Source organism: Phyllostomus hastatus, unplaced genomic scaffold (assembly GCF_019186645.2).
Source record: "Phyllostomus hastatus isolate PE091 unplaced genomic scaffold, TTU_PhHast_1.1 phas_scaffold_317, whole genome shotgun sequence".
Taxonomy (NCBI): Eukaryota; Metazoa; Chordata; class Mammalia; order Chiroptera; family Phyllostomidae; genus Phyllostomus; species Phyllostomus hastatus.
The window spans coordinates 27,434,839-27,579,017 of NW_025334023.1; the positions used below are offsets into that span (position 1 = coordinate 27,434,839).

The 144,179-nt window shown below is 38.6% G+C and overlaps 3 protein-coding genes and 2 pseudogenes across 9 annotated transcripts; 2 read left to right on the forward strand and 3 right to left on the reverse strand.

The window, feature by feature from the left end:
• Positions 1–3,867: 3,867 nt before the first annotated feature.
• On the reverse strand, positions 3,868–13,010 carry ANKRD49 (ankyrin repeat domain 49). Of its 2 annotated transcripts, none has more exons than XM_045818080.1 (3): positions 12,977–13,010; positions 9,701–10,055; positions 3,868–8,280 (listed from the first exon to the last, which is right to left on the reverse strand). In XM_045818080.1, the coding sequence occupies exons 2-3, from the start codon at positions 9,977–9,979 to the stop codon at positions 7,819–7,821; spliced, it is 741 nt and encodes a 246-aa protein (XP_045674036.1). In that variant the 5' UTR covers positions 9,980–10,055; positions 12,977–13,010; the 3' UTR covers positions 3,868–7,818. The 2 variants fall into 2 exon arrangements, with proteins under 2 accessions (XP_045674036.1, XP_045674035.1); XM_045818079.1 differs by having other exon boundaries at positions 12,972–13,009.
• A 154-nt stretch (positions 13,011–13,164) lies between these two features.
• On the forward strand, positions 13,165–89,258 carry MRE11 (MRE11 homolog, double strand break repair nuclease). 6 transcript variants are annotated; one of them, XM_045818230.1, is made up of 20 exons: positions 13,165–13,274; positions 14,005–14,122; positions 15,760–15,892; positions 19,392–19,552; positions 22,707–22,794; positions 23,650–23,791; positions 26,800–26,914; positions 29,113–29,298; positions 30,183–30,354; positions 31,731–31,811; positions 36,510–36,636; positions 39,796–39,896; positions 41,065–41,238; positions 52,333–52,395; positions 60,496–60,715; positions 61,684–61,767; positions 70,506–70,564; positions 80,664–80,731; positions 86,019–86,100; positions 88,518–89,258. In XM_045818230.1, exons 2-20 carry the CDS (start codon positions 14,103–14,105, stop codon positions 88,572–88,574), a joined length of 2,133 nt encoding a protein of 710 aa, XP_045674186.1. In that variant the 5' UTR covers positions 13,165–13,274; positions 14,005–14,102; the 3' UTR covers positions 88,575–89,258. The 6 variants fall into 6 exon arrangements, with proteins under 6 accessions (XP_045674186.1, XP_045674187.1, XP_045674189.1 ...); XM_045818231.1 differs by having other exon boundaries at positions 13,167–13,222; XM_045818233.1 differs by having other exon boundaries at positions 13,197–13,297.
• Positions 84,630–85,430, reverse strand: LOC123805570 (annotated as a pseudogene).
• A 10,924-nt stretch (positions 89,259–100,182) lies between the features above and the next one.
• On the reverse strand, positions 100,183–100,765 carry LOC123805600 (annotated as a pseudogene).
• Positions 100,766–106,532: 5,767 nt separating this feature from the next.
• On the forward strand, positions 106,533–119,031 carry GPR83 (G protein-coupled receptor 83). The gene is made up of 4 exons (XM_045817772.1): positions 106,533–107,104; positions 111,456–111,581; positions 113,797–113,930; positions 116,365–119,031. The coding sequence occupies exons 1-4, from the start codon at positions 106,721–106,723 to the stop codon at positions 116,987–116,989; spliced, it is 1,269 nt and encodes a 422-aa protein (XP_045673728.1). The 5' UTR covers positions 106,533–106,720; the 3' UTR covers positions 116,990–119,031.
• The last annotated feature ends 25,148 nt before the right edge of the window (positions 119,032–144,179 follow it).

Consider the following 144,179-nt stretch of genomic DNA (forward strand, 5'->3'; position numbering starts at 1 on the left):
TCAATGTAAATATTCCTTCAAGTTCCCTTTTTGCCTTTTTTTTGGGCGGGGAGCAGGCGGTGCTGGTTGTGTTCTGTACCTAGATCTGAGTTGTAGTTACATGCATGTGTTCACTTTGTAGAATGCACCAAGGTTTATGAACTTTACTGTTTTCTATAATTCTACAAAATTATACAAAAATTAAGTATATTTTAGTTAAAAAATTAGTCTGAAAATTTTACTCAAAAGTATGGTTTACTTTGATCAAATAAAAAGGAATTATGCAGTTAGTTTTTCCATTTTTGTGTCTAATATGAAAATGCTTAGAGATAATTTAATAGTCAGTTGTAGTAGTAATTACAATATATTAATTTAGGTGTTTTATTTCCTTTTTTCTCCTTCTAAATGGCTTTTGATTTTCTATTCCTAATTATTTATTATATGTTTTAAATTATATACCACCTGAAATCTTTTTGGGAACAAGTTACTGATAAAAATAAGTTTAAAATTTACTGCTTACCTAGAAAATGTGGTTACTATTCTTCACTTTTTTATTTTAAAAAACTGAAAGTGAACAACAAAAACAGGATGGCTTATCCTTTTCTCATTTTAATTAAAACATTGATATGTTCAATAGATGGAGGCAAACCCCAATAACATTTTCTTGTAAGAAGTTATACATTATATTGTTACTACATTACTTTGTGTTAATGATACATCAGTAAAAACTAGGTAGATTAATTTTTACATTTTGTGTTTACTTCTCTAGATCTTGAACACATCTCTAGAAGTCATTTCCATGTTCTGCTTAGTAACAGGGCAACTGAGTAAGCAATGGATGTTTAATGCTTTGTTTTTCCACCAGAGAACTATTGAATAGATGCTGTAATCACTCTGATATCCTAGTTTCTAACATTCCTGATCTAAATTATTTTTTAATTTAATTTTTTAAAAATATCATATTTATGTATTTTTAGAGAGAGGGTAAAGGAGGGAGAAAGAGAGGCAGAGAAATGTCAATGTGTGGTTGCCTCTTGCACACACCCCACCAGGGACCTGGCCTGCAACCCAGGCATGTACCCTGATTGGGAATAGAACTGGTGACCCTTTGGTTTGCAGGTTGGCACTCAATCCATTGAGCCATGCCAGCCAAGGCCTGATCCAAATTATTTTAAAAGACAACAAAATCCTTCCTATAATAATTAAGCCATCTTTTCTAATTTGTTGAATGTTGTCAAATGGACTATTTTTGGACAATTATTTTGCTTCCTACTGTGGCATTTAATGGAGAAACTGCTCCTTCCAATTACAAAGGGCTTTTTGCTTGGGATTTTAAAATTCCAGTGAATAGGTGAGATCATCATCACCATTATTATTATTTGGATAATTCACAGGACTCTGCAGCCCCAAGAAAGATATACCCCTTAAATTTGGCGAAGAGATACTCATATGCCCCTACTTGCTATGGAAAACAATGAAAGGATGAAATTAATCACTGCAAGATGTCTAATTTTAAAAAATCAATTTTACTGAAGTATAACTATGTACAAAAACTTAATTCCATTAAATGTATAGAATTTAATGACTTGGGCAGTTGTATACTTATTTATCTGCAAAACTACCACTACAATTAAAATACAGAACATTTCTACCACTTCCAAAAATTTTTTCCTGCCTTTAAAAAAAGACTATTTATTTTTAATGTGAGAGAGAAACATACATTGGTTTGCCTCTTGTAATCCAAGATCTGGGACTGCAGCCACAACCCAGGCATGTGCCCTGACCAGGAATTGAACCAGTGACCTATCAGTTTGTAGGATGACACCCAACCAACTAAACCACACCAGCAAGGCAGGTGCTTATGATTTAATGAAACTTGTTTACTTATGTTTTATGCCATAAAATGCAATTTGCTGCTAATGGTAATTTTTATATCCTCAAATACTACCATAAATAAACTACATAAAAATAATAAAAGATAATTTTCTATTATTTTTATTTTTTATTATTAAAAAAATAAAAAATAATTTTTGTTATGATTATTTGATAAACTGGTTGTACATGGATATTAACATTCAAGACCACCACAGATGAAAAGCTGTAATAGTTAATCGTGAGCTTTCTGGAAACCTGGTTCACGACAATGGGTGATTTACTTAACCTCCATTAGCCCAATTTCCTCATGTCTACCATGGCATTTACCTCATGGGGTTATTGTGAGGCTCACATGAAATAATGTGTGTGAGCACCTACAGCACAGTTGGTACACAGTAAGCACTCAATTGTTAGTTATTAATAATACCACAGTGATTTGGTGTATCTTACCTTGGACATATAAGGACTTTCATAAATAAGATCAGATGAGACTCTTGCATTCAGGCATTATATAAATGATGATTGGGGATAAACAAATGTAGAATTTTTTTTTACACTATGATTTTGATATATTTTATCTTGGAATTTTTAAAGTGGAAGTAATTGCCAAAATAAATTATACCATATCATTTTTTATATTTATTTAAATAACCTAAAAGAATTTTAGATCTGTAATGACATTATGAGAGTATCGTCTATTTCTCCAGTTGTTTCATACCTGGAACTGGCTAGCTCCTTCCACAGCTCATTCTTCTCTGACAAAGGCTGTTGGCTTTGTTTATCCCTTTTCTTCTAGAAGTAAAGTGCTCATGTATCAACTTAATTGCATTTTATTCTACAATTCAATAACAAATTCACATTTGTAATGTTGCAACCTATTAAAAATCAGGGTTTGATTATCATCTCCATTAATACCCAGAAGTTAGAATTTCTCTAAAAATAAAGTAATCTGACCTAAGGGGTAAATTTCCTAGAGATCAAACCTGGAAGTAGGAAGTTTTTCTTACAAATGACACTCAAAGAGTTTTTTCCTAATTGTATGGTTTAGCCAATTTTCAAATGTGTTTAAATGATAATAAAATACTAAACATTTAAAAAAGAATCAATGATTATCTAATTTCTGAGTATACACTGATGGATATTAGGACTCTAAAGAAAATGCCCTTTAAATAAAATTTAATTGCATGTGAATAAAACAACTTTGAGGCTAGCCAAATAATAAAATCTCCTGACATAGAGCAGGGGACATCTGGCAATGTCTGGAAACATTTTTGGTTGTCGTAAGTGGGGAGGAAGAGGTGGAGGTGCTACTGGCATCTAGTGAGCAGAGGTTGAGAAGTCTGCTCAAGATTCTGCAATGCCCAGGATGCCCTTACAACAAAGAACTACTTGGTTCCACCATCAATAGTTTGGGGAAGGAACCCTGACATACTTACTTTTCTAAATGGACTTCAAAACCTCCTCATTGCCTAAATGTACAAAATAAAGTCAAAGGAATGGAGAAAAGGACCTTAATATAACGTTTCTTCCTTTTGATTCTTTTTATAAGCTTTGCTTATCTTCAAATAAGAAACATGCAGAAGCACATGAAAGCAAATCTAAACTCTAGTCCTTTCATTCTGGAACGTGCCCTGAAGGAGCTGTTTCTTGTGTCAGGTCTTTGCATAATTCTCACAGCACAGCTATGTCTTGGCCCTAGAATCAATCCCTTCAATCAGGATATGCTTTCTGAGTTATTAAATTGAAGAGTGAAAAAACCTGATAGTCACCTGATTTTTTAAATAATGGCAGGCTCACTTTCCGATTTTCTGACTGCTAAAAATTGCCTCTACTTAAGGCAGCTGTATCTGAAAATGGAGCTCTAACGACTGCTCAGGAGATGATGCTCCTTACGAACTCACATTAATTCTCCAGGGATGTTTTCCTAATTTTCAAGTATTTTACATCTAGTAGAGATGAAATGCTGAACCTATTACAATAGAAAGAGAAGGAAGAAAACAAATTAGGCAGCAATTTGCTTTTATATTTTTATAAGCTATACATTTCATTAAGGAGATTTTCTGCTTCTCTGAGACCCGCTGGCACTCATGGTCATGGCAATGTCATTAAATTCCTAGTGAGAACAATTAGATTTACCTGAGTTTCAAGTGGACAATTAAAGCAATAAATCAAAAATGAATGCTTTTGTTTGTGTTTTCATTCCATTTTCTCAATGTTAACAAGACCCATCACGAAAAGGGAAAAAATCAGGTATGAATTTAAAAGAGCAATTCATTCACTAGGCATAGAGGAGTTGTACACAGAAAGAGCAATAAGCCACTCTCAATTTTAAGGCCCTGGATCCATTCTGAAAATAGATTTTCTCTCAGAATCTCCTATCCTTTAAGTCCTTGTTAAGTATTTGCTGAAATTCTTTTTCTTTATTTTGCCTACTTCCTGAATTTTTTCTTCTATTGGAGACTGGTGACACCTAGTAAGGGCCTTGGAAGATGAGGCTGGCATTTTTTCTAAGTGTGGAGGCGTTTGGATTCTTGAAAGAAGCTCTATGCTGCATATTTTACTGCAAAGTCATGAGAGGAACTACAATACATATAGGAGTATAAAGCTAGAGCTTTGAAATCTTCAAGGATCCAAATACCTAAAGCAGGAAGGACATTTCTGCTTGAAATGCTGGGTAAGGGAACCCACTTAATAGCATTTTTTTGCAAACCTACCATGTATTAGGGACATTATTTACAGTACAGCTCATTTATTCCTTATAGAGCTCTAACATGATAGACACTATCTCCATTTTACATAGTAGGAAACTGACTTTATTTGACCAAAGTCATACACAGATGGCAATCAGTATTTGAACCCAGATTTGTCTGGTTTAAAGTTTAGTTTCTTCTAACTATTCTGCTGTGCCTCCATGGAATGCTTCTGGCATCTGGACCTGCCCTGTTCAACTGTAGCCACCAGTCAAATGTGGCTGTCTGAAGTGCGGTGTGCCATAAAGTACACATTGTACTTTGAAGACTTATACTATGAAAAAATTAAAATATCTCAATAATTTAAAATACCTATTTTGTGTTGAAATGAATGCTCTGGATTTATTAGATTAAATAATGTGTATTATTAAGATTAATTTCACCTGTTTTTAAGGCAGCTACTAGAAAAAAACTAAAAATTACACATGTGGCTCACATTATGTTTCTTTCTGACAGCCTGATTTACATAATTTTTGCTTAGGTTTCCAGAAGTAAAATTTAGGGTTTCAAAGGGAAATTTTCAGAAATTTAAATCACCAATAGTTACTCAATCCTTCTTAATTTACGGTCTTCTAAACATAATAAACAGAGATCTTAAATTCCCTTAGAGAAAGAACTTCGTGTTGCACAAGTTAAATGGTCACCTGGTAACTCTACAGAGGGACTAGATCATGCCACAATAAACTAATTACAGTAAAGGCATAATCAGTGACTTTGTGGTCATACTTTGTACCTTCCAGTTCCAGAAATTCCTAGAGCCATTTCAGGCAGGGTGAGGATGGTATATGTGTTGATTAGGAATCAAGAACCGATATAGAGGTTTCATTTTATTATGGGACACAAGTCTCAGAGCAAGTGCAACTGCTGTGGGACTCTTTTGATCATGATGTCCTAGCAGAGCGGTGGGTGCATTAATAGATGCCAACAAATAAAAATGAGAATTAAGACTCTAAATCCCATCACTGTGGTAGGCTGTGGGCCAGAAAGCTTCCCAGAGAATTGTATTTAAGATTAAAAAAATAAAGTCAGCTAGTTCCACTGAGGGCCTATGAATTAAGATGTGTCCCTTAAATAATGACAAAAGGTCACCTCTTTTTCAGGCACGTAAGTTAATCACAATTAAAGCCTTAGTTATGAAAAGCATAGACTTTATTTTTTTAAGAGTCTTTGGATAGACTGTATAAGATTAGAGAAAATTCTGTTTGCAAACTGAGGTATTTAGCTTTTTAAAAACAAACTAAAAATTATAGGTAAGTAATATAGTCAAAAGCATAATTAGTGAATGCCTTCTATAGACAGAGGAATCTAGTAAGTACTAAGAAAGCATAAAGGAAGCAAACAACATAAACTCTGCCCTCAGGGATAGCAGGGGTTTCCATGCACTAGCTGAGTGTTGTGTGGTCTGGAAGCCAAGGGGTAGTTACATCTCAACTCAGCTCCTGGTCAGATTAAAAGGTGGCTTCTTTGACCCTATACTTAAGTGGAAAGCTTATATAAAATCATGGATGCAACTCACTCTCAATTAAGACAGGAGTCATGGGATCTTTGCCTTTCAGACAACTAGGAAGCCTCACTTAACAGTCTACTGGGATGGAAGGGATCCTATTATATTGTCACTGTCTATTAGCTGTACCTGTTACTTGGTATCACTAACTGGGCCAGATTAAACAGGAAGCAACCCTCATTTTCTGCCAAAACCCTTGTATCATAGACACTAACACTCTGAAACCCAGGGATCTCCTTGCCACATAACATAAAATAACTGAAGTTCTCCTAACTGTTAAGATACTGTTTGTCACAAAGATTCAGCTCATATATTAATTATTCAGAGATGACCCAATTTTGTTCTACCTAAAAACTGGCACATATATTTGATTAAACATTATTATTTAGTCTAAGTTGATTAGGTCACAAGGGTTGGCTCAGAATAGACAAACCTTGGCGGACATTTAAAAAATATAACTGAAGGAAAGGGCCACTGTTTTAGTGCCCTTTGTTTTGTGTGTTGGTTCTGGTGTTGAGAAGTTAAGAGAAAAGCCTTCAGGAACAGTCACAGGAGAGTTGGTAGTGAATGTGAAACTGATTCTGGAAACACTGAGAGTAGATAGTAAATAAACGTGCTGGATAACTAAATATGTATGGATTCAAGGAAGCTATATACAATTAAAAAAAATTCATGCCTTTTTTGTTTGAAACTTATTTTCTGAGTATTTATACTTTTGTCACTATCCACACTGTGGCTTTTTAAAAAGCCTCAGCCACTGTGTGATTCTAGCCCCAATATAATAATCATCTCCTTACTCTTAGAATTTCTTTTCCCTTGGTACTCGGCCTTTGTATGTTTTTTGAAAAATGAGGGCCCTGTAAAATGAATACTTCTTGTGAACTTGAATGGATATATGAGCAGTGCCCAAGTCAGCAGGATTGGAAAGGTAAAACCAGCTGGCTAACAGATATATTACGATCTCTCCGACAAAGCTGTAGTTGTGGGCATGTCACAACTGCAAGTTCATGCTGACTTACCAGTAGAATAAGAATTACGTAGGTGGACCGGGGTGAGGTAGGACTGTCTTCAGGACTGTGTAATTGTGATGGGGGAGGCTGTATATAATATTCATGGATTAAACACCAGCTAACCAGTCTCCTAAAAATGGTCTACGTTCTAAAAGACAAAAAGCTAGGTTCTTGACTGTATTAAGTTATCAGGATTCAAGTTACTATATATGTTAGTACTTACGGTTTAAAATGAAAGCAAATGGCTATGGTAACACAGAGATGACAGCTGAACTGCACCAGTATATTTAAGACTTTTAAATTGAATTCTGAGTTACCTTACCTTATAAAAATACATTTCATATACTAAATATTCAACAAAGATTCAGGATGGGGGATATTTAAAAATACATTTTTCTTGAATCAGCACCAAAAATATCATTAGTTTTCTGTACAGCTCATGACAAATTTTGAAGTATAGGTAAGTTAAAATTATTCCTGATAAAAATCACACGCTCCACAGAAATCATTCAAGATATATCCAAACAACTTTCAAATGCATTTGACATCAAGGCCAGGCAATTCACTGGGAAGGATATAATGAGTACCACTGAATTTCTGTAGTAAGACTTTTGATGTCAACTTTGTATTATGGGGATTACTGACATCTCACACAAAGGAGGCACTGGTACTTAGAAACTTAAGAAAATGATCAGAACCGTTAAGACTGAGGTGAAGAATTTGTGCAGCCTTCCACAATTTCAAAGAGGTAGTGATAGATACTTGTCCTCCTGGCGATATCAAATGCAGTTTCTTCCAAGTTGTTTTTCAGGCCTGGTTTGATGTAGCGGTTCATCAGGAGGAGTTCTAGAGTATCTTTGCTGTCTCTGTTCCCAGCAGCAAGATGTAAGGGGGTCAAGAGGCCTTTTGTTTGGGCATTGATATCTGCACCATGCTGAAGTAAGAAAGATGCTACTCTAGTATTATTCCACTTACAAGCACTGTGCAGGGGTGTCCAGCCATCCACAGTCACTGCATGAACATCTGCTCCTTGTGCTATTAGCTCACGGACAACTTCTAAGTGTCCACTGTAGGCTGCTCGGTGAAGAGGTGTATACTCATCTTCATCTCTAGTGTTCACATGAGTGGCCTTTTCAGAAAGTAGCCTCCGCACTGTATTCAGCTAAAAAGGAAAAGAGAGATCTTTAAAAAACTCAACTCAAAACTAAGCAGTAAATTGAGAAAATTAAACTGTCTGGTGGTGCTAGGTTTAATTAAGTTAAATAAAAACCTACTTGTTAGAAGATGACTTTAAAATAAAAATAAGATTTCATTTTTTGAGGGGAGAGGGTAATTGATTTAAGAATGGGCAAGTTAGCCCTGGCTGGTGTGGCTCAGTGGATTTAGTGCTGGCCTGCGAACCAAAGGGTCATCAGTTTGATTCCCAGTCAAGGCACATGCCTGACTTGTGGGCCAGGTCCCCAGTAGAGGGCGCCTGAGAGGCAACCAGTGATGTTTCCCTCCCTCCCTTCCACTCTCACTAAAAATAAATAAAATCTTAAAAAAAAAAGAAAAAGAATGAACAAGTTAGTGTTAACCATAAACTGTTGATTCTAAATGTGATTCTCTTAATAGCAAACCATTAAGCCTTACTGCACAAAAACTTTAGTCCTACATAAGTAATATAGGCTATCATTGTTATTTAATATTTTACACGTCAGCTGTAATGAAAACATACAGATTGGCTTTTCTGTAGGAGTAGCACACCCACACCAATATATGTAATGTATGAAACTTTAAAAAATAAACTTATGAGAATGTAATGGCAACAAAGAAATCGAGACATGAAAGAGCTCATTCTTTCTAACTAAAACAACCCTAGACATGTGTTTTAGGAAATAATTTTCTGTTTGGTCTTTGGACATCCAGCGGGACAAAGCATGCTCCAAAAATGCAAGACACTTTGTTATTAATTTACTAACAGAGACATGCAGGAACTTAGTCAAGTGAGACAGAAGTGACTGAGTGGGAAGAATAGACTTTTGATGTTAAATAGGATCATCTTACTTTGATGATCCTGGGCAAATTAATATTCCTGAATCTCAATTTCTTAGTCTGTAAAAGGGATAGGAAAAGCATTACCTATCTTTAGGGATATACAAGGATTAAATCAAATAATGCAATAAGGCACATGGTATAGCTGGCATCCAATAAATGTTAGTTCCCATCCTCCCTTTCCTAAATAATGTTTCTAAGATGATCCTAATGACTTAATATAAATGACTTAAAAATAGATGATTGCTTGCCTTCTTTATAGTTAATTATCCTTAAGCTCCCTCCTTCCCCAAATACCTAATTTGACTCTTTATAGCTTACCATGTGCTTTCAATGTACATCGCCTCATTTGATCCTCAAAACCCTGTATAAAAGAGGCAGATATTAAGGTGGCCATTTTTACTGATAAGAAAATAGAGGTTCAGAAATAGTAGGACTTGCCCAGAGAGAGTTATAAACCAAACAGAGATTCAAGGACAGGTCTTCTGTCTCCAAATCTAATACTTTTCCTGTTATATTATGACTTCTTCCTTAATTATTTTTTTTACCCGATTTTTTTCAGCAGCCCAAAGAAGCAATTTGCTTGGATCTTTTTCCATTTTTTTTTCTTGCAATTGATACCACTCTTCAGTCTTTTCATCTTGTTCCTCATCATCATCAGAATTCCCTACCCACTGACTTTGGGTACCAGTGGGAATAAGGTGTCCATGTGTTTCCAACAACTCAAGTTGGTTAAAGTGTTCAGAAAAGTCCAAGGAACTCTCTGGATCTGGTTGTCCATCATTATTTACTTTGTCTTTTTCCATTTTTATTACTATTCTAAACATAAAGCATTTCAAATACCAAGGTATAAATAATCTTTTTAGAGATGAATTGTGTCTGCTTTATTTTATTCCTTAAGATCTGAAAACACAAACAAAAATTATTAGCAAAACAGTAATTGAGGCTTTATCAACAGCATATATGTCTTATACACATACACAAATAAACCCTGTTTAAACTCCTTGGTGTTTATCGATACCCTTTATATTCACTAAGTATCAGAGCTGATAGATTTCAGTTACCTATATCTTTAATAACCTAAAAGTTCTTTTTTGCTGTTGTTGTTTTCTTCTAAGTCAGTGGTTATAACTGTACAGGCAGACCTTGTTTCATTGCACTGTGCTTTATCATGATTCACAGAAAGATTTTTTTTTTTTTACAAATTGAAGACAAGACCCTGCACCAGCAAAAAGTTTACCATTAGCTTTATTTCAGTGGTCTGGAACCAAATCCACAATATCTCTGAGGTATGCCTATATTTATTTTGAACCTATTGGTTTAGAGACTATATTATATTAAGAGTGAGAAATGCTTGAAGCTTTTAAATTATAACAAAACAGATACATTTTTAAAAATAAACTAGACACATAGATACTATAGAGCAGAAACAAAAACTTCTAAACAAAAATCTACTTGAAAGAATCAGGCAGTCTTAGAGACAGAATAGCCCCGAAGGACATGTGTCCCAATCTCTCATCAGTGCAGATATCTTTATCATGGTATCTGTAATAGTTATCCTATTTCTACTTTAATAATTTCAGGCTTGGGAAAATTCACTGCTGTAAAAGCAGTCCGATTCATTGACAGACAACTATTGTTCTTAATTACTTCTTGTTTTGAAACTGAATTTTGGCTGTGATTCACCCTTCATTTAACAAATATGAATAGAATGGCTGGTATGTGCCAGTCTCTGGGCACTGGGATTCAATAATGAACAAGATCCACATCTGAACCTCAAGAAGCTTATGGTCAAGGTGGAGTGACTGGCGAAGACAGCAGGGTAAATGCTATGATAGGACCATGTCCAGATACAGTGTGTTTGGAGGGTCAAAACTAACCCAGCCCTAAGGGATTAGAGAAGGCTTCCCAAAGTATGTGATGCTTATTCTGCTAGGCTGCCATATTAATTTATAAACAAATATCAGCTTAAAGAGTTACACAGCATATTAAACATTAACCAATCAAAGAAAATGAGAAGAATGAATATTTTAAAAATACCGTATCTACTTATCAGAGTGACTACTATATGAGGTATATAGATATCTAATCACTATGTTGTGCACCTGAAAAACTAACATAATAATATTGCATGCCAACGGTGATTGAAAAATACATTTTCAAAAATACCACTTTCAGCCTCCCAACTATATTTGTTAGAAATCATCTCTTTCAGTCCTCTTCTCGGGTGTTATTTCTTTCATTAAGTCCTTCTTGATCTTCTAGATTATCTCTCTCTCATTTCTACTTTTTTGTGTGCTATATATTGTCTTATTTCACCACTAATTTTTGTTGTTTTGGACTCTTAAGTTTCTGTATAGGGACTATATTGAACTTATATTTATGTCCCACATATACAGAAATATTGTAGAATTAAATTTAATTAAAGCCCTATTGCTTGATTTTGACTGGAGTGGATTCTGACTATTGCTTGATTTTGACTGGAGTGGATTCTGAGAAGTTGCAGTTAGTCATACTCATAAGATACTCACTTCTTTATACCTAATTTTACAAGTTTAATAGTATACAATCCTAATGTAGCATTAGATTTTGTTACTAGTGCCAAGAGCATTAAACTCGAATTTAAGTCTACCACTCATGACTAGTACCTTCTCTGGGCCTGTTACCGCATTGTAAAGTGTAAGGATTTTACTAAAGAACTTCCAAGGCCTGTCCAACTTGTGAGTCTATGAGAGATGCTATGAGAATTGCTTTATATTTTAATAGTTCTTACTTTTTTCTTTATTCTCAAGTTATTCCCTGGACTTTGCAAAGCAAAAGTGACCATGCATCGCCTTGGCTGGCGTAACTCAGTGGATTGAGCACGGGCTGCGAACCAAAGTGTCGCAAGTTCGATTCCCAGTCAGGGCACATGCCTGGGTTGCAAGCCACAGCCCCCAGCAACCACACATTGATGTTTCTCTCTCTCTCTCTTTCTCCCTCCCTTCCCTCTCTAAAAATAAATAAATATTATCTTAAAAAAAGTGACCATGCATCAATTCATGAAACAATAAATACTAGTAACATAAAATTCACTTGTTAATTACATCAATTTATAGCACAGATCTCATGGCCCACCTTTCCCTTTTATGAAGACTCTCTTTTTAAAAAAATAAACTTCGAATTTACTGCTCCAGATACGATAAAATTACACATAAAAATCTCTTGTTGGATTTAATTTAAAAAGTTAAACCCCGGTGCATCTCACTGATTCAGGATTTAAAAAGTCAATCAGGATTCTTACTTGATTATATTCCACCAGGAAGAAATAGGGTATGTTTCTTAACCTACGGGGCACATTCACAAACAACTCAGTAACAGGTAGGGCCCTAAACCCCATTTTACAGGTGAAGGAAACTGAGGTTCGAATAGATTAAAACTTAGATCAAGGAACTTCAATGGAACTGAAAGCCTTTTCTAAATCAAAAGTTTCACATTATTTTTTACTGCACTATATTCTGCTACCAGCACAAAACAATACAGATGTGCCAAATCCGGGTTGAAGGGCTAAGGGGAAGCAGGGACAAGCTTGTAAAACTGAGGATCTGAATGCTCTACTTCGGGGCAGTGAGAGTAAGGGAGAAGGCCACCAGTTCCGGCCCTCCGGCACCGGCTGGTCGCTACACAGGACCGGGAGTAGCTCTTGCGGCCTTCAGAACAGCCCACAGCAGAGTCTGTGACGGGGTCGGGATCGACAGGCGACCGACCCCTACCCGCTGGAGTTCTTAGGTGGCACCAGGGTACCTATATCTTGGTACAGAGCAAGGAAGAGCTACCCACCTTACCGAGGAGATATCGCCGCCGAAAACCTCACTTCCGGGGTTAGTTCCCAAGGTTGCTCAGGATTGGCTCTTATACCAGGGCGGGGTCTCGCTGCTACTTTCCTAGCTCATTCTCGCATTCGACAGCCAATGAGAGCCGAAGAGGACTGGAACTGCTCGCGTCCTCGTTGAAGTACCGCGAGAGAGAAAGAGTTAGCTCTTTTCTCCCGCCTAATTCCGGTTAAGGGCCAAGCGGTTCTCAGAGGCGAGGTGTGGCTGGTCTGGTGCTTTTCTGCTTACGCGTCTCCCTCCTTCTTCCCGGGTAAAAGACAGCCTTGGGTCCCAGTATGTGGCTTTGGAGAATCTTAAGTGTGCGGTATTTTAGGAGTCGTACCCGCCTCCTACCTTTGCAGCATCCCGGGCGGAAGCCCAAAGTGGATTGACCCTCTGAGAAGAACGGGCCGAGTGGACTGGGGAGGAGCCTTGGAGGGTTCCGCGTGGGGCATGCTGAGGCTTGGAATCACCACGGCACTGGGGATATCTGGACGTGGGAGAGGTTGTTTCGCGATGGCAGCTGCTACTCCCCAAGTATGCTGGCCATTTGTTTGCTGGCCGCTGCTGTTTCTCTGTAGACCACGTGTTTCTGTTTATTGACACTTACTTTAAATGCTTGGCCGTTCTCTTTACGAAACTAGCCCATTCCTTTAGAAAATCCTGTGTTTAAGTAGGAAGTAGGGATTCGCCTCCATGCCTCAGAGTAGCCTATGCAAGCACCTTTAACACTTCTGCACACTGTGTTAAACCAGAACTTAACGTGTGTGACCCTTTTTGCCCAGTAATTTAGCAGTTTCCCATAGGAAAAGGGCATGGGAAAGGAATATGGAAGATGAGCCTAATCATAATGGTGAAACTAGAATGGCACTACAGATGTGCTCATTTCTATTCTTAGCTGTTAAAAGTACCGTAGGTGCTTGGATGAAAATGAGAGTTCCACTATTGCCAGTCTGCCTTTTTAAAATGTGTGTGTTATAATAATATGATTTTGTTTTTAGAATTTGGAATCGAGTGTGTTTTCTGACATTTGAGCAAAGGACCAGGGGTTAGTTGGAGAGAAAACGTCCTGGAGTAACTGGACTGTGAGACCATAGAAATGAGTCCTGCAGAAGCCCTGTAAGCACCTGTCGTCTGGAATATTTTTGTTGCTTTGGGTTTCTAGAAACTTGTCAACTCTGATCGCCCTAAAAGAAAACATTTAATAAATTAGCACCAAATAACTTGACTATGAATAGAAATGATAGTCATAAAAAAGAATATTTGGAATGTTTAAAAATTCATACTATGTTTATTAACAAAAAGATAATATGCAGCAATAGATTGGGTCTTGCAGTAATTTGGTTGTGTTGCTAGTATGTAAATTTATGTTCTTGGGTATTGTCTTAAAATATTGGAGCTATAAATATTTTTGAGCTTTCATGATAAAGTCTTAGTAGTCAAGGGAAGTCTGTTGAAGCACATTTTTAGAGGACTAAACTGCTGTAGTAATTTGAAATACTTTTGAGTAAAATGAAAATAAAAGGAACAATTATGTGGAAAAAGCTTTAGACTTGGAGTTTTTCACCATGGTTTTAATTCCTTGGTTAATTCTGTGCGACCTTGAGCAAGTTAGCAATTTTCTAATCTTTGCCTCAGTTTCTTCATTTGTATAACTGGAATAAAAATGCCTTCCTTAGATTTTGACTTTTAAATGAGACTGTCATGAAAATACTTCATAAGTTGCTGTGGAAACATAGGGGAGTAATGTGATCTGAAAGTATTCAGATCTACCTTTTTGTACATAGCAGAACTGTGTACATATCATTTTTAAAGTTTCTGAAGAGAAATGTTTTCTGGAAAAATCTCTTGCAGATTTGAATTTTGGAGATGTATATGTATATGTATATTTTTAAGTCCATAGTGATAGTTTAGTGAAAAGTAGCCTGAATTTTAAAATGATTTTAGTCCTGTTTCTCTTAGTTGTGCAATAAATCAGTTAATTTCTCTGTGTCTAGCCTTCTTATTTTTCAGAGATAACAATAGCTAACTCGACCTGTGTGAGTTGAGTTGAGATCATAGATATAAAAATACTTTAAAAAATGTTAAAACATACATTAAGCTTGAGAGTATTAATAACTATTACATTGCTGCTTCCCATGAAAGTACCTTTGAATACTAACAAATTTGAATGGAATTGTAAATAATTCTGTTTTGTTTCTTGGCCAAATGTTTGTTAAGGAAACACTTAACAGTGTAGAGAGTAGAGAGTCAAAATAAGCAACTTCAGGGGCCCGAATGTAAGTTACTAATTTACTAACATGGAATATACTTATAAAATAAGAGGAAGAGCTTTTAAAATTAACCAGTTAGGTCTAATTTTTCCTAGAGGAGTACAGAGTGGATAAATAGCAAATTTAGATAAGGTATCAAATCTTCTTGGGGTTTTGCTATGAAACAGAGTAGGAAAACAATAAAGCTTTTGGGTCCAGGGTATGAATGAGTATAAAATTGGTTGTGACAAGGCTGTAAATTTTTGAAATAGTCACAGACCTTTTTAAAATTTATGCACATTGGTTCTATATTTGAATTAGTGTTAGGCAAACTATGTGAGGAGAAAGATCTTTTGAATACTTCAAGTTTTCAGACCTAGTTTAAAAACTAAAAAAGTGATTTTACTCCGTAACTGCTGTTATTTATTTTATAAGTTTAGGTTTCAATTTACCTGAATATTCTTTTAATGAATTATATTGAAACATTTCTTTTTTTTAATATAGTGATGATGAAAATACGTTTAAAATCTTAGTTGCAACTGATATTCATCTGGGATTTATGGAGAAAGATGCAGTCAGAGGAAATGATACATTTGTCACATTTGATGAAATTTTAAGACTTGCCCAGGAAAATGGAGTAAGTTTGGTTAATGTTTTTGCAGTTTCTCCTGTGTTCCCTTATTCAGCAGCCTCCTTTTCCTTCTTAGAATTAGAGGTTTGTTTTATATGCTTATGGGCTCACTTTGCCTGTTTAAATAACAGTATACTAAAAACCCAGAGCAGGTTTTGTGTGCTTCATGCCCTGAGTAGAAGTAGCTCCTACTTCTGAAAATAGTCTGTAAAAATCTACAAAAATACTGATAGGGTATTTTCTGAGTGCAGAAATGCCATAGTTTCTACTTTCAATGAACATATAGTAGACAAATGTCCAAAATGCAAGGTCATATGTGGTAAGAGCCCCCCCCCCCCCAAAAAAAATCCTAAAAAGCCTTTTCTGGGATTTTAGAGGTGGAAAAGATGATATTTCGATGAGGATAGCAAGTGGAGTTTAATAAAGGAGATGGCATTGGGCTTTGAAAGGTAGGTAGTCTTTTGATGGTGAAGAGCATAAAGAAAATACATTTCACAGGAAGTAGAAGGAAGGGCACACAGGTGAGACAATATGAGGTATGTTACGGGAACAGCAGATCTAGTCAGCTCACTGGTGGGCCATGTGTTTGTGGGAAAACATGTCGAAAGACCAGAAATGTGGTTTGAACTGCATTAAGGAGAGCTTCAAATTCTAGATTGAGGAGTTTATACCCAATTCAGTAGAAAGTCTTCTGGCAACAAGGTATATAGCATGAATTGGAGACCAGTTTGAGGCCTTGTTAAAGTGGTAGCACAGGCTGGAAAAGAAGTGAATGTAAGAGATCTTCCAAAGATAGGATTTGCATACTCTGATTGGTTAGTTGTAGGAAGTAGGAATGACAGTGATGCTGAAGTGTGTTAAGTTTGGGTAAATGGTGGTACCAATAATAGAAATACGTTTTAAGTAAGAAAGAGGTACTGCTTAAGAAGGTGACGAATTCTGATTTAGGCCATTTGAGTTGGCAGATTCCAATAGGACATTCAAGGAAACATTCCAGCAGGCAGTTGAAATGTCAGTCTAGGGCCCAAGAGAATGCTGTCCTTTCTTTTCTAACTTTTAAGTGTTAAAATATTTTTTCCCTGAGCATAAGCTTTTTTTCCTACTTTGGCCTTTTTTTGTTGTTGTTGTTGTTGTTGTTTGTTTTTTGTTTGTTTTCTTTCCCTGCATTCCTTATTTTAACTGCCCCTTCCCCTCACGGCCCCATGTTGATACCTCCAGATGCACATTACATTTACTTTTTGCCTTCATTTTGCCTGACTCTTAAGTCCTCTATTTTGTAGGGCCTGCACCATCTACCAGCCTTGTTTCTACTCCCTAGTTCCTTAGAGTCTTTTTAAAAAACTTTTAATTTTGAGACAATTGTCAGTCTTAGAAACATTGCAAGAATAGTACAAAGAATTTTTTGCCCTTCACCCAGTTTTTCCTACATTTTACCACATTTGCTCTATCCTCTCTCTGCTTACATACACACACACACAGTTTTGTGAACCATTTTAGAGTACATTATATATACATTGACAACAGTGCGCAGTGCACTTACCAAAACCAGGGAATTCACATTGATTCAATACTATTATGTAATTTTAAGATGTTACCAATTACCTTAGTAAAGTCTATTACTGCAGTCTGGGAGCATGTAGGTAGTATCCAAATCCGGATCCAAGACTGCATTTTGCATTTAGTTGTCATGTTTCTTTAGTCTGTTGTATCTGTCTGTGTCTTTCATGACTGACGTGAAAAAGCACAGGATAATTTTTTTGTAGAACATTCCTCAGTTGGATATGTTTCACACTTCCTCATGATTAGATTCACTTTTGGTAGGAATACCACAGAAGCAAGTCACTGTGTCCTTCTCAGTGTTCCCTGGAGTCACAAACCAGTTTCTAAAAATACTAAAAAAATTTTTTTCTTGTAAAATGCACATAATAAAATTTACCATTTTACCCGTTTTTAAGTATATTACACTTCAGTAGCTTTAAGCACATTCACATTGTGTAACCGATCTCCAGATCTCTTTTCATCTTGCAAAAGTGAAACTATATGATTTAAGCAACTCCTCCTTTCCCCATCCCCCTAAAACTGTTTTTTGTTTTGTTTCTTCTATGGTTTTGATTATGATCATTTTCTTCCATTACTTAAATCATGTTCATTTTTGAAGATCTAGCTTAAATCCCAATTTTTATTAAAACTTCTCTGACTACTGTAGGGATGGAATACTTTTCCTTTTCCCTCTAGGTTCTTTGGTTAGTCTGATAATTGAACTGACAGATTAACAGGAGAAAAACAAATTTCATACATAAAAACATGAGGCTGCCTGGTAGTCAGGTAATTGAGGCTTACCTACCATTCTGAGCAAAAGAAGGATGGGGTTTCAAAGGGGAGGAAGGCACTTCGCAGGAAGATGGGAAGAGCAAATGCTTGGTAAACAAATGTTTGCCATGCCTTGCAGATGAGTCTTTCTGACTTTGGTAATAGCTTTCTTGCTGGTATAGGCTCTCTATCCAAACTCTTGGCAGTTAAGGGAGAGGTAGCAATGTTTTTCTTGAGTCAGCTGGGTGTTAATTGCCTTTAGCACAAAACCTGCAGAAGTGACACATTTTGGGGTGGCACTTTCGGGTACCCCTCACTACTGTAGCCCACAGTGATCTGTACTGCTGGGTTCCTTTGTGTAGTTAAAAGCTTAAGTAAACTTTCTCAGATAGATTGTACCCTTTTTGAAAGCATCAGTGTGTTGGACTTAATTTTGGTATGGTTTTCTCCTCTCTGGTTGTTGCTAGAATGCTCTTCCTCAGAATCTCATTTATCCTTCATAGTGCCACTGTGCAGGCAGATCCCTCCCAGACTCACTGTCCTAGGAGGAATTTCCTTTCCTCAGTTAGAACTCATTGTCAAATCATCTCTGCTCCTGGTTTGTTGACGTACCCATTCCAGTGTATGTTAGTCTGACTTATCTTAAATGCATAACAGTTTGTTTCTTCCATTAGATTTTGAACTTTTTTAGGATAGGAATAGTATTTTATTTATCATTGTATCCTCAGGGCCTAGTACAGGGTATGGTACATTGTTAGTATTTAATGAGGGCAGGGACATTATCTATTTTGTAGATTGCTATTTCCTTAGCTGCCGGTGCCCCTAGAAACTCTAAATAATTGTTGAATAAATTGCATGAATAACTTGGATTGAATTGGCTGTCTCTTTCATAGGTTCTATTAAAGCACTGAGTTTATTCTTTGTTTGAGTAATGGGAGAAATACGGTCCTTTGGGTTGCATCAGTGAGAGACTTGGTGTTGTCATTTGAAGGTAGATGTTTTGAAGGTGGCCTAGGAACCTAAATTGTAGTCAAATTAACCACCAGATTGGAAGGTCCTTGGAAGGAATAAAATATAAAATTTTAAATTTCCATATATGATAGCATCTTATATGATATGTTTTTCTACTTCTTTCATCTATTAGAAAAATTTTATCTATAAAACATACTAATTTTAACACTTTTCTGCTGAGTAGGTGGACTTTATTTTGTTAGGTGGTGATCTTTTTCATGAAAATAAGCCCTCAAGAAAAACATTACATACCTGCTTGGAGTTATTAAGAAGATACTGCATGGGTGATCGTCCTGTACAGTTTGAAATTATCAGCGATCAGTCAGTCAACTTTGGTTTTAGTAAGTAAGTATATTTATATGCTTACATGAAGTTTCCTTATGTAGGATATTTTCTGTATAAGACACATAAACACATTAACAATGAGCCATTTCTCTTTCATTATAACCTATTTTCATAGTAAGTGTAGTTCTTTGAATTTTCTGTACATCATTACTGGTATGTTAATTTGTAATTCTCTGATTAATTGTGGGACTGAGTATCTTCTTGAAATCTTACTTTTACATTTTGGTATCTTCTGTTTATATCCTTTGCCCATTTTAAAAATTGGGATTTTTGCCTATTGCTACTGACTGTGCAGAAGTTATTTATATATTCTAGATACGAGGCTTTCGTTAGGTGTGTATTTTTTTCCCCAATCAGTGGATTATCTTTTGACTTTGTTTATGGTAACTTTTGTTGACTGAAGTATTTAATTTTGATTTTTTTTAAGGTTCATGCTTTTGGGACTTATTTTGATATCTACCAAGAACCCCATGTCATGAAAATCTCAAGTTTTTTCTTTTTCTTTTTTTTTTTTAAGATTTTATTTATTTTAGTTTTAGAGAGGGAAAGGAGGGAGATAGAGATAGAGAGAGAAACATCAATGTGTGGTTGCTGGGGGTTATGGCCTGCAATCCAGGCATGTACCCTGGCTGGGAATCGAACCTGCGACACTTCAAGTTTTTTCTTAAACATTGTATTAGAATACACTTTGGATTTAGTTGAAATGTTCTGTTCGTCTTCAGTCTATCCCAGTTTCTTGGTCTTCCATATATTTTATGACCCTGACACTTTTGAAGTGTGCTGGTCATGTATTTTAATAGAATGTCCCTTGATTTGGCTGTTTCTTGTGATTAGACTAGGATTATGTTTTTGGGGGAAGAATATTCCCCACAGAGGTAAAATACTTATTGGGAGTACATGCTCTTAACATGGTTTATCACTGGTGAGGTTAATGGTGGTCGCTTGGTTAAGATGGTGTCTGCCAGGTTCCTCGGCTGTCAAGTACACTATTTTTTAGAATGGAGTTGCTAAGTCTAGCTTGTACTCAAAGAGAGGGAATTAAGTCCTACTTTCAGGAGAGAGGAAGGGGTATCAAATAATTTATGGCCATGGTTAAAACCACCACTGGAACTACTAAATTTTCAGGGAGGGATATTTTGAGTCTGTGCAGTTATTCTGTTTCTTCTCAAAGTTTGTCCACTAATTTTAGCATTCATTAGTGGCTCTTGCCTTTAGCACTTCTAACTGTGGTGTTCTAATGGTGATTTTCTGTTTTCCACATTCTTTGTATATTTATTGACTGGCATTCTTTAGTAAGGAATATCTGTCCCATGTCTCATTTATGTATTCAATTGTCTGTGTCATTAGGAACTAATTCAGTTGTTTATTAGTATGAACTAATTTTTTTCTTTGAGTTAGAATTTAATACTGTCGTGATCTATTTTGTAGTTTAAATAAATTTTACTAGCGTTAGCCTTTGGGTGTTCTTTTAGATTGCCATCTTTATCCTTTAGACATACTGAATTCCTGCAGTAGCCTCAATATATGTAGGAATTTCGTATTTGATGAAGGCAGCATCTCTTATCTTCATGAAAAATATGGATTATTCAATAAAAGTACTAGGAGAAACTTTTACACTTCTTTAAAAAATCTAGATGGGTAAAAGGCTTTTCTAAGTATGGCACAAACCTAGAAGCCTTAAAAGAAAAGATTGGTACTTTCTATTTGTAAAAGTAAATTTCATTGTGTCAAAGCAAAGCCAAGAGTCCAATGAGGTAAAATATTTGCAACTAATTCCAAAGTAAGGTCTAATTTCCACATAGATAAATAATTCTTTCAAGTCAATAAAAAAAAATCTGTGAGTTAGTTAAAAAAATAGGTAGAGAATATGGACATAGCTCACAGAAAAGGAAATAAAGAAATAAAATTGCATTTAAACATTAAAAGAATATAAAAACTATAAAATGAAGTACATTTGTAAGAAAGATACAAAATGAAGTATACTGAAATATTTTTCTCCCTGTTAGATTAGCATTGGTCAGTGATTTGCAATCCTGGTACACATTATGGTTACTTAGGAATCTTAAAAAACATTTATGCCCAATCTTCAGGCTGATCAATCTCTTTGAGACTGTCGTGGGCATTGGTATTTCTTGAAAGAGTCCTCGATAACTCTGACATGCAGCTAAAATTGAGAATTGCTGGCATAGTTTAAAGGTTTGATAATAAAGTATGTTGGTGGAGTAAGGTGAAACTGTCTCTCATGCGTTACCATCGTATTTTATGTAGATTTGTTCAATATCTATGGAGGGAAATTGGCAGTAGCTATCAAATTTATAAATGTACACAAATTCTTTGGCCCAGCAATTCCCTTCTAGATATTTTTCTATCCTCTTAACAAGGGCAGCATTGTACAAGATTACTGACTTGAACATTATTTGTAAAACAAAACACTGGCAATAGTCTAAATATCCATTTGTAGGTGACTACTTAAATACATTATAATAATCAATATCATGGAATACTGTCCAGCCAGAAAAGCACAAGAAGCTCCTCATGTACTGACATAGAATGATTTCTAAAATATGTTAAATAATAAAAGCAGAGTATAGGAATCTATATGTGCTGTCATTTGTGTAAGAAGGAAGATGTATTTATTTGCTTTTACATGTATAAGATAATTTTGCAAAGATACACAATGTGCCTCGGAGTAGAGGAGCTAGACAACTGGGAACAGGAGTGGGTGGGAGACCTTAAGTTGTACAAGTAGTAAGTGATAGAGCTGGAATTTTTAGTTTAGGTCTTTTGGATTAAAAGTGATTGTATTTCTTGCCTTCCCCTTTCTACAAGTTAAAACATTGTATGACTTTTAAATTTTTGAAAACCTATCAATGCCCCATTAATTAGCTATACCATTCTTGTATACAGTTCACAAGCATTATTTATTGTAGGGTTTTCTTTAATAAAGTGTAGTACTTTGACATATTTTCAAACTTGAAATGAAATGCTGCCTATGATATTATTTTTTAAAGTCCTATACTTGTCATTTTTCCACTTCGATCATCCAGTTTGTCTATAATTGCATTATTTTTTTGAAAGAAAATACTGGGGGAAACAGCTTTTGTCTTTTACAGAACCTTTAATTACCTTCTTTTTAAAAATTTTATTTTTTCAGGTTTCCATGGGTGAACTACCAAGATGGCAATCTCAACGTTTCAATCCCCGTGTTTAGTATTCACGGCAATCATGATGATCCCACAGGGGTAATTTGGGTTCTTACAGTGTGTTGAAATTTTAGAAATGACTTAGTTTGTCTGTGGAAAATAATTTTTAAAAGAGTTAAAAAGTCAAATTGACTTTTTATCATTCATACATTCTTTTATACTGCTTTTGAGATAAATTTTTAAAATCTGGAATAATAATTGGTGTGTGGGGTAAGCTTTACTTTATTAGTGCTGAGATTAACAGTAAGTAACCAGGAGTAGGAATAAGCCAACACGTATCTTTTATATAATGCTTTATAGTTTACCAAGTGCTCTTGTATGTCTTATCATAGAATCTCACCTGTAGGAAATGAGTGTTTCATCAACAGTTTTAAATGTAAATTAGGGCATCTTATTGTCTGTTTATATAGAGGCAATAATAGAGGTTCTGAACTGAAAATATCTTTCCATGTTAATGGTAATGAATATTGTGAATCACTAGTTATCTGGTTCCCCCCGACCCCCTGGCCCCCACATCTTAAGAGGCCTGCTTAATATTACAAAGCACTTATTTCATGGCTAGTTCTTAATTTTCAGTGGCTAAGACATTGTAAGTTTTGATGAAATGTTCACTTTGTATTTAGCATGTGATTCCAATTGCGGGTATTTTCTGATACAAAAAATGTAGAAAAACTTTTAATATTGTAATTTTGTTTTGAGAAGACACTATGTTAATCTGTTTTTGTCACTAGTATATAGAATCTGCTTTTGTAACTAGTATGTAGAATCTGCTTTTGTATATAGAATCTGCTTTTGTAACTAGTATGTAGAATATACTTTAATAGGTAATAATATGCTATACAGATTACTTATTTTTAAATGTGCATTTATATTCTTTGAAAATATTCTGCACAGGCAGATACACTCTGTGCCCTGGATATTTTAAGTTGTGCTGGATATGTAAATCACTTTGGACGTTCAATGTCTGTGGAGAAGATAGACATTAGTCCAGTTTTGCTTCAAAAAGGAAGCACAAAACTTGCTCTATATGGCTTAGGTAAGATGGTTTTATTATTTATGTCAATAAATATTTAATTGTTTAAGCAATTGCAAAATCACATTCTGGAGTTAGCTTAGTTGCTGTTTAGAAAAATGTGAGGCAAATCTGTATTCTTTATGAGTTACTATAAAAATGATAGGAGGGTTTGGTAGAAATTTTTTAGTAGTTAATGAGAACCAATAGAGCCAATACTTGTTTTTAATTGCAATTTTGGTGAAAAAGTATTTTTTGAAGTATCTATTTATTGTTCACTTTTTTCTTTCTTTTAGACTTAGATAATCCTGAACATTACAATTAGGAAGTAATCAGAAAAACTGCAGTTTGATATCTTAGACAACTTTGAAAGGTCTAAAACTCTGTCCACTGTAGTAATCAGCCTTATGTAGATGCTGAGCACTTGAAATGTGCCTCATCTGCATTGAGATATGCTAGAAGTATAAAAATAATGTCAGATTTCCAAGATTTAGAAAAATGTAAAATAAAATACCTCATTAATATATTGGGTTAAATGAAATATGTTAAAATTAATCTCACCTGTTTTTTTACTTGTTTTATTTAATGTGGCCAGTAGAAAATTTTAAATTATGTATTTGGTCTCCATTAGTGACTCATGCTATAATTTTTATTAGACAATGGTAGTCTAGAGCTGTCATTTGTAATGCTCAGAAAATTTGCCTTATCAGCTTCACTATGTTCAATTTATTTAGTGTCCAGTAGGTAAAAGTCTATTTGCTAGGCTTTATTCCATGTGAATGAAAGATCAAAGACATTTTCTAATAATTTAAAAAATATTTATTTATTTTTAGAGGGAGGGGAAGGGAGGGGAAAAGAGAGGGAAAGAAAGAAATATCCATTGGTTGCCTCCCATACACCCCCAGCTGGGGACCTGGCTCGCAACCCAGGCAAGTGCCATGACTGGGAATCGAATCAGCGGATCAGTGACCTTTCAGTTTGCAGGCCGGTACTCAATCTACTGAGCCACACCAGCCAGGGCAGACAAAGATGTTTATAGAAAACTGTCTGTTTTTCTTAAAAAAGTCTACTTTTTAATCTTTCTTGAATTAAATTCGCTTGATGTTTTATTTGTTTTATAGATGTAATAGCTTTATTATGTTTATTGTGTATGGAGTATTATAAAAATTATATTCCATATTAAATCAACCTTGAAATACCCTGGGAAAAAATTGGGGGAAAATTTCACATTCTAGCGTCAAAATAGGTTTCATTATTTTTTGAGTGATTTTGGTGTAATAGAAGTCATAGAATTTCTTTACTTATTTATTTCACGTGTCTTTGAATATATTTTTAAAATAATAAATTATGATGGATGGTTCATTTAAATACTTTTTCTAGGGAGCTTATAGTCTTTGTTTACTTCATAATTTCTCTAACAAGTAGAAAAGAGTCATGATTATATTATAGAGATACGGAAAATGAGGTTGAGGTATATGTCTAATTTTATAAATGATAGAGCAGAAAGTGAAATACATTTTAACAAACCCCACCAACTGGTATTTTAATCACTGCAGTGTTAGGGTTCCTAACTACAGGAAATGATTGATCCTGTTGCTTTCAGACTAGAGACATCCCGTTGTGCTTCAGTCATCCACTTGGCTCTCAAACTCTCATCCTATTCTGTTTTCCTTAACTGGGTACTGTCTACCCTCCACTGCCTACTCTCACTCCAGCTGTTCTCTCTACACTTGAGAACTGTTTTTATAATTAGTAGTTTCCCTCCTTTCGTCAGCCTCTCCTCTGAATGTTGTCTCTACTCTCTGACTGACCCTGAGTCTACTGTATGTTCCACTCAGTTCTCTCACAGCCATTTAGGGGCCTCAGGTGGTGGGCAAGGACAATCACAATCCCTGTTTTCTTTGTTCCCTTGGAGCTAATTGCCAGCTGGCTAACCTGCCTTCTCCTTTCCCTCAAACTTTTTCCCAACCTACAAAATGTCAAGTGTTCTCTGTGGTTCAAGACTTAAATAGATCAACCTTACAATGTCCTCGATTCAACTTTTCCTCCCTAGTTATGTTATGCAGTCCACTGTCTATTCCATTGGTCTCACACTAGGAATTCTCTTTATAAGTGAGGACTCTTCTAGCTCTTATACTTCTGCATTGTTGGCTTTTCTTGAAGGCCTTCCTTGATCTCTACATACAGTAGCAACCTTGTTCCATCACTGACATTCCCCATCTCAGCATCCTAACTTTTTCTCCTTTTGTAAAACTTAAAATTGTAATTTGTGTGTTTACTTGTTTTTGTTGGCTTCCTTGGCTAGATTAAGCTAACCCTCTGGGTTAGAGGAAGAATTGTTTAAAATTCTTTAAATTATTAAGAAGCATAATATTTTTAAAGATTTTTTAAAGATTTTATTTATTTATTTTTAGAGAGGGAAGGGAGGGAGATAATGAGAGAGAAACATCAGTGTGCGGTTGCTGGGGGTTATAGCCTGCAATCCAGGCATGTACCCTGACTGGGAGTCGAACCTGCGACACTTTGGTTCACAGCCTGCGCTCAATCCACTGAGCTATGCCAGCCAGGGCTCACAATATTTTTATTAAAAATGCAGTATATATGACTATTATGTGTGAATGCATTTATTTTTTATCTTATCCCTTTTAATGTCTTCTTGTGTATTTTATAATGTATGTTAGATCAAAAGTACCATGTACTTACAATAAGGGATAGTGAAAAACAGTATTTTAATAGAAATTTTAATAACAATTTAAATATAGAAAACTGAAATTTTTATTCCACATTTTTAGATTTTGAAGGTACATGTATTTGACAGGAAAGCATTCTTGGAATGCATTTAACTGCTCAGCACTTGGCATGCAAGGACCTGGAACACACTCATTTACAGATAATGATGCAAGATTTCAAATATATCTCTAATAGGAAAGTGAAATACTTTGAGATGAGAACACATAATTTAGATGCAAAACATACTCATTTTTTAAAACCAAGTAAGAAACCGATTTTAAAGTATGTAATGTCCATTTCAGGATCCATTCCAGATGAAAGGCTGTATCGAATGTTCCTCAATAAAAAAGTGACAATGTTGAGACCAAAAGAAGATGAGAATGCTTGGTTTAATTTATTTGTGATTCATCAGAACAGGTAAAAGTTTTCTCTGGAAATTGTCGTGTTGAGTATTGAGGTTCCCCAAATCTCTGTTTCCAGGCTTACCTATTTCAGTCAAATGGTCCTTATTCTTTGAAAGTTGTCAGTGCAGGGTCAGGCAAAACTTCGATATGCTTTATGTGGCTGTGTTTCAAAAGTTTTCAACATATATTCCTAAGGTATAAGAATGACCATAAGATGAATATGCTTCAATCCAGCCAAGCAGAGCGCTGCCAGTACATTATTAATCCATGCCCTTCCCTGACCCCATTTCCTTCTGCGTACCCCAGAGAAGCACAGTCTCCAATTTTTATTTACTAAGACCATTGGTTTTCATTATTGTTTAATCACATATATATCCATAATGGGTTAATTTAGTTTTAATATAACTGGAACCACGCTGTAAATTTTGTAGCTGTCTTATTATGTTCAACATTACAAAGTTTATCCATTTTGATGCTTAAAATTGTGTAATTCCTTTTTACTGATGTATACAGTTTACTTTCCTCCTGTTTTTAAAACCTTTTTGTTATAAACATTTTCATATACATCTTCTGGTACATATGTGCAGGTACTTTTCCAGAATATTACATATAGCTAGATCAGCTTTCTTTTGTTAGTTTTAAGAAGTTTAATTTTATTGATAAGGTGCAGGATTGATTGAAGGGAATAGAGACTTGAATAAGCAAGATTTATTACATGATCATTACAGTAAAAAATTGTAAGCCCTGACCTGTGTGGCTCAGTTGGTTGAGTGTCGTCCCACAAAGCAAAAGGTGGCCTGCTTGATTTTCAGTTTGGTCCCCAGTTGGGGCACTTACGGGAGGCAACCAACCAATCTATGTTTCTTTCTCATGTCATTGTTTCTTTCCCTCTGTCCCTTCTCCTCTCTCTAAAAAGGAATAAATGAAATCTTTAAAATAGATGTTTTTTTTTTAAATAAGAATGTAAGAATGATATGTAAGGGACAAAGCTGAGAAGTTATTAAGGAAAAATCTAAGGGGATTTGGGTTTGAATTTTAGACCCTAGATATATGCTTTCTACATAAAAGTATTCCTAGGTACATGATTCTGCTCTGACTTCACTTCCTCCTCTTTGCTGCATTCATTCTGCTCAGCTACACTGATCTTGCTGTTCTTGAAATCACTGAACACATTCCCATCTCTGTGCCTTTGCCATCTGCTTATCCCTCTGCCTAGGTCTTTCTTCCCTTGCATGCTTCTCCCTCATCTCAGTTCTCTGCTCATTTGTCACCTGTCAGAGAGGTGTTTCCTGACCACACTGTGTGTAGTGACGTCCCCCTTCCATGCCATTTTTCTTTTATTTTTCTTCATAGTATCTATCAGTACCTGGGCAAATATATATATATATCTACCATATGCGTGTGTATATACATATACATCTTGTATTGTTGCTTGTTTTCCCCACTAGAACACAGACTTTGCTCACTGCTGTGTCTTAAGTGTCTAAATATTTGTTGAATGAATATTGGTTTGCATTAAATGAATGGTAGGTCAAAGTATTTGAATACTTTTACTTAAATTCTCAACTATGTAAGTTGGTGTTATGAAAAACCTTCCCTTATCCTTCTCACCTTGGGTTTTCACATATCTTTTAATTTTAACTAATTTAGGTATAAAACCAGAATTTGTAAATCACTTACTTACATGATATTTAATATGAAAAACTCATCTCTTATATAAGATTAACATTCTTATTCTCATTTTTATAATCAGTAATAAAATAGGTGATGCTAAAAAATGACTAGGCATATTTAGAGATTTGTTTTTATTCTACAGTGTTTAGTATTTGCTCTCTTTTATTTTCTGTATTCTTTCTTGTTTTTGTTGTATAAGTAGAGCTGTTTATAGGTTTTTGCAATTAATAGAGCTCATGCTTTTCTGACTTGCCCAAAGCATTCCTCTGTAAAGCCTTGTGTGATCTGCATCTAAATGTAGGATTGACTGCTTCCTCTTTGGGGTCTCCTCCTTGTCTGTCCTGAAAAATTTTAAGCCCCTTGAAGAATTAGGTAATATCTTTGTATTCTCAGTCCCTTGCATAGTTTTGGCACATAGAAAGATGTAATAAATCTTTAATGGAAGGAGAAAAAGAGTTGTGTATAGAATACTTAATAAGATATTTTTTCTATGTTTCTAAACATTGATGTTATTTAATTTTTAAAATCTTGGTATAGGAGTAAACATGGAAATACTAACTTCATTCCAGAACAATTTTTGGATGACTTTATTGATCTCGTAATCTGGGGCCATGAACACGAGTGTAAAATAGCTCCAACCAAAAATGAACAGCAACTGTTTTATGTATCACAGCCTGGAAGTTCAGTGGTTACTTCTCTTTCCCCCGGAGAAGCTGTAAAGAAGTGAGTAATTGTTGAAATCCTATATTATCACAGTCCTCTTATAGTTTTGAAGTACTGGTAGTATTATTATTTATGTGATAGATTTATTTATTTATGAAGATTGATCATTTGATGTAGTCTTGCTATTTTCCTACATTTTAAGCCATTTTTAACACAACAGCATCCCAATGGTGTTAATAATCTTGCTGCTTATGAGGCAAATTCAAAACTAACATTTTTATTTATTAAATTTTGAGTTGGAGTGCTATAGATGATTACTAATTTCACAATGTGCAATAATGAACAAATTTACCTAAAGCCATTTACAAGGTTTTTCTGGTAATAAATGTGGTATTACAGCATATCTCATTTCTTTTGGGGGAGAATTATGTAATAATGTAGTTAATGGTGACTAACTGATAGTGGTTTTACCCTTTAATTCACTGAAGTCCTGATTATTAAGATGATAATAGGTTTAAAGAATATGGTAGTAGGATGTAAGTTTGCCCTTTTTTTCTTCATAGTTCTACAGCTAATTTATTTTATGTGTACATGTGCACATATACACACATAATACATATATGTGTAGAACTATATACCATATATGCTACTATCATTGTCCTAATAACATCATTGTATTATACTTAACTGTTGTTTGTCTTCTACTAAACTGTATATTTGTTCAGGCAGGAAAAATGATGGATGAGTGTATTTTATTCTGAGGAAGAAGAATATTTAATATATTCTCCCATGACATAACATTAAATTGCTAAAAATATTTTTAAGGGTATGATTTTTATAAAGAATTATTTTGTAGAAACTTAGAAATATGATAGTTTTGCCGTGCACATTTTCCTAAGGAAATCTACAGTGTGACTAGGCTTTCATTTCCCTCCTCATTTCAGACATGTTGGTTTGCTACGTATTAAAGGAAGGAAGATGAATATGCAGAAAATTCCTCTTCACACAGTGCGGCAGTTTTTTATGGAGGATGTTATTCTGGCTGATCACCCAGATATTTTTAACCCAGATAATCCTAAAGTAACCCAGGCCATACAGAGCTTCTGTTTGGAGAAGGTAATTCTTCTAGATAAAGGTCAATGAGATCTACTTTAGTTGAGAGGTTATTTAAATTGAATTAAATACTGTGGTAGAGGGAAGTCACTGTCTTTGTTACAGTCTCCTGGAGCCTGTGAGGAACCACTGTGTTCAATAAATGAATTTAGTTGTATCAAAAATCCTTTGTTTTAAGTTTTCCAGACGGAAGATTGTTAATTATAGAAGAAATTTTAATTAAGCCTCTCTCCCAGTGCCTTTCCCTCTTCTCAGAAACATATGTCATCTTTTCTCTCTTTTTATCTTGATTTCATAATTCATTCATTTTATTCATGAAAGCCAGCAGTAGCTTTGGTGGGGGAATGGTAGGATGTTTTGATATATGAGGAGAGCCTTAACCTCTTTAACAGTCTCTGTGGGCATCCCTTTCACCCTCAGAGCTACCTCAAATAAAGTCTTAAAATGTGTTTGCTATATACCCTGTAGCTTCAGCATAGTCCCATACCTCCCCTTCCATGCAGACTGCTACCCCTAAACCTCTACAGAAATTCTAGAGCCACTACAGAAGTTGGGAGAATCCATTAAGAATTCGTAAGTCGATAGCTTAATAGCATTAATTGCTGACACTCAGTTCTTACTCTGTGCTAACTCTTGTGGTTTGCATTTTATTTTCATAAGAAATCATATGAGATAGTAATAATGATAATAATAATTATCATTGATATTCATTGCTTACTTATATATTATGGGCACCATGGACAACATTTTACATTTAATCCACTCAGCGATGCTATGCGTAGGGAGATTCAGCTGTCCATATTTTATAGAAGGAGGAACTGAACCTTAGATAAAGTAACTTGCCCAGTATAACAGCTTTATCAGCAGCATGTAATTCACATAACAGAAGTTTAAGAGGATGCTGGTTTCAAGATGATTTGATCCAGAAGCTCAAATTAAGATTATATTTCTCTGTCTCTGTTTCTGTCTAGCCCTGTGCCACCCATTCGGATGGTTTCTGTCTTAAACTTTACTATAAGGAAGGCATTTTCACATGCCAGCTCACAGACTTCCATTATCCTTTTGGCTGAAAGAATCATTTTTTCCCAGTGGCTCTAGTAAAACCCTTAGCATTGAGTTTCATTGGACTGAAGCCATGTACTTGTCCCTAAACCCAGTCTCTGAAACCAGGAAGATGGAAAATGAATTCATTGGTCAGTCCTTATTCAGGGAACCAGTGGTCTCTCAGCTTTGGCACAACTGACATTTTAGACTGGGTAATTCTTTGTTGCAGGAAGTTCTGAGAATTGTAGGATTTTAACAGTATCCTCTCTGACCTCTACCCCACTGGATGCCAATAGTGTCCCTTCCCCCAGTCATGACAATATCTTTATTTTGAGATTGAAGAAATTCTTGAAAATGCTGAACGGGAACGTCTGGGAAATTCTCAACAGCCAGATAAGCCTCTTATACGACTGCGAGTAAGTTCTATTTTATTTTATTTTTTATTTTTGAGTAAGTACTATTTTAAATGAATTTTGATTTTCAGAGGATAGTTCAAGGGGGGGCCCTTCAAATAAATGGAATTATCTTCTGGAAGGTGGGGCCCTTGTAGTACAAGCTTCCCCTGCTAGGTGAGTGTTTTAGGAACCCCTCTGTATTAGTGGACCAGCTGAGGTTGTGAGAGGCTGCGTTCAGCTTCAGTGAAATTTTTTTGAAGTTTCTTTCAACACATTTACCCACTTCATGATGGGTGAATTACGAGTGCACCTACCCGCACCTTGCTGAGGTGTTTTTTGACCCAAAACGCCATGATCCCCATGCCCCACCCACTCTATTCAGCCATTATTGCCCCGAGTGCCTCCCCGCCCAGATGAAAAAGTCCTCAAAGGGAAACATTTTGCTGATATGGAAAAGGTGAAACAAAAAGTGGCAGAAGCAGTAAAAGACATCAAAATTGATGAATTTAAAAACTGTTTTGAGCAGTGGAAAAAATGTCATGATAAGTTTATTGCATCGAATAGAGAGTACTTTGAAGGTCACTGGTTTAAACATGTAAGAGTAAATACACAAATTTTTATAAATAAATTCCAGGGTTCTTTTTTTGTGAGGTTTATTTCACTCTTTCTCACCTTTGCCTGTGTGACCCTGCTGCATGGAATGTGCTTCTCTTCTGTAATTTCTCCTTCATCAGCTGCTTAAACCTTCCCCTCTTCAAAGAAGCCTTTCTTTTTTTTCTTTTCTTTCTTTATTTTTTTAATATATGTTTTATTGATTATGCTATTACAGTTGTCCCATTTTCCCCTTTCACTCCCCTCCACCCTGCCCACCCCCTCCCACCCACATTCCCCCCCTTTAGTTCATGTCCATGTGTCATAAGTTCTTTAGCTTCTACATTTCCCATACTATTCCTGCCCTCCCCCTGTCTATTTTCTACCTATTGTCCATGCTACTTATTCTCTATATCTTTTTCTACTCTCTCCTTCTCCCACTTCCATGTTGCTAACCCTCCATGTGATCTCCATTTCCATGGTTCCGCTCCTGTTCTATTTGTTTGCTTAGTTTGGTTTTGTTTTAGGTATGGTTGTTACTAACTGTGAGTTTCATGTCTTTTTTTACTGTTCATATTTTTTATCTTCCTTTTCTTAGATAAGTCCCTTTAACATTTCATATAATAAGGGCTTGGTGATGATGAACTCCTTTAACTTGGCCGTATCTGAGAAGCACTTTATCTCCCCTTCCATTCTAAATGAAAGCTTTGCTGGATAGAGCAATCTTGGATGTAGGTCCTTGCCTTTCATGACTTGGAATACTTCTTTCTAGCCCCTTCTTGCCTGCAAGATCTCTTTTGAGAAATCAGCTGACAGTCTGATGGGAACTCCTTTGTAGGTAACTGTCCCCTTATCTCTTGCTGCTTCTAGAATTCTCTCCTTCATTTTTATCTTGGGTAATGTAATTACGATGTGCCTTGGCATGTTCCTCCTTGGGTCCAACCTCTTTGGGACTCTCTGAGCTTCCTGGACTACCTGGAAGTCTATTTCCTTTGCCAGATTAGGGAAGTTCTCCTTTATTATTTGTTCAAATAACTTTTCCACTTGTTGTTTTTCCTCTTCCCCTTCTGGTACCCCTATAGTTCGGTTGTTGGAATGTTTAAAGATGTCCTGGAGGTCCCTAAACCTCTCCTCATTTTTTGAATTCTCGTTTCTTCATTCTTTTCTGTTTGGTTGTTCCTTTCCTCCTTCTGGTCCCTTCCATTGATTTGAAACCCAGTTTTCTTTCCATCACTATTGGTTCCCTGTGCATTTTCCTTCATTTCTCTTATTGTAGTCTGCATTTGTTCATCTAATTTATGACCAAATCCAACCAATTCTGTGAGCACCCTGATCCCTAGTGCTTTGAACTGTGCATCTGATAGGTTGGCTATTTCTCGGTCGCTTAAAAAAACTGGCTCTGGGGCTTTTAACTGTTTGAGCCATCTTTTTATTTTATTTTTTTCCTTTGGTCTGGTCACACCTGTTATGTATGAGGAACAGAGCCTTAGGTGTTCACCAGGGTGGGGCACCTCAGTCGCTGGGTTGTGACATTGTATGTGGGGGTGGGGTCCGAGAGGGAACAGTGGCGCCCGCTCTGCTCTCTCTAGGACTTCAGTCCTTTTTCCCACTTCCCACAAGCAAATTGGGCCCCTCTGGTGCTGGCTCCTGGGCAGGTGGGTTTGTATACTTTCTTGGACTCTGTGGGTCTCCCCAAGGAGCTCTCCTGTGAGGCTGAGAGAATCTCCCAGCCTCAACTGCCACAGGTGTTTTCAGTTGGTGCCTTTAGGCTTTGTTTCCCGGCGCTGGGTCCCTGGGTTGCGAGATCTGTGTTGCTGCCCATTTTCGCTTAGTTTGTCTGTGTGCGAATGTGTGGCTGCACGAATGTGCAGCTGAGGCTGAGGACAGCCAGCTGCCTCACGCGCCTCACTGGGTCTGCTCGTTGCCTCCCACGCCCAGGGTCTGCCACCGGTCTGTCAGCTGCCCTGTGCTTCTGGGGTCCGCCAACTGCTGTCTGTGCCCTGCACGCCCGCTTCTGCCAGCCACCGATTTTTCCTGCCGGTACCCCTTGACCCCTCTCTGTAGGCCTCCGACTCCACCCCTCCTTACCGGTTTGGAGGTATTGTATTCAGACTTCCGTTTGGTTCATTTCTCTCTGTTTTAGTTGTTTTTTGTTTGTAAATTCTTGCTGTCCTTCCATCTTGGCCAGAAGTCCTAAAGAAGCCTTTCTTGACCTCCCTTCAGAGTCAATGCATCCTCCTTTGTGTCCTCAGTTTGTTTGCGCATACTTCTTGCAGCACCATTTCCTTCTGCTCGCAGTTATTATTTACATGTTTGTCTTCTCAGTCAGCTTGTGGGTTTCTTGACAACCAAGACTCTGTTTTATTCATGGCTGTGTCCCTGGCTCTTAGCAGAGTGCCTGGCACATTGTGAACACTAAATAAAGTTTCCTTAATGAACAAGCATTGTGAGTCTTAGGAGCAGAACATTACAAATAAAGCGGGGCTGGAGTATAATTGTTAAAATGTCTGAAGAGTTTGGAGAGATCCAACAGCTTGAGCATTTCACATTTTCTGTTTATATACTGGCAGCTGTGGAGTTGGTCTGGGTAATACAAACATAGTTGCTTTGGGAGAACCACATAGTTCTCTGTCAGGGCAGAGGATTTCACGTTTCTCATCTGTCTTCCTGATACCATTAGGACCAACCAGACTTAAATAGAAAATTGGCATTCCTTTTCCTAAACTCAGTAAATTATTAATCATTCATTAAACAAATGAACAGATATTTCCCTGGAAGTAATACTCAAAGGTACATTGTATCAACTAGGTATCTCTTATTAATTCATTAGTTCAGTGAACCAATATTTATTGAATACCTTCTGTCCTACATGCTGGGGGACACAGCAATGATAACACGGACGAGGTGTTGAACTTATGGAGCTTATGGGAGGTGGAGATGTAAGATATAATAAACAGCCAGTAAATGGACAAAAGTCAGCCCATGCTAGTTGTGATGAAGAGTGTAAGAAGGTGGTTAGGAAGTAGTCTGGATAGGCTTGTGATGCAGTATAATGTTGTTTCCCAGAGCGTGACATTGAGAGCGAGAACTAGTATAGGAACGTGATTACAGTTAACTCTTGAACAACACGGATTTGAACTGGACACGTCCACTTATATGTAGGTTTTTCATTAAATACTGTAAATGTATATTCCTTGTGATTTTCCTTATAACATTTTCTTTCCTCTAGCTTACTTTCTTGTAAGAATAAAGGATATTATACATATAACATACAAAATATGTGTTAATCAACTGTTTATGTTATTGGTAAGGCTGGTCAACAGTAGGCTATAATTTTTTAAAAGGTTTATTTCTTTTTAGAGAGAGGGGTAGTGAGGGAGAAATAGAGGGAGAGAAACATCAATGTGCAAGAGAAACATCAATCAATTAGTTGCCTCTCGCACATTGCCAACTGGGGACCTGGCGCAGAACCCCGGCATATACCCTGACCAGAATTAAACTGGCGACCTTTCAGTTTGGGGGTGATGCCCAACCCCGTGAGCCACACCGGTCATGGCAGTAGGCTATAATTTTTGAGGGAATGGAGAGTTACCCATCTCTTAGAAAGAAATGTAGTATTGTTTTTAAAGGTCCTTGTACACTATAGACTTCTCTAAAAAGGGACTGCCTTGAGAGTGATTGTTAGTTCTAAGTAGATTCCATGTTTTGAAGGGTATATATTTCTCAAAGCTCACAGATTTGATTCTTTTTGTACATGGATTTTCCCAGTATTTATTCTTGTCTAGAGTGAGAGAATATACGTAAGAGGGTAGACCTGTTAACTGATGCATCTAGGGACAGCATTTTATTTTGGTGGAGAATTTTCTTTCTGTTTTAGAAGTTTAAAAATTTGTTTAAAAATTCTTCCACTTGCTGTATATTGATTCCATCCAAACAGAGTGTTTTGAGTAAGCTTATAAATCTTTGAAGCTTTATTTTTTTAGTAGGATAAATGGTATAATACCATCAGTATCTTTAAAATGAATGGTAGAACATTAATTTATTAACATAAAAGTATTGAGCAAAACCTAAATACTGAAATGGTAAACCGTTGTTACGTAGCCCTCATAGCTTATCCTGCATTTCTAGGTGGACTACAGTGGAGGTTTCGAACCTTTCAGTGTTCTTCGCTTTAGCCAGAAGTTTGTGGATCGAATAGCTAATCCAAAAGATGTTATCCATTTTTTCAGGTGTAGAGAGCAAAAGGAAAACACGGGTAAGCTAGTTATTTTTACAAATAAAAAAAATGTTCTTACAGGGGTTTTGTCTTTAATAAAAGAAGTATACTATAATAATGGAAAATGTTATATGATTCTAGTCTCTTAGTCAAATAAACTGATAGTTGGATTAATTAAATTTCCTGTCTTCTAAAATTTAGATAGCAACCATTTTTAAAAGGTGTGGATATCAAAAAGAAATGGAGGCTTTCTCTGCAGATGTACTTTTTTAAAATAGTGCTGCTGAGTACCAACACATACAGACTTTACAGATTAATTGCTAAAAATAAATATCTATTATTTATTATACATTATTAATGTTTAAAGAATGTATTCTCACATTTTACATTATTACATAAAGTACTTCAGCTTTAGAGTGTAGAGTGATTTAGGAAGATTCCAGTCTTTTGCAATAGGAAGTACCCCATAGTTTGATGTTTTTGATAAATAGTTTCCAATTAATAATTTCCTAAAAATTAATTGTCCTTATTTTAGCATTTATGAAACAGGTGATCTGATAGAAATAGCTGACCTTTGAGCAGCATGGGTTTAAACTGCACAGGTTCACTCATACATGTATTTTTTCAATAAATATATACAATGCTGTATATTCCATATGCTTTTCTTAATTACGTTATATTTCCTCTAGTTTGCTTTATTGTAGGAATATAGTATAATACATATAACATACAAAATATGTATTAACTAACTATTTATGGTATCTGTAAGATTTCCAGTCTACAGTAGACTGTTAGTAGTTAAGTTCTGGGGGAGTTAAAAATTATTACACAGTTTTCAACTCTGCATTGAGTCAGCACCCCTAACCCTCATGTTGTTCAAGGGTCAATTGTAGTGTTTCTTCATAATAAATATGTTAAATATAGAGGGTGTTTTCCTTAGAGCTATTGAGTCAGAATTTTCATAGAAAAATATGACCCTTGCTTACGAGTAAGCTACCTAGGTTCTTAAAAACTTGGATTTAAGGGGCTTCTATTTTTAGTGTCAAATTGTTATTAAAATTGTGTATGCTATTCATTCAACCTGAAATAGTCATTTAGATATTTAAATGGGGCTCATAGAATACTGTTTTAGGGGAAAATATCTGTATCAGAGAATTGTATTTTCATGCTTTGAGTTTTAATTAGTTATTAATGGTGCTTTACTTTAATTATCCATCCTTATCAAGTCCTTAAAATTATGAGTGTCACATTTATAATAGAATATAAAACCAGTACAGTATATTATTTGAGTTTATTGTCAGTTTTGTTCTAATGATTCCTTTTTTGTTTAAACATTAATTGCTTAATTGAAACAATGACCCCTTTGAATGTTTTACTGAAAGCATTTTTTGTTGTTTTGACCAGCTCTACTACTTAAATACAGGTGGTACATTTTGTAAATCACTTTAGCTAATGTCTGTAAAATCAGGATATTAACTATACCTGCCTCATAGGATTGTTGTTGCACTGTGTATAGATGATCTTAACATAGTGTTTAACATTATAAAATGTAATAATCATATTAATGAAGTTATATTAATTCTACTCTCTTGGAATTCAAAAAAAATTTTTGTTTATTGTCCTCACCACTTTGCAAGAGGTACATTGAACGTTGTGCCTCTTCCTCCTCTAGACTGTTGCATGTACTTTCCCCTCCACCTGAAATAGATTTCCTTCTTCTGCAAGGCTTGATTCAAATGATAGCTGCATTGGATAACTGCACATTATTTTCAACCTTCTTTAAGAAGAATTAGTTTGTTTCTTCTCCATTTGTTATATCTGTTCTTACTTCTCTGTAGCACTCATTACCTTGTATTGTAATCATTTGTTTTTATGGGCAGGGATCCCATCTTTTTATCACTGTGTTTTCAACACAAGGTCCAACACTTGCTATGTAGTTAATCATTTGTCTCCCTGACAAAGATTATCAGCAGAGCAGATACTGGACCTTATGCTTCCTGGCTTCCTACCTGGTACTCTTTTTATTCTTCACCAGCTGTTTTTTGAGACAACCATCCTGCTTAGGAGTGTAACATAAGTGCTTTAAGTGTACATCTTATTTATCTCACAGATTATTAAAAAGGTATGTACTTCCAAGCTGAGATTTAATTAAATTAATAATTTTTATTTTTTCATCAAGGACATTCTAAAAAGAAATTTTTTTGTTGTTTTGTTTTGAACTGTATGCCATGATGACTGTTAGTAGAATTCTGGGCTACTACCCTGACTCATTCCAAGGCACTGACAGTTTTACCCATGATTGCTTTTATATTATCAGTGCAAATGTCATCATAGTAGAACAAGTAAATAACATCTTAGTATTATTATTAAAGTAGTTTTCACCTTGAGCACCTCCTGAAATGGCTTGGGGAGCTTCAGAAGTCTGTGGACCACTGTAAGAACAGCTTCAAGAGATGTATTAGTTTGGTCAAAAAGTTCGTTTGGTTTTTTTCCATAAGAGGGCTCTAGTAGTGCTTAGCTGTCTTTACCTTCATTCGAAACAATTTTGTCAGATGGTATTGTGACAGCTGTCATCTCAGCATGCATTTTAAAAAAGCTTTTCAAAATTGGTGAATTTTTGTATAGCCATTTTAATACTGAAGATGGGAGAAAATATGCAACATTTTTGGCATATTCTGCTCTATTATTTCACGAAAGGTAAAAACGCAGGGTGGAGAAGGTACTGTGACTGATCAAACATATCAAAAGTGATTTACAAAGTTTCTTGCTGAGGATTTCTTCCTGGACGGTGCTTCACGGTCGTGTAGACCAGGTTGAAGTTGACAGCAATCAGATCGAGGCATTAACTGAGAACAATCAGTGTTATAACACATAGGAGATAGTTGACATACTCAGAATCCAAATCAGTAAAATCATTGGTGAAAATGGAAAATGTGTCTTTTATTTTATGGAAAAAATCATATGGACTTTTTGGCCAACCCAATACTACTTGGAGATATGGAAAACAAATAGACTTTAGGGAAAAGACTGGCTATTAGCAAAAATCCTGTGTTTTTGCCTCAAAATTTACCACATTGAGCAAGCAGACAGTTGATAAAATTTGGCCGTATGTCCTCTGCTGACAGCAACCTACACTGAGTTTGGGAACTTTACATTATAATAGAAGCTGCTGTTTTTTCATGGACTTCTTTTTTCCAGGAGAAGAAATCAACTTCGGGAAGTTCATTACTAAACCTTCAGAAGGAACAACTCTAAGGGTAGAAGACCTTGTAAAACAGTATTTCCAAACTGCAGAGAAGGTAATTTCTTAATTACAGTTCACAGTTTAAATGATGGCTATCTTACAGTAACAGATAATTTAGAATAAGTATTATTGGTAGTTTAGATAAAAGGGATCCTCAGAATATTTCCAAGAAGTAGTCAGGGTGGCAATTAATTGTTTTCATTTATAGCTACTACACACCAATATTAATGTTATTAGTATTATCGTGGGCACTATTGTTGATGTTATTATCCTATTTTCTTTTTATTGCTACAGCATAAGTCTGAATCCAGGATTTACGTTTCTTGTCTCTGGATGTAATTTCAGAATTACATGATTAATATAACCACAGGATTGTGAAGCTACTCTTACTGTCTTGAGTGTATGCCACCCCAAGATCCTCTGGTTGTGCTAGTTTCTTATTGTTGCTTAAACAAATTCCACAAACCTAGTGGTTTAAACACAATACAGGTTTATTATCTTACAATTTTGTAGGTCAGAAATCTGACACCAGTCTCACTGGACTAAAATTGAGGGTCAGCAGGGCTGTGTTCTTTTCTGGAGATTCCAGGGTAGACTCATTTCCTTATCTTTTCTAGCTTCTAGAGGGGCCCACCTTTTGTGGTTCATGGGCTTCTTCCATCTTCAAAGCCAGCAACATTGTATCTCTCTGGCCATTTTCCCTCAGTTACATCTCTCTCTGACTCCCTTCTTCAGCCTTCCTCTTCCACTTTTGAGGATATTCATAATTACACTGGCCTTACCTGGATAGTCCCTGATAATCTGATTTTATAGCCAGCTGGTTAGTAACCTTAGTTCCATTTTGCTATGGGACATTTTCAAGGGCCCAGAGATCAAGATGTGGACATTTTTAGGGGGCCATTATTCTGCCTATCACACTGGTTAACATGATCTTTCTTAATCATCAGCAGTTAGTACTGGTCTCTGTATCCCAGCCCCTCAACCCTTCACATTTTCACTTGTCCTGTACTCCCACTTTTTGTTTTTATTTTGCTTTTTCTGGCTCTTAGTATGTATCACTGGGCTTAACTATGGTCCATTGTTTTGTTTTCCCTTCAATAACTAGATAACGTATGTCTTTTTCCCTGGAAATTATATTCTGTAATTTTTCTTGTTCATACAGAATTATTTTGTAAGGAATACATACTATTTTCTGCATCCAGTGATCAGTATCTCTCTTACAGAATGTGCAGCTCTCACTTCTGACAGAAAGGGGAATGGGTGAAGCAGTACAAGAGTTTGTAGACAAGGAAGAGAAAGATGCCATAGAGGAATTAGTGAAATACCAGTTGGAAAAAACACAGCGATTTCTTAAAGAACGTCATATTGATGCCCTAGAAGATAAAATCGATGAAGAGGTGAGTAACTAATTTGGGGGTAATGAGTCTATTTAGATGGTCTCTTCTTAAGAGTAGCTCTGAGTTTCATTCTGGTAAACCACTACTTACTCACTCTGATTTGTTTCATTTTCTTGTCTATAAAATTGAGATCATAAAATAAGATTTAAGACAGAAAATATCTAATATCTAGAGCAATCTTAAATATGACTGCTACCCAATAAATGTTAGTTTTGTTCTCCATAGATGGTATCTTCTTTGGAAGATCATAAAAATGCTTTAAACTGAACTTTGTAGGATACCAATTTCAGTTCCTTTCAATTTTTTAGTAGTTTAATTGAGATTTTGAATTTCATCTAGGAAATGCATTCTTCTCAGCATAAAAGCAGTGGAAGAATCACAGAGAAAAAACTTTAGACTACATAAAAATTTTAAATGCTGTGTAACAAATGTCAAAAAATAACTAGAAAGTATTGACATGGGGAAAATATTTGTATATCGGCAGAAGAAGGGTTAGTATTCTTACATAATATTAAAGTGCTCCTATAAATCTTAAGAAAAATTTTAAACATCTCAGTAGAATAATGAACAAAGGGCATGAATAGATGGTTCACAAAATAAAATAGTGTTTAGCTTAGGATAGTCCAGAAGCTCAGATTAAAAATACAGCTGACTCTTGAACAACATGGGAGTTATGAGTGCTGATCTCTGCGTGGTCAAAATTTTGTATATAACTTTTGACCCAATAACTTAACTACAGATGTCTCTCAGTATTTGTAGGGGATTGATCCTAGAAACCACCACCCTGAACCCCAATACCAAAATCCGTGGATGGTCAAATTTCTTATATAAAATGGTGTAAAACATCTAATATAGTCAGTTCTGTTATTTGTTAAGTTTACAGATGTGAAACCTGGGGGTATGGAGGGCTGACTGTTAATTTATTGAAAAAGTCCACATATAAATGGACCTGCTCTGTTCAAACTTTACTGTCTAAGGGTCAACTATGTTTTTATTATTTAAAGCAGCAACAGTTTGAGAAAAATATTTACTATGTTGCTGCTGGAAGTACCAAGTTTGAACAGCTGCACTGAAAAGCAATTTGACAGTATATATCAAGATGGTTAAGATTTACCCTTTAACTTAGCTCTGGGCAATATTTAAAGATAATGGTGACATAGAGATTTGTATATGGAGAAACTCAGTGTTACCAGCAGAAGGGAAAAATTGGAAAAAATTTTTTTTAAGATTTTTAAATTTATTTATCTTTAGAGGGGAAGAGAAGGAGAGAGGGAGAGAGAAGGAGAGAAGTATCAATGTATGGTTGCCTCTTGTGCATCGCCTGCTGGGAACTGGCCTGCAACCCAGGCATGTGCCCTGACTGGGAATTGAACCATGATCCTTTGGTTCGCAGGCCCGCACTCAATCCACTGAGCTATACCAGCCAGGACTGGAAAAGTTTTATTAAAATAGCCCTGTCTGGCGTAGCTCAGTGGATTGAGCTCGGGCTGGGAACCACAGTGTCCCAGGTTCGATTCCCAGCCAGGGTACGTGCCTGGGTTGCAGGCCATAACCCCCAGCAACCGCACATTGAAGTTTCTCTGTCTCTCTCTCTCTATCTCCCACCCTTCCCTCTCTAAAAATAAATAAATAAAAAAAAAATCTTAAAGAAAAAAAGAAAAGAACTTTAAAAAAAAAAAAGAAAGAAAAGTTTTATTAAAATAAATGTTGACAGCCCTAGCCAGGTAGCTCAGTTGGTTGGAGCATCATCCCATGCACCAAAAGATTGTGGGTTCAGTTCCTAGTCAGGGCACATACCTAAGTTGCAGGTTCAGTCTCTGGTCAGGATGCATTTGGGAGGCAACTGATTGATGTTTTTTTTTTCTCTCTCTCTCTCTCTCTCTCTCTCATGTCCTTTTCTCTGAAATCAATAATCATATGCTTGAATGAGGATTAAAAAAATAAAAATAAATGTCGACACACACACACACACACACACTGTAGAATACTATGCAGCCATTAAGAATTACACTTCTGAAGACATATTTCCAATGTTAGTTAAAAAAATAATTTCAAACATGTAAAACTGTACACAGCATGATCTCATGATCTCGTTTATTTTTTATTGTGTGTGTGTATGGAAAAACCAGAAGATTTCTGAATATTGACTTTGTATCCCACTGTTTTGCCAAATTCATTTATTAGGTTGAGTGGTTTTTTGGTGGAGTCTATAGGATTTTCTATGTATACTATGATGTCATATGCAAACAATTTTGCTTCCTCTTTTCCAATTTGGATGCCTTTTATTTCTTTTTCTTGTCTGATTGCTGTGGCTAGGACTTCCAATACTATGTTGAATAGAAGTAGTGAAAGCAGACATCCTTGTCTTGTTCCTGATCTAAGTGGGAAAGCTTTTAGTTTTTGCCCATTGACTACATTTACACGATGGAATACTATGCAGCAGAAAGAAAGTAGGAGCTCCCACACTTTGCGATAGCATGGATGCATCTGGAGAGCATTATGCTAAGTGAAATAAGCCAGGCCGTGAAAGACAAATACCATATGATCTCACCTTTAAGTGGAACCTAATCAACAAAACAAACAAGCAAGCAAAATATAACCAGAGACATTGAAATTAAGAACAAACTGACCTTAACCAGAGGGATAGTAGGTAGAAAAGGGAGAAGGGTTGTCAAGGAACATGTATAAAGGATACACGGACAAAGCCAAAGGGGAGTAGGATCGAGGGTGGGAGGTGGGGTTGGCTGGGTGGTGGAAGAGTGGTGGCAGGAAAACAGAGACAACTGTACTTGAACAACAATAAAAAACATACTTTAAAAAATGGGAGAAAATATCTCAGACATTATCAGTGGTTATGTTCAGGTAGTGGAATTATAGGGGATCATTTTCCATTTTTTCCAAATTCCCTCTAAACAGAAGAACAAAACATTATTTTAAAAACTCATTTCCTTTGACTTTTATTTTTTATTAAATGATTTTTATTGTATTTTTTCCATTGTCATTTAGTTCTCTTATACTTCCTCCCTCCCACAATCATCACACTATTGTTTATGTCCATGAGTCCTTTTTCCTTTTTGCTCAGTTGTTCCAACCCCTACCTGCTCCTCCCTTTGCTGTCATCCTGCTCTCTGTCTATGAATCTGTCTCTGGTTTGCTTGTTAATTCAGTTTGTTCATTAGATTGCACATATGAGTGAAATCATATGGTGTTTGTCTTTCTCTGGCTTATTTCACTTAGCATAATGTTCTCCAGGTCCATTTAAACTGTTGTAAAGGGTAAAACTTTCTTCTTTTTATGACCAAGTCGTATTCCATTGTGTAAATGTCCCATAGTTTTATCCACTCATCCACTGAATAAAAATTGTAGAAGAAAACATAGGCAGCAAAATCTTGGACATAGCTTGTAACAATATTTTATCAGTTACATGTCCCCAGGCAAGTGAAACAAAAGAAAAATAAACAAGTGGGACTACATCAAACTAAAAAGACAAAGATTTCCTTCAGAGCAAAGGAAATCATCAACAAAACAAAAAGACAACCTACAGAATGGGAGAACATATTCACTGATACATCTGATAAGGGGTTAATATCCAAAATTTACAAAGAACTTATAAAACTTAACTCCAAAAAAAACAACCCAATCAAAAAAATGGGCTAAGGACCTGAATAGACACATCTCCAAAAAGGACATACAGATGGCCAATAGATATATGAAAAGATGCTCAATCTCACTAATCATCAGAGAAATGCAAATTAAAACCACAATGAGATATCATTTCACACCTGTCAGAATGGCTATTATCAATAAATCACCAAATAGCAAGTGCTGGTGAGGATGTGGAGAAAGGGGAACCCTTTTGCACTGTTGAGGGGAATGCAGATTGGTGCGGCTACTGTGGAAAGTAGTATGGAGACATCTCAAAAAAATTAAAAATGGATCTGCCTTTTGATTCTTTGACTTTAATTTTAGTGTTTTTAGTTGGCATGATTCTCTTAAAGCCTTATGTTGTCAAGGAACAACCAGTAATATTCAATGAAAAGTATTTTCTTAGGACAGGTAATCCACTTTCTAAAACCACTCACTGTGATTCTTGGGTTCACTGTGAATGTGTTGGGTTCATAAGTGGATTTCTCAGTTAAGTACAAGAAATAAAACATGACTATGCATACTAAAAGTAAAATACAAAACTATAAAGCTCCTAGGAGATAACATAGGAGAAAACCTAGAGAACCTTGTGTATTTTGATGACTTTTTAGATACATTAAAAACACCATTTATGAAAGAAACAATTGATAAGTTGGACTTCATTAAATTTAAAAACCTGCTCTGAATAAAAGAAGAAAATGAGAAGACAGGCCATGGATTTGTAGAAAATAGTTGCAAAAGACATACCTGATGAAGGACTATTATCTAAAATACAAAGAACTCAAAATTTCAAGAAAACAAACAACCCAATTAAATAAATGGGCCAAATACCTTAATAGACACCTCACCAAAGAAGACATATAGATGACAAGTGAGCACATGAAAAGATGCTCTGCATCATGTCATTAGGGAGATGGAAATTAAAACAACAGTGAGATACACCACTACATAATTCATTAGAATGGTCAAAATCCAAAACTTTTTTAAAGTATTTTTTATTAATTATGCTATTACAGTTTTCCTCCTTTATCCCCTCTCCACCCTGCCCCCCCAACCCTCCAGTATTCCCCAACACCTTAGTTCATGTCCATGGGCTGTACATACAAGTTCTTTGAGTCCTCTGTTTCCTATTCCATTTTTTATCTTGCCCTGTCTATTTAAAGCTTACCAATTATGCTTCTCTGAACCTTTCCCCCCTATTCCTCCCTTCCCCCTCCCCACTGAACTCCCTCTATGTCATGTCCATTTCTCTGATTCTGTTCTGTTCTGGTTGTTTGCTTAGTCTTTGTTTTCATTGTTTTTCTTTTCTTTTAGGTTCATTTGTTGTGAGTTTGATAGTTGTGAATTTGTTGTCATTTACTGTTCACATTTTTTTATCTTCTTAGATAAGTCGCTTTAATGTTTCATATAATAATGGCGTGGTGATGATGAACTCCTTTAACTTGACCTTATCTGGGAAGCACTTTATGTGCCCTTCGATTCTAAATGAAAGCTTTGCCGGATAGAGTAATCTTGGCTGTAGGTTCTTGCCTTTCATGACTTCAAATACTTTCCAGCCCCTTCTTGCCTGCAAGGTTTCTGTTGAGAAATCATTTGATAGCCTTATGGGAACTCCTTTGTAAGTAACTGCCTCCTTTTCTCTTGCTGCCTTTAAGATTCTTTATTTATCTTTAATATTGGGTAACTTGATGTTGTACCTTGGTGTGTTCCTCTTTGGGTCCAACCTCTTTGGGACTCTCTAGGCTCCCTGAACTTCCTGGAAGTCTATTTCCTTTGCCAGATTTGGGAAAATTTCCTTCATTATTTGTTCAAATAAGTTTTCAATTTCTTGCTGTAGTTCTTCTCCATCTGGCACCCCTATAATTTGGATATTGGAACGTTTCAAGTTGTCCCAGAGGTTCCTAAGCCTCACTTCATTTTTTTGAATTCTTGTGTCTTCATTTTGTTTCAATTGGATGTTTGTTTTTTCCTTTTGTTCCAAATTGTTGATTTGAGTGCTGGTTCCCTTCCTGTCACTGTTGGTTCCCTGAATATTTTGCTTTATTTCACTTTGGGTATCTTTCATTCCTTTTTCATTTTTCGAACAAGCTCAATCAGATCTGTGAGCATTTTGATTACCAGGGCTTTAAATTCTCCATCAGATAGTTTGGCAGTCTCTTCCTCACTTAGTTCTCTTTCTGAGGCTTTGCTCTGTTCTTTCATTTGGGCCCTATTTCTTTGTCTTGGGGCAGCCGATAGGTTGTAAGGGGGCAGGGCCTTAGGTATTCACCTGGGCAGGGCAACCCTCCTTGCTGTGTTATGGCATTGCCTTGGCGGGGGGTGGGGCTGGGGCTGGAGAGGGAACAATGCAGCCCATCTGCTCATCTCTAGTGCACTTTTCAACAAATTCTTGTGTGAGACTAGGAGTTTCTCCCACTGTGGCAACCCCAGTCTTAACCCACAATCTGCTCTGAGTCTCAGTTTTCCCCTTAAGTCAGCCCTTCTCTCGAAGCCCACTGAGCTTGGCACCCAGGCCCGCCCCTAGGTCTGCTGCCTTGCAGTGTTTTTTTTTTTTTTAGTTGGCCCATGCAGTCTGCCACCTTACTGGTCTGGTTGTTCTGATTGATTTTTTCTTTTTTCCTTGGTTGTCAGAGTTCCATGCAGTTTGATTTTCCGGTGCTTTTGGTTGTTTATTGAATTTAGATTTGTTGTTATCCTGCTTTTGGTTGTGCAAGGAAGTGAAGCGTTTCTACCTATGCTTCTATCTTGGCCAGAACCTGATGATCCAAAATCCAAAACTCTTGACAATCCAAGTGTTGGTGGTAATGTGGAGCAACAGGAATGCTCATTCATTGCTGGTGGAAATACAGAGTGGTACAGCCATTCTGGAAGACAGTTTGACAGTTTCTTATAAAAGTAAACACACTCCTCCCATATGATCCAACAATCATGCTCTTTGGTATCTGCCCAAAGGAGTTGAAAACATGTCTAAACAAAAACCTGCATGTGATGTTTATGGTAACTTTATTGCCAAAACTTAGAAGCAACTATTAGTGTGCCATAGTAGGTGAATGAATATGTGAACTGTGAAACATCCAGATGGTAGAATAGTATTTAGCACTAAAAAGAAGTGGTCCATTGAGCCATGAAAATATGTACTACTGAATATTAATTAATTAAATATATATTAATATTAAGTGTAATTATTATTAATTAAGTCCGTACTACTAAGTGAAAGAAGCCCATCTGAAAAAGCAACATAATACATGACTTCAACTGTGTAACGTTCTGGACAAGGCAAACCTGTGGAGACAAAAAGATAGTGGTTGTGAAGAGTATGGCAGGGATGGGGAGACGGAGTGAGTAGGTTGAGCACAGGATTGTTAGGGCAGTGAAACTACTCTGTATATTAGCATGGTAGATACATGTCATTTGTTCACACCTGTAGAATATACAGTGTAACACTGTAAATGCTAGGGTGAACTATGGAGTTTGAACGATAATGATGTGCCATGTAGGTTCATCAGTTACAACAAATGTACCAATCCTGGTGGGGAATGTTGACTATAGGGAGGCCATGCATATGTGGGGCAGGAAGTATATGGGAAACCTCTGTACCTCTCTTTCAATTTTGCTGTGAAACCAGAGCTGTTCTTAAAAACAAACAAACAAACAAACAAACAAACAAAACCCCAAAACATGACCATCTGCACCTGGAGTGACATTGCGACCCCTGCCCAAGAGCCTGTGTATGTGCATGTGCACGCATGGCGGAACATGGTGGCCAAGAACGAGGACTCTGGATCAGACTACCTGTGTCCAAAATCAAAGTCCTTACTAGCTGTGTAACCAGTGAATTATTTAACCTCTCTGCCTCAGTTTTCTCATCTATGAAATGGGGGTAATAATAGAACACAGGTAGCATACACAAGGCCTGCAGGCTGAATCTGTCCCTTCACCTTGTGTTATCTGGCTGGCACCTTGTTTCTACCCAGCAGCAGAGCCGAACTCCTTGCCCCTAATTAAGGTTTATACTAGAGCATACTAGAGTAGTTAGGTTTATACAGTCCTAAAATTACATTTGGCCCTTTGGAGGCAACCGCAAGGCTGATGTGACAATCCCCGGTGAAAATGAGTTTGACACCCCTGTAATAGAACATCCTTCAAGGTGTTGTAATACGTGGAAAGTTCTCAGAACATTTGTTGGCACATTAGTGCCTGCTCAGTGTTTTTTCTCTCGCATTTCTCTTCTGTGAAGGACTCAGCACTTTGGGTATGTCACACAGCGCACTTTTACGTACTATTGTAATCTTTTTTTTAAAAAAAGTTATTATTGCTGTATTTCCTCCTGCCACTGAATCATAACATAGTTATTTCTTTCAACAAATAAGTCTGGATCCTATTTCCCTGTAGCTACCACTGTACTTTTTTGGTTCCTCTTTTACAGCAGAATTGCTTCAAGAAATTTTCTATATTTGTTGCCCTGATTATTCTTCCTCCTTTTTCTCTTCAACCCATCTATTCAGGGGTTTTTACCTCATTATTCCAGTGAATCTGCTCTTGTCACGGTCACTAATGACCTCCATTGCAAAGTCCACTGGCAGTTCTCTATTATAAAGTTCACTTGACCTCTTAAAGAGAAGCCTTTTTTTCTTGGTTTTTCGGGCTTCACACTCTCCTTGTTTTCTTTTACAATATACCCTTGGATATGTATTCTTAGTCTATTGTTGAGTCTTCCATCTTTCCAACCTCTTAAGTTGGAGTCCCCAGAACTCAGTCCTTGGACCCATTGTTCGTCCACATACTCCCTTTTGTAGTCTCATCCAGCTTCCTGGCTTTAAATATCTGTCTGGTGCTGATTTTTGAAAGTCAAGCCAAAACCTCTCCTCTCAGCTCAAGACTTATGTGGCTAATAGCCTGCTAGACATTTCCACTTGGATGTTTAATAGACATCTCAAACTTTCAACGTTTCCATCATAATTGCTAATTGTTCTAATGGAAGTGTCATTCTTCCATTTGCTCAAACCAAAATCCTTGAAGTCGTCCTTGACTCCTCTCTTTCTGTACCTGTCTCCTGTCTGTAAATCCTTTGGTTCTACCTTCAGAATATATATACTGTAACTACTTACCTTCCTCACTACCAATGGTTAGAGGTATTACCATTTCTCAGCTAGATTATCTCAAAAGCCTCCAAACTGGTCTCCCTATTTCTTTCCTTGCCTTTTCTCCATCCCTTATTATGTCCTCAATTCTGCTGTGGGTGATCCTAAAATATTTCAGATGAAGTCACTCCTGCCTTGTAAAAAGTCCTTATCATTGCCCACAAGGCCTTGTTCAATCTGGCTCTCTGTTACTTTTTTACCTTCATATTTAATCTAGCTACCCCAACTTTCTTGCTATTACTTAAACATACCAGGCATGTTTCTGCCTCAGTGCCTTTGTACATACCCTTTCTTTTAAATGGAATGTTTCCCAGTTATTTGCAAGATTGATTCCTTTCCTTTTAAAACCTTTGCTTATATATTACCTTCCCAATAAGGACTTTCATGATCATCCTATTCAGATTTTACCCTCATCCCTGTTCTTGTTTTATTTTTCTCTGAGCACTTACCACCTTTTCAGAGATTTCACAGGTTCAGATATTTGAGAAGACTCACAAGACTCCACTGAGCATACTCAAGATTTTTATTTAAAGGCAAATAGTATAGGGTATATGTACTATTTGCCTTTATAGGCAAAGAACAGGAAGGGTATAGTACAGGAAGAACAAGAGTATAGGGAGGCATTAGGAATCCTATTTGCTTATAGTGTACCCTGAATTGAACACCAAGATCTGTGTGGAAGTTCCTAGGGGGTTTTTTATGCCCCTCTGGTCCCAGAATCATGTGATGCTGTCCAACTACGTAGTTATGTAGATTGAAAACCATTAGGAAATAAACTGGCTGTGGGAATACCAGAGGCCCCTCAGACATAAAACTAGAGCTTTCCCAGTTTAGCTTTTTTTTTTTTAATTAAATTTGTCATTTCTTTTTTATTTTTTAATTTTATTTATTTATTTTTTAGAGAGGGAAGGAAGGGAGAAAGAGAGAGAGACACAAACATCAATGTACGGTTGCTGGGGGCCATTGCCTGCAACCCAGGCATATGCCCTGACTGGGAATCGAACCTGCGATGCTTTGGTTCATAGCCCACGCTCAATCCACTGAGCTACGCCAGCCAGGGCCCCAGTTTAGCTTTAGTTAACTTGATCCTACATGCCTTTTATAATACAGTATAATTTCTGAGTGGCATGGCTCAGTTGGTTGAGTGTAGTCCTTCAAAGCGAAAGGTTGCAGATTCCATTCCTGGTCAGGGCTTGTGCCTAGGTTGTGGCTTTGTCCCTTGTTGGGGCATGTGCAAGAGGCAACTGATCAATGTTTCACTCTCTTACTTTCTCTCTCCCTTCCCCTCTGTCTAAAAGTAAATAAATCAAATCTTAAAAAAATACAACTTCTTTTTTTCTTTGTTTTTTTTTTTTTTAAGATTTTATTATTTTTAGAGAGGGGAAGGGAGGGAGAGAGAGGGAGAGAAACATCAGTATGTGGTTGCCTCTTGTGTGCCCCCTACTAGGGGCCTGGCCTGCAACCCAGGCATGTGCCCTGACTGGGAGTTGAACCACGACCCTTTGGTGCGGTGCTCAGTCCACTGAACCACACCAGCTAGGGCAAAATATAACTTACTTTGTTTATTGACTACCCTTCCTTACACACACACAGATTATAAGCTCCATGAGGGCAGAATTTTTTACTATTTTATTCATTGATGTATTCTTAGTTTCTGCAGTTGTGCTTGGTGAATAGTAGGTGCCTAATAAATATGAGCTGAGTAAATTATTGAGTGGAGTTTCTCTCTAACTACCTAACTATATTAGGAGACCACTTTGAAGCCAATGAAAAAGGAATCTCTGGTGTCCTTCATGACATCCGGACCATGGTCAGTAAACAGCCAACATTCCGCAGTTGACTGTTGAGAAAATGTGTCTCCAGGGGCCGACCCACTGCAGACACCATTTCAGAGTCTCCTGAATGTCTGCAGCCAGATGCTTGAGAGTGATTTGTGCAATGTGCATAAATAATTCAAACCTTTTAAAAGTGAGATTTTTTTTTAGCTGTCTTGCTGAAGTATAACACCCATAGGATATCAGCATTCTTTTCCTCTGCAGACTGTTTTTCAGTGACATGGAACATTTTGGCAGCAGGTAATATGATTTTGTTTCGGGACAATTTTTTTTAAGTACATCTCTGAAATTTTAATACAAGTCACTGAGAAAATATGATTGTTTTCATCAGTCTTTTGTGAGACAAAACTACTTAACTTTCCAAGTTTTATGTTGTAATGGAAAGCAACTATTAATCTCCTATAGCTCATTGTTTTATAATTTACATAACAGGAATAAGCAACATGTTTGTTATTTACTCTGTTGTAACCTAGGTACGTCGTTTCAGAGAAAGCAGACAAAAAAATACTAATGAAGAAGATGATGAAGTTCGAGAGGTAGGTTTTCTGCTGTGAATTCCTATGCTTACATGTCAGTTTGTTAAATCAGAATAACCGGTAGGTTTATTTAGAGGAGTCAATCCATGGTGGATAGGACCGTGCAGGAGTGGCCGAGGACAGGTGCCTTTGACTTGTTCCAGTCCAGCCTACATTATTTTGCTTGTTGATTGTTTTCCTTTTTTCCTTTTGCTCTTGTCTAAAATTTATTTGTGTGTGTTTGTGGGTGGGACTAGCATATACAACAAGAACCCTTAATCAAAATAATACCTAATTATTACAGAGCATCATATCAGTGAAAGATAAAACCTTACCCTACTGAGCCAATATTATTTTGAGCAAAAAGGAAGAAACTTAGTGTTTTTTACTTAGTGTTATCGTAGGTAAATGTACAGTGTCAACTGGCCTCTCCAAAATGTTGAAATTAGCTTAATCACCATCATCGCTGTCTTCTCAGTCTCTTTGCAGTTTAGGAGCTTGAGACTGGCAACCATTCGCTTCAGTTTTGGGCCCTATCTGGTACTTGGTGAATTCACAATTGAAATATATCTTATTGACCTTAGTGTTTTTTGATTGCTATGTAGTATTTAAAATTAATTTTATAAATTATTTACTTTTGGGATTTTTGCCTTGATGGCTTTCGTTCAGTGTTTTTTGTAGGACCTGTTATGGGTAGCCGTTCTGCGTTGTATTGGGAATACAATATGAAAAAGGTATGGTCTGTGTCTACCAGAGACTCTCGGTTTAGTAGGTGAGACAGACATATATAGAAAGAAAATATTAAATCTTAGGAGCTAAAGTTTTATCCTTATGGAATTAGTGCAATTGTCCTACTCATCCATTTTGGTTTCCTAAATATTTCAGAGCTGTAGCTGACAAGTGGTGAATTAGAAAGAGTTGAAGTGCTTGACACATCCCCTGACTTTTACAAGCTCCACTATTTTCTCTGCTACAATAAAAAAAAGGAGTATATACCCCCTTCCTTCCATTTATTTACTTATTTATCCTCCCCCAAGGATATGTTTTATTGATTTTAGAGCGAGAAAGGGAGAGAAGGAGAGAAACATTAGTGTGAGAGAGAAACATTGGTTGGTTGCTTCTCATATGCTCCTTGACCAGATCAAAACCTGTAACCTAGGTATGTGCCCTCAGTGGAAACTGAATGCACAGTCTTTTGGTGCATGGGACAACATTCCAACCAGCTGAGCCACCCAGCCAGACCCCTTTCTTCCTTTTAAATAATACGTTTTGCCTTATTTTAAGAACACTACGTTGGTAAAAGTCAATACCTGAGACACTAAGAAGGAAAAGGAAAAGAACTCTGCTTAAGGAGATGAGCTTCTCAATTTGCCTTTCCCCCCCTGAACTCTTCCAAAGGAACCCCTGTTTTAATAGTGAATATACTAATGACTATTATGTAATACCACATCCTTTAATGACAAGCAATTTTAGACCCTGACATAGGAAAAAAATCAGTTCTCAAGTAATTCTATACCATCTCTGTAGGCCCTGAAACAGACTCTGAGCCCCTTTTTTTCTTTTTAAAATACCTTCCATGCCTAAATCTGATTTCCTTCACTTGGTTCACTTAATATTCCACATTTGCTACTTAGGATTTTAGACTGATTTAATAATGGCATTTGCCTGAAATTTTAAGGAATAGGAAAGTGACATTTTTGGTGTGTGTTTTTTCCATTTGTCTTATAAAAGTTTGATGTTCTGTGACTCCCACTTCCACATCCACAAAGAGAAGACAAATGAGAAGACAGGTGAAACTGAAGGACATATGGTGGGGCTGGAATTTGAATTCAACGATTTTTACCCACAAACCTAGACTTTTCCACCATACTTTGTCCTATCATAATTTTATATTATAATAACATTAACATAATGCATGGCCAATGATTGGCTGAGAATTTGAAACTGCTAAAACTGTTATGCAGCACATCAAAGTCACTGTTCATAATAAGCACAGAAACAACTGCTGTGCCATTTACAAGATGGTTTTTGGAAGCTCAGTGGAGGAGGTGAGATTAGGGATCTCCTATCACACTTACTGTATTTGTACCCATCTTACGGAGTGCCTCGAAGCAGAAAAGAGTTTGCCAGGTGGCAGGAATGAATGCTTACAAAGAAATGATATCTGGTTCTTAGATTATTTGACTTAAACATGATTAACTCTTTTAATTGGACAGATTGCAGAAATATTTTGTTACAATGGATGCTTTGTGTTTGAAGCCACTAACCTCAGTTTTTAATTGCTCTTTTTAAGAGTATTAAAACATTTTAATTCAAGAAAGATAGGGATGACATGACAGATTTCATAGGGGAGTTTTTCAGAAGAAAGAACTTTCGGGTTTAGATTTTCAGCTACATTTTAAAACCAGTGATCAGGGCTTTCTAGGTAATTTTTTAGCGTGCCACGGAGTGTTACAAATTTTTTAAATTCTCATAATACTCTTTAGAATTTGACTAATGGAGTTGGAGACTTTCCCAATCTGTAATTTACAGCTTTACAGAATCATTTAGCTCAGAATATGAATCCCAGTACCCAGCTTAAATTATTTGAACAAACAAAAGCATTAGCCCTTCCATTTAGAGGGGGAAAAAAACATGCTGTAAGGTCTCTTGTTCACATAGAGAAACTCTTAAGTGTTTTCTTTAAGTTCACATTTAAGTAAAAAGCCAAATAGTAAATATTTTAGTCAGGTCATATATGGCCTCTGTCGCATGCTCTTATGTTTAAAAAGTTTTTTTACAATCCTTTAAAAATGTAAAACTATTCTTAGTCTGATCCACAGTTCATAGTTTATCTGGCCTCTGATTTCTTGTGTTCTATCTGAATTTGAGGCCTAGTAGATACCTTCTTTCAAGTGGTAATACCAAGTACTATCAAATAGAGTGAAAAGACATCCCACAGATGGGAGAAAATATTTGCAAATCATGTATCTGATCAAGGCTTAATATGAAGAATATAAAGCACTCCTAAAATTAAACCACGAAACAACCCAATTTAAAAATGGACAAAGGACTTGAATAGACATTTTTTAAAAGAAGATATGTGAGTGGCCAATAAGTGCATAAAAAGGAGCTCAGTCAGCATTACTAATCATTGGGAACATGCTAATCAAAATCTGGAGACACTGATCTGGCTGGGTGGCTCAGTTGGTTGGAGCTTGTTCCCTACACCAAAGGGCTGCAGGTTCAGTCCCCTGTTAGAGCACATCCCTAGGTTGTGAGTTGGATTCCCGGGTTGAGTGCATATGGGTGGCAACCAGTTGATGTTTCTCTCTCACACTGATGTTTCTCTCTCTCCCCCTCTTTCTCTCTAAAATCAATAAGCATATCCTTGGGTGAGGATTTGAAAAAGTTTTTAAAAAGACAAAACAAACAGGGAACACCACTTTATACCTTTTAGGCGGGGAGAAATTGGAACCCTTGTGCATTGTTGGTGGCAATAAAGTCTGTATGGGAAATAGTATGAGGATTCCTAAAAATTAATGGTAGAATCACTATATGGTCTAGCAATTCCACTTCTTTGTGTTTACCCAAAATAATTGAAAGCAGGGACTCAAACGTATTTATGTACCAATATTCATAGCATTGTTCACAACAGCCAACAGGTAGTAACAATCCAAATGCCTATCAAAAGATGAATGGATAAACAAAATGTGGTGTGTACATCCAGTGAGATATTATTTAGCCTTAGAAGGAGTGAAATTCTGATTATACTGTAGCATGGATGAACCTTGAAAACATTATACGAAGTGAAGTATGCCAGACACAAAAGGACAAATATTGTACGAATTCAGTTACATGAAATAACTAGAGCAGTCAACAGTAAATTAGTGATTCCCAGGGGGCTTGGGGGCCTAGGGAGTGGGGAGTTAGTTTGATAACTGAAGCATTTCAGTTGGGACGGTGTAAAAGTTGTGGATCTGGGTGAGCAGCGGTTGCACAACAGCGTGAATGTATCTAATGCCACTGGACTATTCACTTAAAATGGTTAAAATGGTAAATTTTTATGTTGTGCATATTTTCATACAATTTTTAAAAGTAATACTTTTCAGGATAGTATGTTTTCAAATCTCACAGAAAGTATATGGAAACATCGTCTTGTCGTTCATTGGCATTAGATCTGCACTCATGGGGTAAACTCTCAGATGTGCTTCATAGTCTGTTGCACGGAAGAGGCAGAGTTAAGATACTATTGAGATGTTTGAGATGTTATAAAATGAGGGTACAGTATTTAGACAAAGAGAAAGTACAAAATTTGGAAATGATGACAATTCATTCCCAGAAATAATAAAAAAGTATTTACATTTAAAATTTTACTAGATTCTGCCAAATTATTCCAAAGGTATTATACCAGTTTATGTTCCAACTAGTAGTATTGGAGAATGCTATTTCCCCAATCCTGTCCTGGTGTTTTACCACATCTTTTGGGTGAGAAAGGGTGAGAAATTATTTCTTGTTGTTGTTTTGAGTTCATACTACTTAATATTACTAGTGAATCTGAACGGTTTTTATAAATCATATGAAAAACCTGGTCATCTTTTTTGCCTATAAATTTTTTTTAGAGGAGGTGAGCCAGGACAATGTCTTCACCAATGTCTTTCTCTAATTCAGAGGTGTCAAACCCATTTTCACTGGGGGCCACATCAGCTTCCTGGTTGCCTTCAAAGGGCTGAAATAATGTTAGGACTGTATAAATGTAACTACTCCTTACCTGTTAAGGAGTTGAAATTACATTTGGCCCTTTGAAGGCAACCAGGAGGCTGATGTGGCCCTGAGTGAAAATGGGTTTGACACTCCTGCTCTAGTTGATTTGTAAGCTCACCCATGTGAAAGTGTGTGCACACTGTGTGTATATACCTTTAGGATTTTTGCTATGTAAAAGAATAGCCACCTATTCCTGAGGGGTTTTGTTTGTTTGTTTAAATCCAGAATGGGTGATGAATTAAATGACTTTTTGGCATCTGTGGAGATAAGCCTGTTGGGGTGGGGAGGGAGTCCTCTTGTGTTCTGTGAATGATTAATATTAATACATATCCTACTATTGACTTATCCTCAGTATCACTTTGTGAACCTCCTGGTAATGGGTATATTGGTCTTTCCACATGCTCCTGGATTCTCTTTGTTTGATTTAATATTCACAAGATACTGTAATTTTCTTTATATGCATGCAGTCCTTTGTCAGTTTTCAGTACCATTTTTTGCTGGCTTTATAAAAAGAATTTGGAAACACTCTTTCGTTATGTTCTGGTATTATTGAATAGCAGTGGAATTATCTGTTCTTTGAACATTTGGTAGAATATACCTGGCTGTCCTTTTTGAGAGTGTAGTTCTTTTAGCAAGTTTCTCAAAAAAAATTTTTTATAATTAGTCTGTTGAGACTGCCTGTTTTCTTAGCTCAGTTTAGGTCACTTATTTCCCAAATTACTTAGAATTGAGCAGAATATTTTGTCGTGACTAAAAATTTTCTTTGGATCCTTTTTTCCCCTCCATTCTCATTTCTTTGCTTTAATTTAGTTAAGTTACTGTTGCAATTGTTTTTATTTGTTCTGATATGCAGTATTTTTATTGCCATTTTCTAAATGTTAACAGAATTTTAGTTTTGTAGTTTGGAATCAGGGGTTTTGTTTTACTAATTTCTAATTTTACTGCATGGTCATTACAGAGTACAATGATACTTTTTTACTATTTAGAATTTAATGATATTTTTCTTAGCACCCCACTATATGTCAGTTAAAGCATTTCATGGGGTCTTGTAAAGAAGAGTGTTATTTTCAGAGTATGTAGTTCAACATGTATCAATTAGATTTAGCTGGTTAATTATGTAATTAGATATTCCTTTTTTCTTTAAAATCTACTTTTTTAAAAATGCACAGCTGGTTCTTATTATTTGTGGTGATTATGTTACATAAAGTCACTGTGAACACTAAATTAGTGAACACTGAGCCATGTATCAAGGGAAAATACGGGATTAGGTTCCTGCCAGCTACTGGTTACAACGTTTTCATCAACTGAACAACATATAACCTTTTTCATGTGTGTTTCTGTTTAAAGACACCACATTTAATATACATTTTTTATTTGTTAACATTGAACTCATGGCCAACAGCCTAGTAACTCATGTCTGAATGAAGCTTATCTAGCACGTGTATGTCCTCTGTGAGGCACATTACAGCCTGGTACTTAGGAACACAATGCCATACACTGGGGAGCCTTTTTACATGTACTATTACCCAAAGGCATAAAATTGTGAAAAACGTGATACTAAATGTATTACAGAAGGGACACTTGTTTAAAGTACAAGAGCTAAAACAAGAAGGCTGTCACTTTGTTTGACCTCATCTGTGTATGTGTGTGTCAGGTGACTCAGAAGTCTCAGCATTCTACACATGTCCATGGATAACCAGGAAACTATCAGGAGTGCAGTTTTTGGAGTTACAAATAAATTTTGGCCAGTAGGTGAATTTGAAAACATGAAATCCAAGGATGAGGACTGACTGTACTTTATTTGGGACAAGAAAGATGAACTGAAATCTTTTTCTACTGTTTAAAAATATTTTTTGTGGCCCTGGCTGGTGTAGCTCAGTGGATTAAGTACAGGCCTGTGAACCAAAGCATTGCTGGTTCGATTCCCAGTCAGGGTACACGCCTGGGTTGCAGGCCATGTCTCTAGTATGGGGTGTGCTAGAGGCAACCACACATTGATGTTTCACTCCCTTTCTTTCTCCCTTCTCCTCTCTCTAAAAACAAATAAATAAAAATTTTAAATATAGTCATTTTTGTTGTATTCCCTAAAGTTTTTTCTTTTTGTGTTGGGATGCCATGTTGAGCCCTTCATGTAGTGAGTTAGATGTTGTTTCACTTCTGGTAAGACCATCATTACAAAGCTGGATTACTTCTCCCCTCCCACCCACTTCATTCCTGTTTCCACCCTGCCTGCCTCATTGAGCTGTGTCTCTCCCTATTTTGTGGCATTGTATAGAGCTTAGAAATGCTCTAGCCACCCCTCCTTAGACCCAGAATTTATCATTTCAAGTAAGAAAGACTGTTGTTGTGGCCTCTTGATATGTGTAGATCAATTTTGGAGAATTCTACACTGCCCAAGACTCTTCTCAGCCTTCTCTCTTAACTAGGTCAAATATTCACCATATCCATTAACTTTTTATATATTTTTGTGTCTGGGGGTTAGAGCTATTTTCTAATTTTACTGAAAATGTATTGTGTTTTATTTTTATTTTCCTTGTTAAATTTTGTTTGGTGTAGGGGAGGAGGTCAGGGAACATTGCTTTTATTGTATTTTTAATAAGAAAATCAATATTCATTTCAGTTAATCACAACATTTTGTAAATCTCAAACTTTTCTTACCTAAACAATTTCTTTTTTTTATCCTTTAACCATTTTTACCCTGTCCCCCAAACTGACAAGCTGTCAGTTTGTTGGCAGTTTCTTATCAAAGTAAAATTTGTTGCATATTTTTGGTTTTTATTCTTTTTCTAGGCTTTCAGTTGTTATATTTTCCTTAATTCTTGTTATCATATATTTATGAGATTATTGCCCATGTTTTTCTGATTGCAAAAGTAATTTTTAGAAAAAGTATATTGTAGAAAATTTATAATATATAAGAATAAAGAAGAAAACAAAAGTATCCTAAAATTTCATCACCCAGAAATAACAGCTATTTGTAAGGTGTTTTTGTTGTTGTTGTTGTTGTTATTTATTGAGCCCATTGTACAAAGTAGTACAAATGGTAACAGTTTCTTACAAGTGATGTTGAATTAGGGGCAATTGCCAGCATTTCTCCCAATTCTGAAAGTTTTGATTCTGTGAGATGTTTTCTTGCTTGTTAAACATTTCAAATGGTCTCATTTTATAGGTAGTATTGTAAATTGATCTGACAAATTATAGGTATTGAATTTGATTAACAGAGGAAGGAGTTTGCTTGTTTTACACTCATAGCATGGTTAGTGAAAAATAATAGTATAGACAGTTTTTCAATATTAAGTATTTATGCACATGATCAGATGAATGACTTTTAGGATGCTACATTATCTACTACTGTGTACTTTCTCCCTGTGACTCCCTTAGGCCATGACTAGGGCCAGAGCCCTCAGATCTCAGTCTGAGGACTCGGCTTCCACCTTTGGTGCTGATGACTTCATGAGTACAGATTTGGCAGAACAGGTGGCTGATGACTCTGATGATAGCATCACAGCAGAAGCCAACAAAGGAAGGGGTCGAGGAAGAGGCCGAAGAGGAGGAAGAGGACAGAATTCAGTATCAAGAGGAAGGTCTCAGAGGGGAAGAGGTTAGCACTGAATACAGTACAGTCTTTTGCACACATTTAACTGGGCCATTGCATGTGAAATACAGAATTGTATTGTTAGAATTAAGTTATACAGTCTTTAAAACAATTTTATAATGCATAAAGTCAGTCTTTAATGTAGTTCAGACAAGTACATTTTACTCAAATAAATTTTGAATGGCTGTGTGCACACAGGGTTTTCATTGCTCAACACACATATATAATTTTTAAAAGAACACGTGTTTTTCACACAGTACCTTTAGGTACATTTATTGTCTTATTTTCTCTTACATGTGCTAAGTAATAGTGAGGCAAAATATGCTGTTGAGGAAAATGACTTTGCATTAGCAGCAGGAGGAAAACTCCAGATCATGAGAATTAATATTTTTGTTACTGTCATAAGATACAAATGCCCACATTCTTGTGAAGTGGGTTCATAAAATTTGTTTGAAAAGAAAAACCACCCTAAAATACAATTCGATTTATTAAAACAACTATTAACATTTATTGCCATCATTGTGTTTAGTATGACACTATTATCACTGAGTAGTCCAAACAATAGAAAACAGTCACCCAGTGACCTCCTGGTGTGTTATATAAATCTATCCCTAGGAATATTTAAAAATTATTTTATGAAATATTCTTAATAGGTATTTTAAGCTGGTAAAATGGATAGTAATTTAGTTAAAATATCCGAGGGTAGAAATCCTCATTTTCTAGTGAAAATTATTATCATTGTCCTTACATTTAAAAAGTTTTTCCTTAAATTTTAATTGGAATAGTATGAGCCAATTGTAGTAGTAGTATCGGAAATTTGACTGATCAGACTCTAGATGTTTCTTGTATATATCACTGACTTTTAATATGTAAACTATGTTTTGATGTTACTTTGTTTAGATTTCATTTTGCTGATGTTTAATAAACTTTGGCTGGTGATGGGATTGTATATTAATTGCTCATTATTGTAACAGCAGGCACTGGTCTGGAGACTTCTACTCGAAGCAGAAGTTCAAAGGCTACTACGTCAACATCTAGAAATATGTCTATTATAGACGGTGAGTACAGACTGGAAACTGTTACCTAGCAGTTATTTATAAATTCCAACACAGGAAAACCTAGGAAGCCCCATTAGTAAATCTTATTGGCTTGTCATCACTGAGGAATCAAAAGGGTTATTAGAGTCAAAGGATAAATTATCCTAATTTAAAAGATCTTCAGGGCTTCCAGTCAAGATGGAGATATAAGCAGACATGCTTCGCTTCCACACACAACCACAAAAAGAATTACAGCTAAACCTCAAAAAAAAAAAAATAACACCCAGAATGGTCAGATAATCGAACTGTACAGAAGTCCGACAAGGATTTAAAGAGGCCACATTCATCCCAACAGGTAGGAGGGGCACAGAGGTGAGGGGAACACGGTGTGGCACAGAGAGGCAGCAGGGGCAGAGTGGGTGGTCCTGCATTCACGTGTGGTGGATAAAAATCTGGAGGGATACTTTGGGAGCAAGCAATCCCAGCTCCAGGCCAGACCACATAGCCCAGGGTTCCAGGACCAGGAAGATAAAGCCCCATAACTTCTGACTATAAAAACCAGTGGGATTGGGTCTGTGGAAGACTGCCAGTTTTTCAGGAGAGTCCGTTTAAAGGGCCTGCATGGACTCAGAATGTAAACAAACATTCACCACTGGGGCAACAGCTGGAAGGGCACCAGTCGCATACCAGAAATGGGTGAAGTGACTAGAAACGGGGTGAGTGCTTGGCAAACCTACAGAAGCCAGGCATCGTGCCTTCTACAACTCTACAAGCCCTTCCCTGACAGAGAGCCACAAAGCAGTGAATCAGGTTGCCCTACCCTGGCGAATACCTAAGGCTCCGCCCCATACAACTCAACAGGTGCACTAAGACAGGGACCTAATACAGAGAAACAAACCCAAGGACACCGCCAAATTGAGGAGACAAAGAAATATGGCCCAAATAGAAGAACAGAACAAAATTCCAGAAAAAGAACAAAACAAAACAGAGATAACCAACCTATCAGATGTAGAGTTCAAAACACTGGTTATCAGGATGCTAAGAGAACTCATTGAGTACAGCAACAACATAAAAGAAGAAATGAAGGTCACACTAAGTGAAATAAAGAAAAGTCCACAGGGAACCAACAGTGAGGGGAAGGAAGCTAGGATTCACATCAACAGTTTGGAACATAAGAAGGAAATAAGCATTAAACCAGAACAGAAAGAAGAAACAACAATTTAAAAAAAAAAGAGGATGGTATAAAAAGCCTTTGGGACGTCTCCAGATGTGCTAACATCTGAATTATAGGGCTGCCAGAAGGAAAAGAGGAAGAATAAGAAATTGAAAACTTATTTGAAAAAGTAATGAAAGAAAATGTTCCTAGTTTGGTGAAGGAAATAGACATACAAGTCCAGGAAGCACAGAGTCCCAAAAAAGTTGGATCCAAAGAGGGCCACACCAAGACACATCATAATTAAAATATGAAGGGTTAGAGATGAAAAGGGAATCTTGAAAGCAGCAAGAGAAAAGCAGAAAGTTACCTACAGAGGAGTTCCCATAGGACTATGAGGTGATTTCTCAAAAGAAACTTTGTAGACAAGAAGGGACTGGCAAGAAGTATTCAAAGTGATGAAAAGCAAGGACCTACATCCAAGATTACTCGGTCCGGCAAAGCTATCATTTAGAGTTGAATGGTAGATGAAGTGCTTTTCAAACAAGGTGAACCTAAAGGAGTTCACTACCAAGCCATTATTATATGGAATGTAAGGGTCTTATTTAAGGAAAAGAAGATCAAAACTATGAACAGTAAAATGACAACAAACTCACAACTATCAACAACTGAATCTAAAAGCAAAAACAAATGAACTAAGCAAACAATCAGAACAGGAACAGAATCATAGATATGGAGATCGTTTGGCAGGTTATCAGTGGGGAGTGGGAGAATGAGGGAAAAGGTGTAGGGATTAAGAAGCATAATTGGTAGATACAAAATAGACAGGAGGAGGTTGAGAATAAATAGTATAGGAAATTGAGAAGCCAAAGCACTTAAGTGCGGGACCCATGGACATGAACTAAGGGGGGGATTGCTGGAGTGAAGGGGAGTACTAGTTGGAGGGGGGCATTGGGGGGAAAATTGGGACAACTGTAATAGTTTAGTCATTAAAATGTACTTAAAAAATTAAAGATCTTTATTGATTGGAGCTCTTGGAGAGTGAGAGCTTTAAAAATTACTTTTTGTAATTCCTTCAGGTAACTTTGATTACTTTTATAAAAGGATCATTAAGACATAGGAAAGGTAATCAATTGGTCAGTATATCAACACTGGTCAAAAGAGAAGGAAGTACTTTTTTTTAACTTTTTAAAAAAGATTGTATTGATTTATTTTTAGACAGAGGGGAAGGGAGTGGGGAGAGAAACATCAACTTGTAGTTGCCTCTCACACCCCCCTACTGGGGACCTGGCCTGCAACCCAGGCATGTGCCTTGACTGGGAATTGAACCAGTGACCCTTTGGTTTGCAAACCAGCGCTCAGTCCACTGAGCCACACCAGCCAGGGCTAAGCACTATTACTAGAAGTTGTACATCTATACATCAAGGAAGTTCTCCCTCTGTATAGAATTGGCTGCATCATGTTCATGCATATGAACCCTGACTGATGTTAGAACCCACAATGCAGGTATGTGCCCTAGACTGGGGATCGAATGTGCAAACCTCTGGTGTACAGGATGATGCTCCAGACAACTGAGCCACCCGGCCAGGGCAAGAGCCTGGTCTTCTGACTTCAGAAGCATGATGTCTTCGTTGCCATTTAGGAAATGGCTTCCAGAACGCTGCTTCATTCTTGACAGGCTTACGATAAAAACAGAGAAGGAAAGAAACAGAGAATGAAAGAAAAAAGGCAGCCTGGTGGCTGAGTTCACCAAGTAAAAGCATAGTGACTTTGGACAGGTCACACACTCTCCTGGTTTGTTTACATGGACATTGGGACTAGTGATCTCTGCCATATTGGATTGTTCTAAAAAATAAAAGCAAAACACTAGCACTTGGTAGGCATTTATGAAAGGTTAGTTATTGCTATATATAAAAAAAGAGGGAGTTAGAAAAGCAGAGTGAATAAAAATATATATATATATATATATTTTAAAGCCTATTTTCCCTCCAGCTGGCTATTTGGTATTTTGCAGTTTCACTATGATAAATCTGTATAGGAATTTTTTTAAATCTTGCTTCGGATTTGTTGGGTTTCATGAAGTGTGAATTGGCATCTTTCATCATTTCTAGAAAATCCTTAACTACGATCCCTTCAATATTACTTCTGTTTTATTCTTTTTCTCCTCCTTTCTGGGTCTTTAATTAAATATTAAATGTATGGCCTATCCACTTTGTTCTCCCATGCCTCTTAACCTCTCTGTATGTTCTGTTGTTTTATTTTTCTGTGCTACTTTGTAATTATCTCTGATCAGTCTTCAGTTTACTCATCTATTCTTAAAACTGTCTATTGTAGTTTTCATTTTTTGGGAGGAAGGGAGGAAGGTTAAAATTCTGCTTAATTCTTTTTCAATATGCTGTTACTTTTAATAGTGTTTTAAAAAATTCTCTGCAGATGTATTTAAGACTGTCTTTAATTTTTTTGAGTGTGCATGCTAAGGATTTTTTTTTCTGTGTTTGCTAACTCAGTATCTGAATGTCTTTGGCCTCATCCTATTATCTATTTCTGATTGCTGCTTCTTAGTTATGGTGACTTGTTTCTTTGTATGCTTTGTTATCTATAGTCCGCCCAGAATTAACAGTAGGAATAATTTGAGATCTTGGATGAAGAAGTCTTCCTCCAGAGTAGAATCATAGTTGTCTTGCCAGGTTTATAGGAGCCTTTGAATTTAAAATTATGATTTGAGGACCAGCCAGGGGGTATGTACTTGTAAAATCCTGTTTATGCCGGCGTCTCTCCTTAACCATTGGTGTTTCAGCTTACACTAGGGAGGAGATGCATTGGGCTCCCTACCTTGGGTGGACCTTGAACTACAGAAGCTCCCTCACTTTCCTTACAGAACTATCAAAAACAGTGTTAATATTTGCCCAGGTCACCAGGTGTCCTCAGGGAAAAGGACTCTGCTTTATGAGCCTCTCTGAGTTCTAGCTTTTCTTCAGTTTTTGGCCTGATAATTCCTTACTATGTGATCAACTCTTCAGTGCTATTAAGATTTTTTAAAAAAATGTTTAATGTAGTAATTTGGGTTGTTTTCAGCAGAAGTATTTGTCTGAATAATCTAGCCTACAATGGACAGGTACAGAGGTTTTCTTCTTTATTATCCTCATTTAAATCCAATCCGAGACTGCCTCCTTTGTAGCTAGAACTCTGTCTCACAGAGGTTTTGTCGGCCTTTTTTTTTCCACTGCCTAACATCAGCTCCTTTCAGAATCACTATGCCAGTGAGACTTTCAAAGATATTTTTTAATGACTCCTGCTCTGTTATCCATTGATATGTGAAACAAAGCTTTTTCTGTAGAGAAAATAAGAGACCAGTTAAAATTGGCATGACTAATAATATTCATTTATAATAGGAGGCTATGTAAGTAAACCAACTTAATATGAAACTTAAGATTTTCTGAATCATGTTCCAGGGGAAAATCTTATGCCGTTTGTAGTGGATGGTTGTGGTTAAGAATCCAGGCTCTAGAGTCAGACCTGCTGCTGGTCAGCCAGCTCTTCACCTGCTGGCTTCGTGTCCTTGCACTGTAAGGGCCCAGGGAACAGGGGTTGCATTATTTTGTTCATCATTGTATCCACAGTGCCTGGCACATAGTAGATACACGTTAAGTACTTTAGAATGGTTAAATAAAAATTACTTAAGAGATTGTGTAGCTCACAGGTTGAGAGCAAGCTTTTGAATTCAGAAAGACCTTGGTTTGAATTCTGACTTGATTTACTAGCTGTGTGTCCCCCGGCGGATTAGTTTAGCTTTGCTTCTCTAAGCTTCTGTGTCCTCATATATGAGACAAGCCATGATTGCATTGACCTCCTTGGGTTATTTTGAGGATCAATGGGAAGATGCATGTGAATACCTGGCACAGTATCTGTTCATATTATGCCCTGGTGACTGTAAACTTATTATTCTATAAGCTTTAGGTCCCTTAGCTATAAAATTGGCAGTGTAATCCTTCATAGAGTAGTTCTAACTATTAAACAAACTTATGCATATACACTGCTGAGTACAGAACTTAGTAAGAATCAAATGATAGCTGCTGTTAGTATGAGTGGCAATGCTTATAATAGACTTTTGAAAATGTATGTTTTATAAATTAGTGTAAATTTGTCTATTATATAATTGATTTGGTCTAATGCTTTTGCAGTTTAACTGATCACCTTCAACACTGGGCCTTTTTTGAAAAAATGAAATTGACTTTTTAATACATATGTGGAAAACATTTCTATCAGATTAGATTTGGTGTTACTTTGATAAAATAATCACAGTGTATTAACTATAGTTACCATAACTTTGGGACAGAAAAAAAAACACTTTAAAACTGTAATTATTCTAGGTCCCTACTATGAATGGAGAAATGAAGAGATAAATAAAGGTCAACTTTTATTATGACAAGCTCCATGCAGTATAGAGATTTCTTATTGTACTGGAATTGTATTGGGAAAGGTAGATACTATGTTTAAAGCTAGCAGTGGTTGTAAATAAAAGTTGACAGCCCAGAATTTTCCACTGAGGTTTGTTTGCACAGAATGGTGACTCAGATAAGTAAAAGATACTTCTGAAGCCTCTACCTTTGCATTTAATTTACCACAGAGGCTGCCACTGCTGCTAATACCTTTACTACTACTACCATTGCTAGCAACATTCTGTGAATGCCTACAACTTTTGGACACTTGCCAAAGCAATTAACTCGCTTTTTTAATTCTTTCAATGAACTTCGGCATGAAGTATTATTAACGCTATGTTACAAATGAGGAAACTGAGACTCAAACCAGAGAATTGGTCATCCATAGTCACCCAGCTAGCAAGTCGAAATGAGCCTGACTCTAAGACCAGAGCTCTTCAGCTCTGTGCTGTATTGCCTTCCTAATAAAGCTTATTTTCTGACAACACCATCTCACAAACTTTTATTTGTCTTTTGCTATTTACTGTTTTTTTAAAGGCTCATGTTTTCAAGGATCTGAGAGTTTGAGGAGTCAATTAGTAAATAACTTGAGCAGAAGTATTCTTTGAAAGAGTCCTGATGACTGCCTTTTTTAGTCAGTTGCCCTCTCCAGCCTTCTGAGTGGGCTGTGAGGCCACTGTGGAGGAGGGCAGATAGAATTCTGCAGAAGCAGAATTTGTCTCTACCTGCAGGTGGACATCACAAATTAGGAAGAGGGCCTGGAATAGGAAAAAGGAACAAATCATACATCCAGGCTAGGTAGAAAGATTCCAGAGTTTTCTGACTAGGAGAATTTTGAATTTTGTGGGATTCCTTGAGCATTTAATTTTTCAAGCTCTCTTTTTTTACCTCCTGTTGTCCTATTATATGGTTTGGGGAGTGTCTTGGGAAGGCTTTATTTTATATTAGGAAACTGGTAAGACTTGGGAGAAAACAAAGCTCTAGTTGGCCGTTTGAAATTTATCCTAGGTTTTTTAATACTCTACACTTAATTGCAATGTGTGTAGTGGCGGGTAGGGGCGTGTGGGTTCCCCACACTACCAAGCACTTCTCTGGAGGCCAGCTGGGAGTTCTACATTTCAACTTAATTCTGATGCTATGTGCCCAGAGATAGCATCAGATTCCACAGGTTAATTGCTCAGTTCTGCACAAGTCTTTGCACAAGTCTGCCCTTCTCCACTTCAGATGTCAATCTGAACCCAGGTTGTTACCGGTACTTCTCACTGACAGGCTGTAAATCAGAGGTTCCTATGACTCCCTCCTTGGGTTTGATTAATTTGCTAAGGCAGCTCACAGAACTCAGGAAACTAGTTTACTTATTAGATTACTTGTAAGGATACCAATCGACAGCCAGGTGAAGAGATAATAGAGAAGGAGCTTGTGTCCTAAGGGAGTTTGGGATCTGGCATGGTGGCACATGGAAGTGCTCTGGTTCACCTGGAAGCCCTCCAAACGCCTTTTTGGGGGGGTTTTAATAGAGGATTCCTTATGTAGGGACCATTCATTAAATCATTGGAATCGTTGGTGGTAAGTGTAACTTCCAGCCCATCTCCCCTCTCGCCTCTCTTGAAGTTTCAACCCTCTATTCATGGTTGGTTTCCCTGGTAACCAGCCTACAACTTTAGGCAGAGTCCTGAGGTCACCAAATTAACATGATACCTTGATAGCTCTCATCACTTAGAAAATTCAAAGGGGCTCTGTGCCAGAAACAGACAAAACCAAATATACAGGGTGGGACTACAGTTGTAAGTACCCAAAACAGTATTTTTGTATTATTAATTTATTATTGCATTTATTATTATTAACCTACTTTTGCCCACCCCTGTACATTTCTTATTGTAAAATCATAATATCAAAGTTTAGGACTTGGAAAAAATAGTTGACTAAGCTTCCTGTTTCTAACCAAGTTTATAAAATTAAAAAAGTAATGGTTCAGCAATTAAAATGCTTCCCAGATAAGGTCAAGTTAAAGGAGTTCATCGCCACCAAGCCCTTTTTATATCAAATGTTAAAGGAACTTATCTAAGAAAAAGAAGATAAAAAACATGTATAGTAAAATGACAGCAACCTCACAATTATTAACAACCTCACCTAAAACAAACAAACTAAGCAAACAACTAGAACAGGAACAGAACCACAGAAATGGAGATCACATAGAGAGTTAGCAACAGGGAAGTGGGAGGAGGAGAGAGGGGGGGAAAGGTACAGAGAATAAGTAACATAGATGGTAGGTAGAAAACAGACAGGGGGAGGGCAAGAATAGTATGGGAAATGTAGAAGTCAAAGAACTTATATATATGACCCATGGACATGAACTAAAGTGGGGAAATGTGGGTGGGAGAGGGTATACAGGGTGGAGGGAGGGAAATGGGACAACTGTAATAGCATAATTAATATATTAAAAAAAAGTAATGGTTCAGAGTAAAGTTTTATGATGGAATAAAAGATCTACTGTTTTCTAGAATTTCCCTCTAGACTGTTTCTTAAGTACTGAGTGTGGTTAACAAAGTAGAGGAGAGTAAGAAAGCTCTTACTGGAACCATAGCTCCTACTATAGCCACGGGGAAAGGTGTTGCCAACTCTAAGAGAAGAGTGACACTAGGAAGGTTACCTAAGGGATCAGATTTTATCCTTCAGGTATTTTTCTATAAAATATTTTTAGTGTAGGTGCCCTGATTAGTGTGGCTCAATTGGTTGGATGTCATCCTGCAAAGTGAAAGGCTGCAGGTTCGATTCCCAGTCAGGGCATGAGGGAGAGGCACTGATCCATGTTTCTCTCATACATTGATGTTTCTCTCCCTCCCTTTCTTCCTACACCTCACTAAGAATAAATTTTAAAAATTATATATATGTGTGTGTGTATATCTATTTAGTGTAGGTGTCTTTTTGAACACAGCTTATTGCTATATTTGAGTAAGCTGAGATACATGAAACTGGCAGTTAGGCATTGATGTATTTGAATATGTAATTGCACCTCCCTTCAGATTTTAAAAAGTATAAATGGTTTTATAATTAGTCATCAAGGGATTTTGCGGGTAGGACTTAGAAAATTTTCAGCTAAAGAAACGTGCAAATTTTTCTAAGTTATTTTAAGAACAACAATGGATATCTCATCTTTTCCATTATAGCCTTTAAACCTACAAGACAGCAGCCCTCACGAAATGTTGCTACTAAGAACTATTCAGAGGTAAGAAAGATAGTTGTGTTTTAATAATTTATGTATTCTGAATTATAAATTGCTTATTCTTTGATTGACAAAGTAGATAAAAGAAGTGTGGAATATTAAGGCTGGAGAGAACTTTTAATTATCTAGATAGGGCTTCTAGGATTTTTTTGTTTTGTTTCTCCCTTTTTAAAAATAATGGGTCACATGATTAGAAATCCATAAATGTGTATAGTAATGTTTTAAAGGATAACAGTGTTAAACCAAAAGGGTCCATGTATGGAATATTAATATAGAAGGTGGGAATTTGGTGCATATAAAGGTGTTATTTATGGCTGGCTTCCTTTTGCTGTGTATATTCTCGTAACTCTGGATTGGGTCTTAATGGCTGAAGCTAGACTCAAGAAACTAAAAGGCTGGAGTCTAAGGACCTCTGTGTTCAACTCTAGATATATAACACAGGCCTCTGCTCTTCCTTTGTATTTCAAGAAGAGTCCAGTATGGACTTGACTCTCCTGTTACCTCACTTTCAGAATCCATGTATCTTAACTCTCAAGCCAGTATTCTTCCCCCTGTATCAGAGTTTCTCAGCAGCAGCACTGTTGACATTTTGGACCAGATAAGTCTTTGTTTTGAGGGACTGTCTTGTGCATTGTAGGATGTTGAGCAACATCTCGACCTCTGCCTGCTGGATGCCAGTTGTATCCCCCTAATTCTGACAGTCAGAAATGTTTCCAGACATTCCTAAATGTTTCTGGGATAGGAATCATTGTTTTGTATCATACTGCCTCAGCAGCTTTTTTCTCAAATTCTATTTTTGATCTCTTCAGTATATGACATAATTGATTGCCATAATTTGCAGAAAACAACTTCTCTGTCCTTATTGTAATCTTACTCTTTTTTTTGGATAATATTTTTTAAAATTTTATTTTAATTGTTGTTGCAGTGCAATTTTCTATCTTTCACTCCCATCCCGGCCCACCCACCCAACCTTCCCCTCCTCCTTCCCATTTCCACCTGCCCCTAGTTTTTTATCCATGTGTACTTTATACTTGTTCCTGTAAATGCTTCCCCTTTTCCCCTGAAATTTCCTCTCTTCTCCCTTCTGAACACTGTCAGCCTGTTCTCTATTTCAGTGTCATTGGTTGTATTTTGCTTGTTTCTTTGTTTTGTTGTTTAGGTTCCTGTTAAAGGTGAGATCATATAGTATTTGTCTTTCACTGCCTGGCTTATTTCACTTAGCATAATGCTTTCCAGTTGCATCCATGCTGTTGCAAAGGGTAGGAGCTCCTTCTTTCTTTCTGCTGCATACAATTCCATTGTGTAAATGTAACATAGTTTTTTGATCCATTCATTTACTGATGGGCATCTAGGTTGCTTCTAGCACCTGGCTTTTGTAAATTGTGCTGCTATGAACATTGGGGTGCATAGGTTCTTTTGAATTGGTGTTTCAGGGTTCTTAGGATATAATCCTAGCAGTGGAATTGCTGGATGAAAAGGCAGATCCATTTTTAGTTTTCTGAGAAAATTCCATACTGTTTTCCATAGTGGTGGTACCAGTCTGCAATCCCACCAACAGTGCACTAGGGTCCCCTTTTCTCCACAACCTCTCCAACACTTGTTTGTTGCTTTGCTTAAGATGGCCATTCTGACTGGTGAGAAGTGGTATCTCATTGTGGTTTTAATTTGCATCTCTCTGATAGCTAGTGATATTGAGCATCTTTTCATGTGCCTCTGCATCCTCTGTCCTCCTTGGAGAAGTGTCTATTCAAGTCCTTTGCACATTTTTTAATTGCGTTTTTTGTCTTCTTAGAGTGGAGTTGTGTAAGTTCTTTATATATTTTGGAGATTAAACCCTTGTCTGAGGTATTATTGGCAAATGTTTTCCCATATAGTTGGTTCTCTTTTTATTTTAATACTGTTTTCTTTAGCTGTGCAGAAGCTTTTTATTTTAATGAGATCCCATTTGTTTATTCTTTCCTTTATGTCCCTTGCTCTGGGGGATATATAAGTAAAAATGTTGCTGCGTGAATTATCTGAGATATTCCTGCCTATGTTCTTCTCTAGGACTTTAATAATGACATGGCTTATATTTAGGTCTTTTATCCACCTTGAATTTATTTTTGTGTATGGTGTAAGTTGGTGCTCAAGTTTCATTTTTTTTGCATGTAGCTGTCCAGTTCTCCCAGCACCATTTGTTGAAGACACTGTTTTTACTCTATTTTATGTTGCTGTCCCCTTTGTCAAATATTAATTGACCATAGAGGCTTGGGTTTATTTCTGGGCTCTCTGTTCTGTTCCATTGCTCCATGTGCCTGTTTTTATGCCAGTACCAGGCTATTTTGATTACAGTGGCCTTGTAATAGAGTTGGTATCAGGTATTGTGAACCCTCCTGCTTTGCTTTTTTTTTTTTTTTTCCTCAAGATTGTAAACAGCTATTCTGGGTCATTTATGGTTTCATATAAATTTTTGAAGTGTTTGTTCTATGTCTGTGAAATATGCCATTGGTACTTGAATAGGTATTGCATTGAATCTGTAAATTGCTTTGCGTAGTATGGACATTTGGATTATGTTAATTTTTCTAATCCATGAACATGGTATGTGTTTCCATTTGTTTGTGTCTTCCTTAGTTTCTTTCTTCCATGTTGTGTAGTTTTCTTTATATAAGTCTTTTACCTCCTTGATTAGATTTATTCCTCGGTATTTTATTTTTCTTTTTCCTGTATTGAATGGGATTTTTTTCTTGATTTCTGCTTCTGCTGTTTCATTGTTGGTTTATAAAAATGCCTGTTTTCTGGATATTGACTTTGCATCCTGCTGTTCTGCCAAATTCATTTATTAGGTCAAGCAGTTTTTTGGCAGAGTCTATAGGATTTTCTAGGTACACTATCATGTCATCGGCAAACGGTGACAGTTTCGTTTCCTCCTTTCAGATTTGGATGCCTTTTATTTCCTTTTCTTGTCTGATCGCTGTGGCTAAAACTTCCAATACTATATTGAATAAAAGTGGTGAAAGTGGACAACCTTGTCTTGTTCCTGATCTTAGTGGAAAAGACTTTAGTTTTTGCCCATTGAGTATGATGTTGGCTGTAGGTCTCTCATATATGGCTTTTATGGTGTTGAGAAATGCTCCTTCTATTCCCACTTTGCGGAGTGTTTTTATAAAAAATGGGTGCTGTACCTTATCAAATGCTTTTTCCGCATCTATTGATATGATCGTGTAATTTTTGTCTTTGCTTTTGTTTATGTGATGTATTACATTTACTGATTTGCAAATATTGAACCATCCTTGTATCCCTGGGATGAATCCCACTTGATCATGGTGTATGATCTTTTTAATGTATTGTTGGATGCGGTTTGCCAATATTTTGTTGAGGATTTTAGAGTCTGTGTTCACCAGCGATGTTGGCCTGTAGTTTTCTTTCTTTGTTGTGTCTTTATCTGGTTTTGGGATTAGGATGATGCTGGCTTCATAGAAAGAGTTTGGGAGTCTTCCATCTTTTTGTATTTTTTGGAATAGTCTGTGAAGGATAGGGGTTAACTCTTCCTTAAATGCTTTGTAAAATTCTCCTGTGAAACCATCTGGACCCAGACTTTTGTGTGTCGGGAGTTTTTTGATTACTGCTTCAATTTCATCTGCTGTTATTGGTCTGTTCATGCTTTCTGCTTCTTTTTTATTGAGTTTTGGAAGATTATATTTTTCTAGAAATTTGTCTATTTCACCTATGTGTTCAAATTTCTTGGCATATAGTTCTTCATAGAAATTTCTTACAATCCTTTGTATTTCTGTGGTGTCAGTTGTAATCTCTCCTCTTTCATTTCTGATTGTGTTTATTTGGATCCTTTGTGTTTTTTTCTTGATAAGTCTGCTTAAAGGCTTGTTGATTTTTTTTATCTTTTCAAAGAAACAGTTCCTGGAATAATTGATCATTACAATTGTGCTTTTAGTCTCTATGTCATTTAATTCTGCTGTGATCTTGGTTATTTCCTTTCTTCTACTTGCTCTGGGCTGTCTTCATTGTTGTTCCTCGAGTTCTTGTAGACGTAGGGTGAGGTTGTTTGTTTGAAATGTTTCTATCTTTTTTTAGGTAGGTCTGTATTGCTATGAACTTCCCTCTCAGGACTGCCTTGGCTGTGCCCCGTAAGTTTTGGGTTGTTGTGAGTTCATTTTCGTTTGTTTCCAGAAACTTTTTGATTTCTTCCCTTATTTCATTCTTGACCCATTCATGATTTAATAGCATGCTATTCAATCTTCATGATTTTGGGTGTTTCGGGTTTCTTCCCTTGGGGTTGGTTTCTAGTTTCAGTCCCTTGTGGTCAGAGAAAATGCTTGGTATAATTTCAGTTTTCTTGAATTTGTTGAGTATTGCTTTGTGTCCTATCATGTGGTCTTATCTTTGAAAATGTTCCATGTGCGTTTGAAAAGAATGTGTATTTTGCTTCTTTGGGCTAAACGGCTTTGTATATATCAATTAGGTCCATTTGATCTAGGGCATTGTTCAATGCCTCAATATCTTTGTTGACATTTTGTTTGGAAGATCTGTCCGTTTTTGACAATGGTGTGTTAAAATCCCCTACTATAATTGTGTTGCTGTCAATATCTTTCTTGAAGTCCTGTAAGATTTTCTTTATGTATTTGGGTGCTCCTATGTTGGGTGCATATATATTTACAATATTTATGTCTTCTTGGTGGATTCTTCCCTTGTATATTATAAAGTGACCTTCTGGGTCTCTTTTTATGGCCCTTTTTTGGAAGTCTGTTTTGTCTGATGTGACTATTGCTACCCCAGGTTTTTTTTCCTGTCCATTTGCTTGGAAAATTTTTTTCTAGCCCTTCACTTTTAGTCTGTTTAGATCTTTTGTCCTGAGGTGGGTCTCTTGTAAGCATCATATGTGTGGGTCATGCTTTCTTATTCATTCAGCTATTCTATGTCTTTTGATTAGAGCATTTAATCCATTTATGTTTAAGGTTATTACTGATAGGTACTTATTCATTGCCATTTTTGTACCTGTGTTCCTCTGTCTGTCTGTCTCTCTCTCTCTCTCTCTCTTTTTCCTTCCTTTCCTTAAAGCAGCCCCGTTAGCATCTGTTGCAGAGCTGGTTTAGTCAAGGTATATTCTTTTAGACTTCTTTTGTCTGGGAAGCTTCTTATTTGGCCTTCTATCTTGATCGAGAGCCTTGCTGGGTAAAGTAGCCTTGATTGCAGACCTCTGGTTCTCATTACTTGGAATATTTCTTACCATTCTCTTCTGGCTTGGAATGTTTCCATTGTGAAGTCAGCTGTTAGCCTTATTGGGGCTCCCTTATATGTTACTTCCTGTTTCTCCCTTGCTGCTTTTAAGATTCTCTCTTTATTTTGGTATTTTGCCATTTTAATTATGATATGTCTTAAAGTGGGCCTCTTTGGGTTCCTCTTGATTGGAACTCTCCGTGTTTCCTGGATTTGTGGGACTTTTTCTGTCATCAAATTAGGGAAGTTTTCCATCATTACTTTTTCAAATAAGTTTTCTATCCCTTGCTCTTCTGCTTCTCCCTCTGGTATCCCTATTATATGGATATTATTACGTTTCATATTGTCTTGCATTTTTCTTAATTCTCTTCATTCTTTCTGAGCCTCTTTTCCTTTTCTTGCTCTTTCTGGGTGTTTTCTTCTACTTTGTCCTCTGGCTCGCTCATCTGATCTTCTGCTTCATCAATCCTGCTTTTGATTCCTTCTGCTCTGTTCTTCAGTTCAGAAATTGTATTCTTCATTTCCTCTTGGCCCTTGTTGATAGTTTCTGTTTCCTTTTTCATGTTGATAATAGTTTTCAGTGAGTTCATTGTAGTTTCCCTGTAGTTTCTGGTAGCTAATTGTGAGCTCATTGAGCTTCCTGACAATCACTGTTTTGAACTCAATATCTGATAGTTGAGTTGCCTCTATTTCATTTAGCATTCTTTCTGGGGCTTCCTCCTTTCCCTTCATTTGGGGATTGTTTCTTTGTCTTCCCATTGTTTGTGAGACTCTTCCTTTTAGCCTCAGCTTCTTAAATTGCTCTGTTCTGGCTCCCTGGGTTTGTGGTATGAACTTCTGTGGTAGAATACCAGTAGGTTTCACTGGTGCAGTTTCCTTGATCTCCCAAGCTCACTGGTCTTGGGCTGTCATTTAAGTTGGCTCTGTGTTTGTCTTTGGGTTTTGATTGTTATTGGGTCTTTCTTTGGTGGTTCCTTCCCACCAACTGGTTAAATGAAGGTCACTCTGTCCACCATCTCTTGTATTTTGTTGTGCTGGTGAGGGCAGGTTGTGTTGAAGCTGGTTCTTCCGTGTGTATAAGGTTTTGAGGGTTCTCTCTTGCTCTTGTTCAGTTGTTTATACTGGATTGTGTCTCTACTGTTTAGTTGCATTTCCAGATAAGTCCTGAATTGAGGTTTGTGTCATTTCCACTCCCTCCTTCACCTTCTTCTGTTGTTATCTGTGGGTGGTTCCTTTGTCGTTGGGTTTCCTCTTCCAGTGGGTATTCTGGTGTTCACCATTTCCACCTACTCTTTGTGATCAGTTGGAGGGGGGAGGCAAAATGGTTTAAGACAGCAAGAGAGTATTCTATGATATTTACAGTAGCAGCCAGTAGAGAAGAGATAGGAGATCCTTTGGCTATGTATAGTGTTAACCTTGATCTTCCACCCACCTAGCTGATTTTTAGAAAGGGTGGAAAGAAGGTAAGACTCTTGTTGGGGAGAGAAGGATTGTGAATTGGATCTAGAAAGCAGTGAGGTTGTGGGAGGTCAGATTCTGAGGTAAGGTGAGAGTAAAGGATAGTAAATAGATGTAGTGTGTGAGAGAATAGAGTCAACCACTACAGTAATAGAGTTCAGGAAACTGTGAAGTGGGCTAAGATCTGGGAGGGGTGTTGTGAAGTATTTACAATTGCATGGAACAGCATTTATTTGCAATAATATTAGGTCAACAATCACATGACAGAATCTATGAGATCTAGATAACAAGAATAGGGAGTATAGAACCATGAGTAGTGTGCTAATGGGACATGGGTGAGGTAAAGGACAGTAAATTAGCAATACACTATGAATGAGGTATCAGGGGAAACCTGTCAGGTGATATAATATAACCAGCCTAGCAAAGCAGACTATTCAGAAAGAAGAGGAATACAAAAATACTATTTAAAAAAGATGTTAGAATAATGGAAAAATAATAATAATACAGATATGCCATAACTTGCAGGTTCTCTGTAATAGCAGAGTAAAATTTGTCTCACTGTTGCAGCTGTTGTGATGCCCCTTCTTTGGGCTCAACTCTGGTCTTTTCACAGTTCTGGGTTTTTGTCTCAGTTGTAGGTATTTTTTTATAAAAAGGCAGATGAAGGAAGGAAGAAGAGATAAAATTGGAGGAAAGAAAGTAGAAAGGAACCTACTATTTTGTACCTACCATTTATGCTTCTTATTTCCTGTTCCTTTTCCCCCATTCTACCCCCACCCCCTCTCCACTGATAACCCTCCATGTGATCTTCATTTCTGTGATTCTCTTCCTGTTCTAGTTGTTCGCTTAGTTTGTTTTTGTTGTTTTTAGGTTCAGTTGTTGATAGTTGTGAGTTTGTTGTCATTTTACCATTCATATTTTTTATCTTCTTTTTCTTAGATAAGTCCCTTTAACATTTCATACAATAAGGGCTTAGTGATGATGAACTCCTTTAACTTGACCTTATCTGGGAAGCACTTCATCTGCCCTTCCATTCTAAATGATAGATTTGCTGGATAGAGTAATCTTGGATGTAGGTCCTTGCCTTTCATAGCTTTGAATACTTCTTTCCAGGCTCTTCCTGCAAGGTTTCTTTTGAGAAATCAGCTGAAAGTCTTATGGGAACTCCTTTGTAGGTAACTGTCTCCTTTTCTCTTGCTTTTAAGATTCTCTCCTTGTCTTTCATCTTAGGTAATGAAATTATGATGTTCCTTGGTGTGTGCTTCCTTGGGTCCAACTTCTCTGAGATTCTCTGCGCTTCCTGGACTTCCTGAAAGTCTATTTCCTTTGCCAGATTAGGGAAGTTCTCCTTCATTATTTTTTCAGATAATTTTCCATTTCTTGCTCTTCCTCTTCTCCTTCTGGCACCCCTGTGATTCGAGTGTTGGGTCATTTATCACCTAAGACTCTCCTCATGTTTTTGAATTCCTTTTTTCTCATTCTGTTCTGTTTAATGTTTATTTCTTCCTTCTTGTCCAAACCATTGATTTGAGTCTCAGTTTCCTTCCCTTGCCAGTTGGTTCCCTGTATATTTTTCTTTATTACACTTTGTATAACTTTCACTTTTTCCTCTGTTTTGCGACAATACTCAACCATTTCTGTGAGCACCCTGATTACCAGTGTTTTGAACTATGCATCTGGTAGGTTGGCTATCTCTTCATTGCTTAGTTGTATTTTTTCTGGAGCTTTGATCTGTTCTTTTCATTTGGGTCATATTTTCTCATCTCAGTGTGTCTGTTACATAGTAAAGGGCAGAACCTTAGGTATTTGCCAGGGCAGGGTAACCCATGTGGCTATGTTGTGCTGCTGTATGTGGGAGAGGGGTCAGAGAGGGAACAATGCTGCTTGCTCAGCTCTAGGCTGGCTTTTAGTCACTTCTTCCACCCATAAACAAACTGGGCCCTTCTAGTGCTGATTCCCGGGTGGGTGGGTCTGTATAGATGCTAGGTCCTTGAGGTTCTCTCCAACCAACTCTTCTGTGAGGCTGGGAGTTTCTCCTGTCTCCACAACCCCCACAGGTTTTTTCAGTCAGAGGTTGAGGCTTTATTTCCTGGAGCTGGAACCCTGGGTTGCACAGTCTGTCTCATTCCCCAGTTGTTCCTCCCGGTTTATCTGCATGAAAATGTGGGACTGCCAGCTCCACCAGCTTCTGCTTCGCCTGCCCAGGTCCTCTGGCTGTCTCCTTGCCAGTAGTCCTTTCCACACCGGTCTGGATGAATGTTTCTACTTTAACTCCTTGGTTGTCGGAGTTCCATACAGTTCAATTTTCTGGCAGTTCTGGTTGTATTGTTTTTAAATTAACTATCCTTCTTTTGGTTGTGTGAGGAGGCACAGTGTATCTACCTATACCTCCATCTTGGCCGGAAGTCCTGTTTTCCATTTTTTTTAATTGGGGTTACACAGTGGTAGGTTAGGTGGGTGTTGAATGCATTTGATTCCTTCAAGGCACATAAGGCAGTCTTCTGATGGTTTTGTGGACAAAATGCAGAAATATTGACTAGATTCATAGCCACTTGTATGACTGTATTTAATGACTATTGACTAATAAGCAGTTCATTGTCACCCTGGAGGGGAAGATCATAGGTGCTACCTTTTCAGTATTTTGCCTTTGTCTTTTTTTCTTTCATTTCTTTTTTTTTTTTTTTAATTTTATTTTTATTTATTTTTAGAGAGGGAAGGGAGGGAGATAGAGAGAGAGAAACATCAATGTGCGGTTGCTGGAGGTTATGGCTTGCAACGCAGGCATGTACCCTGGCTGGGAATCGAACCTGCGACACTTTGGTTCGCAGCCCGCGCTCAATCCACTGAGCTACGCCAGCCAGGCTGCCTTTGTCTTTATTGTAGATGAAATCATAGCAAATGTGTGTATTAAGTCTTAAGATAACACAAAATGTAGATGAATGGGTAGCATTTTAGATGTTAGAATCAATAATCACAAGTATCTTTCCTGATGCTTAAAATCAGCAAATGGTATTTAATAGAGATAAACGTAACAGAAAGATAGATACCTGGTACTTTCCATCCAGTCTTACACCTCATTTAAAATTTGAGATGGAACACTGATGATCAGACTCCTCATTAGAACCCAAGAAAGTCACAGGGCACTGTCTGCACATGGCCCCATGTGAGTCATTCACCAGGCTAACTGCACGTTCCTTCAGGTACTCCGGCTGCCCTGGTGACCAAGAGGGAGGGGAAGCCACACGTCTTGTGTTGAGTACTATTTGTGAATGGAGAGTGAGGCGAGGCTGAGCTCTGGTTTTAATAGTTGCTGATTATGTGATTCCTGCCTCCTTTATTGTGATTTTTTTTGTATATTTAAAAAAGCTTGAGACTCAGTTGTTTAATTCATTTTTGTTTAGAGCTATTTGCTGCTTTGTTTTTTCCACCTTAGGTGATTGAGGTGGATGACTCTGATGTGGAAGAAGACATTTTTCCTACCACTTCAAAAACAGGTCAAAGGTAAGTGCAGTGACTTCCTGCGAGAAAAAAAAAGAAACCCTGAAAAATTCAAAATTATCCAGAATTTTACTTATACATATTTCTATGCCACAGATGTTTAACAGATTTATTTACAACTAGTCAAGTAGGTAGAAAAGTGAAGAATAGACCAAGGACTGCTTCACAGAGTTGATGCAGTGTTTTCACTGAAAATTCACATAAGCTGTAATTTTTTTTATCTTTAATACGCAGTGATTTTCTTGATGGAGTATTATGTTCTCTCCAATTAACAGAAAATAGTTTTGTATTTTGTTAAAACAATGCTTTGATGTCTCTTGATTTCAACTGTGCCATCATATTTCTATGGACTGAGTCACACAGGCTGCTTTGCTAAACGCTGAGAAGAGGATCATGTCACCTTTCTCTGCCTTCTCAGACAGAGCACCTGCATGCTTTCGTGTCCTTTTGAACTTTTCCCTTTACTGTAAAGCTTGACTTGGTTCAGTATTACTGTTTTCTTCTGTGTTAACATTTTAAGTGAATACAGCTTAACTATAAAACTCAGTTAATGAAAATTTTAACTGAAGAAAATAATCAACAGCTTATTTATACTTATGTTCTCTGTGAGCATTATATTAGGTCTGATGGGGGCCATAATATTTTAATAAGCTTACTGCTTTCAGGCAACATAGATTATAGTGGAAAAGAGAAATGAACACATTTCAATCCATTAAGGGGTGATTGAGTCAGTACATAGCTATGTATAGAACTTTTTTAAAATACAAACTAGGCATGAGTACATATAGGCTCTGGCAAAAAGGAGCAAGAAGTGTGGACTCTCATACCTCTCATAGAAGAAAGAGCTTTATAGAGGGAGTAAAATGTGCCTGAGATTTTGAAGATAGAAATTACTTGGATTAGGGGGATGGAGAAAGACAGCTGAGAGTAACGGCAGGAGCAGGAGTTCTAAAATAGGGGGAGATCGAGGGAAAAGCTCTACTTCAGGGTTACTCAAACTTTTTTTCATGATCTAAACTGTTTTTTCGTTACCTGTGTATAAAAATTACATTTGATTTAAATTAATTAAAATGACTTAAATTAAATTTACAAATTAAATACTAAAGAATTACATTTTGTGGGCTAGCATTGAGTCTGAGACGGCCAAAAACCATTGTAATATCTAAGATTTTTCGCCTACTTCATTCCCTGGAACAAGTTTTCATTGCACAGATATAAGAATATGATTTATGTGAATTGAGGGTCTGTGTTGGAATACCTGTTAAGTGTAGTTGCACATCTACTTTTTATTCAGTTAAATCTTATGCTGGGACCTGGAGATAAAAATATAAAAGAAATGTCTCCTTCCTTCCAGCATTGTGCACTTTAGTGCTTTGCTGATTACAGAGACCCAATAACCCATCAAGATAAATGAAATCTAAGCGAAGTGCCAGTGTCTTCTTAGAATAGGTCCTTGAATTTTACAGAGAAGGTAGGTGAGATTCAAGTTGATGATCAACAGATACTTAGAGGAAATCATCAGGGTGCAGCAGCAAAATAATGTCACAGGCCACAGGCATCTACTTTGAAAGGGCTATTAGGCAAGGCCTCTGCAGAGGTCACATTTACGTTGAATTTTACTGTGATAGAATTTAGCCTTGCAAATTCTTCCATTGTTATAGTGGGAATAAGAGGACCCTTTCAGATTTGATAGAGCTGGCAGAGAAAAACCACCCTCTCCTCAAAGCAGCAAGCGTGAGAAGACCCAGCTCCATCTGGCCAGGCAGAGGAGGAGAGATTGAGGGGATTCTATCAACCCTTGCCATGGGATGAACTAACATTTCAGCCTACCATTTATGTGCTAGGCACAGCCTCAGGCCAGTTTAACATGTTATGCTTGTAGCACTGCTACACATGACTTATTGGCTGAACATCTCTGGAGAGGAATTCTAATTTATGGCTTCAAATTATATCTGAACAAAAATGGAGAAAACTTACACTCCTGGCTCTCAATTTGATACCCGCCATTTCCTTACTTTTGAGCCGCAGGAGGCTAATCAAATCAAACACTGTTTGACATCCCAGACAATAGCCCATTTCCTCAGCCCTGCGGTCAAAACAGATTTAGGGTTCTTGCTATGATCAAATGAGTCAGTGTTTGTCATAGGCACCTGGCTTGTTTCTGGGCCCCATTGGTTATTCTAGGGAGAAATCAGAAAGCAGAGTCAGGTCTCAATGGGTGCTTCTTTCCATAACTTTCCGCCTTTCCCAAAACCCCCAACAGCAACGCATTAACCTGTCACCTGAGCACTCTGGCTTTATGCTTTTGATGATCTTCTCCTTCCTGGAAACAAGTCAATAACTAACCATTTCCTGCTTAGGTCAAGTACAGAGAGATGGAGTCTCCTGAGGTGGATCAGTTGATAAATTTTTTGATCCTCTACCTCTAAAGCTGTGTTGCTCAACAGATCGTCCTGTCCTTTCTTTTTGTGCATAAGAACTTGTGTATGTTTTTGTTTCCTTCTGACCAAGACCTCTTGATTCTCAACCTGTTTGCCCAGACAAGACCTTCAGACATACTTGTTTTGCTGTAACAACATCCCAAAGCATCCCCAAATTGGCTAAGAATGCATACTGTTTTCATTTAAAACAGAAGTCAGCCTACTTTCTTAAAGGGCCAAATGGTAAATATTTTACACTTTCCAGACCAAGAGGCAGAATCTAGGACATTGTGTAGGTACTTACATATCCATTTAAAATGTAACCATTTCAAAATGTGAACATTCTTAGCTCATAGGCAGTTAAATACAGGCAGGCTGGATTTGGCCCACTAGACATAGTTTGCTGGTCCCAGAGCCAAGATGACTTAAATTTTATATGAATAAAAAGACAGCTGTACCTGGCATTGCTCTGTGGATTGAGTGCCAGCCTGCCAACCAAAGGGTCTCTGGTTCGATTCCCAGTCAGGGCATATGCCTGGATTGGGGGCTAGGTTGGGGGCCAGGTCCATGTTTGGGGGTGTGCAAGAGGAACCAGTGAATGTTTCTCTCGCACATCAATGTTTTTCTCCCTCTCTCCCTCCCTTCCTCTCTTTCTAAAGAAAAAAAAATAAAATCTTTAAAAAAAAAAGACACAGAAATATGAGTTCTACTACCACAAGTTAAGCTTCACAAGGGTAAGAATCATGATTTTTTTGTTCAATGACATTTCCCAGGACCTATCATAGTATTTGGCTAGGAGCAAGCACTGAGTAAATATTTTCTTTTTGATTTGGATTGAACACGAATAATACAAACATGCAACTCTAGAAAGTGGGGTGCCTTCCCTAAGTTCCTTTTATGTGTTACGGCAGTGGTCCCCCACCTGTTTGGCACCAGGGGCCAGTTTTGTGGGAGACAATTTTTCCACGGACTGGGGCAGGGGCAGGGGTGATGGTTTCAGGATGATTCAAGTGCATCATACTTCTTGTGTACTTTATTTCTATTATTATTACATTGTAACATATAGTGAAATATGCAACTCACCATAGTGCAGAATCAGTGGGAGCTGTGAGCTTGTTTTCCTGTAACTGCACGGTCCCATCTGGGGTGACGGGAGACAGTGACAGCCGAAGTGTGTTGCTTATGTCCAGTCTACTCCCTGATCTTGCTTGGGTTGCTGTCACTGCAGAAAACCCTGCTTCACAAAGATAGGATGTTGGAAATGGAAGCAGGCTTTTCTGTGTTTTTGTGGCAATCTTAGGATATTCCGCTTTGACTTTATTTTTTTATTTTGCCTGCGACGGTTTCTTAATTTTTGTTCCTTTAAGGCTACTGAAAATCTGCACATAAACAAGGCAGTTAATTCTCATAATAAAAATACCCCTGTCCATATAGTTAAGGTCTCCATCAGATGCCACAGTGAGCATGTGGCATGTCACATTCTATTCCACAGGGCCATTTTCTTGTGAGCTTGGGATTATGATGAATTCTTTGTGGAAATACGAGCTTCTCACAGACTGCCTCCTTGAGCAGTAAATACTGTGCTGCTTCACTGTGAAGAAGGAACGTGGAACACGGGTTAAATTAGCAATTTTGCTCTCGTGATATATATTCTCATAACATGTAGTCATGGAAGCCTCATGGTCATGTCATTCACTCTGATAAGCACTCCATCAGTTCTCAAAAAAAAACTGCAACAGCAGGATAAAGCCAGCAGGTGTTACTCTCGTTTTCACACCTAGACTTGAAACTCCATGATCACGAAGTTCATCCTCAAACTGGAGAACTTTTTCAAAAAACTTACTCTGTTCTCTGGCTTTCAGTTTCTCTGTATCTCAATGATCTGTTGTTGGTACAACCTTTAACTTCAGTGATTCTCCAAGTAATGTTCCCTTATAATCTGTTGTATAGGTCCAATGATACAGTTCAATAATCTCCTTGGGGGGTTCACCCTCCATCCTGCTTTCCTCCCACTCTTCCACACAGGCTCCTTTGTGCATTCCTTGGTAGCTGTTTACACATCTTAAAGCATCTGTAGCATTGGACTTGAACCCAAAGCCAGAACAGTGCTGGATTCTTAAAATGTTGTCTCCAAACACCATTTCGGGGAGGGATAGTATATGCAGTTCATCAGCTACCTTCTCCATGCCCACAGACTGCATGATGTGGATCTTGGTAGCTTTCAGCTACCAGGGCCCGAAGAAGAAGTCCACGTGGCTGCTCTGGAAGCTATGGATCATCATGGCCCAGGTGGGGCCATGTGGATTGCTAAGGACAAGCCGGAGGGGCAGCGGCAGCAGGCACCAGTTCTCTGCCTTGCTGTGGCCCTGCCTCCACTTTAATCTGATCACCTCCTGCTGTGCGGCCCCGCCCACAGGGTTGGGGATCCCTGTGTTATAGACACATAACTGAGATTGGAATGAAACAGTATTTCAGTGTTGCCACCCTTTGCAGGAGTGGGGATGGTAGTAGACACTATAATGATAAGTAAGCATCTGTAGTGCTTCATGTGTCAGGCACTGATCTAAGTGTTTAAGTACATTAGCAGATTTAATCTTGAAAAATTATTATCCTCATTTTACAGTTGAGAAAATGGAGGCACAGAGGGGTTCAGTAACTTGCCTAAAGCCACATAGCTAGTAAATGCAACGTTGGAATTCAGACCCTGGCCTCAGAGTCTATTTCCTCACCATTAAGTTTTTACTACCTCTCATGTAGATTGCAGGGATGTATTAACATTTTTGTTCATGGATACTACGAGAGTGGAAAAATTTAGTTTGTAAGGCACCTTTGCTGAGTTCTCTGGTTCATTTTCTCTGTTTTTGCTTCAGGTGGTCAAACACATCATCATTTTCAAGCAACCCCATGTCACAGAGCCAAGCAGCTAAAGGAGTCAATTTTGAATCAGATGAGGTAATAAAGTAATATTGTTATATCTTAACTTTTAACTGCTTCTAAAATTTAAATAAGGACTGCTAAGCTACTTGCTGGAAATTATTTTAAAAAATAGTTTGAATTGATAACGTTTCTTTGAAGTATAGCTAGTAATTGAGTCAGTAAGTACTGTCTGTTGAGTGCCCATCAATATAAATACCTCAGATTTGTAAAAGGCCTGCATATTTAAAAAATATTATATTTATTCAACTCTAATTTGCTCAGTTAACAAGAGGATCAGAATGTGGAGTTTTTTTTGCTTCTTTCATTTATATTAAAAGAAATGATGGTGATGATATCCTGAAAGCTTTTAATGTTACCTTAAAGGTACTTGTTAAATACCCACTATATGCTGCACACATTTCATATATAAGATAGTACATGCTGGTGATTTTCTTGTCACAGACATGTTCAGATATTGACTGAAATATGCCATGGGGCAGGATGTCTGAAATAAACTCCAGTCCAATGTGGTTATCTGGACCAGACGACTATGAAATCTCTTCTAACTTACATGGGAAGGAATGGGAAGAGGCAGAATCAGGCCTTGCCTCTCTTGCCTTTATTCATTTGTTTTAGCTAAACTGAATTAAAGCTACATGACTGAAGGATACTGGCCTTTTCCTGTCCTCCATGGCCGCCATTTGAGTGGTCTTTGCTAATTTTTGTTGAATTGTTTGAAGGTGTTTCTTTTAAGCCTATCGCCTCTTTCATTTATTTATTCTTATGTTAAAAATTTTTAAATTATGGTAAAAACACTTAACATAAAGCTTTACCATCTTAACCATTCTTAAAAGTACATATAGTTCACTAATGTTAAGTATATTCACACTGTTGTGCCACAGACCTCCAGAGCTTTTTCATCTTCCCAAACTGAAAATCTCTGCCCACTGAACAACTCCCTGCTTCCTCCTCCCCACCGACCCCGGCAGCCAGCCTTCGTTCGTCTCTGAATTGACTGCTTTAGACACCTTACATAAGTGGGCTCATACAGCGATTGTCTTTTCGTGACTGGCTTCTTGGAGCATAATGTCCTCCAGGTTTGCTCCTGTTGTAGCGTGTGACTCACCCCTTTTATTTCAAGCTTCAACAGCTGCTCTCATGTTCCATGTATTCCAGCTGTGGTTTAGAAACTGCTTGAGGAGAAGACTCATCAAATTCAGGCTGCAGAGAAAAATTACAGCTTGAACTCCATCAGTTAAATACTAACATGTTGCCTCCTGGAGGGAAGTGAGAGGTTGTTGACTGGTTTGTTCATTTCAAAGCATCTAGAAGTACCTGTGTTTATATGTTATAGTTTAAAAGTCTGTATAGGTCATGTTAATGGCAAAGAAGGACTAATAGCAAGTAACTCTATTAAACTTCAATTTGAATTTATTTCTGGTTTATTAACAAGTTCTACTTTGGTAGCTGAAAATTAATCAACAAATAAAAGTTAATTTTTCAGGGCACCCATTTTTCACCAGAGATAGCTCTCTTAGCAAACATTTGAATGTGTTAATACCATCAACAAAGCATAATATCAATAATTATTCCTTTTCATTAATACCATAAAAGAAATATAAATAAAAAATTTGTGAAAATTATGCTCTTCTGAATATTTAGTTGTAGAATAATAAGAATTAACTTAATGTTATCCTCATCAAATTATGTAATTTGATGTGAGGTTTATTAGTTTTCTTTGTCTTTAATTAAAGTTCTTCGTTAATCTCTGATATTCTTCTCTTGTTACAAATCATATAATCTGCAGCCCAGCAGCATGGGGACGCTTTGAAAGTGAAACACTCCTATTTCTTTCTTATGAAATATTTCAAAGGTTGCTTTGCTGCATTCTTTTCTTGCATTAGTCCTAGACTAGCTATTTATTTCTAACACTAAATGTGTAATAAGAAAAACAAATTACAGCTATTTCTCAGTTAGATGATGTGGCTTCATTATTTTTTTGTCTGAGCTTTCAGAACATCAGATACTAAAATGACATGTAAATGAAAAATACCTATTCAAAAACCAAATAGAAATGACTTGAAGAGTATTTATTTTTCTGACTTGTCCACACCTTATTTGTCTTTATTAAGGTCAATAGCTGGGAGAACTGTATATAGTCAATATTGTAGGTATATATACACACGTATACCAGGATAAATTTTTATTAATACTAGCTAAGAATTTAATTGGACTTACTAATTTCATCAGTGAAATAGCTAGTGTCAAAGCGGGGAAGAGAAAACATAATTGACAAACTATTCATATTTATAAAGGAAATGGAAAAATGAAAGTCTATCTCAAGTGATAGGAGAAAATTACTCTTACTGGTACTGTTTTGCCCATAAGAACTTCTGTCTTGTCTCAGTGAAGTGTGGAGCAGTCACTGAAATAACATTTGTATGTCGTTTCAGGACGATGATGATGATCCTTTCATGAACATTAGTTCTTTAAGAAGAAACAGAAGATAATTATTTAATGGCACTTTGTAGTTTTCAAGATTCAGGAAAAATCAAAACATTGCAGGCTAAGAGTTTACAGTAGAAGATTTTAAAGTATTGCTGTTAACTGAAGAATCTGAAAGAGACTTACTTAACAGAGAGAGAATGTATAAGAATTTCTGGTTCTGAGTACCATTTCCTGAGGATGGCTCCATTACTTACTTGAGGACTTCCCAGCTCAAGGACATATAACCTGGCTGTGGTTTTTCTCATTTTTATATCTGGTTATTAACATTACGTGGTGATGCTCTATAACATTTAGACTGTTACTTTCCTGACGTATATTAGTGTATATCTTAGAGCTTTGCTTAAATATTAATCTTGAATAATGATTAAAATGAATGTGCCATTGTACATTTCTGCTTCACAAAGACTGCATCAGTATTTTAATGTACTTACATTTAGCCACAGTTGAGAAACAGCTTATAAAACTTAATCTCTTTATAATTTCAATATTTTCTAAGGATTCTCTATTTGCTGAAAGTAAAACAGTCCATGTGAAACTGTGCCTAATCTCACTATTTGTTAGTGAGTATGTGTCCTCTTTCTAATGGTTGTGATAGCATTAGCCATGGAGACTGAGATGATTAAGGTGTACCTTATATTTTGAGTAATTAGATATGTTTGTATAAAAAAATAAAACATGATCAGAATTATTGACTTTTTAATATTTATTTGTAAAATATTATGTTCCAGTGAATGGTGGTTATTTTCTCCATTATTCTTCATTCTTCATGGTTCTCCCTGTATCTCTCTCATCCGTTTCTAGGAAGAAAAGAAAGCTTTAAAAGGCCCCTGAGAGTATTCCTTCTTTTCACCTGGGAAACAGCTGTATTTAAAGACTGCTCATGGAAGGTATAGGTCTTGGCAGTGCAATAGTCTGGCATTTCCTCACATGCAGAAACAAACACTTGACTGGGCAGTATTCATGTTTATTGGCATAGGCATACCTGAAATATGTCAAATTATGAAAGAACATTTGCATAGTGGCTGCCTTTATACTATACCTCTGAAGTGACCTACGTCAAGAATTTTGATGTAACATTCTAATGAGTTTCTTTAAAAATATTTTCTGTACCTAACTTGAGCATAAGGATTATTTTAGCAGGCAGCATTGACTCAATGGAAGGCATTGTCCTGTGAAATATTCTCAGGCACCTCTGTGCACCTTTAACATTCCCAGTGTCTGAATGAAGCAGGGGTGAAGGAAGGAACAAGAGTTGCCCTGCATGATGGCATGGAAGCCAGTGTGGGCGGCGGTCTCTGGGTGGTGCCGCCCCTGCACAGGGCAGCATCAGGTCTTGGCTCTTATGCACTTGCCACTGAGGTACATGTGCCTGGGTGAGTGTCATAGTGAGGGAGGTGGCTGCTGAGGCGTCCTGACAGGTTCCTGAGAAAAATGAATAAGGCTTTATCCCTTTCTAAAATTGTGCTCTACACTATGAAAGAGGCACTACATGTGATGCAGTTAGCTCCTAGGAAAAGTGATTCCACAGCTGAAAGGTGAAATTCCTTTGAACTAGTCATTTTGTCACTAGTGTGTCACTTACTGGAAATATGGAAAATGAAACATGAAAGAAAAATCATTTGGAAGAATATTGTTGCGCAGTTAAGTGTGTCATATTATTCTTGGTATTCTGTATCGATGTAGTGCAATCGAGAGGTTTGGGACAGTTTCAGACGTGTTAGCATGGGTGCGTAGAGGTGATTCTGGATGATTGTGGAGAGCCAGCTGTTGCCATTGAAGGCTGAGAGCAGCAGTGAAAACATCCTGAGGAGAAAAATCTTTCTGTCATTTACCAGAGAACATACCTCTTTCTCATCTTTTGTTCCGTATCATAAAAAAACAATAGTGCATTCACAAGGTAATGGACACATTGCAGTTGTAGGAAATATAAGTGGTGGAAAATTCAAGCATGTAGGCATGTAACTTTTAATTTGGGCACATATACCTTTTCTAAACCTTTAAAATTGCAAAATACAGTGACAGAAAAGTCACATGGTTTAACAAATAATTATGAAGTGAGCACTCATGGCATCTCTGCCACTCAGAATGTAGACTGTCCCAAGTGTCTGGAAGCCCGCTGAGTGAGTTCTCTCTTTTGAGGAACTGCCTGCCTTGACTGTAATTGAGAAGCTGTCTTTTTTTGCCACAAGGTGGTGCTTCCACCATTAGATGGCAGATAGGATGATGCAACTGCAAGTCTACAATTAAGTTAGTGTAGTTTTGCAGTAAATTTGGAACCTATGCAATAATACTCTCCCTATGCAGTAATACCAAAATTAGCCTTCTAATCTTATATGTACATTGTTTTACCTATGTCACCTGGCTCTGCCTGTTACTAAGGGAATTGCCAGTTTGATAAATTTTACATATAAAAAAGTTCAAGAAGAAACTTTTATGCTTTAATAAACAAAGAGAAAAACCCTTTATTAGAAACACTGAATTAAAAAGTCTCCCATTGAGCCCTGGCTGGCTGGCTCAGTTGGTTGGAGTGTTGTCCCTTATACCAAGGGTTGTGGGGTTTCACTCCCCATTAGGGCAAATACCTAGGTTGTGGGTTTGATTCCTGGTCTGGGCTCATGCAGGAGGCAAATGATCAATGTTTCTCTCTCTCGTTACTCCTCTCTCTAAAAGTCAAAGTATATCCTCGGGTGAAGATTTTTTTAAAAAGTCTCCCATTGTAAAATTTTACTGTTGAAATATACTGTTTAAAAATATCTTTTCCCCATCAGTGTAATCTGATGTCCTTTTTTATATCTATCATATATTCTTAATATTTTGTGTTTTCTTATAAAGCTAACTACTATTAGGATTATTATAAAAGTTTTATAAAATAAAGACTTGTTTTTTTGAGTCCAAAGAGTTTCCATGTTCTTGAATAAAAAATGTCCACATTTCAGCATATGCTTACCTCATTCCCTTTTAATATTTTTGAACTTAATGTTTATTAGCTAGATCTGAAAACACTAGAATTTTAGTTTGATCTCTGTGAGCCAGTTCCAGTGCTCACAGATTGCCATGCACATTTGTGTATCTTTACCATGACTGATCACTAACTCTGATTTTAGTTGTTTTTAAGTTGTAAGGGCAACCCATATTCTCAAAGTTCAGACATTGAAAGATGTATCAAAACATGTGTCCTCTCCCCTGAAATCCTCTTCCCTCTCAACAGTTAGGTACATATTTCTCTAATTACTATTCTCTGAATGACTTCTAACAAAAATTATTGAGTAAGAACCCCAAATTGTATACTCAAATATTTTAGTTCCCATATCAAGGCATATATGTTCACCTTCGTATTTATCTTGACATTTTGAGTGTTCCACATCTATTTTTTTTCCTTTTTTTTTTTATCTTTCAAAGACAAAATTTTAACCCACATTTCTCACACTATATTTCATCAGGTTGTCACTCTTAAGACACTACAAAACCCCACACTATTCTCCAGTCTGAAAGGCAGACACACATTGAGATTTTGAAGGCATTTATACCAAAGTATTTAAACTACAATGCTTTTACCCCCTGCAAATATGACATACAGATGGACATTTATGAGTTTCTTGAAACAGCAAGCATAGACAAGTATTTATTTACCTTTTACCAGAATTCGCCAATTTTTAACATTTTGACATTTAAAAAATTCTTTGTGTGTATGGTACATACACATACTTACATACACATTTAACTTTTTTCAACTTTTTGAGGGTAGTTTGCAAAGGGCAGTTAATGCTTTCAACCTTTATAATGAAGCATATATTCCCTGGGAATAAGGGTTATGTCTTACATAGCAACAGTATAGTTACCAATTTCAGGAACTTTAACACTGATTTAGCACTTTAATCTACAGTCCATAGTCCAGTCTTCTCAGTTGTCTCAATAATTTCCTTACACAGCATGTTTTTCTTTGTAGTCTAAAATTTAATTCTATTTTTTGAATATGTGGAACATTACCGTGCTTCCAGAAATCTAAACCATTCAAAATGTATACTCAGATCTTAGCTCCCTTCGCTATCCTTTTCACTCCTTTCTGCTCCATTGGTCTGTCTCTCCATTCACCGGTAGCATGGGTTCAAACACGGAGGCTGTGGAATGTGTTTTAGTGTCTGATAGGGCTAATCACCCCTCATAGTCTTTTATTTTCCATGTTTACCATAGTTTTTCAGTTTCAGTGTTTCAGTGTTCTTCTGTGTTTGTTTTTCCAAATGAACTGCACTGTTAGTTTCCTAGTTCCAGCAGCTGCATGACCTCTTTCCTGGGACTTTATGTCTGACATCCATGGTGCAGCCTGTATCTGTAGTTTGGACTTTCATTGCTTCTCATAACTTACACTCCCACCAGGGATACAGGCGCATCCTAGGTGCTCCCTGTCCTTGCAATACTTGGTATTGTCAGTCTTTTTTTTTATTGTGGCTTTAATTTTCATTTCTCTGATGATTGATGATGAGGAACATTCAAATGTTTTGGGGAATTTTGAATCCCTTTCTGATATGTGTTCACCTTTTGCCCATTTTTAAATAGGTTGTCTGCCTTCTTAAACTTGATTCTAAGAGTTATATATATTATTTAGGTGATATTCATATATTTTAAAATTCCTGCATTAGATATATGTATTGCAAAGTCTTCTCCAGTCTGTGGCTGGCCTTTTCCTTCTATAAATGGTATCTTGTAGAACAGAAGTTCTTAATTTAATGAAGTCCATTGTATCAATGGTTAATGTTTTGTGGCCTGTTTGAGAAAACTATTTTCTGTCCTAAGATCAAAGAAATTCTATGTTATCTTCCAGAAGCTTATCTGATTGTCTTTCATATTTTGCTCTGCAGTCCAGCTGGGAATCGATTTCAATGTGTGGTGTGGGAGAGGCACTTTGTTTCACTTGCACCAGCAGTGTTTGGTGAAGTGACTGTCCTTTCCCCCTGCTTTGCAAAGATATCTTTTTCTTCAGAGCTTTGAGGGAATTTGTTGAGAGCTGCTCTCATATATCCAAAGGGTGCGGAGCTTTTCTCTATCATTGGCAGGTGTCACAGGTGGTCCCTTTATTGCCACTAGGTAGTAGGCCAGACTCCAACGACCACAATAGCCACGAGCAACAATGGAATCACCATTATCACCTCGCAAGGTGCTGCTTTTCTGTCCACCATAGTCACACACCGGGTTTCAGTGTGAAGTTTCTCATCTGTGTTTTCCACCAAGTGGGCAAACTCATCAATCATCTCATTCTGTTTACCCAGCTCCTTCTTTACCTCTTGCCCCATTTGTTTTTGGCAATTTAAGATAGAAGAAAGGGCATCAAGTCCTGTGTACCTGGATGGCTTTCTGCTGCTGTTGCCAGATTTCTTCAAAGCTCAAGCCTCTGGTCTCCTCTAGCTCCTCAAAGAACCAAGGGTTGGATACGCCTCTCTCAGCCCTTCCTGTCATCAGGCTGGGCCTGACTTGTATTTTCACCATTTCTTTCATACTGGTTTCATTGTTGAATTTTCTCAGCAGTCTCATGTGCAATTTGGCAGGTAGAACCGTATGTGGAGAAGCCTGGGCTCCAGCAGAGGCGGGGGGAGTGGACTGCAGTCGTGTGAGGAGAGACTGGGGCTGGTGGCTCCGGGGACAGCGCCGAAGGGACAGCTGCCAGGGTCCCTGTGCTGAGTTCCTCTCCCTCACTGCAGATGCCATCTTTCTTGCAAAACATCTTAATTACTTATTAAGAGACCACTTTATACAGATCTGTTTTTGAACTTTTTTATTATCTTCTATTGCTTTATTTGGAATTAATTATTTAGATTTATAATAAGCCTTTTTATCTAGTATAACAAGTCTTTTTAATTTTTCTTCCAAGGGTATCTTGATAATTCTTGGCTCTCTAATTATATATAATTATATATACTGCTATAACCTAATACATGGTTTTAACAAAAATAAGTGCTTTGTTTCATTTTGGTTGTAATTCTTAACTATGGTCAATTGCAGTTGATTTAATTTAAAACTGATCTAATTCCCAGGCTTGACTAGACATTTTCTTTGATAGCCAAGAAACCAATTTTGGTGATTTATTGATAGACATTCTGACAGGTGTGATGGGATATCTCATTGTGGTTTTAATTTACATTTCTCTGATGATTGGTGACACTGGCCATCTGTCCTCTTTGGAGAAATGTCTATTCAGGTCCTCTGCCCATTTTTTAATTGGTGTGGTTGTTTGTTTTTGATGTGAAGTTGTATGAATTCTCCATAAATTTTGGATATTAACATCTTATCAGATGTATCAGTGGCAAATACCTTCTTCCATTCAGTAAGTTGTCTTTTTGCTTTGTTGATGGTTTCCTTTGCAGTGAAAAATTATTTAAGTTTGATACAGTCCCATTTGTTTATTTTTTCTTCTGTTTCCCTTACCCAAGAGATATTTCAAGAAAAAAAATTACTAAGAACAATGCCAGAGAATTTATTTTCTATGTTTTCTTCTGTGTTTCAGGTCTTACATTAAAGTGTTTAGTCCATTTTGAGTTTGTTCTTACATATGGTGAGAGAAAGTGGTCTAGTTTCATTTTTATGCATGTATCTGTTCAGTTTTCCAACCTAATTTATTAAACAAGTACAGGCAAGGATGTGGAGAACAGAGAAATCTCACTCACTGTTGGTGGGATTGCAAATTGGTGCAGCCACTATGGAAAGCAGTATGGAGATTCCTCAGAAAATTAAAAATAGTACTACCTTAGGACCCAGCAATTTTATTCAAAGAAATTTAGAACACTAATTTGAAAAGATATATGCACCCCTGTGTTCATTGCTGTGTTATTTATGATAGCTAAGATATGGAAGAAACCTAAGTGCTTATCAATGGACAACTAGATAAAGATGTGGTACATATGCACAATGGAATATCACTCGGTTATAAAAAAGAATGAAATCTTACCATTTGCGACAACATGGACCTAGAGGATATTATGCTAAGGGAAATTATTGGGAAAGACAAATACCATGTGATTTCACTTTATGTGGAATCTAAAGAACAAAATAAAACAGAAACAGACTCATAAATACAGAGTACAAACTGATGGTTTCCAGATGACAGTGGGGTTGGGGACTGTGTGAAAAAGGTGAAGAGATTAAGAAGTATAAGTTGGTCGATACAAAATAGTCACAGGGTTGTAAAGTACAGCATAAGAAATACAGTCAATACTATTCTAATAACTATGGTCCCAGGTAGGGTACTTGACTTATTGAGGTAATCACTTTGTAAATGATACTAATTTTCTAACTACTGTGTTGTACACCTGAAACTAATGGAAAATAATATTGAATATCAAGTGTAATTAAAAAAAAAAGAAACAGATTTTGGTTGCTAGAATTAAAGCTTGCTCTATGAGATTGGGAAGATGCCCTCTCTTTGCCAGACTCTGTTTTGTGCCTGAGATGCGTGTCTCCTTTACTTGGCTTTAATGTTCCTCAGCACATTTGTGACAAAGCTCCATCAAGAGAAGGTAATGATGTTTCTTGTGCCCCTACCTTCCTTTCCTTAGACCTATTTAAAGTGCATGGTGTCTTTTTCCCTGCTTTATTGGGAACTTGCCTACATTTACAAAACTTTCAACCCAAATGTTCTTCCAGTTCTGATTTTCACTACCCAACCCTCCCTGTCTCTCCACCTACCACTCCCCCTCCATCTTCACTTCCAGCTCCCTGACACAGCCATTTCCTTATATCTGTAGGGTCCCTTCTTATCAAATGCAGCTGATGCTGTGAAGGGAAGGGACTGAGGAAAGGAGAAAAATGAAGGAGAGAATTGTTTATTGAATTGCTATTCCATGCCAGGCTAAGGTATATACATCTAAACTATCATTATTTAATTCTCAGGACAACACTATAGGCCAAACATTATTATTTTTTGTATCAGTAAGGCTTAAGCATAAGATCACACAGCAATAAATGGTAGAGCTGATATTGAAATCTAATTCTATCTGAATCCAAACCTCAGTCTTTTCTCATCACCATACTGTCTCCCATAACTGAGGCATGTCTTGACCTAACAAAACACGCCTCTGAACAGGGACCATACATGGACGGAGGGCCACATCCAAGGTAGAGTGTGAGCTGGGTCTAAAGCTGGTGACTGGCCCAGGCAAGGTGAACCCAGGAGGAGGGCTTTCTTTTGGAGAGAAACATTTCAGAGGACTGCAAGGATTCAAATTAAACAATGAGTGGTAAATATGAGTGACCTGTTGATCAAGTACTTAAGGATACTGAAAATTTTAATGGCTTCCAATCGGTTTAGATTAAATCTATAATAGACGGTAGACTGAAAATAAGCTTTCACTGGGATTCTTAGGACTGATTTAGTAAGTTTAATGTTTAATCCACCAAAAATCTGTTTAATAGTGACTTCCCAAATCACTATTAAATATTTCTATTTTTTTCCCCAAATCACATTTATTAGTTTTCTTCTGATTATAAAAAAAATGACGGGAAACCCCAAAATACTACACAACATAAAGAAAAGAATATATGTAATATATAATATATACATATGTATGTATATGTATTTGTGAATATAGCTACTTTGTTCCTTTATGATAAATTATTACATGTGAACTTTTTGCACAAAGTTGGCCATATTTAAAGACTTGGTAAAACTGACAAATTGACTTGTCGTACAGACAAAGGACATGAGTTAAAAAATGACAGGCGGGAAATGCAAACAGCTAATAAGCCTTAGACTTTATTAGTAATTAAATTAACTTAAATGCCATACCAACTTTAACTATCAAAATAGAATTCTTTCATTCATTCGATACTGAGTGCCTGCTATGTACCAGACACTAAGCAAAATGCCAAAAAAAAAAAAAACCCCCCAAACCCACAATATACGTAACCTCACAGAACTTTTAGTCTGAAAGAACTATACCATTTATTGAACTCTATTTGCTTGCCAGGATTGTACTAAGCCCTTCATAAACATTATTATATTTTAACTACCACAAAATCCTACGTGGTAAGTATCTTTACTAAGGTAGGAAGTGTTGCTCCAAAACTGACTAGCACAAGTCACACGGCCATCCTGGCTGAGGACTGAAGCCCAGCCCGGCTGACTCCTCAATTATCTCACCATTGGCTTCTGGGTGATGAGTTGTAAACCCCAAAAGTCATTGAAAGGAGCCTTTTATAATGTAGGTCAAAATATCAAATAAATAACTAGGTGTGGTTTAGAGTGCAGTGAAAGAGGTGCTTTCGTGTTGTGGGGGGCAGTATAAATAGATATATCCTTTTTGCAAGCAATCTGGCAAAATTATCATGAGCCCTAAAACATTTTCATCTCATTTACCTGGAATTCTATTTTTAGACTCTGCCCTAGGGAGAGAATCAGAAATGTGTTCAAAGATTTATGTACAACTGACTGGTTAAAAAATAGAGTATATGTAATATGCTCTATATCACATACATAAGGTACTCTATATTATTATCAAGTTAAATGATATGATTATACAATGTCTGAAATTTTCTTCAAAATAACCTGGGCCAGGGGACGGAAAATGGATTGGAGCTGAAGGATGGGTACACATGAGTTTATTATACTATATTTCCATATAAAACTAAAAATATTTATGTAAAAATATGATTTTATCAAGCATTTATTATAGTGAAAAATATGTTGTGCTATGGTCCATGAGACAAATACATGCAACCACTAAGCCGAAACTTTTCGTAAAAGTTTCATGGACAGTTTAGAGAAAAATTTAGTAACATGGAAAAATGCTCTCAGAATAATGTAAGCAAAACACAAAACTGGTAACAGCTCACTTAAATTATGTAAAAAGATTTAAAGGAAACACACCAAAATGTTAATAGCAGGATTTTGAGGGTTTTTATTATTTTGATCCTTTGTGTTATTATACAAATACCATTTATACTGAGGAAAAAAAGTGGTTTACAATGAATGCATCTTTACCTGTAACAGGTCCCTTATTATAGTCACTGTCAGAGGTGGGTCACTGTCCTGATCAGCCAACTGAGCTGACGTAATCTGGGTGACAATTTTTGATTAGATACTAGGAGGTTATTGGCAGAGAGGAAATCAAACTGCTAGCTTTGTAAATTTATACCCTATACTCCTGCCACAGGATGCAGCAGTTTATTGGAGATATTTCCATTGTCAAGGAGTGATGGGCAATTAATAGCTCTACTTTAGTTATGAGTGTTTGGAGTTTTTGTCTTAAAAAGACTTTAGTAGTTAAGTTTACATGCGTTAAATATTTCGTAAGAGCCTGCTCTGTGCCAGGCACCATGCTAGGCTTGATTTAACAGATGAAAAGAGCAGACTGCCTGCACTCCAGGGAGCTGGTCTAATGGGAGAGGCGGATGTCGGTCCTTGTTAGGTGGTGCGGAAAGGAAAGGCTGTGGTGCAGGTCAGCTCAGGATGAACCCGTCAGGCCCAGCGGGGGTCCACGGCCTTGTCAGAAGTTACTTGCTGCTGAGATCTTTTATTTAGCTATTAAATTTGTAGGTATACTATAAATGGTGCAGTCGTTTTTCTCACACAATTTAGATTTTATTACTTTGTCCCTAATTTCAGGTTTTTATGACATCCTTAATGGTATTTTTTCCAGTTTTAACTTCACTGTTTTAATATCATGAAATGCAAGTACAAAACATTGTATAAATATACTTTTTAGTACATGGAGATATAATAATACATTTGTGTTTTTACCAAACTCTACAGTAGCCACTGTATTAATAGCTTTCCATGGGTAGGGATTTTTCACTATTCCCATGAGGTTTTATTGTGAATAAAAAAGCTCACAAGTCTTTTCAACCATTGCAGATTTATATGTATCTTAATATTTCTCTTCAGCTGCTTTAGAGAACTACTAAGAAATACAAATTCACCTTAGTCGAGAATTTCAAGTTTTGAGTAATTTTCTCATTTCCTGTTGGCAGAAATCTCCCTTATGGTGGCATTGCAAAAGCACTGTGTTCTTACAGGGGGTAAGAAGACGTATTGTCTCAATAGCCCTCTTAAGGTTTGGAAAGGCAGATGACCATTTCTTGAAAAGTACAGAATATTATAATAAATAGTTATTGGCCATGCAGTAATTCATGAAACTCCATTTATATGAGACAAATAACTATAATAGAGGACCATAAAGCCCCACATATATTAAAGAAAACAAGTTTGCAAATATTAAACTGACTTTTCTCTAAACTGGCTTAACCACATCAAGTGAGAGGAGAGTAACATCAGACAATACAAAAAAAGCAAACTGCTAAAGTGTCCAGAATTCACCCTCCATAGTGCACATCAGACTTCAGCTGTTTCAGCTAAGACTTTTGTTCTGACAAACAAAAAAAAGAAATGATGAAAGCAGCATTTACTTTGTTGGAAATGAGAAAAAAAAACACTGCTAATTCCGTGAAGTATTTGAAACTAATTTTGTTTTTATAAATAAATTAAAGGTACTTATCTTTTTAAAAAGGTTTTAATTATCATTCTTACTGTTAAAAATCATTAAAAGTTATATCAACCTTTAAGGATAAACTTTGGAGTATTTAAGAGGACATGATTGGAAAACTGAACCTGATTAATTGCCTGTATTATGCTTTGTTCTTGGTAGGATCATCTTTGTTTCTTCTCTCTATGTCCCAGTAATAAACCTGGCCATAATGACTTTGGTGGTAGTAAAGTGATCCCCCCAAAAGTCAAGGTCTTTCTCAAGAGAATCAAGATTCTCTGTGGCAGTCAATAAATTATTTTCCAACAATGCCTGAGCTTCATCAATATCCTAGTCAAGCATTGCATTAGCCCCCAACCACAGACACACTTTATTGGTAGGAGGAGCTGAAGCTTTGCAATACAGGCTACTTGCCATTAAGAATCTGGACTCCAGTGAATTGGTGGACTCATCTTCCACATGTATTTTAGAAGTTCTAAAGTCAGCCTAATTTCATGAATCTGACCTTTCAGCCTCCTTTTCTTTTGAGCAAAGTTGAGTTTCATATTTTTATACTCCGGTACTGCTCATCCAGCTTCTTTAGTACTGTATCCACAGTCTCATTCCCAGGCTGTATCATAAAGGAACTCACGTCTTCCACAGTTGTGGCCTCAGGAATCCCTAGGTGGAGCCACTGAGGTCTCTGCAGCCATTTCTGAGCCACAACCATCTTTTGTGGCTGCCATCCTGGAGAAGCCAACATGTGACTGCTTAGTGGTATTTTTTTTTTTGAACAGTCTGGTTGGTCAAGATCTGACTTTCATTTTCAGATCCTGCTTGTTTCCCTCATTGTGTATTTTTTTTCCTTAGAGAGGTATGATTACCATATTTCAAACACCACAGACTTCCTCTGTTCCATTGCCTGCAAACTGAAATCCCAACTGTGATTGCTAGAATTTGTCTTTATCAGAGCATGAACTTTATAACATAGAAGCAATATAAAATTAACATGAGAATAGACAGCTTGTCTTTTTTGGTGCTCAAAACTAATGGCCTCAAGTGGTAATTTAAAAAAAAAACACCTTATTAAAGCATTTTTCAAAACAGTATAAGGTTGATGAGCGCTATTGCTTACATCCTGTGAAAGTGGGTTGCAGATCCAGTGATGCTTTTTAGAAATAATTTGTAACAAAATTTTCACTTGGCATTGTTAAAAAAACCATTAATCATTCCTTCCTCAACAAAATTCAGTATTAATCAAGCAGCTTAAATATCATGCTTAATTATCCTCTTTTTCTGGGGATCTGATTTGAAACAAGGCACACAGCAGAAATAAAGGAGAAGAAAAATAGCTCAATAGCAATTAAGAATATAGAATTAGAACTGTTGCTAAGAATTATGACTTAACCTGTAGGATTTAAGAAAATCTTGAAACACAAATTTCATGGTTCCACCCATCAGAGGATCTGTATCATCTTCTCTTTGTCCCATGAGAGAGCTCATGAAAAAAAAATCCTCATTTTAAGTGTTTAATGAGGAACAGAGCCAGAAAATATAGTTTTCACAGAAAGTAGGTTTTACATTGAATTTAGAAGATGGAAGTTTATATAATTTTAAGTGATTAAAATTTAGATATATCTCAGGAACCTACTAGAGAGAAAAAGGAGTATTCTGAATTATACTTGTATCCCGGGTTGTCTGAATCCAGGTGCACTGCCTCTGCCGTGGTACTGCCATCTCCCCTGCATGACAACTCTGTGAGGCTCTGGGAGATAACAGTAGGTGTAAGAGCGTCCCTGGCCTGGAAGAGCTGACCGTTTAGTTGGCAACACTAAAGATAAGTCACAAATAGCATACAACAAGGAACACCAGGGAACAATCACATGTTATGGAAGCAATTTTAAATGAATAGATTTGGGAACAATGACCCTACTTGTTCTGGGGTTGTGAGGTCAAGGGCATGAGAAGTCCTTACAACACTTGAGCTGGGTCCTAAAGAATGAAGGAGAGTTTTTCTGGCCCTGGGGGTGGGAGAAAGGATGGTTCAAGACAGTTCTAGAACGTCTTCAAATACATCGTGAAGTTGGTGGGCTGTGGGATGACCCCAAGATTTTAACCATGGTGAATAAGAGAACAAAAAAAGGAGCAAGTGTAAGAAAGTGAGGAAGAGTGGGATATAATGAGTTTAGTTTGGAGCTTACTGAATTTTAAGTGTGTGGGCATATTCCAGGTGAAAAAGTCCATTCAACAATTGGATATACAATATTGATCTGGAGCTTTCAACAAAAGTGGTAAGTAGAGATACAGATCTTGGAGTCAGTGGTGAGTGACAGTTCAACCAGTGGAGGTGGCTGAGCTCATCCAGGAGGACATTTAATTCAAGAGGAACAGATAATGGAGAATCACATCCCAGAGCACCAGCACTTAACTAGCAGTTCTGTGGTACAACTAATGCTCCCATTTATCTACATTATATGTTAAGGGGGCTGTTAGTGACTTGGCCCAAGAACCATGCCTCCATTTATAAAACTTTCTATGTGAAGTGCAGAGTAAGTTCAAGCAAATTAGAAGAAACTCTGAAGCTACAAACTGTAAGATGGAACTTGGGTATATTTGCTTTCTCTTATTTTAACTATATATTTTTTACTTAATGGCTCCAGTGTACTGAACTTTGGAAACCAGTTCCTAGCATAACCTGCCCATACACTTTGTGTTTTTATTGCATCCGGGATTATCTTCAGCCACGCTTTATGGCTCAGGCCTACCTGGTTCATTTGTAAGTCAAATATGATGACTTTTGCCATTAACACAAACTTTGAGTGACTTTTGAGTGCCTGGCATGCTGCTAATTGCTCCTTCTTGTCCTCTGTCTGCCACTGTGATTGACACCAGAGAAGAATTGTGGCAGATGCTGAGGTTTTAACTTTTCAGGAAACAATATTGGTGTCAAATTAGCAATTGCTTGTGGTGCCAGGAATTTTGATACAGTGAAGCTGTCAGAAACACCTCTTTCTAAAGCCTCTGTGTGATATTATTATTCTACAATTCTTCATCTAGTTTTTATTATAATATCTATGAAGTGATTTATTATTTTTCTTTTTTGTTTCAGTTCATTTGAAAGAGTTAAACACTAAACTCTCTGTTCTCTGATATGTTCAATACGTGTGACTGTTATTAAAGATAGAAATATGCATAATTACTGTTAGGCACATACTGACTCCACACAGTGTCCTTGGTTTTATTCAGAATGCACAAAAGAAGGAGCTGCTTCATTCTGTGAGTGGCTTTGTGCCTTCCCAAATCTCCTTAGTAACAGCAAAGGTAATGTTGCAGGACCAATGAAGCCTCTCAGGAAGGAACTTCTTTTAGTAACTAAGTCTCTGTGTGGGGTTGATGGTGGTGGTGGCGAGGGGATGTTCTTGTTTCATTAAGTACTGGGTTGTCCTAGCAGTTCAGGTTATATTGGGGACAGTGAGCTGGGCTGGGAACTCATGAGGGCTAGGCTGAGCAGAGAGCAGCTGAATGCTTGGGAAAGAGGAAGAGGAAGGGATTGTAGACTTTGGTCATTCTCAGTACATTCTAACTATTCTGCACTCCAGTCCAACTTCCAACTGCCAGCACCAGTATTTATGTGCCTGAGTGCCTTCTCTTTTCTCTGGAGCCCATTTAAGCTGCCTACTTACTAACCCAAGAGTGTAGGGTATTTATCATACCCGGGGGCTAGAGGGTGCATCCTTCAACCAGTGATTGACAGGAGTTGGTATGTAGCTATCTCAGCTCCCTCCCTCATTGGTTTGGATAGCTGATGTGTATACTGTACCCTGAGGTTCCCAGCAGGGTTAAGCTCCAGTCACCCACAGTGGCAGCTGGCCTGACAGTACACTTCCCCTCCATGTTCACTCGGTTCTTCTTCCCTTCCTTGTCTCACTTTTCCAATCTCCTACTGGGATTTGCCTTCCCCTCCAAATAAACACTTGCACTCAAATCTTTGTCTCAGGATTTGCTTATGCAGAAAGCCAAGAACTAAAATATGGTACCTCTTCTTTCAGAGAGGAGGTTTCAGGCACCTGGCTCTCACACCTGCAAGATGGGTACCTACAATGATTAGGCAAGGAATCAAAGCTAAATCGTTAGTTAAGTGGTCCACATTGTGCTTACTTACCTTGGATTTTTTTTCTCTGTGCTCGATGCTGACTAGCCCTCCTCTGCCAACACATTCTTTCTAACACTGGGCACAATTCAAGCAACCAGGATTCTGTTTTCTAAATTACCATTACTTCTAGCCTTGTCTTCCCCAGATGGTGCTAAATCATCTTGATGAAGCATCAAATCTACCCAAGCTCTTGCGTTACATGTTTACGGCATTTCTTGTTTTATTGCCTGTAGATAAATACCTATTATTTCATCCGCCTGGCACCCTATCCCTTCTCCTGGGATCAGTCACATAATTCCCTTTCCTAACCACATAATTCCATAGCACCTGTCAGGTCCACCAGCAGAAGTGGAGGACTTCTGCTTGCCATCCTCTTCCCCCAAACACAGGTGCTTAAAGAGTGAATGTGAAGTGAAAAATGAGACAAGGGTGGACTTCTTTGAACTTGCTGATAAAATAAAGGAGAAAGATAGGCTCAAACCTCTAGGAGGAGTTGAAGTCAAAGGAAGATCTTTCATATTTTTCATGTTTGATTTCAGACTGAACTTAGCAATCATCTTGACTCCTTCCTCTGATCTCTTCACCTTGCTCCTCCCCTTCCTAGCACCTTGATTTATGTCTCACCTACTCGCCTAGGTTACTCAGGCTTCCAACTTCCTGCCTCAAGCCCTGCTCCTCTATCCTCCTTTAAGTTGCTGCAGTGTTCTTTTTAAAATGCAAATCCGATCTTGTTGGTCTCTATTTACAGCCCTTCCATGAACTCCCATTGCCCTCTGCAAATCGTTCAAATTCTTGTGGAGCCCTTCTTGTTCAAGGCCCCGCCTCCCTCTCTGGGCCTCTCTCTCCACTCGTCTCCTCGCAGGACACGCTCCATTCCTTATCCACCCACAGTTGGTGAATGTGTCATACTCACACTCACTCCGTGTCTTTGCAGATACCATGATTCCTTCCTGACAGAGTACTCCATCTTCCTGCCTCTGCCTCGTCCTCCATGACCTAACAGTCTCTTGCTGGTCCCTCAGGACTGGGCTGAAGTGTCACTTCCTCTGGAAAGACTTTCCTGACTCCCTCATACATGGATAAGTACACTTTGTATTTTACTATGGTAACACTTAATCAAACCATTTTCTAATGACTCAAAAATAGGACAGCTTGACCTGTGTCCCTGCAGTTTGAGGGGGTACAAAAGCTGATGTCTAACTTTTCTGGAAAAGTTCCAAAGTGAGAGATGGCTGGGCTTCCTCTCATGGCCCAGTGGGAAAAGTGGACTTTGGTGGGAGGGGACTGTTCTCCAGGATTTAGTTGGGACAAAGGTGCAGGCTTTCCCCTGGGCCAAGTGGACACCTAGGCTTGAATCATTTGATGGAGTCCCAGCCCAATGGCACTGCTCAGTTGGGTAAAATGACAATAGAAAGAGTCTACCAGGGGTGTTTACAAATAGTTAACCAACAGCTGCATCCTAGTACCAGACTGCAAGGTAGTGTGGTGGGGGATCCAGACAGGGTGCTATGAAAACCCCACAGATACTGGCCTTCACCAGGGCCAGTACAGTTGCATAACTTTCCCAGGATTTTACAGCTAGGAAGTGACAAAGCTGGGGTTTGACCCTGATCCCACAGGATCAGGTAGGTGAGTGGTGGGACAGGGGTGACTGGGAAAGACCTCATACTGGGAGTGAAGACAACAGATAAGACATCAAGATTTCCTGGAAAAGTAGGTGGGGAACAAAAAAAACCCCAACATGGGTGATATCCCTGACTACATTTTCAAAAACTTCGGTGGCAGAAAACATGGTTAGTGAAGAAGTGTGCACATGGCTACCTCTCTCTTTGGATTCTTTGATCCTGTCAAAAAAAAAAAGTTTCCTGCTTTGTAGAGTTTCCTTGAAAAACAGCTTCCCACATTAAGTCTAAGTGGAAGGAAGCAAAGCTTAAGCTCCTCAACACGGCTGAAGTCTGGTCACTGAAGTGTCTTGGAGGAACATTGAACCCAGAACCACCAGGACTCAGGGATCCACCTCAGCACCGAACCGTGCCAGGGCTGAAGCTCAGACGCAAACTAGTGGAGTTTATCCTCGCAGAACGGGGTGCCCCGGGGTAGGCAGATGTGATCTTTGCATTGTGCCCCATACCATCCCAACTTGCCCCCAGGACAGTTTCTGCCTGCTCTCTTTACAAGAACGAGGCTTAAGGAGAACCCGAGCAGAGGAGTGCACTTTAGGGAACCTGGCTTGGACATTCTGCCGGAGTTTTAGTCTTCGAGTGGGAGCCCGCTGGGGGTGGGGGAGCAGCCACGGAGCTCGCCGAGCAGGAGCGCGTCACTGTCGTCGCCAGAGATGCAGCGCTGCCCAATCGGCAGAGGCGCAGGGACATAAAAGTGGGGCACCAGCCCGAGCGCGGATTCAGGGCTGGAGGCCAGCAGTGAGAGGGTGCCCCCCGGGCGCTGAGAGGCCCAGGGTCCCTCCCTCAATAGCCCCGCGCCGCCGGCAGCCAGGCGGGGGACACCTGGACTGCATGGCACCGGCCCGGGGTGCGTTGACTCTTGCAAAATGATCCCTCACTGGGTGCTGCTCCTTCTTCTCCCCTTGGTGGGAGCCACGGAGGTCTCCGAGGGCCAGGCGGACGACCTGGGCCTGGCGGCGACCCCGGCTGCACCCAACGCCTCGCATTTCTTCTGGAGCAACTACACCTTTTCCGACTGGCAAAACTTTGTGGGCCGGCGGCGCTATGGGGCTGAGTCCCAGAACCCCATGGTGAAAGCCCTGCTCATTGTGGCTTACTCCTTCATCATCATCTTCTCGCTCTTTGGCAACGTCCTGGTCTGTCATGTCATCTTCAAGAACCAGCGAATGCACTCTGCCACTAGCCTCTTCATCGTCAATCTGGCCATCGCGGACCTAATGATCACGCTCCTCAACACCCCCTTCACTTTGGTAAGGCCGGGGCTGGGCCGGCTCCGCGTTGTCTCTCAGGGCCTTAGCTCGCAATTCTTTCTCCTGGCTCCGTCCTTCTCTGTTTGCCCACCCTCCACACGGCCACCACTACCTCCCTCCTCATTTCTCTGCACTCTCTCCCTCTTCTGCCTGTCTTTCTGTCTTAATCTCCCTTAGTCTCTTTTCTCTCTTGCCTTCTCATCTCTAATTTCTCAACTCCTGTTTTTCTTTTTGTCAGTGTGTCTATCTTCGTCTCTGTTTGCTGTCTCTCTGTGTCTTCATCTTTTATCCTTTCTGTGCCTGTTTGCCTGTCTCTGTTTCTCTCTTTACCTTTCTCCCTTTCTCTCTGACCTTTCTTGTCTGGTGTGTTCCCCCTTCCTCCCCTTTTCCCTCTCCTCCTCCCTCTCCCTGTCCCTGTCCCTTTCCCCCACCTTCTAAGCCAGAGCTTCTGCAGCTGGTGACATTGGGATAATGATTTTAGTGTCTGTAGCCAGTTGTGAATGAATGATCATTTCCTATTTAATTTTAATGTCACTGTGCATGAGCTTGTTTGATAATTGAGCAGTAAATCAGAGCCCCTTGAAATGTCAGCAGAGTTGGTTAGGTTACCTGTCCCCCCCTCACCAGAGTGCAGTCCATTAAATACATCCCCCTATTTGATGCTGCTTTCTGCTACAGCTGAAATATCAAACAATTGCTAATTGTTAATGGAACCTTACATGCATTTTCCTAGACCACTTCTTTGCATTTCTCTTCTGTGCTTTGATAGTGTCCCTGTGTATGAAGTGTGTGTTGGGGAAGAGATTGGGCCCCAGAGCTGGAGCTGGCCTTGAGTGTCTGCACATGGGTGGCGGGTGAGCCTCCTCCCCAAGCTTTGGCTGCTGGACATTTGTAGTGTCATTTTTGTCCCTCTGTGACTTGTGAGTGGGGTGCTCATGGATGATTTGAGACTATGAGAGCTTTGACTGAGCAATGATGATGACAGCTAAATCTTATGCTTTTGTAGCATGAGCTTTTTCAATATGTAGAATAACAGTTTGTAGAATTTGAGTTATTACTAAAGTAGTAGCTCTTCACATCTCTTTGTATCTCATTGTCACTCTGGCTTCATCACAGTTTAAAACTATGTTCTCTTGTCCTCACTTGTGAAAACATTATTCACATTTTGCAGATGAGGAAACTAAGGTCCAGAGATATTCAATCCCTTGTCCAAGGTCACCTGACTAAAAATTGGCAGAGCCAGAGTGAGAATTACTTCCCCTGACTCAAGTCCACTAAGTCTCCACTCTTGGACCATGTTAAGCTTCTACTACTCCTAACCATGGCCTTTCCCTGTCTTCCTTCCAGCCTATATCTAAAGGATTCCTGGCCACTCAGGATCCTCTAGGCACTAGCCAAGGACAAAAGGGCTTCCAAATACCCTTGCCTCCCTCCCTCCCACTTCCTCTGCTGCCTTGAAGCACAAGAGAGTGCATCTCTGACTCCCCTTGACTCCCCTGTTGGCTTCTGACCTGACAATCTGCAATGCTGGGTTTGGGCTGGGCCACCCAGGCTGGGAACTGAAAGGTCCCAGGGCATGGCCATGTGCTGCTGCCCAGAGCAGGATGCATGGCTAGATATGTAACAGACATGAGGGTGGGTGGGGAGGGAGGCCATGACCGTAGGCCAGGCTGCAGCCAAGAGCTGGCAACCCCTGCCCTGGGGTACCTCCTGTGAGAGAGGGGTTGTCAAGGTCCCGAAAGCACCATTTCCAGATTGATCCAAAGCAATGTGGCCTTCAACCTGACCCATGTACCTGTCCCACTCCAAACTCCCATCAGAGCTTCTAAGGTGCTGGCAACCAGGGAGATGAAAGTATTGAGAGGAGGGTCTTCTAAACCTTCAGCCAGTCTTCTCCACTGGATAAGATGTCCTGACTTCAGGTTGGTTGATGACAATACCCTTCCTCCCTGGTCTCTCTTGTTGTCCTCTTTACACACTATATAAGCATATAATCTAGCTCTGGTCATCAGGAGAACAACACTTACAGTTCCCATGGCAGAGACCTATGCAAAGTATGGTACAGCCCAGAGGAGGGAGTCATCCATCTTGACCTGCCCCAGACCCACGAGAAGGTCAGAGGAGACCTTGCAAAGAACATGACATTTCAGAGGCCAGGATGAATAGAAATTTCCCAGGTCAAGATGAGTGTTCAGTGCAGACAGAGGGACCTGGGAGAACAAAGACAAGGGGCATCGAAGTTCATGTTGTATTGAGGGACCACTCAGCACTTCAGTGTAGCTGAAGCAATAGGGGCAGGACGCACCGTGGAGGAGGCAGCAGGGCAGGGGAGAGGGGAGGGGAGCCAGAAAGAAAGGCTGGGCCCAGGCTCTGAATGGGCCTGGGTGATCTTAAGGTATCTGGCTCCTCAGGGCCTTGATGGTTCTAAGCGGGAGGGTAACAGTATGGTTTAAGAAAAATATGATCAGCAAATGCATTGAATGTGGGAGGTGTGGAGCAGACATAGCTAACGATTTCCAGCTCTGTAATGTTCCTGGACTGCACAGAAGCCCATGTCGCACCTCCTTGCTGATTCCAAACTTAATAAAGGCCATGATCTGCCAGCCCGGTTTCCTGGCCTGGCCAAACTTATCCCTCATGACTGCCACACACTCCAGCCCAAACCATTCCACCCCAAATTCCCCAAACAGGTCCTGAGATTTCAGGTCCAGTGCTAAGTCATGCTTTGTTCTGCCACATGTGCAAATCCTACATGTCCTTTAAACCTTATCTCAAATGTCTCATGTTACAATAATGACAGTTGGCAGTGCTATTGTACCTACTTTGTATGTGGCATCTCTTGTTTGATTTTCATAACAAGCATGTGAAGAGGGTTAGCCCCATTTTATAGATGAGGAAAGTAAGACTCATAGGGCCTAACTGCATTGCTCAAGCTGACAGGTATAAGTGGCGAATAATCTGCTGTAAACCACTACCCAGTATTCCTTCTGTTGGTCTGAGTTGCTCTATTTATTTCTATCATTTTTCTGCCTATTCACTCCTACCCTGCCTGGTGGCCCCAATGCCCTTTGCCTGAGCCTTCTATAGGGCATTACATTCCTTCTGTATTTTATCCAAGGTACTTGAGCCCTCCTTTGCCCAGAATGGAAGCTCCTTTATCAGAATCAATGCTTGACCTATCTCAGGCATGGGACGTTACTCACAGGAGCTGCTCTAGCATGACTGAGCGAGCATATAGCCCTGGATGATGTGCGATGAGGCCTAGACCTTCCCTAAAGCCTTATAATCTCCCAGGGGGCTTGTCTTCTCTTTCTCCCCTGCCACCCCGCATCCACCCCTGCCCCTGCCCACATATCTTCAGGCCTCTGGCTCTATTTCCCAAATGATGTATTGCAAGGCCTGCTTAGCCAACATTTGAGAGCATAGCCCATGTGCTGTGCTGGGACTTTTCAGTTGTGTCTTCTCCATTATTGTGAACTCATACGGGCCAAGAATTAATTTATTATTGCCATAAAAATAGCTACTATTTATTCCTTTTTAAAATTTTATTTATTTATTTGTTAGAGAGAGGAGAAGGGATGGAGAAAGAGAGAAACATCAATGTGTGGTTGCCTCTCACGTGCCCCATGCTGAGGACCTGGCCCGAAACCCAGATGTTTTCCTGACTGGGAAATGAACCTGTGACCCTTTGGTTTGCAGGCCAGCACTCAGTCCACTGAGCCACATCAGCCAGATTTTTAAAATTTTTTTTATTTAAAAGTAGTTACTATTTATTTCTAATAATATCTTTCTAGCAGTCTGCCAAACATGTGTCCCACCATTTATAGACTTTTAAAACACTTAATCCTTACGTAAGCCTACAAGGTAAAGATTTTTAAGCCTTAATTTTTTTTTATAAATGAGGAAAATTAAGTTCAGAGAGGTGACATACCTTGCTCAAGGTCACACATCTAGGAACTTACAGAGGCGGGAAGGCTGAGTTACAAGGGGACAGGACTGGAGGACAAGGAAAGCTGAGATGAGGCTTCAGTGACCCAGGCGAGAGGCGATGGCAGACTTCACTAGGGCCATGACCTTGCAACTGAAGCCAAAGCCCATGTCTTTTCCATGCTCTCCTGGCACCTAACAGTGCCTGGACCCAGCCACATGAGTAGAGTTTGTTTAATTGAATAATTGACAATGAGTCATGCTAGAGAAAATCATGTGTGACCCTCAGTTCAGCTGTGAAGAGTGGAAGAGGGAGGGGCTGGAAGAGGGCTTTGAAGCATGTTCCACAGAGACCACGGGGTCAGGGTGGGGGCTGTCAGGGTCAAGGCCTGCCGTCTCCTCACCTCTGTGGGCTTGTTTCCAGGTCCGCTTTGTGAACAGCACATGGGTGTTCGGGAAGGGCATGTGCCACGTCAGTCGCTTCGCCCAGTACTGCTCCCTGCACGTCTCAGTACTGACGCTGACAGCCATTGCCGTGAACCGCCACCAGGTGAGGGCACCTGCCCCCAGCACCCTGTCCTTCCCTCTCTGCCTTGGTTGTCCAGAGGGGTGTGGGGCCCTTAAGACAGTATTTTAGCCTATTTTCCAATGAATGCATTTGTCTCATTGACCAGTATGAGTGCTTAGGTTAGGTATATTAATCTCTTTATGCTAGTTGCTGCAAAAAGTTGGCCTCATTGCCAGCATCTCAGAAATTAATGAACATGTTTTATGGGTAGATAAGCAACCTGCAAAATCACAGATGAAAAGAGAGTGGCAAACTACTATAGGTTGGAGACAAGGCTCCTGGCTGAGAGATGGGTACTCCATTGCCCAAGCTGTTGAGGAGGGAAACGAGCTAGGGCATCCGGGGGGATCAGCAGGCATTGGGGTGGGACAGGCCTGCCCCATCAGACACGCTGGGGGGATGTGGTGAAGGGAACTGAAGAGGCCCCGAGAGTGTCCATCCCAGAAGAGGACGGCTCGATGGCAGGTGTCTTACACCAAGTAACTCAACAAACCCATGCTGCATACTTGAGTTTCTGCTGAATCAAGGAATGGAGGCTCAGAAAAGTGCATATGTAACTTTTCCAAGACCACACGCCTGGCGAATATTGAAGCTAGGGTTAGGACTGAGGTCTGTCTAGCTCCAAGCGCATGTCCTGATTACTAGTTCACCCTGCTCTGAGAAATCTCAAGGACACCTACAAGGCTAATATCGTAAGGGCCACCAGGACAAAGAGAGAGAATTTATTCTGAGTAGCTCCAAGAGCTGCCACAAGGACCAAAAGACAGGAGGTTTCAAGATGCAGATTCAGAGATGCAGCTTAATACGAGAGAGAGTTTTCTAAAAGAAGTGTTTGAAGGTGCACAAAGCTGCCTGGGGAGGCAGTGAGTTTTATGTCATATTCATGCCAGGTCTGGTAGGGGTGTTCTAGAGGACACTGATGTGTCTGATAGGGAACTGGACTTGGCAGACCCCTGCAGTGCTGTCATTTTGACATTTATATTGCAGATGCTTTGGTGCAAATGTTTGCACACAAATGTTGCCTGCCTTTTCTTAACCTTCTCCCTTGATTCAGCAAGAAGGACTCTGGACTGCCTTTGCCTGGCCTATGCTCTCCCCTATAACACAGCGAACTGACAGTTGACCTTTGTAAAGGTGGGTCTGAGGAACAGGGGGAAGTCTTGCCCACACTGACCATGTGGCTGTGGCAAATACCCAAACATGGGGCCCCGTCCCGCAGCCAGTGGAGTCTTTGGGCAGAGTCTGGGGCCTCTGACCCAGGCTTCCACTCCCTTCGGCGACCTGAACAGCAAAGGAGTGTAAGGGGCAAAGATGGCAAAGTCCAGAGCGGTGCTGGGCCGCTTCTAAAGCCTAGTCACTTCCTCCTGTAAAACCTTAAAAACTTTGGAGAAAAACTTGAGAGGACACATGCAGAATATCCAGTGTGTCTTGGGATGGGGTCCTGAGGTGGCAGCAGCTCTTTATGACCTCTGCCCTTGACCCTGGACTCACCTGTCCCAAACTGCCTTATTCAAGACATAGAGATTCTAATCTTAACATGAGGATGATGTTAAATTTCTGTTTTTTAAAAACTTTTAGAATAATCAGTTGGCAAACAGTAGCAATTCCAAGATGCTTTTCAGCCTGAAGCATATAACACTGCTTTATTATTGGCCTGGGAAACCTGGGGTGCCCTGCAATTTTAGTAATGGCTTTCATAAACAGTGCTGTGGTCCCCCAATAGATGTCAGAGTAGCTCCCCACGACCAGTCTCCCCTCCACCCTCTTGGAGGGTGTTACCCTCAGACCCTCTTGGAGCCCTTTGTAACCTCAGGGGTCTAGAACCCCAGGGAGATGAGATCAGATCTGGAGGTGGAGGCTGGCCAGGGCTGGTCCTCTGCCAGCCTTGCTGTGGGGCTGTGGGGGTCCTGAAAGCAGACCCCGTCCTTTGTCCCTCCTCACCCCCTCACTGCACCTTGATCCTGCCACATAGGACCTTCAAGAGGCATTTGGACTGCCTGGGGTCTCTGAGTCCAGATGACACCTTCCCACCCCTGGAGGTGGGCTGTGGGGCAGTGTAGCTCAGGGGCTCGATGATAAATTGATGGGTACTTTTCCTTATAAACAGAACATACATGCTCTATTATGATAGGTCATCTGGATTTCTCATTTGATTCAAAACTTCTTTAGCCAATGGTGCAGTTTGCTTGTTTTCCAGGTCATTATGCATCCATTAAAACCCCGGATCTCCATCACCAAAGGCGTCATCTACATCGCAGTCATCTGGACCTTGGCTACCTTCTTTTCACTCCCACATGCTATCTGCCAGAAATTATTTACCTTCAAGTACAGGTGAGGTCAACTAGTAGCGAGCAGCCTGGGGACTCAGAGGACTTTGGCAGAGGGGAGCGGAGCCCTCTCTCAATCTCAGAGTTGCTAGTGCCTGGCACATGAGCTGTTCTCTCTGCCTCTCTCACTTTCTCTTCTCTGGATTTTTTCTGCTTTTTCTCACCTTTCCTCCTTAACAACTTTAGCTTCCTCCTTATTCTCTGACCTTTGGTCAGACCATTGGTCTTCAAGGCCAAGGCAGTATTAATTAGCTACTGTCACAGGGAACACGTACTCTTGCAGACTGAGCTTTGAAATCACCAGTCCTTGTCTAAGTGGGGTTGTTTAAATTCTCTCGTACAACCTACAAACAAAACATGTATCTATGTGTCTGAGGCAGGATGCTCTACCTCCCCCTACCTCTCATTCAGGTTTATTTCTCATACACTCTCACAGAATGAGAATTTCCTTCAAAGCACTCAGTGTTTTAAATGTAAACACTCGTGTGTGCTACTAGTTTATAAAGGCGAACGCCCCCACTAGGTTGTAAGGTTGGGGAGAGCTGGCCCCTTTTCTGATTTTGCTACCTTGGTATCCCTAGCACCTAACTTACCTGTCCCCATGGAACAAGCCCTGAACCCATATTTACTGAATGAATGAATAAACTTGGAGTGATTTTTGTCAGTTCATAGTAGTTTTAGATGAGGTTCCTTAGAAACAAATGCTGAGATGAAGGAGGCCATTGTGCCTGTGATTTTTAAAGGAAGTCCTTCCAGGAGTAATGGGTAAGGGAGTGGGGAGGCAGGACAAGGAAGTGGGAGAGCTTTAGGAGGGTACAGTTTGGGAGGAAGCTGCAGCCTGATCCTCAGGGAGCTCTGGTGACAGAGTTTGCCAGCCTTGAGGCAACTGGACCTGTGCTTTCATTTCCAGACCTCCCTTGGGCAAATGCCACGTCAGGCTCTTAGTGGATCTGTGGGAAGTATTTTTAGCAGCCCTAGGATAGTCCTAGGCACCTACAAAGGTCACAGGTGCCAGCTATTTTTGGAAGGGCAGGCAGGAGCTCTGGGCCTAGTACTCTAGACAGGCAAAGGGGGTCTGAGGGCATCTGGGGAGGGCACTGCTTGCGTGTCCCCCAGTGGCCACGTGCTGCCCCACCTAAAACAAACGCACACTCTCCTGTGACACAAGCAGGGTCAAGAGAACAAACTCTGAAGGCCAATTTCAACTCACCTAAAAGGTTCCCTCCTGAATTTTAGGATACAGGGATGGATTACACACCCTAACCCGCTAGCCCGTGGGCTCCCCATGTGCCTTCACACATGGAGGGCTATTTTTTCCCACTAACGAAAGCAAGGAGAGTTCTTTCTTTCTCTGGTGATGACCATCATCACTATCACAGGAGCAACAAGCATGTGGTGTGATGAGAAAACAGCCAGTTTGAGTTGCTGCCTAGGTATTCTACAGTCTGAGAACCCGCTCACAGAGTCTGGACATTTGGATAAGGACTGGAGCTGAGGATCCCGCCACAAGCTCCTGTGTTGCTTTCCTGGGACTCCTTTTAAAATGACCCCCCAGAGGTGAGCCTGCAAAAAATGAGTGACTGCTCCCTCTGCCACCTTGTAATAAATGCTTACTGCCCTGCTCTCTGTCTCCTGCTGGCTGATGACCTGGGAGGGAGGACTGCCCTTCCCCCGGCTCACTGCACCCGTTCTGGGATTTGTGAGTCTAAATCTTGTGACTTTACTTCCTTTGTGTGAATGTATTGAAATGGTGCCTTTAAAATGGCCCCAGGGTTTTTTCAGTTCCCCAAAATGGAAGCCCAGAGACCTAGGGAGCTGCCTGCTACCCCATGTGGGTGCCTTGTGCCTCCTCATTCAGCAGGTCATAACCTGCATATTCTTAACACACCAGCTGTGGGTTTTCCAACCCACATGAAGATTCCCAAAAATCTTGAAGAGAACTGGGTAGATTGCATAGAAAATAAATATTTTGTTCCAGTATTGCTACTTCCATTATCAAGACCCATCATGCACTTTGCCCATTGCCTGTTCCTTAGTTTCCCTCTGCAGTGGGAATGGATGGTCCAGTGGGGAATTCCTGAATATGCTGTGCTCCCAGGATTAGTTAGTTCTAACACGAAGAACACCAGTGTTGCATTCATTTAATGAACAGATATTTTCTGGGCCTCTATTATGGGCTAGGAATAATACAACGTTAAGAGGACACAGAGAAATCCAGGTCTATTCCTTCTCTTTATAGAACTCCCAGCCTAGTGAGAAAGCCAGAAATGTAATCAGATAATTTGGCCGCAGCATCAAAAGTGCTAGAACGGATGTACCAGGAGCACAGTGGAGGGGAGGCTAGTGCTTCTGGGGCCGAGGCCTTTCCAGACTAATTGCAGCCCCTCCTTCTCTCTCTGTCTCTGTCTCTGTATCTCTCTCTCCCCCCCTGCCCTCAGTGAGGACATTGTCCGCTCCCTATGTCTGCCAGACTTCCCTCAGCCAGCTGACCTCTTCTGGAAGTACCTGGACTTGGCCACCTTCATCCTGCTTTACGTCCTACCCCTCTTCATCATCTCTGTGGCCTATGCCCGTGTGGCCAAGAAGCTATGGCTGTGCAACACAATTGGTGACGTGACCACAGAGCAGTACCTGGCCCTGCGGCGCAAGAAGAAGAAGACCATCAAGATGCTGATGCTGGTGGTGGTCCTCTTTGCCCTCTGCTGGTTCCCCCTCAACTGCTATGTTCTTCTCCTGTCCAGCAAGGTCATCCGTACCAACAATGCCCTCTACTTCACCTTCCATTGGTTTGCCATGAGTAGCACCTGCTACAACCCCTTCATCTACTGCTGGCTTAACGAGAACTTTAGGGTGGAGTTGAAGGCATTACTGAGCATGTGCCAGAGGCTGCCCAAGCCTCAAGAGGAGCAGCCACCCTCCCCAGTCCCTTCCTTTAGGGTGGCTTGGACTGAGAAGGGCAATGGCTGGAGGTCACCAGTAGCCAATAGCCTCCTGCCCTCCCCACAACTGCAGTCGGGGAAGACATACCTGTCATCTGTGGAACCCATTGTGGTGATGAGTTAGAGATGGTTGGGAAGAGGCAGGGGCAGGGCTCTGTCTCCAGTGGAGACTGGGGAAGGGCCTGAAGGCAGGGCCTGGAAAAAAGCTCTCCTCTCATACATGCCCTTCATCATGCTGGAAACCAGTTCCTGCAGAAGCTGTAGGACTCTTGAGTTCTTAGGAAACTGCTTAGCTTCCGAAGCCATGTTTGATGTAAAAACTAAAAGGCACCTACCAACTAGACACGTGTTTATGAATTTCTGTCTCGGAAATGTTATGAAGCCTATCAGCCTGGTTCACTGAGCCAGAGAACAGGACAACTTCAGCGCAGTTGGAGGCTGAGTCAGGGAACTGCCTCACCGCCCTCCCTGCCACTGAGCATTCATTAAAGGACACCTGATTCATACTTTGGGTGTGCTGACCCAGATGCACAGAGCTGTGTTTGAAGAGCTGTGTTCATTGGCCAGTGCAAAGTTAGGGAGCCAGGGCTAGCATGGAGGTTTCACCCTTACTTTCTGAAATCATTGGACCAGGATGAATCACAATTCTGTTGTGGCTTGTCCTGATATGTGACAAGAAAGGACCAATTTGGTTCTTTTTTAAAAAGGGAAAATGATTATTAAAACTTTGGAAGATTCAGAAAAGCACAAAGAAGAAAATAAAAATCATCCCCTTCTCCCACTACCTGTGATAAGTTGTTAGCTGTGGATTTATTTGCAAGTTTTCTTTTGTGTGTGCACTTTTCATTTCATTATGAATTGCACTTTTCCATGCAGACATACAGGGGCATAGCAGAGAGTTCTGGAGTGTCTCTCCCAGGAATAGTGTGCACCAGAGAGTGAGCAGAGGTAGGAGAGGAACCCAAGGAGAAGACTGTCATTGAGTGGACAGACTGCCTTCATCTTGTAGTCAGTGGTGAGGGGCCTGGCTGAGTGACCTCTTCTCAGATGGCAGCCATCGTGATGAGCCAGGAAGCAAAACTCATCCAAGAGGCGTCCTTTTCTCCTGCAATCACACAGAGCAAGGGGTGGGAAACATTGTCCTGTTTGCACAGGGGATGAGAGAGCAGGCCTCCAACATGCTAGAAATCATTGTGTTTAGACACCTCACCCCGCAACCTGTGTACATAGGCCATTTCTGTGTTGTCTGAATAATAAGGTTTCTTCATTGTCCACGTCATCCTGGCAGGTCACACATTGTTTACAGAAACCTGGGGCATCCTGATAGTCCTTAAGGACTCAACTTGCCAGAGAAATTTCATTCCAGAGATTGAGAGTTTTCATCACCTACCATCTGGTCCTGAGTGACTCATTGTGACATGCAGAAGAGAGACGTGTCAGGCAGAATAGAGCTTGATTCGCCAACCCTTCACAATTGCCACTGTCACTGGTTTTAGGTTTCCTTCTAGCACCAAACAGATCCAGGGAGCAAAGCATGGATATGGAGCTGAGTGGAAAACTGAGGTTTGGGGAGAAGGGGTTTGTTCAAGGTTCACTTAGATCTTGCGGCTAATGGAAACTGAATTTGGTCATGTCACTTGCTTCCCTGTAATGAACCATGAGGTTTTGTTATACTCTTCTATTTATGAGGATGTTTGGAAAGTTCAGGATATAAGGTTTGAAAAATCATCTTCTGAACAATGGTAAAAAAGTGACTTTCATGGAGCAGAGAGAGCTTTCTGAGCCCGTGGGGATCCCCAGATGGACTTTTTCTAGCCAAATGGCTTCTTTGTCTGTGCCTGTTGTCTCTGTAGTGTCGAGAATCTTATCTTAATGCTGCCATGGACACTCTGTGAACCAGGAAGAGAGCAGGAAGCAGAGCCACAATGTCAAAGAACTTTGCCCCCTCTCTCTGAGAGCATCTAGAAATACGGCTGAGTCACAGAGAAGCCTTTTCTGGGGAAGGACTCTTGACGGGCCGTTAGGTCTGTCTCCCACCTGTACCTTGTCTGCCCCCTCCCCATGTCCCCTATGTGCCTCAGAGCAAAAAGTGATTTATATTTGTGAATATGAATTTTGTCAAACTTGAGTCTTTCCAATGTGCTGTAATGAGGACTTTACTGTAAATTGCTCCAGTCCCAATAAAATCATTTTGGGTGTGTGGACTGTGCTTCTCAGGTGTGTGATTAGGCCACAGTCAGTAACCTCTAAAACGGGGATCCACACAGGTCAGATGAAGAGAACATGTGGAGCCCCTGCCCACACCGCTGCATGTTACAGCTGAAGCAGCGCAGACACTGAGATGGCAAAGAGCCAACTGAAGACCTCGGACTCAGTGTGGTGCTTCTTCCACTGAGCCTGCTGCCAAGTCCCCTCTCTCATGATTAGGAATCTGTGCTGTGTATTTTAACTGGGGCTCCATCTGTCCCTTGGAGATTCTGGAGGAGGCGAAGCTGCCACTCAAGCCTTGAGAGCGGGTTTCCCACTAGCAGTGTGTGGTGTGTACCACATTCCTGTGTTTACCAGTATGTCTGCGCCATTGGGCCAAGGGTCCCCTGTCCTTCCAGATGAGCTGAGTAGGAGCCTTCACTGCGTACATAATTACTGTGATGCCATCCACAGCCCAGAAAGAGATTTTAAATAATTTCACAGAAGGTTGTACATAGGGGTAATTTACTGAGCCTCAGAGAAAATTTGAAAGAAAAATTAAAAGCAGAGGAGGAGAAGGGAACTGAGATTTGCAAACACCTACTATGTGAGAAACAGTACTGAATGTTTGTGAGCTCATGATCTCATTCACCTTAATGGCAATTCTCCAAGGTGGACATTGTTATTTCTACACTGCAGATGAGGAAACTAAGGCTCAGCTAACAATCACACAGCAAAATTGGGAAAGTGCTACTTCTTGGAGATTAGGTTCTGACAGGACATATAGAAAAGAATCTTAATATGTTTCAAATCCAATGTTTTATAAATTTCCTTGATTATGAGACATTTTTTGGATAAAACCTGTTAGCTGCTCTAAAACCCAGTGCTTGAATTACATGCTTTGGGAAGTGCTTGACTTTCCCAAGACCCCTTGCAGCTCTGTGGCCAATGAGGCCTTGGTTCTAATACAGGCAGGACTCCATGCTGCCTTGTGAGCTCAGTTCTGGTGAAAAGCAACTTCCAAACAAGTCCTAAGTGACTCCTAGATTGCTGGTGCCCTGCTTGCCTACCCATGGCAGCCTGCCAAGGCAAACAGTACAGCTGTCCCAGGCAGCCCAGGCCTCAGGGTCCTCAGACAGCACAGGTAGACCTCAGCCAGCCCGCAGTGCTCCAGGCTGGTCACGGTGTGCCTCTGGGGCCTCTGAGCCACTGTGCAGGCTCTGGGCTCCAGGGTAATGGGAGCTGTGCCAGAGTGGGCTGGCGGGAAACTGAGAAGGTTAGGTCTTGAGCAACCACTCAACCATCTCAACCTGTCTTAGAAGGTTGCTTGAAGGTGGTAGAAGATGCTCCTGCTGCTGTGGGATCATGTTGTCAGCATCTTGCTTTGGCATCTCTGTGTGCTTGTCCCCCATCCTCTGCCCCACTTGCTCTCATTTCAAGGAGTGGTTAGGGAAGGAGTAAATAAGATACATGCAAAGCTGGATGTGCTTTGAAAAACAAAACAAAACAACAGCGGTGTTTAATGTGATAAAGCCCTGGGGTTCAGTCCCTTTCTGAGGTTTTGCTGCCTCTCTTGCTGAGAACAAGCTGTCTGCTGCTTCATGGAGGCAGAGTGCTTGATGTTAACAGAATCCTATCCAGGATACCATATTGCGTTTAGTCATCAGGTCTCCTTACGCTCCTCTAGAGCCAATCAGACCTGTCCACAGTGTCCCCAGGCCCCAGAGGACACATATCAAGCTCTCAAGGAAGCTCTTTTGTTAGGTTTGAGATGAATAATATAGAACCTCACACTTCTCAACTAAATGGGGAGGGGGTACCAATAGGCAACCAGCTCTCTCCAAAGAATTTTTCCCATAAATTTCTCTCCTCCAAATCCAAGCCCTCTCTATATGCTTCCTTTACCTTGATTCTACAAGAAAAGAATGTATTGCCCTGGCCAGGTGGCTCAGTTGGTTGGAGTGTCATCCTGTACACCGAAAGGTGGTGGGTTCCATCCCGGTCAGGGTGCATACAGGAGGCATCTGGTGGATGTTTCTCCCTCACAGTGATGTTTCTCTTCCCTTCTCTGTCTCTCTCTCTCTGTCTCCTTCCTTCCCTCCCCTCCTCTCTCTCTCTCAAATCAATAAACATACCCTCAAATGAGGATTTAAAACAAAATTTTTTTAAGAAAAGACGGTATGGTTCAAGGTCTGTCTCATGTTCACTGTGGTGTCCAACTGATAACCAAAGAATTGGTCCCTCAGTGAAACTGAAACCAGAAGGGTCCAACTTTAATGTCCCCTGTAACATTCTTAGATGCTGGGGTTTGGAAGCTTCTGTGCTTGGCAGAGCGCAGGCAGTCAACCCGGATGTGGCCACTTCAAAGGAAGAGCTGTCTAGCTCTGCTCTTCAGAAAGCAATGTTCTCAGCTAGAGGCTTGATGTTCCTCTCAGGGAAACTGTAATCTCTACTTTTCCTTATTATGGGAGGTTTTGCTGAAGTGCTTTTTCTCACCTAAATTTGTTTTATTGCAGTTCCTTGGCACTGTCAGATTCTAAGAGCATTTATTTGGCTTTCACTCCAAGACTTCTCATTCCTTCTTGCAGATCCAAGATTATCTATAACTATATATCTATCTCTATCTATATATCTATATCATCTCTGTCTCTATATCTTTATCACCTATATATCTATCATCTATTTATCTGTATTCTCTATGTCTATCTATGCCTCAAAAACCAGAATTATCTTCTGGAGCTGGGGCCCCTTGTAGTACGTGCTTCCCCTGTTAGGTGGGTGTTCTAGGAAACCATCTGTGTCAGTGGACCAGCTGGTGTTGTTGAAAGAGGCTGCATTTGACTTCAGTGAATTTGTTTTGAAGACTCTTTCAATGTATTTGCCCATTTCATGATGGGTAATTTACGAATGCACATGCCCACATCTTGCTGAGTGTTCAGTAATTTATGACCAAAACCTGGCATGACCCCCATGTCCCACCCTCCCTATTCACCTGATCTTGCCCCAAGCAACATGTTTTTTTTTTTTGTTTGTTTCCCTGGATGAAAAAGTCCTCAAAGGGAAATGTTTTGCCCATGTGGAAGAGTTGAAACAAAAAATGGCAGAAGCACTAAAAACAGTTCAAGAACTGTTTTGAGCAGTGAAAAAAAGTCTTGATAGGTGTATTGCATCAAATGGAGAGTACTTTGAAGGTGACAAGTTTAAACATGTAAGAATAAATACACAATTTTTAATAAATAATGTGTTTTTTTCGAGTCCCCCTTGTATATAAAAACTTTATGTTGAGCTCATCCTACAATCGTACTAAACCAGACTTCATTCTTGTAGATTTTTTTAGTGGATTCTTTAGGTCTGTCTGTGCATGTGGTCAAGCCATCTGTACATAAAGACAGTTTCTCTTCTATCTGATATATATGACTTACATATCTTTTCTTCATTTTATTGTGCTAACTAGATTTTCCTGTATAGCAGTGAACAGAAGTGGTGAGCATGGGTTTCTATAGATGTATTGTTTAGTTTTATGATTTTCAATTGGTTCCAAATTTCGGCCATTCTAATAGGTGTATAGTGCTAACTTGTTTGAATTTGCATTTTCATGACAATAGATAATAGGGAGCGTCTTTTCATATGCTGATTTTCCATTTGTCTATCTTCTTTGGTGAGGTGTCTGTTAAGGTTTTTGGCCTATTTTTAAATTGGATTTGTTTGCTTAGTGTTGAATTTTAGTCCTTTCTAACACTCCTTCATCAAGATATGTCTTTCACAAATATTTTCTCCAAGTTTGTGGTTTGTCTTCTCATTTTCTGGACATGATTTTTTACAGTTGTTTTAAATAATTTTGTCCCATTTTTATGCTTTTTATCTTCAAGAGCAATTGTCAGATCTTTCTCTGCCACCACAGACATCCCATCCTTCCCTTGTTTGATTATTTTTTATAATTTCTACTTTTTTACTGAGATTATCAATCTGTTCATTCACTATGAGTATATTTTCCTGTAAGATATTTGAATGGTTATATTAGTGGCTGCTTTAAAGTTCCTTGTCTACTTATTTCAACATCTAGCTTATTTTAGAATTGTTTTCTACTGGTTGATTTTTTTCTAGAGTATGGGTCATATTTTTCTTTTTTCTTTTTGCCTGTCTGGTGATTTTTCATTGATTAATATTATGATGGTATGATGAAGACACTCTGGATTTTATATTTCTATGATTAAGTGTTTTCTTTTTGTTTGTTTGGAGGGATCTTTTGTTTGTTTTGGTCTAGCAGACACTTGACCCTGATATTGCCTGTGGTGGACTTCAGCTGACTGTTTTCAACTTCCTCAACTTCCACCTGCTATTTATTAGGTGGGCCCTCTGGGGTCTTCAAAACAATTACATAGGTCAGTGGTCTGGCAAGGATTTGGGCTCCATTTATATTAAGACTTTGTGGTTCACCCCATCTGGAGCTCCATTTCCTCCACAGTTTGTCCCCTGACTTCCCAGTCACTTCACAAACACTGGCTTTTGACCACCTTGAGCTTCATGCATATTGAGAAATGTCTGCAGACAAGCCTCAAGTTCTCAAATCACACAAATTGTAATGTATTTTAAGAGTGAACTCTTATCCAATTCCCACATGCTTTCTGTCCCTTTCCAATGCCTTCATATAGTTGCTGTAAGATATTTTTCTAGATTATTAGTTTTAAGTATAGAAAGATTAATCTGACCAAGCTATTCTGCCATCACCACTCAATGAGTTTTGAAGGCAGTTTCTTAACTTAGGCTTTCCATACTCCTCAAGAAGTATGAATTTGGCCCCACATCCAAAAATAGAGCTGGCTTAGATTTCTAATTTCTTGTGGGTCCAGGATGAGGGGGAGGCTTCCATATCACTTCCCCTGTCCAGTCAGTATTCTAGTTCCTCTTCCACCATTCAATCAGCACAGCTGATTACAGGCTTCCAGCTTTAGGCAGGCAATTGCAGCCCTGACTCTCCACCCTCCATCTCCTATGAATGTGGGCTTTGTGTTCACAGAGGCAGTCTGACCTCAGCATCAGACATGTACATTCAATCCTGATGTCCCCATGGGCATTCTGACATCAACTCCTACTCGCCAGTCTGTTAGTTTACTCCTTGTTGATGGAATTTACATTTTTCACAGAGCATCTTGCATCAGCCCAGTCATACATTCTGAACAAAATTCCAATAATTCATTTTGCATAAGGATTTCTTAAAATATTTTAAAAAATCTAGTTTCTATTATGCATTAACCACTTGAGAAATGGTATGCAATTTAATCAATTAAAAGCTTACTTAAGAGTCACCCTACATGAAAAATAAAGTGTACATTTTAGATATTATGAGTACTCCAAAGAAAATTGTAATTTTATAGGTAAATGAAAACATTGAGAAAATGTTTAATAAATATTTATTGACCCAGGCATTCTAAGTACTAGAAATACAGTAGTGAGTTCTCAGTGCAAACCCTTACTATGAAGCGTTACTGTCTCTTTTCCAAGTGAGGACATAGAAACTCAGAGAAGGAGACTGATGTGACTTTTCCAAGTTCACACAATTGGAGTTGGTCCTGGATGTCAGACCCAACTTTCTAGTCCCAATGGTCATGCTTTCCACCACTATTCTGTGCAGCTCTGGGTCTTGCCAAGAGTTACCTAGCAGCCATCTTGAAGGCCTGAAGTAAATAGCTCAAGGAGGAGGTGGACTTAAAGGGTGGTTTAAATACCTGGCTTTGATACTCTTGGGGATGTTAAATGAATTTGGAGCCTCCCTGGGCTATACCAGGAAACCCTACATCAAGTAGATTCTTGGCAGTCACTAATTTAAATTTGTGGCTTCAACAATGCACTAAGGGCACCAGAGGTCCATAATGTGTAGTAATTAACAAACCTGGAGCATGAATTTTTTCATCTTTCCAAGTTTTTCAATATTATGTTTAAAGTTTTAAAGATTACTGAACGTAGAAAATATCAAAATAAAAACAAGTATTTGGACCAACTACCTTTATCCATTGTCTCACACTTGAAAGGCAGCTACTTTCAATCATTTAAGTGACAGACAAGTAAAATATGTAGGGTTAATATAATACCCATTTCTAATCCTGTCTCCCTTCCAGCTAAGGATGACCACATTATGCTTTGTGCTAAAAATATAAGCTGGTGCTATCTTTTCTCTCTTACTTCTTATTCTTGTCTGGAACAAGGATTTAATGGCTAGAGCTGCAATGCCCAACTTGTGAGCATGAAAAAAAGGCCAAGAGAACTGCAGTGAAGTTGGTTCTGACAATCAGTATTTCTGAAGCAGGTCAGCAGCTGCTTCCCCTGACACTGCATGCTATGGGGGTTGGTGGGGTGTGGTGGTCAGTTCTTCCATCCACAGTAGTCAGATTTCTCATTAGTGGAAGTTAGAGCATGCCTAAATGGTTCACCTCTCTAACTTTAAATATTATATTTAAAATTGCCCTTTCTTAATTGAAAAATATAAAATTATTTTAAAAACCCTAAAATTCCCCTTTCTTGAATTCTCTCCAACATCTATTGATTCCTTGCCTTAAAACATGTCTGCACATTAACTCACAATCCTCTACTTCCTTTCTTCTCCTGGACTCTTTCCCAGACCCTCAGCACTTCCTACTTTTGTTGGTTACAAATCATTTAAAACCCAACTAGAGAGGCATCATGTTAGTCTGCTAGCTCGGCCATAGCAAAATACTACAGATTAAACAATAGACATTTATTTTCTATGTCTGGTTCTGAGGGCTACAAGTCTAAGATCAAGCCAGGTATCAGGGTTGGTTCCTAGTGAGGCTTCTGTTCCTGGTACGTGGCCGTTCTTCTGTATGCAGCAGGTAGGGACAGAGGGTGGAGATAGTTGTTTGATGTCTTTTCTTCTTATAAGGATGAAAGTCCTATCGGATTAGGGCTTAACTTTTAGGACCTCATTTGACCTTAATTGCTTTCCTAAAGGCCCTATATCCAAATATATTCCTGTTGGGGGCTGGGGCTGCAACATATGAATTGGCTGGGGTGGGGGCACACAATTCTATTCATAACAAGTATCATAAATAATTTGATAAAACTCCCTTTTCTCATTCTATTACGTTTATACCACTTATTTTGATTATTCTCTATGAAAAATGACTAAAGTAGTTTTCTACACTTACTTCTAAGAGGAAGTAACTGTGATTGTCCAGAGATTAGAGGTTCAGATTATGTCAAGAGAGGGGCATATTAGAGAGGATTTAAGTTTTTAATTTGAACAGGACCAATTCATACAGAAAAAAATGTAAAGAGATTTTTAGGCACTTTCAGTGAGTGTCAAGTGAGACCTAATTTGTCCAATAAGTAGAAGATAAAACTTTAGTGAAAAATGAAAACTTAGTTAACTTAGATTGTGAGGTTGTATATAGGAAACATATGACTTTTGGCTAAAATGTAATTTGGAGGGCAATTAGGTGGTAGCATTAACATTTTCATGTACTGTATTTTTTCAGATTATAAGATGCACTTTTTTACCACATTTTTTGCTTCAAAATTTTTTTTTCCTATTTTCCTCCTCTAAAGCCTAGGTGTGTCTTATGGTCTGAAATTTCACTCCTCTAAAGCCTAGGTGTGTCTTATGGTCTGAAATTTAGAGGAGGAAAATAGGAAAAAAATTTTTGAAGCAAAAAATGTGGTAAACAGGTGCATTTTATAGTCCAAAAAATATGGTATGTCATTCTGCAGGACCTGCCAAAGCTTTGGGAATACCCCTTGAAAATATTAGGGATCTGCTGTCTTGTGTCAGTGAGACCTGAGAGCTTGGTTTTCCTTCTTTTGAAGGTCAAATAATGAAAGTTCGGTATGTGTAGTTCGGTGAATATATGTCATTGGAACCATATGATGCTAGAAATAGACATATCTGAGGATGTGTAGGACTTAAGGTTGCCCTCAACCTTCAGCATGAGGAAAAGCAAGTATAGCAGTTAAAAAAAAAATACAAAGAGTGAGTGAACCAATAGCTTAGAAAACATGCTAGATTTCTTTTTCATTAATTCTATTCAAGGAAAAATGATTTTTGAGCCTCAGTCCCTGGGCAATGGATAATTTTATCTTGCTATCCCTTCCCCATTTTATTTTTACTAGCTGGAGTCTGATATTGGAAGTGAGAAATGAATCACTGCTGCTGATGAGTCCAAAGGAAGGTGGAGCTGTTTTTGATGAAGGGTGATGTCATAAGTATTTTTAAATAACACTTTAATTTCAAATTATTCTAAGTCTTTCTAACTAAACTAAATAAGAAGCAATGAGTTGAAATTACAACAAGAAGCAATTAGACTTTGACAGAAGAGAGAAGCTCTCAGAGCAGTACCCATATGAGGCTTCACAACATGGAATTATTTCCTCAGGAAGACCGAAAAATTTATCTTCTTGGAGCTGCTTGTCTGGAAATTGGGGCTCATCGAAGAGTCTTTTGCTGGGTCTTTGTCTTCTCCCATGCCTTTGAAGCCAGGTTGGGCAGGAGAGTGTAGTAGTTAGTGCCATGGCTCTATTAGGAATGGACAGACTGGGGCATAAATCCCTTTCAGCCATGTGAGCTCTTGGGCAGCGGGGTGAACTTCTCTGAGCCTTAGTTTCATTACCTGCAAAATGAGGTGATTGTAATGATTGAATAATGCATGTAATGTGAGTACACATTTGTAACTGTTCAGTAAATGGTAGCCCTTGTTATTGCCTATAAGCTTCCCCACATAGCTCAGAAAGGAAGGATGAAAGGAATTAACATCAATGGACTAAAGACTGGGGCTAAGGCTGTGCTTCAACTTACCATTCACTCACTCACCCACTTAATTTTCACAACTTCCCTGTAAGGCTTGATTCTTCCCATTTTTTATCCCTGTTTGTTCCCATTCTTGAAGCTTTTGTTTTGGTTGTGATTGGTTTGTTTAGGGAGCATCTGCATAAATGTATTTGAAGGTCACTGACTTGGAGCACACGGTGGGCAAGGCGGGCATGTTTAGACTCTGTTCTGATGTGGCTTTGGACACTGCCCTCCTCAGGATTATCTTGGCTCTTAAAACTAAGCTACCCCCACACTGAGGAATCACCATCTGTTTTTTGATAAACTTGTTCCCACATCAGAAGAAAAGCCATCTTTCTCTCTGCTGCTATGGCTGTCTCCTGAGAATGTCGTCCTGACCACCTGGCTGATTACAGGAGAAAGGAATGGGCCTCTTCTTGCCACACTTAGGGGCCTATTTATATGTGCTGTTATGTGAGTACGTTAGAATTTCATAGGGTTTCATTTTTAGTAATTATGCTTCTGGCTCAAGGGTTCTTTTTACAACAACAAATACCTCAGCAAATATGTATGTAAATGATTAGTTTTCAGTGCAGGAGCTCAGAACTTCCACCAGAGCTTGGACTAGGGTGAGGCAAGTGAGGCGCTGAGCTCACAAAGTTGAAGGAGGCACTTACTTAACCATGACAGTGAGTGCCATCTTAAATTTTGCTTTTCCACTGTCTAATTTGCCTCAGGCCTGGTAACCCAATGGTTTCCAAAGTGGCCTCCAAGTATCATTCTTGTCTCTTCCAATTAATTCTTCTTGTCATGGGTTAAAGTGACTCAAAGCCAAGCCTATTATTTCCTGATTAAAACACTTTAATGGCCCCCATTACCTACAAAAGTCTACCTACCTCTGTAGTCTCGCCTTTCCCACTATTTCTGCCCCAGCTCCAGCTATGCTCACTTACCGGCTTGAAGTTATATCAATGTTCTGACCTTATTTACCAAGGGTTTCTTTTTTAACTCCTATCTGTCATTCAAATATCAGCTCAGGGTCACATCTTGACCCCCAAGTCTGGGTTAGGATCCCCTCTTCTGTGAAAGCACAGGACTCTAATCTTCCTCTAGATCTTTGTATTGTAATTATTTCTTTGCTTGTCTGTCTCTCCCATTAACTTGTTTGTTGCCTGTAATCCCTCTCCTGGGTATTAACCTGAAAAAATTGAAAACACTTACTTGCAAAGATATATGCACCCCCATGTTCATTGCAGCATTATTCACAGGGGCCAAGACATGAAATCAACCAAAATATCATCTGAGAGATGATTAGACAAAGAAGGTGTGGTATATGTATACAGTGGAATACTATTCAGTCATAAGAAAAGATGAAATACTGCCATTTGAGACAATATGGATGGACCTTGAGAATATTATGCTAAGTGACTCCCTTTTTTAAAAAAAGATTTTATTTATTTTTAGAGAGGGGAAGGGAGAGAGAAAGAGAGGGAGAGAAACGTTGATGTGTGCTTGCTTGCCTCTTGCACGTCCCCCACTGGGGACCTGGACCACAACCCAGGCATGTGTCCTGATGGGGAATTGAACTGGTGACCTTTCAGTTCACAGGCTAGCACTCAACCCACTGAGCCACACCAGCCAGGGTAGAATTCATTAGTGAAGCCACCTGGTCCTGAGCTTTTATTTTTTGGGAGGTTTTTGATGGTTGTTTCAATTTTCTCACTGTTGATCAGTCTATTTAGATTTTCCACTTCTTCATGATTCCATCTAGGGAGGTCATATATTTCTAGGAAGTTATCCATTTCTTCTAGGTTATTGACATTGGTGACATCAATTTTTTCATAGTATTCTTGTATGACCGTTTGTATTTCTGTGATGTCCTGTGGTAAATTCTCCTCTTTCATTTCTGATCTTGTTTATGAGTCTTTTCTCTTTTTTCATTGATGAGTATAGCCCCGGGTTTGTCAATTTTATTAATCTTTTCAAAGAATCAGCTCTTTGTTTTATTAATTTTTGCCATAGTCTTTTTGTTCTCTGTTTCATTCAATTCTGCTCTAATTTTTCTTATTTCTTTCTTCTGACTCTGGGATGTTTTTGTTCTTCTTTTTAGTTCTTTACAATGTATGTTTGTTTACTTGAGAATTTTTTCTTGAGAAAGGCCTGTAATAATATAAACTTCTCTCTTATTATTACTTTTGTTGCATCCCAGAAATTTTGATATGTCATATTGTCATTCTCATTTGTCTCCCTACATCTTTTGATCTCACATTTTAATTCTTCTCTGACCCAGTCATTTGTAGGTTTTTTTCTTTTTTCTTTCTTTTTTTTTGCAGTTGATATCTACTTTCAAAGCACTGGGGTGAGAGATTATGCTTGGTATGATTTCAATCTTCTTAAATTTGTTGAGCCTAGTTTTGTGACCCAACATATATTCTCTCCTTGAGAATGTTCCACGTGCTCTGGAGAAGAATGTATAACCTGATGTTCTGGGATGAAAGGCTATGTAAATGTCACTTATGTCAATTTGGTTTAATGTGTCATATAAGGCCAATATTTCTTTTATGATTTTCTGTTTGGATGATATATCTAGAGTTATTAATGGAGTATTTAGTTCCCCAACTATGATTGTGTTTTTGTCATTTCTGTTAATAGTTGCTTTACATATTTCAGTGCTTCCTGATTGGGTGCATATATTTATTTATTTTTAATTTGTTAAAAAGTTTTTATTGTTGTTCAGTTAGAGTTGCCCTCATTTTTCCATCATTACTCCTCCCTGCCCTCCCCCACACAGTTCTCCCCCCATTGTCCATGTCAGTGGGTCGTTTATACATGTTCCTTGACTACACCCTTCCCTTTCTTTCCCCCCATTACTCCCCTCTGCCCTTCCCTCTGGTCACTGTCAGCTTGTTCTTTATTTCCATGTCTCTGGTTTTATTTTCCTCACTTGTTTGTTTTATTGATTAAGTTCCACTTATAGGTAAGGTCATATGGTATTTTTCTGTCACCACCTGGCTTATTTCACTTAGTATAATGCTCTCCAGTTCCATCCATGCTATTGTGAAGGGTAGGAGTTCCTTCTTTCTGCTGTGTAGTATTCCCTTGTATGAATGTACCACAGTTCTTTGATCCACTCATTTACTGATGGGCACTTAGGCTGTTTCCAGCATTTGGCTATTGTAAATACTACTGCTATGTGGTGCATAGGTTCTCCTGAATTGATGTTTTGGGACTGGTAGGGTGTAATCCCAGAAGTGGAATCACCAGGTCAAAAAGCAATTCCATTTTTGTTTTTTTTGAGGAAATTTCATAATGTTTTCCATAGTGGCTGTTGGGTGCATATATTTATTGAGAAGAGTTATGTCTTCTTGATGTAGAGTTCTCTTTATCATAATAGAATATCCATCTTTTGTCTCTTTTTATTTGTTATCTTGAAATCTATTCTGTCGGATAAAAGTATGGCTACACCCGTTTTTCTGTGGAGAATCATTTTCTACCCTTTTATTTTGAGTCTTTGTCTTTTTTTTTAAGATTTTATTTATTTATTTTTAGAGAGGGAAGGAAGGGAGAAAGAGAAACATCAATGTGGGGTTGCTGGGGGCCGTGGCCTGCAACCCAGGTATGTGCCCTGACTGGGAATCGAACCTGCGGCATTTTGGTTTGCAGCCCGTGCTCAATCCACTGAGCTACGCCAGCCAGGGCTTGAGTCTTTGTCTTTACAGCTTCTGTGTATCTCTTGAAGGCAGCATATGGCTGGATTTTGTTTTTTTCGACCCAATCTGCTACTCTGTGCTTTTTTATTGGTGAACTTAGTCCTTTTACATTTAGAGTAATTATTGATGTATGAGGATATCCTATAGCCATTTTAACTTTTGTTTTCTGGTAACTCTGTGACTCCATTGGTTCTTTTTCTTTGTGTTTCTGCCTGTTGTTTTTGTTTGATGGTATTTCATACTTTTCCCTTCTATTTCCTCTTTTAAGTTATGTGTCTCAGTTTTGGGTGTTTTTTTTTTTTTTGTATGGTTACCATTAGGTCTATGAAAAAGAAAGTTTTATATATTTTTTTCTTTTGGATGCATCTGATCTCCATTCTCCTTTGTAAATTCAGACTTTTACCTACTATCCTTTTTTTATGGGGTCACAAATTATCCCTATTTATGCTGTAAGTTTGTTGCTGATCTTGTAGTTTTGTAAGCTTTTGTTCTTTGCTTCAGGCAGAATACCTCCATTGAATATTTTCTGCAATGGATGTCTTCTGGTGACTCATCTTCTGTATGTCTGGAGAAGTCTTTATTTCTCCTTCATATATAAAAGGTAAACTTTGCTGGATATATTATTCTTGGCTGGTAATTTCTCTTTCAGTAATTTGAATATTTGGTTCCACTGTCTGCTAACTTGTACAGTTTCTGCTGAGAAGTCTGATGCTAACTTAATGAGCTATCCTTTATAGATTACTTTCCTTTATCCCCTGGCTGCCTTGAAAATTCTTTCTTTGTCATTAATTTTTGAGAGTTCTAATACAATGTTCCTTGGAGAAGGTTTTTTAAAAATTAATTTAAAAATTAAGTTTATTGGGGTGACATTGGTTAATAGGGTCATATATGTTTCAAATGTATATCACTATAATATGTGATCTGTATATTGCATTGTGTACCCAGCACCCACAGTCAAATCATCTTCCATCACCCTCTATTTGGCCTCTTTTACCCTCTATTACCCCCCACTCCCTTCGCTCTGGTAACCACCATACTGTTGTCTGTGTTTATGAGTTTCAGTTTTATATCCCACATATAAGTGGAATCATATGGTTCTCAACTTTTTCTGACTTATTTTGCTTAGCATAGTATTCTCAAGGTCCATCTATATTGTTGCAAATGTCAGTATTTCATCTTTTCTTATGGCTGAGTAGTAGTCCATTGTATATATGTATCACAATTTCTTTATCCAATCCTCTATCAAAGGATGTTTTGTCTTCATGTCTTGGCCACTATGATTAATGCTGCAATGAGCATAAGAGCACATATATATTTGTGAATAAATGTTTTTGACCTTTTGGGTAGAAATCCAGAAGAGGGATTGCTGGGTCATATGGTAACTCTAGTTTTAGTTTTTTGAGAAACCACCATACTGTTTTCCACAGTGGTTGAACCAGTTTACACTCCTACCAGCAATGAATTAGGGTTCCTTTGGAGAAGGCCTTTTTGAATTGAGGTAATTTTTTGTTCTGTGTATTTCTTGGATTTGAGGATCTAGCTCTTTAATGGGTTTGAGAAGTTCTCATCAACTATTTATTTGAATAGGCTCTCTTTTCCTCCCTCCCTTTCTTCTTCTTCTAGTATACCTACTATTCTTATATTGCTCTTTCTGATGAAGAAAGGTAGTTCTCATAGAGTTTTTAAATTTCTTTTTATGCTCAAGTCTCTCTCTGCTTCCCTCTGTGTCATTTCTAGATTTCTATCTTTGATATCACTAATTTTTTCCTCCATCTATCAGCTCTATTTCCTATGTTTGCTAGTTCATTCTTGATCTCTTTTGTTGAGATTTATCTCCAGAATTTTTATTTGGTTTTTAAAAATTACAATCTTTTTGGTAAAATACTCATGTTGTTCATTGAGTTGGTTTCTGAGTTTATTAAACTGCCTATCTGTGTTTTCTTGCAACTAGTTGAGTTTTTCCAGAATGGCAGTCTTGAATTCTGTATTTTAAATTACATATTTCCATGTCTTTAAGTTTATTTTCTGGAGATTTTTTATTTTCTTTATGAGCTGCCTCATTGCCTTGGTTATTCACAGTGTTTGATGGATTCCTTCTCTGTCTAGGAATCTGTACACGAATGGCGCTTCTCTAGTAGATTGATAAGAAGTCTTTCTATTGCTTTCCAGTAGGTTGTGCTGAATCACAAAATTTTTAGCTCTCTTGTACTTCTCTGGCCTTTCAGATCTCTGGAGGGTGGTGGAAAATGGTCTGTATTCTCTGTGAAGGTGAGCACCTCCTTGTGATATGGTGGTTTTTGGTCCCAAGGGACCAAATCTGCAAGGGGATGCAATAGGTGTTGGGGCTCCAAATCAGTGAAATCCCAGTGCTATGTCCCACAGCCAGACACTGCTAGCAGTACAACCTGATGCGTGGGGGTGGGGTGATCTGGGGGAACCTGGCCGCCTCCCCTGCTGCTTTGTCTTTCCAGCAATAGTGAGAAATGGACCTTAGTGGTATCTTCCCTGCTTCTCCATTCAATCCTGCAAGTAGTCAAAGAATGTGCCCTTTGCCAAGGGAAAAAGTGTTTCTGTGTAACCAGTCCTGGGTTTGCAGATAATGTGCTCTGCAACCCTACAAAAGGGCAAGAAGTGAGCTCTGTGAGGATGAGGGAAGGCCACCAGACTTAAGCTTTGTTTCTCTGTCTGGAATGCTGAGTGCCAGACAACCATGGCTATAACTCTATGCTTTGTCCCTGCCCTGGTCACTGGGCTCAGACACAGATTATATTGCCCCCTCCTGCAGGAATGCTCACTAAATCTCTTTGCTCCTTCCAGCTGAAGGGGGTGCCATCTACAACCCGACTCCTCCCTTCTCTGGACTGAGATCACTGCAGTGTTCTCTGGGTGGCTGGGCTATATCTGTGGCTCCTTTGAGCTCTTCTCCCTTCTCACCTCCCTGGTTAGCTCCCATTTGCACACCTATAGATGGTTCAATGTGTGGATCTCTCAGACCTGTTTGTGTGTTGAGCAGGGTGTCCTTTGTGGAATTATAGCTGTTCAACTGTTGACCAATGAAAGGGACAAACCAAAAGTTCTCTCATGTCACCATTCCTCTGCTGTCTCTCCAAGTTAATCTTTACAGAAGCTTATTTCCCAAAATAATAGGTTTAAAAAAATAGGCCCTAAAGAAAAGGATTTAGAATAATCTTACTCTCTGCTTATGTTCTGTATTGTAACAAGTGATTTTGTAGATTGGGTGAGTCACATTTTCCCCAAGGCCAAACAGCTCCTAAAGTTGTTTATGTAATTACCCTCCTTTGTTACATTCTGTATTTCCTCTTATTAGCAGTGTTTTATGGCCCTCCTGATAGGAAATTGTTTCCAGTGTTGGGGTAGGTTGAATTTAAAATACTATGGTAGGGGCTCTGGACAGGTAGCTCAGTTAGTTGGAGCATTGTCCCACACACTAAAACCTTGTGGGTTCAATCCTCAATCAGGGCACATACCTAGGTTGTGGGTTTTATCCTTGGTGGGGGTATGTATAGGAGACAATCAATCAGTGTTTTTCTCTCTCACATCAATGTTTTCTCTCCCCCACCACTTTTCTCTTTCTCTAAAATCAATAAAAGCACATCCTTGGGTGAGGAAAAACAAAATAAAACAATCCACTGTGGTAGATGCCAGAAAGTTGGTTTGGGATGTTGGAGAAGCAAAGGAGTTATCTGAGTGTCGAGGTGTTCTGGAATGCTGTGGAAAGGAGACAAAATGTCTTCGAGCAGCTCCTTTGGTTTGCTATAGGATGGGGGCTGCATTTGTGGTGGGATCAGGAAGGTGTGGGCTTGGTAAAATATTGTATATGATTCTATTGATTAACACAATTTTGTGAAATTTCCCTTCTTTAAGATGGACTTGAAACTTTGCATAGCCTGTTTCCAAGTGGAAACCTCTGCCATGCCCTCTTCCAACCATGTTTTTTGACAAGGTCTGAACATGGAAAGAGGGCATTCAGGGAATCCATCTTCCTGGAAGAGAGCGTGGCATACAAAGGGGGGTGGTAATTTTTCTGGGGATTGCTTTTAATAATTTCCTTGCTAATATTAATCATGGTCTTATTTTGTACCCTGATTCCCATAAGAACAGGCCATGAGGAAAAAAAAAAAAAAGGTCTCGAAGAGAGTCAACGATTAACTTTGAGGGAAATTCTGAAGGGACAACTAGTTCTCCCTAGACTATTGGATCATGCCCAGATTGTTTTAAACAAGGTGTTTATAAACCTGAGTAAGAAATTATCCCTGATTGTTCCCATAAAAGAATTCATGAATCAGTTATAATAGGTTGAATTATTGGTGGACTTTCCCACGCCTGTTCCTTACCCATAGATACAAAGAGTCTTTCCAGAAAACGAGAAAAAACTATATAGACCCCTACCCACAGCCCAAAGATACCCCTGGGTAGCATATTAGATTATTGGCAAATTATGGTATCCCCCCAAAGGAGCTAATAGTCTCCAGAGGGTTCCAGTTGCTTCTGTTGTCTTATACAGGAGCATATAATGAGGATGGCATTAGAATGGTCAATAAGGATGAAGTTCAAGTGCCTTATAATAGTCTAAATTTCAAGGAAAGGCTAGCTCGAAGCAGACCTCCCTGGTGTTTATTAACTAAGAAATAAAAAGAGTTTACTGTAGCTGAATTTCCTGTTTATCTCTCCTTACATGTTTGTTTTGGAGATTAAAAGGTGGTGGGATTGTTAGATACCTGTATCTCAGGTTTATTGTTCGCATAATTCCAATGAAGTTGTATAAAATAATTTCTTGACCAAAGAATAAAATCCCCTCTAATGAAATAGCCCCTGAATGTCTAAAAGTTGTTGGGAGTAACAGCCCCACCTTTATCTTGAATAGGAATATATATCAAATAGAATTAGACAGGCAAAGAAATAAGAAAAACTGGTTAACTATTATAAATTAAGCACGTAGAAACCGTTACCAGGGAGTTAGAGTCCATGGTACATAGAGAAATATTTTAGATAGAAAAGGTAAATAGGTAAGTCAGACATCACAAAAGCCTTATAATAAATTTCCTATAACCTCTATTCAATTTAGTGTATCCTTTTGCCCCATGATAAATTCTGAGAACTTTAATAAACAATAAGACATTCAAACTCTGTATGTACAGCTATTTCTAATTGTCTGATTTATGGCTCTCCTGGTTAAAATAATCTTTGTTTAATATAACTGAATCTATGGGAATTTTTGTACTTTTCCTGGTTACCTTTGTATTAATTTTTTTCTGCTTTACCTAATCGAAAATGTCAATCACTGCTAAAAATGAAAGTATAAAAACCTGCTTGTACTTGCAATAAATGGGACAGAGCATCACTGTCCTCTGAGGTGTGTTGTCATCTGTCTCCCATCGCCGACGCCTTACCCACCTTTCAGGAACCCTTGGACCTAGCTGCGGCTGGACCGCGGCAAACCTCCTCTTAGAATTTGTAGCCACCTAAGAAATAGAAAATCTAATATTCTGTAAAATGAGTGCAATGTTTGCTTCTCCACTCTCAGTTTTTCTAGATAAAAAACAGAAGGCCCAGGAAGTAGGAAAGGTGTATGGGTCACTCAGCCTGTGGTCTAGAAATTATTTATAAATGATAGTAATGTACTAGCAAAAGTGTGCACTGTGCAAGTCCCATAAAACTCCAAAGGACCCCTCCCTTCTGTGGATCCCTCGTAGGTGGGGGCAACTGGCCTGGTGTGTGCAAGATCAGATGCAGGCTAAAGAAGAACTTTATGAGCTAACATGGAGAAAGCATTTAGGGCACTCTTGTCATACACAAGTGCTAGTAAGTATTTTCTCTTCTTATCTTTTTTTCCCTTTCCCCCTTCCCCCTCATTGTGCCTGAGGCAGTCCAAAATGATTGAAGAACTGGAACACAGAGGCACAGCAAAGGTGGCTGGCCTCCATGAAAGCAAGGAAGGATGGGAGTGGAAGTGACAATGTTGAACCTGACCTGACCCACAGAAACTGTGACAGTAAATATTGTTTTAAGTCGCTAAATTGTGGGGGTAATTTATTACACAGCAATAGATAACTAATACAAATTTGATGATGGTAGTCTTCCCTAAAGGTCTAGGACTTGGGGACAAAAATTCTGTCTCCTGTGGTTGGCCCCTGAATAGCACAATAAGGACAAACCAAGCATGGTGGTTGAGCATGGACAGATTGACTACACAGATAATGGACAGACCATATATTACAATAGCACTCTGCAGCAACCAGCCCAGCAAGCTAAATACAATCTGCAGCAATTGTCCCAGAATGGTCAGAACAATGGACAATGACTGTCAGCTTCCTTATATTTTGTACCTACTTTCAACTCAGATTTCAACCAAGAATTGTAAGTCAAATATGCTCCCCCAAATCAATTACCTAAGATGTTCCGCTTCAATTATCCAGCTTCCAGCTTCCAACAAACTCCAATCAGAGCATGACTGAAGCTATCACCATACTTTTTTTTAAGCTAGAAAGTTTTTCTAGTCCCTGCTTGCCTTTGAATCTCAGGCAAATGCCAAGTGATGCTGGCTGATTCCCTTATTATAGCAAGTTCTAAAAGCTCCTTGTTCCATTTGGGTGGTCTTCATTTATTTTCATAGCACTGCCTTGCTCTATTTACATGTGTTCCTCTGTCCCCTACCAGACATTTGTAAGGCTAAGCTGTTCTAGATGTCCCTGCATCTTCAAGTTTCTGAAAGACTTTGTACAGAGTTGATGTAATTTTTTCTTTATATGTTTGGTATAATTCATCAGTGAAACCATTAAGACCTAGAGTTTTCTTTGTGGGAATGTTTTATAACTACAAATTTATTTCTTTAACAAAGAGCTCTTGAGATTATCTATTTCACCTTGAATTTTGGTAGTTTGTGTTTGTCAAGGAACTTGTCTATTTCATCTAACTTGCAAAATTTATTGGTATGAGGGTGTTTATAATATCTCTTTTTTAAAAATATCTTTAATGGATTATGCTATTACAGTTGTCCAATTTTTTTTTCTTCCCCTTATTCCCCTCCTCCCTGAACCCCCCCTCCACCATCATTCCCCTACCTCAGTTCATGTCCATGGGTCATACATATAAATTCTTGAGCTTCTCCATTTCCTATATGATTCTTAACCTTCCCCTGTCTATTTTGTACCTAATACTTATGCTTATTTCCTGTACTTTATCCCCCATTCTCCCTCCCACTGATAACCATTCATGTGATATCCATTTCTGTGATTCTGTTCCTTTTCTAGTTGTTTGCTTAGTTTTTCTTTTTATTCATTTATTTATTTTTTAGGTTTGGTTGTTCATAGTTGTGAATTTGTTGTCATTTTACTATTTGTATTTTTAATCTTCTTTTTCTTAGATAAGTCCCTTTAAGATTTCATACAATAAGGGATTGGTAATGATGAACTCCTTTAACTTGACCTTATCTGAGAAGCACTTTATCTGCCCTTCCATTCTAAATTAAAGCTTTGCTGGATAGAGTAATCTTGGATGTAGGTCCTTGCCTTTCATGACTTTGACTACTTATTCCCAGCCCTTTCTTGCCTGTGAGGTTTCTTTCAAGAAATCAGCTGACAGTCTGATGGAAACTCCTTTGTAGGTAACTGCCTCCTTTCCTCTTGCTGCTTTTAAAATTCTCTCCTTATCTTTAATCTTGGCTAATATAATTATGATGTGCCTTGGTGTGTGCTTCCTCAGGTCCAACATTTTTGGGACTCTCTGAGCTTCCTGGACTTCCTGGAAGTCTATTTCTTTTACCAGATTAGGGAAGTTCTCCATTATATTTTCAAATAAGTTTTCAATTTCTTGCTCTTCCTCTTCTCCTTCTGGCACCCCTATGATTTGGATGTTGGAATGTTTAAAGTTGTCCTGGAGGTTCCTAAGCCTCTCTTCACTTTTTTGAATTCTTGTTTCTTCATTTTGTTCCAGTTGAGTGTTTATTTCTTCCTTCTGGTCCAAACCATTGATTTGAGTCCAAGTTGCCTTTCCTTCACTGTTGGTTCCCTGCTTATTGTCCTTTATTTCACTTTTCATAGCCTTTACTTTTGCCTGTAGTTTGTAACCACATACAGCCATTTCTGTGATCATCCTGATTATCAATGTTTTGAACTCTGCATCTGATAGGTGGCTATCTCTTCATTGCTTAGTTTTATTTTTTCTGGAGCTTTGATCTGTTCTTTAATTTGGGCCATATTTTTTGTCTCAGAACACTTGTTACATAGTTAATGGGAGGATCCTTAGATATTTGCCAGAGCAGGGCAACCCACATTGCTGCTTTGTGGAGCTTATGTGGGGGAGGGGTCAGAGAGGGAACAATGCTGCTTGCTCAGTTCTCCGCCCACTTTCAGTCACTTCCTCTGCTACCCACAAACAAATTGGGCCCTACTGCTTATGATTCCCAGGTGGGTGGTTTTGTGTACTTTCTAGGTCCCTGTGGATCTCTCCAACAAACTCTCCTGTGAAGCATGGAGTTTCTCCTGCCACCTCAACCCCCATGATTTTTTTCAGCCAGAGGTTTTGAGGCTTTATATCCCCCACACTGGAACCCTGGGTTGCATGGCCTGTATTGCTCCCCAGTTGTTCCTCCCTGTTTATTTGCATGCAAATGTTGAACTGCCTGCTCCATCTGCCACTGCCTTGCCTGGTCCTCCAGCGGGTGCCTTGCCACTAGTCCTCTCCACCCTGTCTGCCTTGTTTCTGCCCCTCCTACTGCTATGGATGAATGTTTATTCTTTAACTCCTTGGTTGTCAGACTTCCTTACAGTTTGATTTTCTGGCAGTTTTGGTTATTTTTTTATTTCAAATTTGTTGTTATCTTTCTTTTGGTTGTGCAAAGAGGCAAAGTGAATCTCCTTATGCCTCCTTTTGGCTGAAAGTACTGTTTATAATTTTTCTTTAATGTCCTTTTAATATTTGTAGAATCTAGAGTAATGTTACAGTTCTTATCTCTGATACTGGCAATTTGTATCTTTTCAATTGCTTTTTTTCCTGATCAGGCGGATTAGGGAGTTATCAACTTTATTGATCATCTGAAAGAGCCTGATCTTAATTTCACTGATTTTCTTTATGTTTATCTGTTTTCTATTTTGTGGATCTCTGCTTTGATATTTATTATTTCCTTTCTTCTACTTACTCTAGGTCGGTTTGATCTTTTAAATTTTTTTATCTTGACTTCCAGTCAAGATGGAGATGAAAGTAAACATGCTTTGCCTCCTCACACAACTACAGCTAAAATTACAACTAGACTTGTTACAAAACAAATATAACTCTGGTTCATTAGAAAATTGAGCAAATTGGAAATCTGAAAACCAAGGATTTAAAGAATCCATATTCATTCGGATAGACAGGAGAGGCAGAGAGAGGTGTGGAGATGTGGAGTGGTATGGAGAGGCATGCAGACACAGGACAGGTGGTCCCACATCCATATGCGGTAAATAAAAATCGAGAGAGCTACCTTGGGAGTGATTGAACCCAGCCCTGGATGCCAGCACCAGGAAGATAAGGCCCCATAACTTCTGGCTGGAAAAACCAGTGGGAGTTGGGGCATAGGAAGAAACTTCAGGATTCTCAGGAGACTCTTCTTAAAGGGTCTGCAGTGGACTTAGGACTTATGCAGACTCAACTCCTCTAGGATTCAGCACCAGGGCAATAGCTGGAAGGGGACAAGTACATATGTGAAGAAATAGAAGTGAATGGCAACAGGGTGAGTGCCAGGAGAGAGCTTCCTCTAGGGCAAATCTCCAGAGGCCAGGCAGTAGCATTGACTCTTCTCTGAGCCCTCCCTGACACAGAGCCACAGAGTGGTGACACAGGCTGGCCTGTCCTGGAAATTACCTAAGACTCCGCCCCATACAACTTACAGGTGTGCTTTTTTACAATGGACCATGCTACTGAGACATGAAGTCAAAGCAGCTCTACCTAACACATAGAAACAAACACAGGGAGGAGACAAATTAAGGAGAAAAAGAAGTATGGCCCAAATAAAACTCCAGAAAAAGAACTAAGTGAAATGGAGATAAGCAACATATCAGATGCAGAGTTCAAAACACTGATTATTGGGATGCTCAAAGAACCTGTGGGTTACATTAATAGGATAAAAAAGACCCAGGCAGAAATGAAGTTTACATTGATTGAAATAAAGGAATATCTATAGGGAACCAACAGTGCAGTGGATGAAGCTGAGAATGAAATCAATGATTTGGAACATAAGGAAGAAAAAAGCACTCATTCAAAGCAGCAAGAAGAAAAAAGAATTAAAAAAAATGGGGATAGGCTAAGGAGCCTCTGGGACATTTTTAAATGTACCAACATCTGAATCATAGGAATGCCAGAAGGAGAAGATGAAGAGCAAGAAATTGAAAACTTATTTGAAAAGATAATGAAAGAAAACTTTCCTAATTTGGTGAAGGAAATAGACATGCAAGTCCAGGAAGCGCAGAGAGTCCTAAACAAGTTGGACCCAAAGAGGAACATACCAAGACACTTCATAATTAAAATGCCAAAGATTAAAGATAAAGAGAGAAACTTAAAAGCAGTAAGAGAAAAGCAGATCATTACCTACAAAGGAGTTTCCATCAGACTGTCAGCTGATTTCTGACAAGAAACTTTGCAGGCTAGGAGGGACTGGCAAGAAGTATTCAAAGTGATGAAAAGCAAGGACTTACAACCAAGATGACTCTTTCCAGCAAAGCTTCATTTAGAATTCAAGGTCAGGTAAAGAGCTTCCCAGCCCTTGCTGGCATGGCTCAGTGGACTGAGTGCCGACTGCAGGTTCAATTTGCAGCCAAGGCACATGCCTAGGTTGCAGGCCAGGTCCCTATCAGGGGGCACACAAAAGGCAACCACACATTGATGTTTCTCTTTTTCCCTCCTTTCCTTTCTCTCTAAAAATAAATAAGTAAAATCTTTTTTTTTAAAGAGCTTCCCAGAGAGGGTAAAACTAATGAACTCCTCACCATCAAGCCATTATTATATGAAATGTTAAAAGGAATTATATAAGAAAAAGAAGACTAAAACTATAAACATTAAAATGACAATAAATTCACTACTATCAACAAATAAATTTTTAAAATGTAACTAAACAAACAACCAGAACAGCAACAGAATCATAGATATGGAAATCATTTAGAGGGTTATCAGTTGGGAGGGGAAAGGGGGAGAAGGAGGGCAACATGCAGAGATTAAGAAGTACAAATTGGTAGGTACAAAATAGACAGGGGGGTGTTAAGAACAATATAGGAAATAGAGTAGCCATAGAACTTATATGTGTGACCCATGGACATGAATGAAGGCAGGGAGATTGCTGGAGTGAATGGGCATACCTGATGGAGGGTTGCAAAGGGGGAAAAAATTGGGACAACTGTAATAGCATAATCAATAAAATATATTTTAAAAATTTCTTAAAGTAGAAGCTAAAGTCACTGATTTGAGAATGTATCTTCTTTTCTAATACAGACATATGGTGTCATGAATACCCCCCCTAGGTACTAGTTTATCACAATCTCATAAAATTTTGATATATTTTGTTTTTATTTTAATTCAGTTTAAAATAATGTCTACTTTCCCTTTTGACTTCTTCTTTGAATTATTATTTAAAAGTGCATTATTTAGTTTCCAAATATTTGGGAATATTAATATTAATGTTATTTAATATTTTTCAGAGATCTTTTTGTTTTTGATTTCTAATAAACTTGGTATGACTGGAACACTTTTAAATATATTAAGATCACTTGAGATCCAGACTATAATCTATGTTGGTAAATATTCTGTATCCACTAGAAAAATATATATTCTTCTGTTCTTGGGTGGAGTGTTCTAGAAGTGCCACTTAGGTCTAGTTGGTTGATTGTGTTATAAAAGTCCATCATGAGCTTACAAACCTCCTGTCTACTATTGCACCCATTACTAAGGCAGGGATTGACATCTTTGACTAAGATTATGAATTCATCTACTTTTCCTCCAGTTCTATCAGTTTATGGTAAATGTATGTGAAAGCCCTGTTATTTTTGGTAAATAAGCATTTAAGATTGTTATTTCCTCCTGATGATTTAACATTTTATCATTATGAAATGAACTTCTTTGTCTCTGGTACTATTCTTTGTTCTAAAATCTACTTTATCTGACAATATAGCCAATCCAGATTTCTTTTGCTCAGTTTAACATGGTATATCTCTTTGTTTTTATATTAATCTATTTGTGCATTTACATCTAAAGTGCATTTCTTGTAATTCCTTCTAGTTTATAGTTTCTATTTCCTTTTTCATACTGCTGTAATTCTTACTTGGTTTGAAGGTGGGAGGCAGGGATGCGTGGGATGGGGGGTCGTGGTGAAGAGAAAATAGAGACAAGTACTTGAGCAACAATAAAAAATAAAGTGAAATAAAATAAAGATGGACTAGCCAAGAGGTACAAAAAAAGAAGCCTACTAGAGAATTCTTATGGATCATTCCATAAGGTATCAAGGTACTATAAAAATCCAAGATTATAAAATATGGCTTTAATAGCTAATAAATGTTTTGTTGTTTGGCAAAAAGGCCCACATTTCCATTGAAATGCAGATTATATCTTTATAAATCAGTTTCACTGCCAAATGAAATATATGGTAAAGTAAAATA

What these genes read in the sequence shown, in the direction of transcription:
- ANKRD49 (XM_045818080.1), bottom strand. Translation starts at nt 9,979, where the DNA reads ATGTTTAGAATAGTAATAAAAATGGAAAAAGACAAAGTAAATAATGAT. An exon ending in GGGCTGCTGAAAAAAATCGG is followed by an intron (nt 8,281 to 9,700) that starts GTAAAAAAAATA and finishes TTTCCTTTTTAG; the next exon opens with CTGAATACAGTGCGGAGGCT.
- MRE11 (XM_045818230.1), top strand. Translation starts at nt 14,103, where the DNA reads ATGAGTCCTGCAGAAGCCCT. An exon ending in AGAGCTTCTGTTTGGAGAAG is followed by an intron (nt 30,355 to 31,730) that starts GTAATTCTTCTA and finishes CTTTATTTTGAG; the next exon opens with ATTGAAGAAATTCTTGAAAA. An exon ending in TCAATTTTGAATCAGATGAG is followed by an intron (nt 86,101 to 88,517) that starts GTAATAAAGTAA and finishes ATGTCGTTTCAG; the next exon opens with GACGATGATGATGATCCTTT.
- GPR83 (XM_045817772.1), top strand. Translation starts at nt 106,721, where the DNA reads ATGATCCCTCACTGGGTGCTGCTCCTTCTTCTCCCCTTGGTGGGAGCC. An exon ending in TCAACACCCCCTTCACTTTG is followed by an intron (nt 107,105 to 111,455) that starts GTAAGGCCGGGG and finishes GCTTGTTTCCAG; the next exon opens with GTCCGCTTTGTGAACAGCAC. An exon ending in TTATTTACCTTCAAGTACAG is followed by an intron (nt 113,931 to 116,364) that starts GTGAGGTCAACT and finishes CCCTGCCCTCAG; the next exon opens with TGAGGACATTGTCCGCTCCC.